The sequence below is a fragment of the Scomber japonicus genome, chromosome 15 (genome assembly GCF_027409825.1).
Source record: "Scomber japonicus isolate fScoJap1 chromosome 15, fScoJap1.pri, whole genome shotgun sequence".
NCBI classification, from domain to species: domain Eukaryota; kingdom Metazoa; phylum Chordata; class Actinopteri; order Scombriformes; family Scombridae; genus Scomber; species Scomber japonicus.
Genome location: NC_070592.1, coordinates 11,311,707 through 11,455,885, shown reverse-complemented (window position 1 = coordinate 11,455,885; position 144,179 = coordinate 11,311,707). Strand labels below are relative to the sequence as shown.

At 39.3% G+C, this 144,179-nt stretch overlaps 3 protein-coding genes, 1 long non-coding RNA gene and 4 other non-coding genes across 9 annotated transcripts; 7 read left to right on the top strand and 1 right to left on the bottom strand.

The window, feature by feature from the left end:
• Positions 1–34,148: 34,148 nt before the first annotated feature.
• LOC128373776 (uncharacterized) lies at positions 34,149–38,555 on the top strand. 2 transcript variants are annotated; one of them, XR_008322957.1, is made up of 5 exons: positions 34,149–34,418; positions 35,420–35,514; positions 36,693–36,787; positions 37,445–37,539; positions 38,105–38,555. It is a non-coding gene; the product is annotated as an uncharacterized LOC128373776 (long non-coding RNA). The 2 variants fall into 2 exon arrangements; XR_008322958.1 differs by lacking the exons at positions 37,445–37,539; positions 38,105–38,555 and adding an exon at positions 37,611–37,762 and having other exon boundaries at positions 36,693–36,925.
• LOC128374783 (small nucleolar RNA SNORA9) lies at positions 34,570–34,701 on the top strand. The gene has a single exon (XR_008323039.1). It is a non-coding gene; the product is annotated as a small nucleolar RNA SNORA9 (small nucleolar RNA).
• Positions 35,773–35,905, top strand: LOC128374781 (small nucleolar RNA SNORA9). Its single transcript, XR_008323037.1, has one exon. It is a non-coding gene; the product is annotated as a small nucleolar RNA SNORA9 (small nucleolar RNA).
• Positions 37,060–37,192, top strand: LOC128374780 (small nucleolar RNA SNORA9). The gene has a single exon (XR_008323036.1). It is a non-coding gene; the product is annotated as a small nucleolar RNA SNORA9 (small nucleolar RNA).
• Positions 37,799–37,931, top strand: LOC128374784 (small nucleolar RNA SNORA9). Its single transcript, XR_008323040.1, has one exon. It is a non-coding gene; the product is annotated as a small nucleolar RNA SNORA9 (small nucleolar RNA).
• A 1,315-nt stretch (positions 38,556–39,870) lies between the features above and the next one.
• si:dkey-154b15.1 (RNA-binding protein 43) lies at positions 39,871–43,884 on the top strand. Its single transcript, XM_053334067.1, has 3 exons — positions 39,871–40,054; positions 42,424–42,515; positions 42,644–43,884. Exons 1-3 carry the CDS (start codon positions 39,871–39,873, stop codon positions 43,865–43,867), a joined length of 1,500 nt encoding a protein of 499 aa, XP_053190042.1. The 3' UTR covers positions 43,868–43,884.
• Positions 43,885–49,350: 5,466 nt separating this feature from the next.
• On the top strand, positions 49,351–100,473 carry myo1g (myosin IG). Its single transcript, XM_053333938.1, has 22 exons — positions 49,351–49,537; positions 51,959–52,167; positions 54,564–54,657; positions 54,882–55,047; positions 56,623–56,676; positions 56,856–56,951; positions 57,085–57,201; positions 57,403–57,609; positions 57,821–57,966; positions 58,076–58,190; positions 58,955–59,125; positions 60,139–60,209; positions 63,983–64,057; positions 64,244–64,376; positions 66,888–67,054; positions 68,460–68,667; positions 69,293–69,516; positions 70,420–70,564; positions 74,056–74,160; positions 74,951–75,064; positions 80,803–80,960; positions 99,688–100,473. Exons 1-22 carry the CDS (start codon positions 49,443–49,445, stop codon positions 99,848–99,850), a joined length of 3,033 nt encoding a protein of 1,010 aa, XP_053189913.1. The 5' UTR covers positions 49,351–49,442; the 3' UTR covers positions 99,851–100,473.
• A 15,123-nt stretch (positions 100,474–115,596) lies between these two features.
• si:dkeyp-92c9.2 (uncharacterized protein LOC571482 homolog) lies at positions 115,597–116,589 on the bottom strand. Its single transcript, XM_053334554.1, has one exon. It carries the CDS (start codon positions 116,587–116,589, stop codon positions 115,597–115,599), a length of 993 nt encoding a protein of 330 aa, XP_053190529.1.
• Positions 116,590–144,179: the final 27,590 nt, after the last annotated feature.

The window sequence follows — 144,179 nt, the reverse complement described above, 5'->3', positions numbered from 1 at the left end:
GAAAAAGTAATTAAACGATTAAAAAAGTTTAAAATAGTTGCTGATTAATCTTCTGCTCAATTGATCCATTAATTGAAGGAATTGAAATAATCTAAGAAGGAATTTATATTTCTGTGTGAGCTATAATTTGCTGATTTACTAGAGCAGAAGAGGCTTAAAATGAGAATAAGAAGGGCAACGTTATTTGTAACTCATACTTCCAGATTTATATGACCAAAGTGGTTTTTAAAGTGATCATCATCAGAAAATTCATGTTAGCTGCTTTTAATTTCTCCACAAACCTGTGTGAGAATGTAAGTTGAGGTTTAGGTTTAATAAGGTTTTTTACAAACTCATCACCCGTGGTAAATAGGTGGTTTGAAGCTCATGTGTTATGACTGCTCCTCTCTCTCTCGCTCTCTCTCTCTCTCTCTCTCTCTCTCTCTCTCTCTCTCTCTCTCTCTCTCTCTCTCTCTCTCTCTCTCTCTCTCTCTCTCTCTCTCTCTCTCTCTCTCTCTCTCTGGTCTAGTGGAGGACGTTATTATGTAATATTCAGAGAGGAGAGGTTCCAAAGAAAGAACCCAGCGGGGGAGATGGGCTCTGACCTACAGGTGCAGCCGCTGTGGGAGGACAGCCTGTTTATGGCTGCGTGACCCTTCATATGTTCTAAACATTGTGTCCCAAACTCACATTTAATGTATAAAGTTCACGCAGAAACGAGCAGAGAAAACAGGGATTAGCTCAGAGAGAACTCAGTTGTGTTTGGGCAGATTTTAGCTGGATGGTATCTCTCTGACAGAGCTAAGAAGTGTAAAGGCTGTTTCTTAAGTTGTTTATGGATATATTTGGTTGGGGATAATTTTAGTTACCCTCAACATATTTATCTAGTTCCCATATTTCAGTTTTTCCCAGCGTTTTTAGCTTGTGACTTCTTAAAATGCAACGACTTGTGACTCATCATCATATGTTAAAGCATCAGTGTGGACAGTTGTGAGCAGTTGTGAGTCATTTGTGTTCTTGTGTTGTTTCATTTAAGGGATTTTTACACGGCCTGATGATGTGAAAGCATTCAGTATTTCACAATAAATAAGCAAAACTTGAGAAAAGTAACATAAGTTTGTCTTATAGAAAAATGTTTGATGGTTTTCTTAAATCTTTGATCATCTTTTAGCCTTTGAGAGGTCCTGACCCCACACAGCTCAAAGGCTCAGTGGTATGAACAAAAGTGTGTATTAGTGAGTATTTTACATTTTTACACATTAGCTTAACCCTCCTGTTGTCCTCAAGTCAAGGAAGGAAAGGAGGGAGGGAGAAAAGAAGGAAGGGAGGAAGAAGGAAGGAAAGGAAGGAGGAAGGAAGGAAGGGAGGAAGAAGGAAGGAAAGGAGGGAGGGAGAAGGAAGGAAGGGAGGAAGAAGGGAGGGAGGGAGGGAGGAAGGAAGAAGGAAGGAAAGGAGGGAGAAGGAAGGAAAGGAGGGAGGGAGAAAGGAAAAGAGGAAGGAAGGAAAGAAGGGAGGGTGGAGGCAAGAAAGAGGAAAGGAAGGAAAGAAGGAAGGAAGGAAGGAAGGAAAGAAGGAAAGAAGGAGCAGTCAAAACCGACTGGTCAATTTGACCTGGGAGGACCATACAAAGGTTAAAAAGAATAGTAGTTGTATTAAAAATATTACTCTTCTCATTTGAAGGATTTGTTCAGATGTCACTTCAACAGTTCATGTTAGCAAAGAAACTGATAACATTATCTCATATACACCACTTTTTAATGAAGTATTGACTGAATGAAGAAAGTAGTTTGTTTTTACCTACAGTTGTTTGCTCTCATTGTTTGAAGAGGAGTCTGTCTGCACTGATGTGACCACAGCAAGAAAACACACAGCAGCAAAACTCATACATTTGTTCACTTTGAAATGTTTTCAGTCCATCACTAAAGCCTACTCAAGCTATTTAGCTCATGAGAGGAAAGGTTTGACATAGTGTACTGCGAGATAAGCGTGTTTCTTTTCATACTGAAACTTAGATAAGAAGACTGATAACGCTTTCATGTTTGTACAGTACATCTTGTTTCACTGTGAGTTTCTCCGAGAAGTTACAAAATCCCGGAAAAAACACAATTTCACATTTTTAAAAACAATGAGATAAATGTGATAATTAATGAGCTTAGGAAGTCCTGGTATTCAGAGTTTGTTACCTTTTAAACCTGCTGTGTGTCTTAATGCTAAAATGAACTAATTGACTGCTGGCTGGAGTCATGCCGGTTTTATCAGTCAAACTCAACCAACAACAACAAATTACTTCTTTATACCTTTATACAGCTCCTAAATAGTTTTACCTTTTTAAAATAATGAATAACTGAAGCTCCAATTTGCTCTGCCTGGTTAACTGCCCTCTGATAAAAGCTGTGACGGCTGCATGAACTGATCAAAGATTTGAGAGCACTTGACATTTTAAAAGGCTTACATAAAGAAGTGCATTGTTTGCTTATGAAAGGACGTTCAAGAGCAAAAACAATAAAAAAAAATCTGGGTGTGTGAAGTAGTCTCTTTCATCATGTTTTTTAAATTGCATACTAGCGAAATAGGGCCTGTGTCATTTTAATGGAAGACGGTGAATGAGAACTAGCGTAGTGTGACAACAATCCCTTGAGGTAGGCCAGCTCTTTCATTATTCATGAGGGGAAAACTACTCAGTGGTGTGGATCTGAAACTGACTGTATCAGTGTCTCTGACCTATCCTTTGTAAACACAAACACTCTCTCAGTTTGTCTTCTGAGCACACGTGAAACCACACAGTCGGTCTCATGTGGGGCTACAAAGAAAGCATGTGCGATCACATTACTACTGATGAGACGGAGGAGTTGTACATTCTTGCTGCTGAAACAATGTACGAGGTTGTAGAATTGGCCTTTTGTTTGCCGTTTACCATCATTTAAATCCCATGACTGGATGTCCAGGGGCCTGCAAGGGGCCTGAGTGCAGAAGCTCTCATTGACCCTCTCAGTACTGGTCTGGTGTATCTGATACCTTCTTCTCGACTTCAGCAGGGTGAAAAGGCCATTATCCGGGTGTTGGGGATTCTCAATGATTCTCCTAGCCTTAAATAAACCACTGTCAGCAGGTCCTGTTCAGTGCTGTTTCTGCACCAGACCATGATGTTCTGGTGCTCTCAGTGGTGTAAGAGTAAAACTTCCTCAGTATTTGGGGAGCTATATCAGGAATTTCCTCAAGCATTTGCCCTGCCTTTACTCCCCACTGAGTCAGTATGAAGCATCCAGGTCAGGCCCTCAGTGATGTGGACACTGATGTAGTTAAAGTGGTCCACCCTCTTCTTCTTCGAGGACCTGTTGATATTAAGAGGGGCGTATTTCCTTCTGTTTCTTCACAAAGCTCACTGTCAGCTCCCTAGTCTCGAGATTGTTATCCTGACACCAGCAGGTCAGGTCTTCTAATTCCTTCAGGAAGGATTATTGTTATCTGGGATCAAGCCCACCACAGCTGTGCCGTCAGGTATAGTGGGCTGAAAGGGACCACACAGTCACGTGTATCTACAAGGGGCTCAAAACGCAGCCCTGGGATGCTCCGGTGTTAATAATGAAGAGGGTAGAAGAGGTGTGTCTGTCTTCCCTCACCATCTGGGGTCTGCCCATCACAAAGTCAATGATCCACATGCACAGTGAGGTGTTTAATCCCAGGTCCTTGAGCTTTGTGACAAGTCTGGAGGGAATTATGACACTGAACTGTAGTCAATGAACAGTCATCTCACAGAGCAGCTTTTCTTGTTGAGGTGAGATAAGGTGGTGTGGTGTGGAGGATGCGTGCTTTGGTGTCTTTCGTTGACGGGACGGTAGGCAAATGTAGTGGGTACAGTGTGCTGGGTAGATAGGCGCTTTGTTCTTAGATGGTTTGAAAAGACTATCACAGCTTTAACAAAATGCTCAGTGACCAAAGAGAAAACTTTCAGCTTATCAAGGAATGTTCAGGGTGTTACGTGCATTCATGGTCTTTCAGGGAAATGAATTCAAGAGAAATCAGAGGTGATGCAAGCGTTAAAATAGCCAGCAGCTGGAGCTGCTAGATGTAGTATCAACAAACAAACCATTGTGAATCATCCGTGGTATGCAAAACAGCTTCCAGGTAAATAGAGCATGACTCAGTCTGGACTCTCAGCAGGAGGAACATGTGCACAATTATGGACTCATTTCAGGAGAATATAGACATTAAAAACCTACAGCCTACTAAGGTTCAGACTCTGGTTGAGCAGGGGAGTAAGACACTGACCCCTAATCAGTCCCAGCGGTTAGACCAGTACCTTGTGTGGTAGCTGGCTGCCGTCAGTGTGTCTGTATGTGGGTGAATGAGAGGTAAATTGTAAAGCCATTTAGATAAAGGCGCCATATAAATGCAGTTTAGTCTAGTATCTCAAACACTACTTTCAGTTTGTCTCACAGCCAGGAGAAGCATAAAAAGCATACATACCTGAACATAAGACACATAAATCATAATAAAATACATAAAACATAAAATCTACATAACGTACAGTAAAAATGTCAGCATTACAAAACTTGTCTGAATTTGATGTCACAAATCAAGCTAGTTTTTACATGTTTTAAACTCAGATTTAAGGTGAGCACGGAGAAACTTTCCTCATTCAACAAATTCATTTGAAAACAGCCTTCAAGTGTCAAACGCTGCACCTATATCGTTACTGGCAGTGACGCACTAATATGTAAATGGAATAATAACCAGAAAAACAAATTATTACATGGAAGGGGACTTTGCACTTAAATAAGGATAAGTAAATATTCACATTCCTTCATTGAGTCACCAAGACTAAACAAATTCATACTTTTCATGAGACATTGCTGGTCTAGTGTGTTTTGGTGTTATACAAATATCAAAATGTGCTATTTGTGCTGCTAGTGTGCCAGTACAGAACGTATTAAGAGGAACAGGTATCTTCCAGATGTCACAAATTTATATTAAATACAGTTTCTTCCTCAATGCCATTATGTAATTCATTTTTTCAACCTTTATAGATTTGGGTTAACATCCATTAAGTGGCCACAGACTCAGTTTTTAGCACTAACAATGCTTGAGCTATGCTTGTTTCAAATAAAAACTACCCCACTAAGCTCTGCACAGTTAATTGGTATTAGTATATTGGCTGATATCCTGAATTGACTTGTATCAGTGCTTCCCTAAAACAAAATTTCACTATAACTCTTATACCAAAATACGGACACATCATGTTAGTTTTAAACTCAAACATTTTTAGCGTGGGGTGACGCTTACAGCAGAGCAGTAGACAGTCAGTAACACCATCATATACAAACACTGTTACCATGTAGGTAGGTCATGTTGTTTCACCTGTGCACCTGCAGTTTGGACACAGGTGGTTTCAGCTCTTTTGTTGCTCTGTTAGTTGTCTCGTGTTCCTTTGAAAACCTGCAAAGCAAAGTGTTGACAGTCAGGCCTCTTTTGTAGCAGACAAAGGCTGCTGATTAGCATTGAACCCAGTTTGACCCACTTTTGTAGCAGAGATTTAAGTTGCTTCAGATTTTAAATCCTCTTACATAAAAGTATTCACATCTCATATTTAACTTTTAACCTTTAATGTTCAGGAACTAAAATAATTTGCGGTGAGCAGGTTCACAGTTAAACTTAAACTACTCTTGAGGAACATGAAGCTGCTGTGTTGTAAATATAGCATCTTTGACCATGAAGATGTAAGAGTGACATAACCATAAAAGTAGATTTTATGAGCAGAAAACTAAACTAAAAGATAAAGACACTGCTGTTTGTCTCAAGTTCACATATTATGAGTCACAGATTTTCCTCTTCTCATCATCAGTCATATTCTTAATCTTCATGTGATCCCATCAAACTGATACCAAAAGAAGTCATGTCATCATTATAAGTCATTTGAGATGCTAAAATTTCCCTCGCACATATGAATGAGCACTTTAAATACATGAGTACTGAATGACATGTCTCCAACCACTAGACCAGTGGTAGCCAAATAGCGTCCCCTGAGTTAAATCTGGCCCTCCAACAAAAGTATTTGACCCCCCGATGACAGCTGAAGTTTTCGCTCTTATAGCTTACATCACATCTTTTACATGACTCTTCATTAATCTGTATTAGATAACAATGTGAACACAAGGCTCATGTAAATCCAGATTTATTTATTTATTAATTTACAGGATGCATAACACAATTCTGGTAGATTTAACCTTACGAAAGCCGGAGAAGCGAAACAAACAACGATAACAAATACAGACAGGCTTATATATTTTATAGGAGGTATCTGAGTAGAATACAATACATTATAAAAGATAATATTTTAAACTATGGAGGTGTGTCTGTACTGATAAAAGGAGAAAGAAGACAATTTAAAAACAAAATCTCTCCACTAAAGGAAGGACTTTCTGTATGTATGTCCTTTAAATATCTCAAGAACTGTTCAACCAATCCACTCCACATTTAGAGGGTCCATGGCTCAGGACCCCAGGGAGTGCAGTGTCCAATTTGGTGCAATTTGGACATCTGATATGTTTAATATTAATAAACTTTGCATGCACCAGCAATCAGTGAGATGCTCCACTCTGTCCAGGGTGTAAACTCTGCCAAATGACTCCTGTATTTCAGGCAGAGAGAGATGAAACAGGACACAAGTCAGAGAAAAGTGCTCTGAAGAGAGAAAAGTAGACAGCAAAAACAGATGTTAATCAAGGATGGACTCTCTGACCCCCTGTGTAGACGTTAGCAGCACCTTTAGCAGATCAGGTACATGGTTGAGCATAGGACACCCAGCGCTCAGAGGCATTTATTTAGTTTCTTGTTTGGTTGCTTGTTATTTAATTGATTGGTTTGAACCTGATGTCTGACCTGCACTTGGCCATGCTGTGAGAGTGACAGTATACTGTCAATGTCCTTTTGTCTGACCTCACTCTTGGCCTTGCCAGTGCCAGAGTTGTGCAACCAAAGGGGGGCTCTCTGCCAGCAGGTCTGAATCAGCCAGCTGTGGTAGATATGTGACCCAGAGATATGTAAACTGGAGATCATTAATGCTGTAATATGGAGCAGGTTTCCAAAAAACAGCTGTGGGAAGTGAGAAGTGGCATGGACGAGATCTGTGAGATCTGTGTTAGTACTATTTCCTTTCTCCTTTCTCATAATGTCTTTGAGATATTTTTCCAGGCTGCATCTTAATGAATAACTTGTTTTGTTGCTGCGTGTACTATTAACTTGTTAATAATCTGAGTCGGACACAAGAATCCGCTGTCTCAGTGGAAGAAATGATGCTGCTGCTGAGCTCAGTAAAGTTTCTGCTACAGTAATGTTAACACCTTACACAACCCAGTTAATGTATTTAAAAAAAACTACCATATGTGCAAAAACCCAGCTTTTTAATGCTGAGTCTATGGACAGCTGGATGTTGTGAAAGAGGAGTGTCACTGAATTATGTAAAAGTGTAATTTAACCACTAACTTTATTCTAAGAAAGAAGGAATAATAAAAGAAGAACTGGAGACAAAATAATGCTGATATATAACAAGTGGTTATATGACCAATATTATGTTAATTTTCCTCCACTGTCTTCTATTGAAGTCACTCTTCATCTACCAAAGACCACTGACGTCATTCGGCTTGATTGCCAGTCTTTCTCTTACATAAACCACAAGGCCAGCGCACAGAAACACAAATCCTTGTGAACGATGAAAGCTCTTTAGCTGCACGGCTGCCTGAGCACTTGACCTCAGATGCTGCCGTCATATTTCCCGAGGAGCTGCAGTCAATGAATGCAGTGGCTTTTACATCTACATAACCTCCAGTGATTTTCTTTTCTTTATGTCTCTGTGATGTTCTTCGTATTTTCTTTCTTTGCATTCTTTTCGGACTGCATGCAAAAGGGAGGATCAGGCCGCGGGTGATCAGATGAAGTGGTTGCATAAGAGGCGAGCTTTTTTGTCAACCAAACTGGTGCTGGTCTGTATCTGGGTTAATGCTGCGGCAGCTTGACTGAAGGAACAGTGCAAAGTCATACAGCTGATATGAAAAGAGGAGACGTTCTTTCACTGCACGCATCCTTGACGTGACCCCGGAAGCATCCTTTTTATTATTTCCCTCAATATTTTTAGCAAATTAGATTTTTTTAATGACTGCTGGCAAATCATTCAGAATAATTTACACTGTGAGCTCTCCAAAATCCCCCAAAACCTTTATGTTTATTCATTTAACATTCAGGTGTAAATTTAAATGCCCATCTTAATTCCGTTAAGGCTCATTCTGAATAGTTTTAAATTGACACTGAATAGCACCACTAACTATTATTAGCAGCGGCATGCAGAGTGTATAAACTCTTTTATTTTCGGTTTATTAAATAACTGTCATCATACCGCAGGAGATTTGTGCTTAACGTCCGCAGTGTCTTTAACTTTGCTTAATTTATGCACGACTTGCACAGCTTTTGTTCCTTCATTAATTATTTAAATCCTTAACAAGGCACAACAATATAAGGATAATTGGCTGCCTGTGCTTTTCTAAATACTAGAAAACAGTAAAATCATAATATGTCCTGAACTCCATTCAAGATCTTCTGATTTTATACTTCATGGGCAGTTTTTTCTGACACTTTATAGACCAAATAATTGATCAAGTACTCCAAAAATAATCTTAATATGAATATGATGAAGCCATAAACAAATAGTTTTATTATCATATTATTTTAAGCTAAACATGCATCATCTTACCAAACAGTTTGATAATACTTATGGTGTTCATGAAGGTCAGCTGGGCAAGACTTCCTGCTGCCCTTCTAATTGTACATTAGCTCAAAGCACTGGTGTGGGCTGATGCACATATTGACAGCATATAATTGGCCCACTGTGAGACTGGAGGAGAAGGCACAGTGGGTTTAATCCTCTGTGTGATGTGAAGGGCAAACATAAAATAGAGGAACGAGGTAATTGCGGAAACAGCATCAGAATAAAGTGAGAAGACAAGTATAAAAAGAGCGATCTTTTTATGTGGCATGTTGTCAAAAGTGTAAAAAATGTGATTAATAAAAATCCTGGTCTCAGTCATCTCCCCACATCACTCTTCTCTCCTTAATCCCACAGAGTCTCATGCTGGATTTTGAGAGTTTTCTTTTTCATTTGCTGAACCAATTTTTTTTTTACAGAAGTCATGTAATACCAGATGGAAAATGAACATAAAAAAAGAAATGATCAATCTCAATTTAAACCTATCAATTCTGATTTTATATAAGTACTGCTTTTTTCCCTGTATTATTTGAAAGAGATAATACACCAGATACACTGTACACTGATTTACAATGCATGCATTACAAAGTGTTCTCACAGGATGTTCCACGTCAGATTGGTTGCAGAGAGTTAAGAAGGCATTTTTATTATTCATGTAGATTTTTATTATTCATGGCCATTATCTAAAACTGTACATGTTTATTTTATAATCCGTAATCTCTGTATCCTTTTTCATCCTGATGGGAACAGTGTTTATTTGAAAGTTATACAGTTGTTATACAACCTAACTTCATCGACCTAACTAAAAAGGACAGTAGTATGGGGACTTCTTTTCAGTATTACAAATTGAACTTCAGTAGTTAACTTGTAGTACAGTTACTTCCCAGTGATGCCTCACTACTTCTGTCTTATGTGCAGTTTGATGAAGTGTTGATATAATAATTTATTGTAAAGTGTTAAGTATTTTTCAAGTAATAATACCTGTATGATATGATTGATGTGTAGTAGTGTTGAGCAGTAGCGCTCCATAGATTGTATTGAGCTCGTTGAAGCCGCCTCCTTCCATCTGTTTCCTAGGAAAAGTGGTAAATCCCTCTCATAAGACATGATGGGATTACTGGTGCTGAGGGACAGTGGTGTGGTATGGAAGGCAAAATCTAAATAACCCTCTAAGTGGTGACAAACTGTGGCATGCTAACTTTATTATACCGAGTATTTGTTGTAAGTTAATATGAACTGCAGCCTTTGATGTTTTCTGCTGAAATGAAACTCGAATCAGATGGAGTTCATTCCCTGATTTAATCCAGTTTCAAAGCTAAAACTGCAAAAACCACAAGCAGTAAAGTGCATTTCTGATGGTGAGCCGATGGGTCCGGCTGCTTGTGGGAGGTGTCAGCCGTGCTCGTCAGCCTCGGTCTAGCTGTACTCTGAGAGGTGAAAGATGTGATTTCCCTGTTGGTGACTAGTGTGACATGAAAGCAGAACTGAGACATACATGACAAGTCAGAGTCTGATTTAGATATTCTCCATTATGCAATAAAGTGGAAGGAGATAAACTCAACTAAAATGACTTTACTTACTTTTAACTTGCCTGAAATCTTAATGACAGAGATTCATTCCCGTCGAGCAATGAAGCTGTGTGCAGTCGCTCATAAAGAGTATTGAAACTTTTACTGTTTCACGACCACAGTATATATTTAATTAGATATCTTAACCTCAAAACACTAAACTTAATTCATGGCAACCTCTGTTACCATGGTAATAAACTAGAAAACAAGATTGTCCACCTACCGCTGACTAAATTGGCTTATATCAAATAATATTAGGACATATTTCTTTGTCTTTTTGCCTTCTAGTCTTCTGTATTAGAGAGGTAATATTGCTGAATTAAGGTGATTTTTTTTGTTAAAACACGCTGATGGAAAAAGACAACTGCAAACTCAGCTTTTGAAGACTCTCACAGGTCAGACAATAGGGATAGCACCAAGCCTTGAGACTTTAGCCGCAAACATATCCCAATGTTGTCAGCCAACCTTGTTTCCCAGAAATTATGTTTAAATACGACTAAATTGCAACAGCAAAAAGGGTTTATCACAAACGTACTGCTGGCTTAATTGCCTTTTTGGTAAAGATAATGAGAAAATCTTAATAAATGGTTTTTGCAAGGTGCAAAAATGTTAATAGGGAATTTAGGAGTGAAATGTTCAGAGACAACATTTTTATCCACCAGAATATCTGATCTCTCAGTACGATATCAGAAAGATGGTCATGTGTTTTTATACAGACAAGGTCTACAATGACATGTTTGTTGTGTCAGCAGCATTACTGTATTACTGTAACTAGTGTGAGTCACTGATCACTGTCTGATCTCATTGCAGCTTAGCGTGTGACTTCATTTACATGTAGTTAGAGTATATTAGGTTGGAACTGAACTCTTTTTTTCAGATTGAGAGAGCCATATACAATAAAATGTTTATTTAGAGAGCAAAATGCTTAATTCTGCAGAATGACAATGCACAGAGGCAGAGAGGGAGAGAAAAAGAGAGAGAGATAACCACTTTAGCTTTTTTTTAATTGCTTCTCTGTCACAGTATTTTAGTCGGCAGTGTCATGTTGTGACCTAAATACGAGGTGGGGGGGCTCAATTGGAGCCAGGCGGGGCAGGTGTGCAGGAGGTAAAACTTAGACTCAGTTGCGGAGGGCTTAATCTGATGGAGGATTAAGAATTTAAGGTGTTATGAAAGAGGGAACATCATCCTAAGGCAACTGCAGCTATGCCGCTCTGTGTCAGATACCATCTCATGTCCCCGTTACACAACCTCCGAACCAATCCAACCTCAGCGAGCAGCCTGCCCTGTCTGACTTTGTTAAGCTGCATTGTGGGTTTGGATCGTCTTTGCCATATGTCACAGAAATATGGAGAAAAAGATGGAAATTTTCTTGCCTCACAAAGATAAGTTGCTGCAAGAATGTATTCATGTATATTCTGTAGTCTTTGTAGCCCATATCCAAAATGGCACCAGTTTGTTTTATAACTCCTGATTTTGCTCGGTGCCATGCTCCACTGTGTGCCGTTTTGTGTGCCCATCTGCTGCCAAGATGACACACTCCAGATGCAGACACACACAGGGACCACGTGTTGTAGAAATACTTGATTAAATCTTTGCCAATTTGGGTTTAATTTGTCCTAAATGAACGCTGGAGAGGAACTGCTTGGTATCTCACCCCCGTCTCTTCTGCCGCTCATGTTCCTTGTTCCTGCTTATGTAACAGCAGCAGCAGAGTAATTGAATCATCAGTGTCCTGTATGATATTGTGGGACAAATGCTCTGACATGCTCTCCATCAATAAATATCCTCTAAGTGTTCGGTCTTCTTTCTCTAACCATTGTCACTTATTGATGTACAACTGCTTATTCTGCTTGTGGCGCTTGAACAAATGGCACCTCCGCCAACAATTGGTTTATAATATGTGGGGAAGTGTTAGCAGTAAGTCATAGATATGTTATTCCCTTACAAGGTCACAGACAGATGTGAATTCAAAGGCTGGGACTCTGTGCTGGTTAAAGCTTGAAAATAGTTAAACAAAGAAGTTGAAGCAGTGTAAATGAAGACGTTTCTCCTCTTGTTGCTGCTGCAGATGCAGGTTCGAAAAAACGGTTAAAAGGCACTGCATTAAAAGTCAAGATATATTTCTTATCTCAACATTTTGTTAATAGATGCTCTTGATACTAATTTAATTCTGAGTGAAGTTTACTGTTTAAAATATACTGTTGAATTTACAGTTAGTCATGTTTTTATGTCCATCTGAAATTATATTGGCTTTTTTTGTGCTACATCAGCATATCTGTATATCTGTTCACCTTTGGGAAGAAATCTGACACCAAAAGGGAGAAATGTATATTTTAAATTCTTTGATTTCATGATTGCACCTTCTAGTTTAATATTAGTTCAATTACTGCTCTACTATATATGCTTAGATAGCTGGAGTCCTTATTTTGATACAGCAAATCAGATCTTGAATAAAGCGACTTGTTCTATTATAGGCAGAGGAGGTGGTCGCACTGAGCCTGACTGCATCCTGCTACACAACACAAGAGTCACAGACAGAACAACAACCAACATTAGCTTTGCTGCTAAAGTCTCCTTCTTATCTACCGTACAATCATGAACACACGTCTGGTCCTGTGCCTAAACTTGTTGAACAAGCAACTAAACAAACATTCATCAGGGAAAAGTGCACAGCTAACCTTGATTAGAAGGTGGGATAGCTAAAGGTCAACTCCAGCACATTAAACAGCATGTAAATATACATTTTAACTGTCACTTCGGACCCATTAGACACTAATTTGGTCATTGATCTTCAAAATCTCTGTTAAGGATACACCGTCTGTCCATGTCTTGTAGCTTCAGCTGTTTATTTACTTTGTCTCTGTTCTGTATGGTGTGACACTGTTAACTTGCTAGATAATGTCAATCAAACACATATTTGACCACAGAGAGATGATTAAATGTAATTTCAGTTGGACTTTAAGTTGCTCAGTATCATCACAGTATCATCGAAATTGACTGTTGCTATGCTATGTGCTATGTGCTATGTGTCGATGTTAAGATCTAATATCAGACAATATATTAACTTTGTTAAACTCTTAAATATCTGTTTCAGTATCAGCTTCAAAAATCCATTATTATTTAGGGTATACTTGGCAGGAAATTTTATCTGAATTTTATCCTCTAAAAAGGCTCAGAACAAATGAATTAATATTGAAAATTAGTTTTAGGCTAGAGTTTAAGGGCTAAAAAAAGACAAAAATCAAAAGTTTATGATGTTTGTGCAGCACTTAAAGCATTTACTGCGACATCATCACAATACAATATACTATTACATAACAGTATTGCACACATCCCGTAACATTGCACACAACACATCACGGGACTTTGAAGTGAACATAACCAGACGTACTAGATTGACCCTTAGGTGAAATATTTCCAGCAGATCGTCACAAGATTTACTTACAAGGTCAAAGATGAAGTTGAAGGAAAATGACAACAGCTTGCTGTGAAGCCCAGAGGTTGAGGGGTTAATCACAGCTATCCTGGAAACTGCATTACACAACTGCTTCACATTTGTCCTTCACTCTTTGTTAAACATTTTCAGAGGGCACTTGGTCCTATCAGTCTATAGGAAAGATACAGATTTCTTATTATTGATCATTTGGACACCTTACTGTGTCTCCCAATAAATATTCTCTCTCTATCTCAGAGGAATGTCATTGTTTTTATGACGAGAAAATGCTTTTGCAACTCCCTCTGTTTCCCCCAAAGCGTAGGGATTCCTCAGATAAGGCGGTTATTCTTCTGAACAATGCCAAGTTTGTCCAGGCATCTTTTGGGCCCCACGCTGTTTGTTTGGCCACTGAAGGAGGAATTTTCCACTCTGTGCCTTCCCTGGAGAGAACAGCTTTCTTTTTGTCTTGTTTTATAGACACAGGTGGAAGTGGGTCACCGCAGTGCGTGTGACAGTGATGTTATCGAGAAAATATTGATTCATGTGTGTCAGAATGTTATTAGCACTTATTGTGTTTGTTTCCTCATATAGTGCATGACTGCAGAATCGCTGCAGTGAGTGCAAGTGGCTTTATTTAGGCCAAGATGGTGCACCGATTTAACTATGTGCATCTCATTTGTGTCACTGCCTCCCGGTTCTGACACACAAAAAAAAAGGTTTTGCATAAACATGAGGACAATGCTGCTGTCAGAGTCCCCAAAGCAAAGTTTTTTTTCTCTGACGTCAAAATATGTCGATACCAGGCAAGGGATTTAAAATAAGTCATGCTTAATTTAACTGTGCATTCTTCCGCCCTCTCTTTTACAGTGATCATGGCCTTTCAATGACATTTAAAAATAGCTCTGTGTCACCGGTTTGACGCAACAGGCAACAACCAAGTTGATCATCTGCTTCACTCCAGCTGGCTTTGATGCTGCTGTGCAGACAAAGCGAAGCATGTGGGAGAAAGTAACAGGTGTTTTTGTTCACTTCTGAAAGACATCTCCACGCTTTATGCATAAATTAAAAATAACTGCATAGATAACACTATCCGTACAGTTTTTAAACCGTTACTGTTTTTTGTTTTTTTGTGGTAGCTGTTTTATAAGTGAAACTAAAGCACCCCAGAATCACACCACAGGCCTAATCCTCTTTAAAACGTATGTGTGGCCAATCTAAGTTTATCTGCAGGCCTGACCTGAGCTGAATGAATGACTCGAAGTTAATCTTTCTCCAGTTGGAACACGACACTCGTTGGCAGTTCTTGCATGAACGGCGACAATAGTAGCAATATCTAATATCGTTTTGGCAGACATGTAGGACAAAGTGTTCGTACAGGACTAGAACATGTTGACCTGGTGATGGCACCTCCGTCTAGTGTCTCAGGAGACTGTCCAGACACTCTAAGAATATCACTTAAGAATAATATAAAAATCCACTCTAGCAGTAAAAAAAAAAATTCTTAGCTTGATGTGAAGTTGAAGACATTTATCACATAACTTGCGTCTACTTCCAAAGAGTAAGGGTAACTTTTAAAAGCAGCTCTCCCAAGTGATCACATGATTGATTACATGAATAGTAACAGCCAATCAGAGAGTAGCATTTACTCTACTACACCTACCCCATTGTTCAATAATTTAAAACAAATCCTTATAATTTACTTATACAGTATATTACAGTGAAAAAACATACTAGTATCTAATTTTTATTCTTAAACAACGTCACTTAATTTGTATGAAATCATTAATATTACCAGTATTGGCTAAAAGCTGAAATTATAGGAAATTGGCTGAAATGGAAACTTAATGAAAACCAAACTGGAGCAGAGAGGAAGTTCTGCTGCTGATAGATGATGTTTACTAGAGATATAAAGATAATTTAGTGCAGACAATAAAACATCCACAGATTGCAAATAAAATTAAAGCCAGTTTTATTCTTGCTGTAACCTCCTGTCAAATGTCCAAATGCAAACCTTATTCTAAATTATACTTAAGCTAATGTGCCTACATCATGATCAATTATGATGCAGCCATCTAGGATCTACTCTCAACTAGCTCTCTTAAATTTAAAAGTAACTTGTTAGGTAATTAGACAAATATGTTTTAAGTACTTTAGTTTGCAAATAAAAGTGAAGTGACTATTACTTTTGTCTTTCACTTAAGTCCAAAATCTCACATTTACCACCTTGATAAATATGCGCCATGAGCTAATATGATTTATTAAAATCAGACTGCACGGAGACTTGACCTCCAGACTCGGCTGGTCTGTGACATTGATACACTTTTCAAAGTGAGCAGATGAACATGAACTCCTTCCTGTCTTCCTTCCTTTCTTTCCCACCTCTCTGACCCTGATAATAGCAGCACGCCTAATACAACCAGGGAAGGAAGCGGAGATGCGAGTGGCTTCTTCTTGTGCTTCCACAGACAGCAGCTGGTTCATTGAACCACATCAGAGATCAAAGGATGCAGCGCCGGCCTCTGCTTTCACTGCCTGATGCTGCACAGCCTTTGAAGTCTGCTGTGTGCATGCTCACTTTGGGATAAAAGAACATCTTGCATCTTTCTAGGTACTAGGAAAATCTCTTCCTGCAAACTGATGCCTCAGATCCACTTGATTTGACTGCTAGGACATCACCGCTCCAGGTTCTGGCACCGGCGTGACACAGCAGGACGGAGCATGATAGAGTTTGTTGATGGAAAATTTCATCCAAGGAGACTCCAGCTCAACTTTTACAAGCAACAAGTGACCCGGCTCTGTGGACCATGTGAAATGCCACCATCTAAGCAGTGACCCATGGGTGCAGACTGAACCTCAAAGTGTAAACGTATTAAATTATAGCTGAGTGTGTGAGTGCACGTGAAAAGCATACAGGGACAAAGTGTCTGGTACAATCAGAGCTGATTGACATCTGCTCTACATCTTGCAGTCATTAATATCTAAGCCTGAGGTAGAGTGTCTGGTTACAGACAACTGAAACACACAGAGTAATACAGATGTTAATTACTGTTACTAACTGTCAGATAAAACATGCATGTCCCAGACTTTCTCCAGTCACACATATATGTTCCAGTTAAAGGGGAACTCACATCCAAATTTTACACATCCTAATCTTTTTACAGGTTTTAAGGAGATTTTGTGCAGATCCCAAAACGATTTATACTTAACTTGTTTCTACATATACAGTAGCACTAATCAGAAGATCAGTCATTGGATTGCTGGCTCCTCCAGTCATCATGTTGATGTGAGATACTTAACCCCAAATTGCTCCCAATGGCTGTGCCAACATTGTATGAATATGTGTGTGTGTGTGTGTATGTGTGTGTGTGTGTGTGTGTGTGTGTGTGAGTGTGAGTGTGAGTGTGAGTGAGAATGTTAGCTTCCCCTTGATGAGCAGGTTGATGAATGTGACATGTAGTGTAAAGCACTTTGAGTGGTTGGAAGACTAGAAAAACGCTATATATATATATAATTTATATAATATATATATAATTTATTTATATATATAATTTATTTATTTTTTACTTGAGTCAGCTGACTCTCTTATCAGGTCATGTGCTTGGCTAGAAATTTAGGCAATGGAAAGTTGGAAAGCATCAAAGCAGCAGAGAGTACTGATCGAGACCACCTCGACTCTAGTGCCTGGTTTGAGTTTCAACCAACAAAATCAGAGACATCAGGACATTTACAGCTGTTTTTATTTGTTTTATTTTTTATTTTAACTCAAACCATGATCTTTCGCTAACCTTAACCAAGTGGTTTTTGTGCCTAACCCTAACCAGACCTTAACCACAGTGTTGTCATGTCGTGAAGCATCATTACTCAACTGATATTGGCCCAACATTGAAACGTAGATAGTCAACATTGTCACACGTTTTGCAGAAACGTACAATGCCAACGTTTTGTTTTGACACGTTGAGTCTAAAACACGAGTGAGTGATCACTGAGCTCCTTGTGCCTCAACCAGACCCTTCAACAGTGAGATCATGAGAACAGTGGGCCGCTGAGCTGAATCATGGGAACCAGAGAATGAGTGATCACTGGTGCGGACTGCAGACATGAGCCGACTCCTTACGTTACAGAATCATATGACAGAGGCCGAGACACAGGAGAGGTATGCATTTTCATGACCTGCCAGCATTGCAAACCTCTCTCTCCCACATTATCCCCCCCCCTTCTCTTTCTGTATATATTTACACACTTCTCCTGCTGCATTCCTGTATGGAGCCACATGAGTGGAATTAGGCTAATATCCGATGAGTATTATATAACACTACATGCATTTTGCAGGCGCCCTGCCCGTAACCTTTAAGTGCTTTATTTACTTAATGCTGACCCATGAGACCACCAAGATGACGCAAATAAGCGCCGTTTAACAAGCAGAGAATTGGTTTTCTTCAGCGAGAGATGTTGGGCAAGAAAATGAACTTTTTTTTATTACTTGATGTTATTTCATCAGTTGACCTTTGGCTACGGGGAGCCACGGTGATCAGCCAGTCTCACGACCTGCGTTCATGCCTCTGTACTGCTGAGGAGAGCCTGACCTTTGACCTTTGAGAGCAGACAAGCAGACTGTAACATCACATTATCTTATTTATTTATTTGTGTAGCGCTTATCATAGACATTAGTCACAAATTGCTTTACAAGGCATAAAAGAACGAAATAGATGAAGTGAACACCCAAGACACATGATTAAGAAATGCACTAAAACAAAACTAACACACTAAAACATGTAATACACAATGTAAAAACATAAAAACCAGTTCATACTGGTTACACAAACGCCGGTCTGAACAGGTGTGTCTTTAGCTGCTTTTTTTTAAGAATCCACAGAATCAGCAACCTGTGAAGGTGTGAGCAGAGCACTACATAGTTTCGCTTCTATGACCTCAAAACCTTGATCATCATAGGTTTTAAGACGGGTGTGTGTTACAGACAGCAAGTTAAGCATATTTGACCTAAGACGAGCTGATGAGTTTAGTAAATCATCTACTTGTGCAGAAGCCTGACAGGACAGTCCTCTGTGAGAATGAGGCGTTTAAACTGGATCCTTTATGCAGCCAGGAGCCAGTGAAGAGATTTAAGTATACAACAGCCATTAAACATATGCTTGTTGCTATATACATTTAATATATGGTTAAGTAAGAATTTTAAATTCTATATCAAATAGGTGAAAACAAACACAAGTTTCAGTTTCAAACATGGAATCTGTTACATATTAATTTCATCTGTTAAAATGATGGTTTCTGTCACTCAGCTGTAAATGTTGATATTTGTACATTTGTTCATCTTTCCTTTTTTGATTTGTTAAGCGCTTTTAGCTGCATTTTGTGCACCAGACTTGCGGTATAAATATTTTTTTATGCCTCAAAATCATTGAATTTGGTCATTTGCATATGATCATATATTCAGTGTTTCCCAATAAATTGGATCCTTGTCTGGGTGAAAAGAAAAAAAACATCTGAAACTCAATTAAGATCATCACAGGAAACTAAACTCGCCATATAAACATTGAAATTAATGATATTTATTAGGGATTGTCACTTTGTGATGCAGCAAATGACAAATAAATATAATAATTTAAAAGGTTAAATAAAAATGACAAATAAATGTCACTGTAAATTTTCTAGGCTGTGTTTATGTAGCTTTGGCACAGGAGTAAAAATCCAACATATCTGAGGTAAGTGACAGTGAGTGGACAATATTCTACTTCTCTCTCAACAGCAAGGAGTGAGTGTTGGAGTGGGTTGGATTATACATCTTCTGAGTGCGTAATTGGGATTAGCTGAGCCCTCCATGCACTGTGAGCAATAATCTGGAGACAAAACCTTCATTCAGGGGAAAAAAGGGAAAAAAAAACCCTGCAATCTCCTCGACCATGAAGCATGAAGCTTAGATAGCAAATGTAGTGTGGATACATGAAGGGGTGGGGGGGTTGGTAGGAATAGTGCACAAAGGGATTTAACAGGCGGCTCTCGCACTTAATCTGACTTCATGAATGAACGAGATGATGAATGGATGAAGAGGAGGATAGACAGGCGGCAACAGGAGGGTTTACTCTCAGGTCATGTGGGTGTGTGTTTCATTGAAGCATCCAATATTCCTGACAGGTACAGGAAAAGGGAAAAGGGTTTATTAGGTTAGCAACTTCTACTGCACACTTTGACTGACAGGACCCATTATTCAGTGAACTAAGATGCATCAAATCGTCAGAAGAAGCCAAAGAAAACTACTGTCTATTATGAGAATAGCCTCCAGAAATGTGGTGAAGGCAAAGCAAATGTATTTCTGCAGCACATTTCATACACGAGATGGCTTCAAAGTGAATGTATTTATGCAACCGCTTTCATACACGAGCAGCCTCAAAGTGCTTTACAGAATTCCAGAAAATGCATTAAAAAGAGAAAGTTGGTATTAGACGTTTAAAAAGAGAGAAATAAAACTTTAGAGAAATCAAAAACTTGAAAAAACGGATACATTTTGGAGGGGTGTAAGCACAAAGCGGATGATAACTGGGTTGAAATGAGTTAAATATCTGCCTCGTGCGAGAAAAAACAGGAAATATGTTTTACACCATGACGATATTATGTTGAGATTAGTGGAGAAGAGACTGAAGATGTTTAGTTTCAGATTGGTTATCATTTCATGCTTTTAGTGGAGAGAGTGCTGAACTGACTGAAAATAGATGGAGAATGGCAGAATTTGGAAAGATAAGTGTTTTAAAAGAAGAGTGAAGGAGGTCGTCAATGTCAAAGTGGAAAAGCATCATTACTAACACCCATTCACACTTGGACTCATGGGACTCTTAACGATGAGGACTAATGAATTACATGTGACTTCAATAACTCCACAGGGTTGACTCACCAACAGTCATCCAGCTGTTGTTAACTTGAGTGTGACCTTCAGACACGTGAGGATGACATACAGTAAAAGTCCCCAAATGGACTTGTTGCAGTTTTTTCTCTCTTTTTTTTTTGCATAACTATCTTTATTTGTTATCATGCTCTCCATCATAGAGTTTTTTTTACTAACCAAGATAAACAATACAGTAATACCCTGATATGCAGGATACATATCCAAGGATAATGTTGCAATTTCATGGTCAGTACCTTAAACCCTAATCAGACCACCAGGGTGACATTATAGTCCTATTAAACTTTTATCTAAGGAGACACATCATGCTTTTTGTGACTTTCTGTTATTTTTATACTGTTATGATGTCAAATGAGTTAAACATGGTTTCAAAATTTTAGGTGAACAAATGTAAAAATGCTCCCTGCAAGTCAAAAGTTGTTGCAAAGTTACCTCTACACTTCCTACTAGGGAGGACATCATAGTGACAGGTACAGTAATGCTTAAAAAACCCATACTCACTTAACCCTTACATGCTATTCCTATTCTGATTCATAATTAGTCTCTACACTAATTCACATTAATACATTCCTCATCAGTCATTAAATATATATTAGATTAATCCATACTGAAGCTGTCAGGGGGGGGGAAATATTAAAAAATGTGTATCAGTTGCACAAAATTTCAAAAAATTATGCATTTTATTTCTTTTTTGTATACTGTGAGTCACATTAGGAAAAGTACAGCTAAAAGAAATGTTCAATATTCATCAATCTGTTTTACAGCTTAAAGTCTGTTTATTAAATTCAGCATCTGTGTTGTTGTTGATTTGTGGAGTCTTTCCCCGCTGAACTAAACTGCATTGACATTTTTCATTTTCATCCAGAGAGACATCACATATTGGAAAATAATACTTTCAGGCCTTTGAGGTGCAGCTTTATCTTTATTAAGTGCAGCATCAGCAATAAAACCATCTGGTTTCATCTACAGATGATCTCAGTGTCTAATAATAGTTATGAAGCAGTGTGCAGGGCTTATGCATTACTTATTTCTTCTTTTTTTTAACAAAGACTCAGCAATATTCTCTCTCTCTCTCTCTCTCTCTCTCTCTCTCTCTCTCTCTCTCTCTCTCTCTCTCTCTCTCTCTCTCTCTCTCTCTCTCTCTCTCTCTCTCACTCACACACACACACACACACACACACACACACACACACACACACACACACACACACACACACTTCTGTTTTCTCAATTTTGAGTCCAATCAGTTTCAATCTCTCCCAAAATGCTGTTTTTTGGTTGTTTTCTGCTTGTCACCACATCTCAGCAACAGCTGGGGGAGCAGAGTCACAAACAAGCTAAAATCAGGGGGAGAAAAAAAAGAGCCAGACACACCAAACTTTAAGAGATTAAAGCAGTGATTTGTACTAACTGTACCCAGGGAAAGGATGGCCTGTACTGGGCAGAATTTTAAGCCGATCTCTATGCAGTACAAAAAAGCTTAATGCAGTAAACAGTGAAGAGATACTCTGAATGTAGGTTAGTTTGGCTGTTAATGTGGGACTGTTATAGGTGGAGATGATACTTCAGGGCCTGTGTGTGTTTTTAACAATGGGCGACGGTCCCTTGAGTATTTTTATGTCACAAGTTTCCTTGAGGGACATCAAAAGTGAGCCAAGCAGTTCCCAGCAGCACGGTTGGTGATTTAGACTTCGCCTCCTGCAGATATGCTTTTTCCTTGGCTCTGACTCAAGTGTGTCTGGCTAATTATAGCAGCCCGCCACCCAGGATCACTTCAGACATCTGGTGTTATGTGCATTTGTTACTCGTCCGCTGCTGTACGGACGGGCTCCTGCTGAACAAAGTTCACTAAGAGACACCACCTTGTTTTTGTTATTTATTCTGAGCTCTCCACTGTTTTCTGCTCGTAACATGACTGAAGGTCACGCAGCTCGATCTCGATCCATCGCTGTCAAATGAGGAAGCTTAGATCTTCAAGTTGTCGAAAATATTTTGGGAGAACAGCTGTGTTTTTCTTAGTTGATCAGTTGGCACAAAATTCATCAACAACATCTTTATAACTGATTATTTGTCATTTATCACTCCTAATATTTGATAGTTCCAGCAACTCAGATGAGAGGATTTTGCTGATTTCACGATTTTTATTGGGAATTTAATATCTTTGTATTTTCAACAATTAAACATTGTCTTATAGGTGACATTATGATGGGAGCTTTATTTCCCTTCTTGATCAATATATTGATTTCTTTTTTAATTAATCTATTCTTTAATCTATAAAATGTCAGAAAACACTGAGGGATGCCCATCACTATTTCTTGTTATATCTGACCAGCATGAGTAGCAAAGTTATATACAGATACATTCATGATGATATAAAATAGCAAAAATGCAAAATGTCTGCTTGTCCCAGCTTCTAAAATGTGAACCTTTACTGCTTTGTAGTGTTTTATGTCATTGTATATCTAATATTGCAATTATATACTGTATTTTGGGTAAAACTTGGAAATAGCAGCTGTCATTCTTCAATATTTTCTAACATTTTACATATTAAACAATGGGTTAATAGAAAAACAGAATATTCAAGAATGAATATAATCATTACTTTCGGTGTAGTTTGTAAAGGTAGAAATTGGTATAAAGTGAGAAAACTAGGTCATAAAACTTTGCAAACCTACTCTCAGCATTTGCAGCACTTAGCTGATGTTTATGGATAATCTGGAGCAAATTAAAATGAGTCAGCAGAATAAGCTTGAATTTCCAGATCAAAAGCAGCAGGTCAGTGTTTGGTCAGAGCCTTCAGGGACAAAGACAAAAAAGAGTAGATAAACAAAAGCTCCAGTCCAGAAGATGAAAAAAAAAAGCTGACATAATTACTGACAGCAGCAGAACTTTGTTTCCACCGTCCAAATGAACCTCGGCTGTGGACAGGAGGAGGAGGAGGAGGAAGAGGAGGAGGAGGACACTGTTCAGTTCAGACTAGCAAACGATCCAGTGGGATTTGGGCTACAGATAATGGACTTAAAGGCAGATCCCTGCAGCATCGCCCCTTTTTTCTCAATGAGCGCTCTAATCACTGAGCCCGCTGATGTGGAAAGTAGCCAGAGGATCACACTTTCTGATTATGCTGGACTGTGATGGTTGCATTGATCGACCGCAGTCAGCTGAATAGCCTGTTGTGGAAAATTCCAACTGGGTTGACCCGGGTTCACGTCATTAGAACCACTTAAAATGTGTATCAAATTAACCTTATGACTGTTTTCCACATATAAATGAGAAAATGCAATGTTCTCAATCAGTGCTCCATCAGATTTGATCATATTATATCATAATTAAAACATTTCATAATTGTAAAATATTTTAAGCATGACTAAAATCATCATCAGTGGTTTGTTTCCTATGTTGGTGATTGAAGCGACGTGTTTTAAATTGATTAAAGCGTGTGTTTGTTGTGGGTTGTTGTTGATTTTGTTTTTGGGTGTTGAGCTGCACATGAGCAACAGCATCAGTAGAAGGGGAGGCGACATGTTTCCATGGTTACAAGCTGTTCACCTGGCTTTTTGGTCTTATAGTACTTTTGCCCTTTGGTTAGAAGTGAAGGATAACCTGCATTTCAGTTCGTGTTTGACAGACACGGAAGAGTAGAGGCCAACTCTCTGTCAGTTATCATTCATCAGTTAGTTGAAGCTTCACAATTACACTGTTAATAACTACAGAGTAACAAGACTAACATTAACATTCTGATTTATGTTATTATATGACACTAACCATGGCATGACAAGCATAGTAAAAAGAGGTTGCATAATTAGTTTTTACTTATCTTCATAGAAACACAATGAATGCTTCAGGAAGTCTTCTGGACTGAACTTTAGAGCCAGAAAATAAGGGACCGCATTCATTACGCTTCCTAGTACAAAGTGTTGCTCCGAGCAATGAAAGTCTTAGAAATGTCTTTTTATAATGTTATGTTAGTATAATTTTCCTCTTACAGTTAAGCCTAGATCCTGGAAAAGTTATTTGCAGAGCATCTTAGCCCTTAAGGTGAAAAAGAGGACTTTTAAGAAGTTTAAGAGTTTCTTAAGCAGGAGGAGAAAATGATGGAAAAACAAAAAAGAAATATGAGAGGTAATATTCTCCAAACGCTGAAAGACTGTAAGTTAATGAAATGCCACAGATTAGATAGTACAGGGATAATGTTTGTGGTCGATACACTCACATCTCCCACCCAGCCCTTTAACGCTATAATACCTGAGCCATGTTCTGCCTGTTAATATCAGATAGAGTAAGTACAAAGTGATCAGCATGGTAAATAAATGTAAGCAAATACATATTACCATTATTATCAGCATGTGAATAGGCTGCTGCACAATTTGGCCTGTGTTTCATCACCTTTTAAAAGGATGAGTTATACTTAGTAACGGGGTCAAACACACCTCCTCACTAAGGTAAAATTTTCCTTGCTCAGAGTTGCTATGAATATTTTCCTAAATCACACCTAGGCTAGAAATGTGTAGGCCAAGTTAGAAGGTCTCTGAGAGTATGTGTGTGAATAAGGTCACAGGACTCCGGGCAAAATGGACTTATTGTAATGATCTGGAACAACGATGGAAATGAGTCTGTGATTGCTCTCTTCCTGACAAACTCTGTTATATTATATTGTTATAATGTGGGTCATAAACCAAATTGCATTTAGAAACCAAAACATCCTGCAGGATTTCAGCACAAGGACAACAGATGCAAAAAGAGCAGCTTAAAGTAGGACTCATGCACTGCATCGAATCCTTTGAATCTAGATATTAGAGAGATAGAGTCCAAAAATGTGGAACTATCATATTAGTACAACCAAAAGTAACTTCAGGACTCATGTACAGTAAGAACATTATAAACAGGGCACTGAACTGTCCTTAAAGTACTCTGACATTGCTTTGTGCAGAGAGGAGTAAACAAAGTATGATAATCTGATAAAAGTCAATGGTGCATTCAGACATGGGAAGAGTTGGTGAAAACATCCACTCGCCCGCCCCACAACTGTCCCTAAAAGTTGTGTAAAAGGATTAAATCCATGAGAGGAAAAAACATCTCTGTTGCCATTAGTCACTATTAATTGATTTTCTCGCTGGAGCCCTTGTGTAGATCAAAAAATGTTCCTGCACAGGCACCATTAAACGCCGGATAGATTGACTCCTGGCAGGAGATGAAGTGTCACTGTGGCCTCGGTTTGAACAACACCCACAGGTAGGACGAGAAACAGACAACCAATTATGAGCCGCAGCAGGACCTCCTCCCTCTAACCTGGCCTGTTGTCAAGCTGCTCGTGCTCAGCCCCCTGCCTCTGTCTGCCTCCTCACATCTACTTCATAATTACTGCCTGTCTGATGGGGTGATAATCACTGCAGCAATCAAATCAGGCTTCAGATCCGCTCCTGTGTTTCTGCTGCTGCTCCATCGCTCTTGTTTCTTGTAGCTGGCCCTCTGATGAGGGGTATGAGAGCAAAATAGGAAGAGATTCAAGCGTAGATCCTGGCCAGCACAAGGGCCTGAGGTATCACCAGTGGTCTCCTCCGAGGAGATTTAGAAAAAAATGGATGTAACACCCAATATGTCTGTGATAATGCAGATTAAATTAACTTTTCTTGTGTTAAATCTGGAACAAAACAGTAAATGTTAACAACCAATAGAGAACCCTCCAGGTACTTTTCCAGAGGGAAGGAAACCTAATTTAAACTCCTGCTGACATTTATAATAAAGCACAAATAACTAAAGTCCAGCCATGGAAGTCTTTTACTCCATTATTTTAGATAAGGATGGTAATTTAGTTTTAAAGACAATCTCATATTATTGTTTGTCCAAGATTTCTGCTTTTAGCTTTCTTTAAAGTCCTCCTCCACCAAAAAAATGTGTTTTTCTTCTTCAGTTGTATATTTGCATTTAGTTTTTTTTGTGCTCATCACTACTATTTTGTTCATCAATGTTGGCCCAGTGTGTAACTCACACAAACTTAAAGCCTGCAGTGCACAAACAATGAGAATGGACTTCCCAGTGTAATTGGAGACAACTTGTGTCCAGCGTTATCTAATGAATACATAGTGTTTTAATCTTTACATGACCATCTCTGTAAATGATAAATGGACTTGGCATTTATATAGTGCCTTTATAGTCTTCAGACCACTCACTGCATTTTTACACTACAAGCCACATTTACCCATTCACTCATTCACTCATCCATTCATACACCTTCAGGAGTAATTTGGAGCTCTGTGTCTTTGCCAAGTAGACTGGAGGAGCCGGGGACCGAATTGCCAATCTTCTGATTAGTGGACGACCTGTTTTACCTCCTGAGCCACAGCTGTAATCATACAATGGTTTTCTTGATGACAAAACCGCTGGCAAGTCATTAACATGGAAATATTTCCCATCTCCACTGTTCATACCATACAGCTTAACATCCATGTGGCATAATCTTAGTATAGAAACTGTGTAAATCCTGGAAATAACTCACACACACACACAAGCTACAGTTCTTATATAAGCAATATGCAAAATCTCACAGTGAAGTCTCCATCGGGTAGATTTGTATGTGTTTACACTGTGGTTAATTGTGTCATTTCCGCAGTTTGTGAAATTGTGCCTGAGGTATCATAGGTATTAACATTTTAGCTTTTACTGCCCAATCAGCATAATTCATTCAAGGATTACTGAATATGTGAACCAACGGAAGAATTAGGTTTGATGCAGCCTTCTCTCATCACCACTATGATTATAATCAGCAGCATTCAAAAGCAATATTCTTCCTGCGTAATTATGTCTAAATCCCAGAATTAAGTTAAATGTCAGAGGAGAAAGAGCTTTTTTTCCCCCCCTCACGCTTGTATCCGAGTGTTTTTCCATCAGCTGAGCCTGTGTGTGAGAGCACAAGATGGATCAGATTAAGTGTGTCAACTGCATGTGGATAAAAGCCCTGCTGTGACCTCAGGATATTTCCACATGCTCAGACGTATCAGTCACTGTTCTGTCAGCATCGCTCCTTGTTCCTCTTGCATGTGACACAAACAAAACTCCTGAATCCTATTCCGTCCCAAAGACTGAGTTTAGCTGGCAAAGTGGAAAAAAACTATGACAAACACTTCATTCCTCCTTGTAAATACTTGATGTGTGTCTGGTATTTTTATGGCCTGGATTTCACAAAGCAAACCAGAAGTGCAATAAAATGTGAGAACAAAACAATCATCACCTCTCGTTAAGGGTAAGAAATCTGTTTAACCATTGCGAAAGATGTTTGAGTAGGCTACAATAAAACTGCTGTTGCTGATTATAAAAAAAAAAAAAAAACTCTTATCACTAATGCTTTTACTTTACATTGTGAAATACTAACATGTTCTTGCTTTGTTCACTCAGGAACAAAACATGTCGATCCGCTTGTACTGCAAACAATAATGAGTAACTGTACTGTATGTTATGAAATCCAAACACAGCATGCAGATGCCAAAGTGAGGCGTCCCGCTGAGTAATGCTGCTGAGGACACAGAGACTCGCATGTGCAGAACACGTTACTCCAAGATAAGAGTTACCTAAGCATCATGACTCCTCCAAAAGAACACTGACTGCGTGTTATTCGGTCATGATGTAGATTTCCCAGAGGGAATGAACACATATGACGCCACGAAGAGAGCCTATAGGTGAGAGTAACTGCAGAGTCATGAAGCTAGTACACTGTGTCGTTAGTAAGGCTATTAGAAAGGGATCTGCCCTCTTTAAATAACCTGGATTTAATCCCTCCTTGGTGCCATTGAGAGAAAAAGACATAGCTACAGCAGGCAAGGTATAGTAGAAGGGGACATGGATGGGTGGAGATGTAATGACACACAGGAGGAGCAGGAGGAGGAGGGGCGGGAGACTGAGAAGCTGACTCAGAGTTGCAGGGAGAGAACATCCTGCATCGGGTGCTGGACGTACAGCACTAAGAGGCTGACTCACAATGCACTGTGGGAAAATCATGTTCTGGAAAACTTCTTAGTGTATGATCCATCTCCTAAATTACAACTGCATACGCAAATGCACCGAATGAACCCTGCTCATATGTCCACACGTGTTTTGTTTGTAAATGCGCTAATAGAAACGTGAAAAGACCCCTTAAACTCTGTCGGACCCTCATATTTGTATAAAATTTATGTTGCAGCCACTAATTGTTTGAATGCACCAAAGTTCAGTTTCACCAAAGCTTATTTGTTAAGTGTGTTCTTAAGTGTTCCACAGATGGATCTAATTAAACAGGTTGTTTTGTATTACTCAACAAGAACAGTCTAAAGCCATGGTAACAGCCCTCTGAGACTTTACTGTGCTCTGAGCTAAATGCTAATGTCAGCATTCAAACATTGACAATGCTCTGGTGGTGGAAAGTAACTTTTTACTTTCACTGAATATTACTTAATAGAAATGTTGAAGTACTTGTGCAATATTTAAATATAAGCTACTTCCACTGCAGTACATTTTAGAGGGAAAGGCACACACTACATTTAGACAAGTTTAGTTACTTGATGTAGATTTGACACAATGAATAATTTGATGTCTTACAAAAAGTAGTGTGTAGTCAGGGTCACATTTAAGATGTCTATGAGTTGTTAACAGCTCCACCAAATAGTGATTTTCCCTCTAAACTTCTTGTATGGTTTAATTTCAATAAATGTTCAAATGCTCCAGTATTTCAGCAAAAATCAAAGAGAGAAAAAGTCCAAAAACTAAAAACAGATTTGTGTATCAGAACCTACTTTTTTTTCTCTTTCCTCTCCCATTAATCATCTCACCACCCCTCACATTTATCTGCTGACCCTTTGGAGGGGCCCCACCCCTAGGTTGGGAACCACGGGACTATACTAGCTAACTGTATAAAGTAGTGTAAACTAGCTCCACCTCCAGCAGCTACAACAGTAACATGCTGCTCTAACACTGATGCTTCACTATTAATAATCTAATGATGTCATGTATAATAATACATCAGTCAGAGGGACCAAACCACTACTTTTACTGTAATATTTTAAGTACATTTTGATGCTAAAATGTTGCACTTTTACATAAGCATGGCTTTAACTTGTCATGGAGTATTAATGCATTGCTGCAGTGGTGCTTTTAACTGAAAACACTAACTGCACCAGAGAATCGTGACTTTGAGGCCCATGACCACGAGGAATGAAGAATTTCACCTCATTCTGGCAGGCAGGGATCAGGTGAAAAGGATTATGTGCTCATTAAACCCAAAGTCTGAATCAAACCTCAATTATCCTCAAACGGCAACATACAAAGCCCCTTAAATCATTGCGTGTTTCATAAGAGTTGCTCGCAGCTACTGTAAACCAGCTGGAGCCTCAGCTGCACCTCGCTTCTCCTAGTGCCTCTGTCACCAATGCAGCATCCAGATCAAACTGAACTTTGGGTGCATGTGGAAGTGCCCCAACACACAGTTTAAACAGAAGGGGCCCTGCCAGTTAAAATTAAATTCAGTAGAGTAGAATGGAAACAGATCTCGCAGATTATTAGATTAGTGGCCATCATGGTATCCATTTATTGTTACTGTTTAAGAAAGCAGCCCAACTGCTCATATTATATTTTTCAACTCATGAATTAAAGAAAAATCAAACAAGAAAACGATTATGGCATTTATTGAGCAAATATACCAACATTTGCATATTCTAGCCTCTCAAATGTGATGATTTCTTACTTTTTTCTGCTTTATATCACTGTCATTTAAAAAGGACCACTTATTGAACAAAACAAGCAATTTCAAGATGTCTCTTTGGGGTCTGAGAACTTGTGATTGGCATTTTTCAGCATTTTCTTACATTTAATTGACCCTAACCCTAACCTGGAGTATTTGAAACAGAAGACAGCTTATTCAAGAATCAAATAATTGCAACCCTATTTACTATTAACCACCACTCTCTCTTTAGTCAGACTGGGGGGCGTCTCCTGCAGCTCTGTGATAGAAATCAGCTGACAGGAGGATACAACACACTTACACATGCTCACAGTCATACAAAGGCAGTATTCACATGCCGACCCAGTATGGTCTAATACCAGTTACATAACTCTCACTTAAGTCTGAAGTTTTAAACAAACCTTTCCACCTGCTTGTTATATATACTGCATGTATATATTGTGAAGCGGCCAAACTAAACGGGGAATTTAAACACACTCAACAGCTGCAATGAAAGTCATTATGTGACCTCAAAGTGATTCTGGGACACGTCTCTAATTGAGGAATTGTTACGTGTGCTTCTCTGCCTGAGGTGATCCTCAGAGCGTCATCTTTAAACAAATCAGAGGGCGATGACGACATTTGGAGCAGTGTTAATGTACTGTCTTCTGGCCCAGAGGCCTTTAGGTAGATTACAACTCTTGTTCTGTCGTTGAGTGGTTTCTAAGATCAGGTTAATCCTCTGGTATCTGCCTCATTCATTCTTACGTCTTTGGCAATTCATCTTCATTCACAATGGCTCTGTTTCAGCTTTAGTTGTTACGGGCAAGGAGTCAAGACTTAAACACATACCTTCATAGCACATATACAGACTCTTTGTCTCCAATTGGACAATGTTTTACCCAGTATGAAAGTAGTCATTGTAATTGTTTTCTTATTAAAGAACAGGGTCACAATTTTTCAAGTCTGTCAGGTCCTGCTCACTGTAATCACGCCTGCTGTTCATATAGAAGATCAATTCATGCTGGACTTGCAATGTGAGTGATGGGGGACAAAATCCAGAGTGCTCCCTCTGTGTAAAAATGTACTTAAAAGATTATTTGAAGCTAATAAGAAGCTTCAGTCCTCCATATGAGTCAAATCAAGTAGATATATTTCACCATTACAGATATGATTTAATCCACTGCAGTGTACAAGAAACAAAGATGTACTTTGACATTAAAAAGACTATAACTGTGGAAGATATGCACTTTATTTGACTGACTGAGACATCGCAAACATCATATTAACCTTTAAATACATTTTTGCCCAACCCTGTATGAACAGGAGGAATGATTACAGTGAGAAAATATCTTTCAGCGTGCTCATTGGAGCACCTGATTGACATTTTCTGGTGACTGAACCACATCTCAAGGTCTTCATAAGTGGATGAGTTTGTTGAAATGCCACCTGCTGACAAAGACCATGAAATGAAGTTAAAAGCTTTTTTTGTCAAATGACATTTAATAAGTCAAGAATAAACCCTGCTGCTCAACTAACTTTTCAATTTGTATTTAAAGCAGTAATAATCAATAATAATCGGTGTATTTGGCAATTAACATACTATTACCTCATAAAGTCTTACAGTATGATGAACATTGTTTCTTTGCCTATTTACACGTCCACCAGTCACAGAGAAAAATTAGCGTTCATTTAGAGTCGTGTTTTTGGTCATCTGACGAATGCAACTCCAATATTCAATTTCCTTCATCTCTGGTTTAGTATCCACAACTCCTGAGGGAGATATCTGGCTCTTTAACAACTATGTGCTTCATCATGTCTATTAGCTTGTCACTGACTTTCTGTTTGGTGCTGGGTAGGTAGCTCACAGTGTGTTTATTGGAGCTTTCTTGCTGAAAACAGTGAGGCTGAACCAAAACAGTAAAGTTGAGGATCATAAAACCAAAACAAAGAGTTGAAAGATGCTAAAACAACGTCATAGAGCTCAGGAGAACTGCAGATTGAACCTATTGACCCCATACTCATTTAATCCACTGTATACAAATATATATTGATCAATTCAGCTTTGATGAATTATTGTAGGATGTGACCGCCCAACCATTGATCATGATCTGTTAAACCTCCGACACTCCCTCTGCAGACATGATCACAGTGGCGGCAGTGGTGCCTACTGTCCCGTCTTATTGAGATATCTTATCTAATTATGAAAGCAAAACAAATTTTTGGAAAAGCATTTTGGTCACTGAGCTATTTTAAGATCTCTGCCCAGAAGCTGGAACGTGATTATCTGATTGTTCAAGTCTGGTAAATCATTTCGAGCGTCGCCTGGTTGGACTGTTTATGCTGTTGTTGGTACTGTACAGACATGTTCATGCAGCAAAACAGACTGTCAGATGTAATCCAGCAGCGTGGTAGAAATAGGATTATTCAAACAGATCAAATTATGATCAATCTGGAGAATATTGTTTGGAGGAGACTTCTGAGATAGCGGGTAAAAGATAAAATGGCTTTGTCTCATTTATATCTACAGCATAGCAGTGATGCTGAAACCACTTCCTGGATCCAATTTTGTTTGTCCAAAATATACAAATTTTCTTCAGGCATTCAGATAAGAGTAGAGCAGCCTGTGTTTTAGTCTAAACACAGACTAAGATTGTCAGTTTTGGGCCTTCATCTGCATGCTAATCATGTCAGCTGGGCAAGTGGTCAGCATCACTGCAGGAAAACAAAGCTGAAATTCATCCTGGACGTCTGCTGGTGGTGCAGGCTACGACAGACGGCCAAGGAGAAGTCTGCTCCTCTATGGCCTGTATTGTTGTACGGCAATGCAGTCTGAGTCATCAACCACGAGAACAGTGAGGAGGACGCTCAACACCCACCACCAACGGCTGTCTACTGGGTTATAAAAGCCCTCCTACATAGAAAGTGTCAGTCATAGCCAAAAAAAGCACTTTTCAATATGAAAAAGGTCATTTTGATAAAAGATTGATGATTGTAAAAAATTCACTTTGTGCTAATAAAATTATAAGTAAATGCCTCATGAATTGCCACTTTAGGACTGAAACTTTCAAGCCAACACTTTCCAGAATCAGGAAGTGAAGCTGGTTGTTTTTGAATGATTTCCTTCCTACTTTTGAATTACTATCACATAAGCCTATTTAAGAACTGTATTACATTATGCTGTACCACTACTGCAAAATGTTGCCAATCTCCATAACTCTCTCACTTCCCCAACCATCACCACTAATGGGCTAAAATAATATTAATAATACAAAATTGAAAAATGTACTCTATGTAACCTATTGCCAGTCACAATGTGGACACACCTAGGCCTACTTCTTCACTTCACTGAGAAAGTGTGTCCAAACTTTTGACAGCTATGTATAAAGTAGACCTACCTGTCAGATTAATATATGACATGTATGTAGGGGGCTGTTTTTAATCATCTCCCAGCCCTTTTTGAATACTATTTGTAATTCTGCTCATCTCATGTTTATTCATATTAAACAGTAACCTGCTTTGTCTCTTTTCTACTCTCTGTAGGCTACTGAACAGCAACTTAAAATGCTATAAGTTACCTTTTTTGCTACTGTAGTCATTTGACTTGCTTTAAACATTTTTCTAAATCGTAGTTATATTTTTTAACATTGTGTCCATGCCATTGCTTATTCAGGTTTAGCAGGACTTCCATCCAAACCTCTGCCAGTAGCGGTGCGTCACTGCCCCCTGCTGGGCGACCCCGTAGATACAGTTAATATACGTCACATCCGGTGGTTAAACTGAGTAGACGACGGTTGGGCGAGGAGGTAGGAGCATCAAATCTGTTTCCATCTATATAAAAATATTAATTTTAGGACTTTTTAAACTTCATCAAATGTTTTATAAGTTACACATTGTGGTAAAATGGCGATTATTTCCGAGAAATGTGGTTTTAAATGATAGAAATAAGAAAAATGTGGGCGCTGGTAGCTGGATCTAAAACATGGTTGCTAAGTTTTCTAATAATCGTTAACTATTGTTTTCTGTCATTTACAGACTGAAGTATTAATGTCTCCAACACCCAAGAACAACATGGAAAGGTGAGTGTCCACATGTTTTTCCTTCTTTTGTGACAATGATCTCTTAGCTCATGTAAACTTACTGGTTGCAAAAAAGTGCATGTTAAGCATGTTAAACTTCCTTTTTATAAACTCTAAAGTGTCCTGTTAAATTAAGTTATTATAATGCTGTGTGCAGACTTCCAGCGAGGCTCAGCCTGTGGTGGCTCTGTCCTTTCCTGTAAAGTCTGCTAGAGAATGTGAGGCTGTTTGAGGCCCTGCTGTGGCTCTTCATGGCAGGGTTATAGGTAAACCTCAGACAGACTGTCTTCAACTATCTAAATGTGTTTCAAGACCAATATTAGTGTGTGCTGTTTCATAATCTCTAAAAATGAACTGGGTTTTTTTTTTAACCAATAAGCTACCTCATGAACAGCAGACCATGTGCCATTAAGAGATGAGTCTCTTAATTTAAACAGCTGATTTGACTACTTATGTTTAGTTTCAACTGGGTCTGCAAGTAATTATCGCTTAATCTGCAAATTATTTCCTTCATTTGATAATTTATCTATAGAATATAAGAAAATAGAGAAAATGCATGTTGTAATTTCCTTAAACTCACGGTGACATCTTCCAATCTGATCAACAGTCTTAATTAATAGTTTACTGTCATGTAAGACAAACACAGATGATTTGTTAAATCATCAAAATTGCTGATGTTTCTATTGATCTATTAAGTGAATTGGTCCAGCTCTGATTGAGCTAGGGCTGAGCAATGTGGGGAAAATTGAAGTCACACTGAATGGTAAAGTTATCATGACTACCTTTTAATTTAATCGGTTGAACTCATTGACATCTTTTTCTGCAAGAGACCCGAGTACAACAGAGTAAAAGAGTATCTGCTTCAAACTATTAATGTAGACTACAAAGCTGCATATCATGTTTTAATACAAGTCTTCAAACTCTCATCCCTTGATGGCTCATCATGTTTGAGGTGAATTTAGTAAAAATCACATGATGTTTAACAAAATATCATTTTACAGGACTGAAGAGATGAAGTCAAAGCCTGCTGTGCTCGGACCACCTGACTGACATCTGCCGGTCATGTTGGAGTTTGACACAATGCTGTAAAATCCAGGTGTGTATTTGTAAAGACTGAATAACATATTACTGTGTTAGCCTGAAAAATGCTGAATGTTTATTAAAAATTCCTCATCATTGACTTGGACCTCGTTTTAGTAGTTTTACATTGAATTATGTTTTAGTTAAGATTGAGTCAAATTGCAATCCCAAAATAGTAATAATAAATGAAATCCTACGTAGTTTCAGCTTCATTGTGATGATAGATAAATAATCTCTGTATAGATCTATCTTGTTGATCAGTAAACTGTTAGTTATGCAGACTTCCAGCGAGGCTCAGCCTGTGGTGGCTCTGTCCTTTCCTGTAAAGTCTGCTAGAGAGATATGAGGCTGTTTGAGGCCCTGCTGTGGCTCTTCATGGCAGGGTTATAGGTAAACCTCAGACAGACTGTCTTCAACTATCTAAATGTGTTTTGAGACTAATTTTAGTGTGTGCTGTTTCATAATCTCTAAAAATGAAGTGGATTTTTTTTTTTTTTTTTTGAACCAAGAAGCTACCACATGACCATGTGCCATTAAGAGATGAGTCTTTTCATTTAAAAAACAAAGGATAAAAACAGCTGATTTCACTACTTATGTGTTCAGCTTCAACTAGGTATGCAAGTAATGATCACTTAATCTGCAAATGATTTCCTTGATTTGATCATTTATCTGTAAGATATAAGAAAATAGAGACAATGCATGTTGTAATTTTGTAAAACTCAAACTGTCTGATCAACAATAGTTTACTGTCATGTAAGACAAACACAAATGATTTGTTAGATTATAAAAATTGCTGATGTTTCTATTGATTAAGTGAATTTGGTCCAGCTCTGAGCTTGGGCTGGGCAGTGTGGGGCAAATTGAATGTTAGAATATTCAGATCATTGTCATTTGCATGGAAATAATCCATGTGAAGAGGTCTACTTGATGTAATTTAGTGGGAGTCACACTGAATGGTAAAGTTATCATGACTACCTTTTAATTTAATCAGTTGAACTCATTGACATCTTTTTCTGCAAGAGACCCGAGTACAACAGAGTAAAAGAGTATCTGCTTCAAACTATTAATGTAGACTACAAAGCTGCATATCATGTTTTAATGCAAGTCTTCAAACTCTCATCCCTTGATGGCTCATCATGTTTGAGGTGAACTTAGTAAAAATCACATGATGTTTAACAAAATATCATTTTACAGGACTGAAGAGATGAAGTCAAAGCCTGCCCTGCTCGGACCACCTGACTGACATCTGCCGGTCATGTTGGAGTTTGACACAATGCTGTAAAATCCAGGTGTGTATTTATAAAGACTGAATAACATATTACTGTGTTAGCATGAAAAATGCTGAATGTTTATTAAAAATTCCTCATCATTGACTTGGACCTCGTTTTAGTAGTTTTACATTGAATTATGTTTTAGTTAAGATTGAGGTTTTTTTGGCTGCTCTCAGACTTAGAAACTAGTTGAAACTGAAAATGAAATCCTATGTAGTTTCAGCTTCATTTTGATGATAGATAAATAATCTCTGTATAGATCTATCTTGTTGATCAGTAAACTGTTAGTCATGCAGACTTCCAGCGAGGCTCAGCCTGTGGTGGCTCTGTCCTTTCCTGTAAAGTCTGCTAGAGAGATATGAGGCTGTTTGAGGCCCTGCTGTGGCTCTTCATGGCAGGGTTATAGGTAAACCTCAGACAGACTGTCTTCAACTATCTAAATGTGTTTTGAGACTAATTTTAGTGTGTGCTGTTTCATACTCTCTAAAAATGAAGTGGATTTTTTTTTTTTTTTTTTTGAACCAAGAAGCTACCACATGACCATGTGCCATTAAGAGATGAGTCTCTTCATTTAAAAAAAGGATTAAAACAGCTGATTTGACTACTTATGTTTAGTTTCAACTAGGTCTGTAAGTAATTATCGCTTAATCTGCAAATGATTTCCTTGATTTACAGGACTGAAGAGATGAAGTCAAACCCTGCTGTGCTCAGACCACCTGACTGACATCTGCCGGTCATGTTGGAGTTTGACACAATGCTGTAAAATCCAGGTTTGTATTTGTAAAGACTGAATAACATATTACTGTGTTAGCATGAAAATTATGTTTTAGTTAAGATTGAGTCAAATTGCAATCCCAATTAATAATAAATCATTTTAATATCAGACTTTGAATATTAGATGAAAATCCTTAAATTCCTTGACTTATTACCTGACACCTAAAACACAATAGATGTTTACAGTTCTCTGCTGCTGTGCTTAAAGTATGAATGTAACTCAGGTTTTGCTCTATAAGTATCTAGTTGTTAGTTATGCAGACTTCCAGCGAGGCTCAGCCTGTGGTGGCTCTGTCCTTTCCTGTAAAGTCTGCTAGAGAGATGTGAGGCTGTTTGAGGCCCTGCTGTGGCTCTTCATGGCAGGGTTATAGGTAAACCTCCAACATTGTCTTCTTAGAACTTAAACCAGACCTGATGGCTCTTGAACTGACCCATAATTCATGGGTTTGCTGCAGTTTTAACAGCAGAGCACAAATGATCAAACATTAATCAATATATATAAAGAGCTGATATGTCAATTAAACGTCATTTATTTAATTATTTGTGTGTTAATCCTTCCAGCTGGTCCTGATGAAAGGAGTCCTCCAGTAACTCTGTGGGTCAACGTTTGATGAAGATGAAGATACTTCTCCACGGCTGTCTGATGGTGCTTCAGACTTTTCAATCGGACACTACTTGAAGTTTCTCCTTTTTTCTTCATTGTCTTTGTTCTCCGCAGAGTTAATCTGAAAGTGGGGAAAAAAGCTTAATTTAAATATCTGTATTTAACCCTGCAGATGAGTTTTGACATGTTTGTACCACTGTGTGTAAAAGTTTAAAAGGAAGAGTAAACATAGATATTTCATTTGATATAACAATGTTAACTGTCACAAAAAGTGTCTTCTGTAATCGTAAAGATGCAACAGTATTTGTGTCTGGGTTTTTGTGATCACAATAACATTTCTGTTACTGGTGAAAATATTTTGTAACATTTGAGGAAAGTGATGTGAAAAAACATGAAATAAACTTAATCCTAAACAAACAGGCTGTGGTTGTAACTTGATTGGCTGCTTTTCAGGGGTTAAAACTTTAAATATATACTGATGTTGTCATTGGATTGTCAGAACTACTACAACATGTTTGCTTGGAGGTATCTGAAGTTTATCCTCAGGAAAACTGTTTTCAAAGTGAGCAAATGTCCCACTTTGTCCTTTTTTTTTTTAAATTTTTATTCAGTATCAAAGATGTAATACTGCTGAAGATCCTTATGAGGGAGATGTTGCTCCACATTTTTCTGAGTACTTTGAAGAAACAAATCTCCACCTTTTTGTACATTGACATACAGATACTGCCAGTGAATATTTAAATGTGTATTCATAGTTTGTTTTTTATGCCATTTAGATTTAGTTAATTACCAGTCTTTAACAGTCAACAATCTTCAGATTATATGCAACTGCACTGATATATCTGGATTAAAAGGAAATGACACAAAACAAAAATCAAGGGATCAATCTGAAATGTTTAAGTCAGATCATCAACTTCCTTATTGCAAGACTCCAAGAGTTCTTCAACCAGCTGCAAACAGTCTGATTGTTTTGTTAAATTGAATGCACTGACTCTTTAATGATATTGACCCATGTGCTAAATACAACTCCTACACACCTTGATATAAATAGAGAATACATTTTTTAAAACACATTCTCATTGAAAATAACTAATCAATGTGAAATGTAGCTTTACATTTACTTTCATGTATTAATGTGTGAATGATCTGTGTATACCTGTAGCGGACATGACGTACTTACTCCCGGTTTCCTCGCGCATCATTGTACCGTGACAGTCCAAGACGTGAAGTTGAGCAGAAGTCAGCTGTCAAGTATGTAAACAACATTACTGACGTTATATATAATGTAGATTCAATAGCTTCAGTCTGTATTTGTTGTAATATAGGTATGTATGTGCGTTTGTAATGGAAATAAGTTAACTCGGTTGTGTTTAGTGAAGTGTTTTTAGGATATGTTTCATCAGTGTTTGTCTTAATTAGCCTACCAACCAATTCGGCTGCTACTTAATAACGTAAAGTGTCCTGTTTGGTCGTTAAATTCGCGGGTCTAATGTGTGATAATTAGAAACGGTGCATTTTATTACGAGCCACAACTTACCTGAAACTAGATTACTTTCACTTTCGATTAAACCATTGCAGTTTCTATAAGTTTCGTGTTGCTCAACATTTGAACGATGTTATAATACTGTTACTTGTCTTCAAAAATATGGATGACAAAAATAATAAAACGTGGGTATTTTTCTTTCTCTTTGCTAACTCTAGTGTTTGCAGCATTGACGCACAGATGGAGAGCAGAAGGAACATGGTGGAGGTTTTGGGGGTGCCAGAGGTTTTACCAGCTGAGAGGACAGTCGAAAAACTGGAGGCTTATTTCCTCTCAAGCAGGAATGGAGGAGGAGAGGTGCTGAAGGTGTTGTACCCCTGTTACCAGGCGGGACAGGCCTTCATCATATTTGAGAGGCAGGACGGTGAGTCAATATGAAGAGCCACAACATCTTTATAAAACGTAACGTGTTAGTTTGTGGTGAAATCAGTAAAAGTGTGTTAGCACTAGCAGCAGACGTCAGAGTAAAGAAAATTTAACTCGGGAGGTTTTTAGGAAAGTTTTAATCACTTTTCTCATTAAAGTGTGTTTACTGATTTGTGAGGTTTGGCGCCTTCTACTGGCGATTATGAGGAAGTGCAACAACAAAATTAATTATTAAAAAGTGCCTTATGAGTGGTTATTGATTGCAGCGCTTACAGTAAAAGAGAATGAAAAACACACACCCAAGATTTTTGTAAGGTACTGCTACTAATGACAGAATTCAGACAGGATAAATAAGAAGAAATATAAAGTGTATTAAGCTCCATTTTTAGTTTTTTCATTCAAAAGGTGTGGCTCTTCAGGTCAAGAGTTCAGGTAGGTGCAACAGATGTAAATCATTCCCAAAAAAGATAATTACCACAAGTACTGAGGGCAGAACATGTGACCATATAGCACCACACTAACCAAATAAAATAAAGACATTATCATAGAGACAAAAGAAAAACATCCTAGCAATTATTATTCATGATTATATACATGATGCCTGATCTGATAGACAATGCTGTAATACATCAATCTTGTGGACAGAAATATAGAATAAATACAGAAGATAGTCAGTCAAAAAAGTAAGACCATAAAAAAGAAAATCCTGATACTTCAGAGGAAACAAAAAAATAAATGGGCTACTATTTTGATAATTGAATAATAGTTTAAAGCAGCTATAATAGATATTTTAAATAATGACAATGTATAATGTTGATTTTAGTGACGAACCTAAAGACAATTATCAGTGACTCTGCAGCGCCCCTCGTCTTTTTTAGTGAGTTTAAGTTAATTTTTAACTGTCAGGCTAAAACTTTACTGTTCTCATAGTATAGTGTAGTTTTTGGACACCGTAGGCAGCTGTTTCCTGAGAAAAAGCTCTACCTGTATATTACTAGCTTAGCACCAAACAGCAAACAGACACAGTTGGTGAGGAGCTGGTGAACATAGTGGAGCATTTAGCAGCTAAAGAGCCAGATATTTCCCCCAGGAGCTGGAAGAGAGAAAAAACAGATCTAAAAGTGAGTGAATATTGGAAAGAAATACGACTCCAAGTGACTGATAATTTTGTTTTGTAACTTTTTGCTAACAGGTTCAACACATGTAGTTCAAAGGTGATATGTCAGTGTTGTCTCCTAACTGTGTTCCTGCTGCCTTCAAGTGGCATACATCAGTAAATGCAAGTTTAAGTACATTTTCCAGCAACATTTGCTGGTTCAAAGCTCTCCAGTGTGAGAATACATTACTGTATATTAAATATTTTGGGGCCTGGGACTGTTGATTGGACAAAATAAGGATTCAAAGTTGTTCTTGTGGACTTTTTTTGTATTAACCATTTTGTGTTAGTAGTTGCAGCCCTATTTTTGACCACTGTTTATTTACACCAAGCATTTTTTCATGACAGTCAAGCTTATCTGTAATAAATGAAGCATGCAGGGTAACTCAGGATGTCAACTCAAATCTACTGATATTCTCACGTGGCACATTCATGTCACTAAAACATGCACCCATTTAATCATGGCAGTGTAATTAAGCTGTTAATTAATTAAGTGCTCTGTTCATTCTTTTTCTGCCCTGCCTGCTTCTGTTAATGTAGCATTTCATAAGCAATAATACAGTATATTCCCCTTCTGGTCTGAGGTGCCTGTAGGGGATTTTACACTTAACCCACAAACAGAATGTGCTCAATGGATAATACAGTACATCCCATTGTGGTGCTTATTGGGGGAGTAAAGGCTTCCTCATAATGTTGTCTGTATCTAATGTGGTTATTGGTAGTTTGTTATTGCTGTCACTCCCTACTCCTTGCTGTGCTGAACTTCCTTGTAGGGAGTGAGGACATTGCCAAACATTAACGCTGCACATATTTCATATCCGTATATTAATTTTTATCATGTGAGCTGGGTGACTGAAATCAAATGTTTGCTGTACTCACTTTGACAAAACCACATCCTCCTTTTATTGATGAGAAGTGGAAAATACCCAAATGTTTATTTGTATGTGTGTGACGAAGGGGTGTTGTCCAGATCAAATCATATGTTAGCTCTTGTGAAATTAGTTTAGAAAGTCAGAAATCACCTGGCAGACCTGTTGTATTATGAGAAAATACTGCTGCTGATTTTTGATGTCAAACTATGTCAATTTGATTTTACTGTTCTTTTACTGTACTGTTAAACTCACTAGGTGGGTTTGTCCTGAATGACATCTCTGGTTGAAATCAATCAATCATTTAACCAATCAGTCAAATTTTGTATCTTCTTTCCACAGTTGCTGCTAATGTCTTGAGAAAGAGCCGTCACATGTTGGAGGTGAATCATCAACAGTATCGTTTAACAGTGAAAGCAGCGGACAGTCCTAAGGTAACCAAACATTAAAAACATCTTATTACTTTTACAGTATTTTGTGAGGTCAGATTTACCAATTATTTGCTCAGAATTGCTCGTTTTGTGTCATTCTGATGATGTTTTTACCCTCTTTCTTCTCATAGATGAATCTCCCAGTGGAGGCAATGATACATTTGAAAAATTTCCCAGATAAGAAAATGGTGCTGGAAATCCTCAAGTCACACGGCTTCACGTTGATGGACATGAACAGTGATCAGGTGCGTGTCAAAGGTTCATTTTCGAAGCTCAGAGATGTTAAGGCCCAATTGGAGCAGCTTCAAAACCAGACGAGGATACCACTGTCCTCTTCACCTGTCCAGAGCACTTCCTCTGGAGCAATATCCAAATACTACACCAAGCACAGCTCATATGTGTCAGATGGTAAAGGAAACCACTTAAAATACAGAGACAAGCCTTCGCCTACTTCGCCTGCTTCACCATCTTCACCCGACACCTCCTTATCTTGGAGGTCAGGCTCTTTTCACAACCGACCCACCTCTGCAGAGTCCAGAGCTGCTTTTTCTCAGAGACCAGATCATAGTATGTCATTCAGGCGAGGGACAGAGTCCTTTGTCGTGGATGCAGATGTGTTAAAGTACGCTCGCCGGTTGAGAAAAAAAGATATTGAAGGCATACTGGCCAGCCATGATGTTAGACTAGAAGAGGTTCAAGTTGGCAATAACATGAATATCACTTTACAAGGGAAGAGTGCAAAGATGGCTGCTGGAAAACTACAGAGCCTTTTGAATGATCTCAGCAAGTCTCTGCGCACTCAGGAAGTTCTTCTGAAGGACATGGATCGTGACAGCCAGGCTCTTCTGGAGAAAATTCAGAAGGACAAAAACATTTATAAGTCAGTACTCGTCTGTGTGATGAGTGACAGACTTCACCTCATAGGACCGTCTGGCGAGAGCTATGAGTTGAAGCAGAGGCTGTCAGGAAGGCCAGTTGACCACTCAGGGCGTACAGGGAGAACATTTGACAGAGACTCCAGGAAGAGGAGCCACTCACTGCCCCCACTCACTGGAAAGACCGCAGGAAGAGAAAGGGATGCCAATGCTAATCCATCTCCTGTCGGTGCCCGAGGTTATTCTCCGTCAAAGTACCAGGATGTTGGAGAGGACGATGATGAGCCGGAGCGGGTATCTACCGGTTGTTTTGGTAAACCTACTTTAAGAAGAAGCCAGTCAATGTCCCGTATGAAAAACTGTCCAGAAAAGTCTAATGGTCACATGCAAGACAAAAAAACTGAAAGGACACCTCGTAGTTTTTTCAGAACCCCTTTGTTGAAATTATCTGGAAAGCAATCATTTCGTCCGAAAAAATAAGCAGCCAATCTATGTTAATTAAGGTGGACAACACTGAAACGTTCTTGTTCTGTCTCAATTTACATTTGTGACATTATTTTTTTAAACCATATTATGTATATACATATTTATTTGAGGCTCCTGTCAGCAGCCAGTTAGCATAGCTTAGCATAAAGACTGAAAATGGCAAGAAACTCTGTCTGTAGCTTATTGATTAACATGCGATGTAATGCTTGTTTAATCTGAAGTGTTAAAATGCTGTTTCCATCTTTGTGCTAGGCTAAGCTAACTGTACTAACGTGAGTGGTATCGATCTCTCAAGAAGAAACGCCGTATATTGCAAATACTGTGCAATTAGTTCCCAAAATATTGTACTATTCCTTTAAAAAGTTAAGATGACAGTGTATTGGCTGACATTTTTGGGAAGTATTCCTTAAATATGGTTTCTAAATGACATTTTTTCCATTTCTGTTATGCAATTTCATGTTCCTTATCAGTAAATTGAAACACTGATACAGACACACTATCTTATATACACTAAAATTACTGGATAATATTGTGAAGTGTCCACAGGTTTGCTGTTTTAATCAGCACTTTTAAATGATTATTGTAAGTATAAAATTTAAATTAATTCAGATTGATGTGTGATTTTTGTTGTGTGTTAATCTACCATCCCAATTATTTATTATACTTGAACAATTATAACTTGTATATTTTGAAACGAAGGGCTATTATTATACCATTAATGTTACAGATTACACTAACCTTCTTCTGTCCTGAGTTAGTTTTTTTTTTAACCACCTTTGACTGACATCGCTCACATATTTGTTGTTTCATTATTACCAACTAACTGCATGTGTGTTGGTCATCTGGGGATTATTTCACATCTATAGTGATATAAACAATAAACTGCCATCTGTGATTTGAAGAGGATCTGTGGGTGTTAATTAAACGTGACAATGACGTGTGGGCCTATTTAATCTCCAGTTTGTGCAGTATGATCATTACACTGTTCACCCGGGGTTGATGTCACTGTGGGTTTCCGTTAATAGTGTTCCTGTTACACCTGAATGCAACAGCAAGGTGGAGACAGAAACCGATGACAGGAAGTGTGAGCAGGAAGTGAAACAGCCGCTTACAGTGGACTAAAATCATGCTTAGAGAGGAAGTACTGGTGCCTGATACGGATCTCTTTGACTGGATACTGTCGCTATTATACAATATTAAAACATTAAGAAAAGAACAGGTGGTCAGGGAAGAAGCAAACACTCTTAGATAGGTGTTGTGTATATCTCACATAAATGTTTCAGTATGCTGGTAAAGTCCCTTTACTCATTTAGTTCCCAATTAATGCTTGTATCCAGTGTAAATTAAAGAGAGAGCACTCCAACATGGCTGCACTATGATTATGACTCAGAAGCCTTTTTATCAACAGTAATTACTAAAACACATCAGTATGATGAGAAACCGAGGTTGTCCTCCACCACAGAGGTTTTTGTTCTGGTTTTCCCCTTTTCATGTTTGTTTTTGCCTGTTACCATGGTAATTCAACTTTACACAAATCTGATTGGAGCAAGAACTTGTCAGGCAGTCAAATAATAAATGTTCAACGATGTTCATTTTAACTGCAGTTTTTTAGTTAAACTAACAAACCATCAAGCAACAAAGTTAATTCTTGAACTTAGATATAGCAAAACAATCCCAACTCAAGGTCCCCTTTCTGGAGCTTTCATCAGTATTGCGCAGTCTTCATCAGTGAATTGAGCTTGCTCAGTTGTCATGGAGACTAATCTGTTGACATGCACGCTTGGTAGCTATTATGATTTCAACCTTACCTTCAACTTACCTCAACCAACCCTTTGTTTGCTCTTGGATCAATGTTCTATTGTATCTACACTGAATTAAAGCTTCAGGAAAAGCTAGTAAGTTGGTCTTGAGTTGTCCTACTACTGACCAAAACCAAAAACATGACTTTCTTCCCTACCTCCAATAGTACCTAGATTAATTTAGATTTTCTTACCCATTATATATTATTATTAGTAGTATAGTTTGAGACATTCAGCAAGATATCTGCTGCCATCCCAACATAGAAATTTAGTTTTATAAGGAAAAGAAGGTGTCATGTACACTTTGCATCATGCATAAAGCTCTCACCCAGGAAAAAGGCACCAGTCAGAGGATGCCAGCAACACTTCCCTGTATGCATATGAGTTAAGTTCAATGAATATTCCATTGTGTACATATTGTGAAGGGTGTTCATTGTGACTATTTCTTCAGCAGAGAGTAGTTCCAATGAAAACAGCTCACAGTGAGGTCTACCAGAGAAAAAGGTATTGCAGTAATTTTCCCAAACGTCATTTACCACTAATAAAATCTCATATTAGAGGTGGCAATCTCAGACATATTTCAAAATATCTACTTTAATAAATTCCACTAAAGGCAAGTGAAACACATTTGATGAACCAGCATTTTAAATCCTAAGTGAAAGGGATGACACAAGCCAGTAGGAGTATCATCCAGTATTAGTCAGGGATAAAAGGCCCATCTTGTCCCCATTTGCCCGGGACTTAAACCTCTTTTAAGGTTTTCACACTGCTCATACTTATCACAGACTCTATTTATGAAACAGACAAACCAGGCGTGGATTTTGCTCGTCATGGAAAAACCCATCTGAGTCATGAACTGAGCTGTGTCAGTCTGCCTGTGCCTGGAAAGATAAGAGAACAATGCTGAAACATGCTGGATGGCATTCAGCTGCTGAAGATGAGGAACTGAGGGTCAAAAGCTGATTATTTTTGGTGCATGTTGCCCTTTTTATTCAATGCTGAGAGGCATAGAGAGAGTAGAGCGAGAGAGAGAGAGAGAGAGAGAGAGAGAGAGTGCATCTGGAGCTGAAACTAACCACGTGTTTATATGTGGGGTTGAATTAGAGGGATAGTTATGGGAAGAAGAAGGCTTTTAGCATGTTTGTGTTTATTCATCTCAACAACTGTGAAACATCAGGCAGACTTTACTCAAATTAAGAGTAAAGGTGACACAACATGTGACGTCAGGTGTGTTTCTGTCAGTGAACTCGGGCTAGATGGATCTTGCCTGAATTTCAGACTTGGAATGTGGACTTGAATGACCGTTCCAATGCACTTTTCAATGTTTGAGGTTTTTTTTCCCGATTTCTGAGTACAATGGATTGCAGCCAACAAAAGTAATGGAGAATGTTGTCTTAGCAATACATTAGCATTGGACTGCTGTAGCCTGTAATGTCTAGCTTGGTTAGCAGTAAACTGATCATAGGACAACCAAACAAATAATGAAACTCCTATAATGAAACAGTACCAACAGACAAGTGCTTTTGGTGATTACATAAAAGTTTCTTGTTGCTTTTTCACTTGACCACATATTTAACATAAGCCTGCATTTAACACTGTCAGTCAAACTCTGAGCTATAGCAGAGAACTTGTGCACTGGTGTTTGCTAATCTTTTTTTTGCTTGTGTGACCCCTTCATAAGAAACAATGTCTACTTGTGTCAGATAGAATTTTTTTAAAACTATGACACTAAATTGTGGAATTTTCTACCGAGACGTATCAGAGAGGCCAAGGCTGGATTCGTACCCCTAGGTACACTCATGGACCCCCCACACCATCTCGCCACACTAATCACATCTACCCAATGTTACCCACCCTGGCCATTAAAATCCACCTTCATTATTTTGAGCTTCGAGTCAAGTTGGCACGTCAAATCACACACCTGTTGGTCGAAAGCTGAATAACTAGTTGAGTTGAGCTGGGAGCAGGTCTGACTGTACACTTCACACTTCAGGAGTTATTACTGATACATGTGACTGAGTATACAACAATGCCATCCTGAAACATACACAGCACAGCTGAATAGTGAGTCACTAATTGAGCAAAGCAACTTCACACACTGCAAAATCCAACATATAATGCACATACGACTTTTTTCACAGGACTTTTTTTTTTTTGCTTCTTTCTCTTCCTTTTTTCTTCCTTTTGGCTTCCCCACTGGGCTTTTTGTTACAGCCGGCGTTGTCCATTTACCGCAAAGTGATCATTTTTCCACTTGCCCAAATTGCCCTTATGGTAGATCTTGGCCAGAAAGCGCCAACTCAGTTGTTAGTTTTGGGAAAAAAACCCTAGCTAAATAAAGCTAATATTTGTACAACCTGGCATCTTGTTTTACCTACATATCCTGGTTTTGTGGACCTTTTGTGGTGTTTTGACATTTTATTTGACTTCGTTTCTGTGTTCTGACTTTGTCATTTACATTAAAGCACTTTGAGCTTCAGATGAAATAAGAGATATGCTTCCTTAAAAAGTTCAGAATATGGTGCCGACTCTCAGATAAAGGTCAAGTGTTGTGGAAGGTGATTTTGAAATCAACTGTCTCTGCCTTAGTCATCATTCCCGTACACTGTTTGTGCTTAATTACACATGCTTACCCACGTCAATGTTTTTTAACATAACAGCACTGTGAAAAAGTTTTAGGCTTTAAAGTAGCAGCAGTTCTCCTCAGTACACCTGCACAACTTTTCACGGTACTCAGCAGGTCGGTTGCTCCTGCATCTTGGAGAAGTTGTCACAGTTCTTATGTGGATTTCAGCGTCTCAGCTGCTTCTGTCTCTTCATGTGATCCCAGACGGACTCCATGATGTTGAGATCAGGACGCTGTAAGGGCTGAACCATCTGCTGCAGGACTCCTTGTTCTTCTTGTTGCTGAAAGTCCTTAATGACTCTGGCTATATATTTGGGTTTGTTGTCATGCTACGGAAAGCATCAGATGCCTCCTAGATGGTATTATGTGATGAATAAGAATCTACATCTAAAGCATCTAAAACTTTTGCACAGTATTGTGTGTTTGTCTTACATACCAAACTAACTAAACTGCCAGAGTCTCTATCTCAAACTAAAAACTAAATTTCCCAAGTTCCAGCCTGACTCTTATGTTGGGAGTTGGGAAACTCTGGTTTAGAGAAAACCCTGAGGGACATGTTGTAATGCCAGTGCCAAGTTAAGAAAGGAAATGCCACGATCCTTCCCAGGAGATAAAGGACATTTTCTACCCCCAAATTTCTGAGGTTAACTGCTCTTGTCTGGCAGTATGTCACATATAAATTCCTTTTGCTGGGAGGAAATGATACAAAATAAATAAAATACTACAGCTGGAAAGGCAAGCCTGAAAGCAAGAGAGTAAAACCTTGAAGTTTAAGTCACGCTGTGTTCAGTGACTGTTTAGAAACTGGGAGGCCTTTTGGCAGGAAGAGAGAGACAGAGGAGGATGCAGAAGTGGTATGAGCTTTTAAAGATAGCCTCCCGGTACTTTATAGATCTGCATAAGGGTATGGGCTGACTGACAGGATGACGTGCTGTAGCATGCAGCCACAGCTCGAGCTTGACTAAGCACACCCTAGAATCCACCAAAAAAAGAGCACACCACGCCCACAACGCAACACACTCTGTCTACACTACCGGGCCACAGAAGTCGACCATACTTCTCTTTCTTCTTCCTTGAGCTGCTTTCTGTTCCTCTGTGTATCGTCTGTCTTCTATTTTGGTGTGTTTGGTGAATAGAGGCAGGGATGGCGGAGCTCGAGGGCCTGGAGTTTGGGAAGTCAGACTTTGTACTGCTGGATGAGGTGACGATGGAGCAGTTTATGGAGAATCTGAAGCTGAGGTAAGGCACTGTTAGATACTGTTAGAGAGGAGGAAGGGAGGGGAGGAAGGTGGAAGCAGCTGGGTGTCAGAGATGTAACGTTTCATACAAGCCTAATGTATGAACAATGTTATATTTCTTCTAATTTTTGTTTAGTTGGCTGTAAGATCATTTATAATTAGTATAAAATAAGTAAATTCGGGCACACTTAACTGTTTCTGACACGCATAAACATATAAAACTGAATTCATGGCAACATTACTGAATTACATCATAGACATTACCTTGAGTAGTCCCCCTCAGGAAAGTGGTTAAGAAAGAACAAAAAGATGAATCAAGAGGGGAAAACAAAAGAGGCAAGTATGACTCAAGTCTACATTGATTTTCCCGCTCTACCTCCTCGGGGTTAAACTTGTGGTTGACTGGACCATCACGACTCAACACGCCGGCTGTCATGTGAAGCAAATGTGAAAGTATCGCACAATACCAACAGTATGGCTCGTCTCACTAAATTTTGAATGGAAATACTGCTTTTTTTTGGTTTTTGTCTTGTAAGCTTTCTGCTCTTTTGCACCCAAGCACTCTGGGATAGTACACCTCTCTTGATTCTGAGCCCAGATGTAGTTTTGTCTTGACCGTTCTCACTTCCTTGGCGTCCTTCAGAGGCAGAAGCAGACAAACGCTAATATGACAATTTTTTTTTAGAAAAGTCGCTGATTTGTTTTTCTATTTGAAATGTGAAACTTTCTCAGCTGAAATGTGGCTCTTAAATTAGCACTTTTTATATAGTTGCCTTGGCTTGGTGTATGTCTGTCATCATTGGTTTTTTATGCACATAGAGTTTCATCACACAGCTTGATCAGACTTGCCTAGTAAAAAGCAAAGCAAGTAGGTGCTAAAACATAAAATTTGTGTTGTTATCTGCCCCACTCACCACCTATGAGTTCAGAGTGTTTACATTAAAAAAAAAGAGTTTTCATTATATTTTCCCTCATGTGCTCGTATTAGGCATGTAATCATCACTACTACTATGTCCAAACTTATGAACAGATTCCCACAACATTTGGTGATTAGATAGAACTTAACAGCAGAAAGGAACATCATATTTGATATTGGTGATCATGCTTTTCTTGGAAGACAGGAAGGAAGCTGAAGTGACTTCTTTATTTTTTGGCACAAAAAACAACTATTACTCAGAGGAAACCCCATATGTGTTATGCCAGTGCTTGAAAAAAAAGCCCTGCCTGTAGGGGTGATTTAAACTATTTGAAAAACATCCTTCTTAATGACTCAGATTGAGCCACAATCATGTATCACTGACTGGATCCTCCTAAACACTGCCTACATTAGTCTATAAATGACGGAGGTGCCTTTTTCTGTGTAAACATGATATGCTAAGAGGGGACTGGAGGGCCCAAAGAAAGGTCCTGCACTAAGATTTCAACAGCAGATATGTGATATAAGTAAAAGGATTCATTATGGTGTTATAGTGTTATGATGTGATGTAAACAGTATTTTAATAGCGTGACAAAGTTGTGCCAAGTCTATTGTTTAGTTTAAACAACAGCAATACATCACATTTCACAATCTTATCATGCTGGTTTGTTAAATCAACAGTGTGACTTTCACTCATTTAAAGTAAATATCATTTGTCATTTGCCTTCTGGACACATTTAATTTGCTTCAAGATATGATGAAGAAGAGATTTGTTAATAACATATCCAGGCTGCTAAAATGGAGTTAGGGGCCTGGTTTCCATTATTTACATCTTGCAGTGGCTTTATCATTAATGTATAGTTAATCCAGTGAATACAGTGTGGTCTTGAGTCTCACTACTAACAGCATACTGGCTGGGGATAAGAACACCACATTTGTAGGAAGCTTTGAAATCAGACAGCCTTGTTGCTACCTTGTCCCATTATGATTTATTAGTGCTATAAATGCTGATGTTGGAAGACCCAGCCCCTGAGTCTCTAATTATTAAGCTGTACACGCAACAGAAACTGATGTGTTATTTAGGTGCTCAATTAACCACTGTTACACTTTCCGGCTTAAGTTACCCACACGTAGGTTACCCAAGCCTGTGTGACGCCCATTGAACCACAAGTCTCATTTCCTGCTTTCAGTGTTCACACACACTTGTGTCACTTCCTGTCAGCTATATATGACATAAAGGTGCACGTTGAGATCTGTCATGAAACTTCGAGGTGGGGTTTTTTTTTTAGAGGTGGTGTGACAAAGTAATGGGAAATGTGGTTAAACTGCTTTTTGCCCCCTTAAATGAATTAATAAATAAAAGAAACAGTCAGATGCATACAAGTGTGTCCGCAGTAAATTGATTTAGACTATAAAAAGGTTACAGTATACCTCCTGCACATGTATACTATAATATAATTTACAGCAGTGATGAGTCATCAGTATCATTGTCTTTTATGTTACCAGGTTTGAGAAGGGCCGTATCTACACCTTTATTGGAGAAGTGGTTGTCTCCGTCAACCCATACAGACAGATGGACATTTACGGCAAAGAAACCATTGATGCATATCGGGGACGGGAGCTGTATGAAAACCCTCCTCACCTGTACGCAGTGTCTGATGCCGCCTATAAGGCCATGAAGAGACGGGCCAAAGACACCTGCATTGTGATATCAGGTCTGTCTCTTTCACACTCTTAAATGTTGTAACCCACAGTCCTGCTAAGTGTGCGAAGTGTGTGCGGTGAGAATCACCTGATGCTTATTCAAGTGTGAAGTTCAAACCTGGTTGCAAACAAGCTCTCAGTTCCCTTCTTAAGGGAATAAATGGCCATTGTACTATGTTGGCTTTGATAAAAATCAAACCAAGAGACTAAATGTGTTTATACATGTTGCCAGATAAAACAAAATAGTTGGATGGATGATTTTTCCTTTCTAGAGACCATTTTGCCAATGGGGCTGAAAATATTAGGTGTGGTCTGTGCACCATGCATTACTTTTGGCATCAAATACAACAGGTTACATAAATCAAAAGGATTGTTCTCTGTACAGGATGTTTTAAAACACCTCAGTCTCGACATGGCTCTACATTGTCAGACTTATCAGCTCAATGATCATCAATCTTTAGGTTGAAACTATCAATTGTTCTCATGATCAATTCATCCAGCAACTATTTGCTTGATTAGTCGATTCATTGTTTGGTCTAAAATATCAGAAAGTACGGAAAAAATACCTGGACTCTTTTTCCACAGCTCTAGATGACATTTTTAAATGCATTAAACTTATATAAAACTGTCAGTTTCCCATCACAGAAGACACAATTGTTGCAGATTATTTTTCTGTAAATTGACTAAATGATCAGCAGTAAGTTGTAAAGAGTCTCTCTTTCGGGCTTTCAAGTTATAGCTACTATGCTCATGAAAATAGTCTATTGAAAGACGTTCATAACCTTGAGGAGGTAAATTGACAGAAGTCAGTGCCCCTAAAGAACTTACCACATCCTTTTCTAAAACTAGACCAGATCAATTATTCTGTGAGGTCATTCTGTAAGTAGCAATCTTTTTCAGCTCAATCTGCGTGCTCTGATTGACGCCTTCCTTTTTTTGTTAGTGTTAATTAATTAATTAATTCACGTATTTATTTTCTTTTTCTCCTTTTCTCTTCCACATAAAACTTATCTTGCTTTCTGGATCAGTTTCTTTTAAAGTCTGTGTAAAGTAAGAATACATATGTGTTCTGAGTTTGACATACCACAGAAAAGTGTGTTGTTAACCACCCTGCCAAATTTGAATGATTAAAAAAAATCGCCAAATATATGAAATTAGGCTTCAAAGTTGTGTAGAACAGCCTTTTCCTCTGCTACCAAACGCTGTGGGAGTGCCCGCCGAGTCCGCGCTGAAACCCCGCCCCCTAGCATGTGTCACCTGTCAATCAAAGTCATCACCTCTACCAGAAACATGGACGTCTGAGAGCTTCCTGCTGCTAACTCAGCTCCTAGCTCGGCGGCTAACTCGGAGGTAGTAGTGTGTGCTGAATGTATTTATATCTCTACAGCAGCAGGGGCGGGTTTATGCTAACACTGCGGTGACTTTCAGTGGTATTATTATTATCTTTCTATGTTTAATTGTGAGTCTCATTGTTAAGCTGACATTGTCTTTTTCTTTTTATGCACCATATTTCCAAATAAAAAGTAGTAAGTTAAAATGCAAAACAACTTTTACTAACAACTCAATTAGCCTCACAGCCTTAACAGTTGGTCTCCTAACAACACTATCATCAGGACTGATCAGCTTCAGGTGTCTCAGATACATTTAACATGAAAACTTTTGGCATCGTAACAGCTGGACAGTTTAAGTTGACAAACATCATACAATCTGTAGCAGGCTTTCGTGTAGCGCTAGGTTACTGAAGAAGTGGACAAGTTAATAAAAAAGTGGACAATTAGAGTTTATTTTGACCTGTTGGTGACGTTAGAGAAAAGCTCATTTGACAGTGTTAATTTAGGTTTGGGCTCAGATTATTATTATTACCAGAGCAGGTTTTATTTAGCAGAATATAGTCATTCTGTTTTAATTGTCTGGATATTTGATGTGTTCATATAGTTGTTGTGTAGTATCTAATTGTTAGGCTGTGTTTTTTTTGTCTGTCAATCATTTTTAAAGTCACATCTTTTTGTTTAATTTTATGGTCTAAATTTCATTTTACCCTGCCAAGAATAAATCTCATGGACATACACTAAATACTTTTATGTGATAATGAATTAGACAGGGAAAAGATGACCTGCTTTTGTCAATTAAAATCATTTTCTTCTTGGTTAAAGGCACTGATGATGTCTGTGGGGATGTGTGCTCATTCTATGATTATACAGTACAATATGCATGTTTGCATTTATTATGCATTGTCATTAAAAACCTTCGAAATCAGCAATATGTTGATTGGGTCCAGAGGCTCAGATGCCAGCTCCACTTTTCTCTATACAAGACATGAAAAGTGACATAGCAGAAATATTTTTGATATGCAGATGTAACAGTCTGTTTATTGGTGTTGTGAAATCTTTTTTTTTTTGTGTTTCAGGTGAAAGTGGGGCAGGAAAAACAGAAGCCAGTAAATACATCATGCAGTATATTGCAGCCATCACAAACCCGAGCCAGAGGGCGGAGGTCGAGAGGTGAGTGGTTATAATACAGTAACTTAATCAATGATGATTGGATTCATTAAAGCAGTACTGCAAACTGAAATGTAGATCTCATTCAAATCAATAATTGGATCATGAGAATTTGACGTCACCATAAATCATCTCACTTTCTTCTTCTCCTCTAACTCCATTTCCACCTCCCTCATGGCTGCTTTTCACATGTTTCCATCAACGGTCGCCACCGTGCAATAAATCAGCGTGAAGAATGTGCTACTCAAGTCCAACTGTGTGCTGGAGGCCTTTGGGAACGCCAAGACAAATCGCAATGACAACTCCAGCCGCTTCGGCAAATACATGGACATCAACTTCAACTTCAATGGCGATCCCACAGGGGGGCACATCAACAACTACCTGCTGGAGAAGGTAAGAGGAGGTGGCTGGGATGATAGAGGTGCTCAGACTGCAGACAGGAGTCTTTCAAAGGTCCAAATGACAAAGAAACAAAAGAGTCTCATGTCCTTTTAGGACTTAGTGACCCTCCGACTCAACAGAAAAGTGCTGCCAAAGTTCTGCTCATTTATACTCTTTAATTACATCTTCTCTTCTGAGCATGAATGTTTCATGAGGTGATGAAGAAGAGGTGCGAGGGAACATCCATGAATAGATGTGACTGTGAAGCCGGTGTGCGGCGTGTTAATGAATGGCTCACCTGGGGCTACTTGATGCTGCTGTATTTATCCGCTCTGTTAAAGAACCGTCTGGCACTCAGAGTCGGTGTGAATAATGACACCATGATTCAGTCTCAGAGGGCAGAGCTCTTGTTTCTCTGTCGGCAGTCACAGTCGTGCTACTGGAGTCACACCATCAGTTTGTTTTAAGTGTTGGCCTTAAAGAAGAAAACACTGGTGGTGATTTTGTTGCTTTCTGGTGGATTTTTCTTATTCCTACAGTAAACTACTGTAAGTGGTCCACCTTCGACTGCATGATGCTATTGTAGGTGGTTTGAGTGCAGCTACAGTTGTCTAAAACACCAACACTAAATGTCAAGGTTTTGGTGTTGATGCCTCTAAATCACAGAGCAAAGACCCTATTTTTAGACAAAACATTTGTCACCAACGTTCAGCAACCAACAAGGGAAAACAATCTGTCATTGACGCATGAAAGTGACAGTTGACTCAGTAATGGCCACACATGTCATGTTACACTTTGAGTTCACAGTGTCCCTTCTTTCTTTTTCGACCTCTTTGCAACTCTTACTTGTCATTATGTTGTCTGTTGTCTGTCTTTTAGCATTTTCACACCTATAGTTCATTTGCTTGGGTCTGAATCAGTGGATGAGTTGCTACTGTGTTGCATTTTGCCTCTGGGCCAGTTTGGTTTCACACCATCATAGGCGAAACTTCAAGTAAACCAAAATATATAAATAAAAGTCACGTAGGAGTTGTCACTCCATTTATTGGTCAGAGGCCTGGTGGAAAAAGAAAGTACTTTGTGTTTCTTCCAGGATAACTTTCCAAAATGTGCAATGTTTCCCGGTGAGGTCAGATCACATTCATACCACAAATTAACCATACCGAGACCCCTTCTTCAACAAGGTCTTGGTCCGGTTCTTTTGGTTCACATCCATGTTCGATTGCTGCTTTAACACCTGCCCAAACAATACCCACCAAAGGGGGGAAAAACACCAGAGTTTGAGTGTGAGGCGGGTGTGAAAACGCCCTCAGACATCTGACTGCTGAGAAATGCTCCTCACTGGTGTTATTTAACATTTACATTACTGATTATGCCTGTGTGTATGCAACATAGAAGCTTGGTAGAAACAATGCTTAATCTCTTTGGGTTGTCCAAAGCAAATTTAAAAAAAAGTCAATTCAGATGAGGCAGGTTGATGGATGCTACTACAAAAACCACTAAAATTTACTGACACCTAACATTGTAAGAAGAGCATCTGATGGGGAATGTTTGGTTTTACTACCATTATCTATTTTCCCTTTCAAGTCCAGAGTGGTCCAGCAGCAAGGAGGGGAGAGGAACTTTCATTCATTTTACCAGGTGAAGTCTGATCTGCACTGCTGCTGCAAAACACACACTGACTGCATTCATGGCTCATTGAACTCTGAAATTAAATTAATTACCATCTATCAAAACTGAGAATCACATCAAATATATTATTTACTGCTCAGTAACTCCTACACAATGATATAATTCTAAATGTTATGTCGTTTTTACAGTTATTGCGTGGAGGCTCAGATGAAACGCTGGCATCATTTCACCTGCAGAATGATCCAGCTGTTTATACCTTCACCAAAGAGGGAGCTGCAACAACTGTGAGTATGCCACCTTCATTATTTTTGTTTCAAAGTTAGTCAAAGAAAAATAATCAAACCAAAAAAAATGACTTTTTAAATATTTCTCTGTCGATAAAGTCTTATCTCTTCTATATAATTGATCTTTCTTTAGACCTCCAACAATGATCGCAGCAGCCACAAAGCAGTAATGAGTGCTCTGGAAGTGATCGGCTTCTCGAAAGAAGAGATTAAATCAATTTATCAGATTCTGGCCTCCATTCTGCTGCTGGTAAGTTATGGCTGTGTTTGTTAATATTTCTATAGGATTAATACTTATGCTCTACGATCAAAATGCGATCAAAAAAGTTTAAGGTTTCTTTTACATTTATGCTTGCAAATGTAGATGTATGAGTTGATTATTAAGATAAGTACAGTAACACTTACATCAGAGATCTTGGTTGTATAATAAAATGTAATGATACTTTTTCAGGGTAATGTACAGTTTGAGAGTGAGGGTGAAGTCGTCCAGATCCAGAGCATCGAAGCTGTGAACCACATTGCTGAGCTAACAGCCACAGACCCAGACAATGTCAGTAAGAGCCTGCTTTACCGCACTGTGGCCACTGGGGGAGGTGAGGTCATCGAAAAGGGTCACACAGAGCAAGACGCCTGCTTTGGACGGGATGCTTTCTGCAAGGTGCTAAATATTTACTGAAGTTTAAAAATCATACAGTCCTAATGTATTCACTGTGAGTTTTACAGTTCTTACAGATTAACAGTTTTACAGTTTAACTAGAATGAGGAAATGAAGTTCACATAATCACTGTATCGGGCTTTTTTATATTAGATTTTCACAGTAGTCACATTATTTTAATCTGCAGCTCTGTTAAATTTTTTCCTCTTTTCAGGCTCTCTATGAGAGACTTTTCGGATGGATTGTATCCCGCATCAACAGCGTCATTGAAGTCAAAGACTACAACCCAGTGCTTCATGGGAAAAACACAGTCATTGGTGTGCTGGATATCTACGGCTTTGAGATCTTTGACAACAACAGGTCGGTATTTTTGTGTTGTTAAGTCTACTGTGTTTGTGTATTTAAATGGAAGGAAGTTAGCCGTCGGTGATGCTGTTGCTTAAGTGTTTGTTCCTCTGTTGTCGGACAGTTTTGAACAGTTCTGCATCAACTACTGCAACGAGAAGCTGCAGCAGCTTTTCATTGAGCTGATCCTCCGGCAGGAACAAGGCGAATATCAGAGAGAGGGCATCACCTGGCAACATGTGAGAAACACACAGAAACAGTAACACACATACACAAATACACTGATGTACAAAATCAACCAACACAAAGTTATGTATTTGCAGTTGACTTTCAGTGGCAGCATTCAATGCAAGTGAGGGTGTGTTCACACACTGTAGTCAATATAGTGTGTGGAGGTTAGGATTATGGCTATTTGTACCATTGTATTGTAACATGATCACAAGTTTACCAATGTCTCTGTAGATAAAACATATGTGCAAGTCTGATGCTTGAAGGAAAGCGGAATCCCATCCACATTTTCCCCTTACCAAAAAGTAAACTGCTGGTGTTGAGTAAAAAAATATATGCAAATTTGATGCATATGTGACAGAGCAAGTTTGTAAGTGACAAAGTGACACACTGTGACTGCACAAACATGCACTAAGCCACGTGCATACAGTACAAGCAATCACACACCAAAAAGATACATAAACACACACACTGGTTCCACTCATTCTCAACCACTACAATCCTCAAATCTCAAAGTCTTTTATCGTTTCTCTGCACTGTCCACAAAATAAAAACTATTAGATCTGCTGAAACTTTGGACTATTTTAAACTGAAAACAGTCTAAAAACTCCTTTATATTGACAAGCCTTCCTCTTGACCTCCCTCATGTGACTTCATGTGTTGTTTCATTTCAGTTTCCTCTTTTTCTCTGCTCTATAAATATAAATAATATGTAAAAATAAATATAACCCAAATTGATGACTTATAACTTACATTTTCTTCTGTTTATACACAGATCGACTACTTCAACAATCAGATAATCGTTGACCTCGTGGAGCAGCCACACAAAGGAATCATCTCCATTTTAGACGAAGCTTGCCTCACTGTCGGTAACGTCACCGACACCGTCTGCCTGGAGAGTATGGACACCAAACTAGCCCAGCATCCCCACTACACCTCCCGCAAGGTGAGAGAGAGATGGAGCTTTTTCTTTTTTTGTTGTTCCAAAATTTCAAGCTATTTCTGTAAATGATGTCAGTGGCACATTTAGCAGCTGTCAAAGAGGATTTTAGAAAAAAAAATCCTTACCACTGCAAAAGACTCCGTGATCACATTATCAGGCTGTGGCTCATCACGAAACTGTGAAAAAATGGTGTTAAAGTGTAAAAAAGGGAAATGTGGCTCTAACTTAATTGAGTTAGTAGGAAGTGATTTGACATCTTCCTCTGAGTTTACTGAGAAAAACAAAAATGAAGAAATCATATGTTTTTTGTTGCTGTTGCTAATCTTTTGTCTTAAGGACATTCTGTTTTACAGTTGTGATAGTTACGTCAGGTTAAATCAAGAAACATACAAACAAGTCCATTTTATTCATTGTGAACAGTAGCTGGTGTATCAATCTACTGTAAAATCCTTAGTGCATGATTTTCAATGATCTGTCACAAATGTAGTCACGTTGTAATGAATATATAAATCCCAATCTGCTGGGACTCAGAAACAGTTTAAGCAAAGGCAGTTTTCAGAGGGGAATGACTAAAAATGTACCAGTATGTTGTTGTCTGAAGGCTAGTTTAAAAGGATATTACTTGTTTTCATTACCAACCAGAAATACAATGTAAATGCACAAGTATATAATCAAAAAACAATACATTTTCTCCCCAGAAATGTGTGTGTTGTGGTTTGATTTAGACTTAAAACTGATAAACACTAGAATAAAAAGGTCACTCTTTACTCTAGTGTGACTTTAAAACAAACCTGCAGTTCTGATTTTCTGCCAGTAGAGGGCAGAGTTTATCTTATGTTTTAGCTTCAGTGTGTCATGTACCATTAAGATGATTTTCAAACAGCAAAGTCTCCAAAAATGCAGCCATCATTCCCTTCTTCTAAAGCTGGCCTCTGGTAATTCAAACTCAATAAGGAAATTGCTTTTCATGACTGTCGGCTCTGAACTCACACTGTCGTCTCCCCCCAATTTTCTAGCTCACTCCCACTGACAAAACCATGGACTTCCAGAAAAACTTTCGTATTCGCCACTATGCTGGAGATGTCACGTGAGTTGTTCACACATTCATATACTTTGAGATTTGCTTTGGTACGAGCCAGTCAGTGCCAGAAAAAAGTGACAGGATGCTGTGCAGAGTTGAGGAGTGTAAGCCTTATAATCCTATTAAAGGAGGTCAGTTTATGACTCTGGCAGCAGCGGGTGTATTCATAGAGACATTCCTGCTGCATTATTAGTGTTTGAGCTCAAAGTGACAACTGTGCTGACCAGGTAATGTTTTAAGTTCCCATATAAACGATTATCTGTAATGCCCTGAAAGGATTTTGGTTAATATTCACCACATCCTAAATTGTGTATAATATATGACAGCGTCTTAGCTTATTTTTGTCTGGATTTATGGCCATAAATATGAATCTACATGTGTTTTGCATTTGGAAATACAATCCCACAGACTACAGGAAGCTCAGACAGCTCATGGTTTAAGGATACAATTACAGGGAAAATTCCCTCCCTTGATTTCTACTGAGATGTAAATGTGAGTTTAAATTAAAGATGAGTCATTTATCTTTCCAAAAATAGCGAGAATGTTTTTGTCACTAAATAAGGCTGTATTATAGCGTTTAAAATCATCCTTTCACTTTAGCAAGAGAAGCAATGCATGATAATAAGAGAGAGGATACAGTCTTAATCCTCTGTCCAAGTGATTAGGCTAATGTGAAATTTGATTTTTGGGGTATTTTCTTTGTCTAATCTTTGTCTAGTCATAAATAAAGATCTGGCAATGTCAAAAAGGTGCTGGATCAGATTCAAACAGAAGGTGTTTTGAGCCATCATAAATCACATGAAGTGCTAGAAAACTGATCTACTGTGAGCATTATGGGGCTTGTTGGTTTTATCCTCAAGTGAAAGCACTGTTCACATCCTGTTAATGTCAGTGGTTGTTTGGTTTAAGATCATCACAGACTAGAGATGAATCATTTTGTTCAATTCTCCCTCTCCATCACTGCTCCACTTCCTTAATGTGCTCACTGGATTTAAACGTCACGGTGGCCACATGAGGCCCCTGGCCAGCAGTCACCCGTCATGGCTTTGGTTTCAGAAGAATCCCTCCGCTCACGTGTACTGCCCTCAATCTAGAGAGGGGAAGGACATTAATATGTCAAGGGAACACGAAAGGAGGAGGAGGAGGAGGAGGACGATGGAGCCAGCTGATGAGACAATTTTGGCTCTCAGATGAAGCAGCAGCAGCAGTAATCAGGAGGAAGTGGAGTAGGCTTTATTGAGGTTTTTTGACTCGGGGAAATCCAGGCTAACACGATGTTAAACACACATCGAAACACAGAGCAATTTCATCCATTTTTTGAAGCTCAAGACAGCTCTCACAGACAATTACTGCACTGTGTTTTTTCCTCCGCCCCCACCCCTCCACCCCCCCCCCCCCCCCCCCCCTGTGAGCCTTGCTTCATGGCAGCGGTCAGCTGTGAAGGAAGTATTCAGATCCTTTATTCATGTGCTAATAAGACATTGGTAAAACACTCCATAACAAGTAAAATTCTGCATTGGAAATATTATTTAGGTGTTAACAGGAAAATGCACTTAAAGTAAAGCTGAAAAATTGCCTCTGTTAGCATTCATTAGATTATTTTTAATACTGATGCATTACTGTTTTACTGTTGTAGTTGGTTGAGTTGGCGCTAATTTAATTACTTAATTGTAATAAATAATTTGTATTATTTTCTCAAGCAAAACATTCACTGTTTTGGTGAGAGAAACATCAGAAAATACTGATACTCATCGAAGTTGGAGCCCAACATTATTCAGTTTAATGTATTTTAAGGCAAAGAAAAGCAGCACATCTTAATGTTTTAAAGGCTGAACCAATGAATTATTTGTCATTTTTGCATGAAAAATGACCATCAGGGTTGCAGATTAATTTTCTGATGATCAACTAATCATTTCACCTCTAATTGAATAAACTCCTCATATGTTTTGTCAGTACAATCTTAATCTGTGAAGTAACTATAGATGTAATGGTGTTAAAAGTACAGTAATTCAATTCAGTACAATAATAATGTAGTGCAGTAGAAGTTTTAAGCAGCACTAATTCTTTACTTAAATGCAGTGTACTTGAGTAAATGTACTTCAATACCTTTGACCACTGCTTGTGTTATTGACGGGCTGTATAAGAGCGCGTGTGACAGACCTGCAGTGGTAATGACAGATGGCTGTCCCTGTCACTGCACGTCCCCGTCAGCCAGCCTCGACTCGTCTCAGGGCCGCGTCGGGGTCGCTCCAGCTGAGCTGTCACCCCTCGTCTACACTCCCCGGTGGCACTGCTATCCCCCCCTCCATCATCTCTTGTCCCATCCCATCCCATCTGAGTCTATCCTTACTCTGGCTAAATATACCCTCATCCTCGCCACCCGCCACCCCTCCCCATGCCTCCACTCTCACCAAACCACCACTGTCAAAAGCTTTGACCTACTTCGCTTTCTCCTTCTCCTTCCTCATCCTGTTTCTTCTTTTTCTCCTCCTCCTGTACTGCAACCATCACCTGGCTTTTTCTTTACCATCCATACATGAATTCCCTGCAGTAATTCAGGCTGCACATGCAGCACTTTGAGCGGCTATGAGATCCATCAAATTCCCTCACTGCACAACTTTATACACTGCAAGAAATCTTACATCTTTGTTGCTTGGCTCTCTCTGATGTGTGCTGCCCTTCACCTTGTTTACCAGCCCTCTCCTTGCACCAGCTTTGACCTTCATGCTTAAATATACTTTCCTCTAAATCATCATCCCGTCTCAGGGGGAGCCACCGCCTTTATCTTTGTGTGTCCTCTCCCATTTGTCCTGTCCTGTCCTTGTAAATGAACGTTGTGCCTTGTTATTGTGTTGTTCTGACTGCTCTGTCTCTCTTTTCCTTTCACACTCTCTCCCTCTCCCCGGCGAGCTTCCTGGAATCTGGTCAGGTGATTTTCGGCTCTCGTGAGCCAAGGGTACACATCTGTCATAGCCAGCCTCCGCTTCTTTGCCTCCAGATGTGACAGCCGAGGACACACTCACAGGGCTGTGCAGACCACATGTGACACTCTGTGTGTGTCTGTTTGTTTTTTTCCCTTTGTGTGTGGGTGTGTGTGTGTCTGTTAGAGAGGAAGGCATGGAGTGATATCATGTAGATGCATTTTAAAATGTAATGTGTGGAAGAGAGTAGGAGCTGCTGCTTATGTATGCACAATTTTTTCTGCCTTCTCAAAAAAAAGGAGGATGCATTTTTAAATTGCAGAGCATCCTCACTTTGCATATTATCATTGCTTTGTGAATGAGCAAAGAGAGAGGTGACGGTTTATTTGAGGCAGAGCTTACACTACAGCAGGCTCTTGCCCTGCGGCTGGTCGGCTTATGTAACTGTGCCTTACAGTGCGCCCGTGACCTCCCACTGATGCTGCACCAAAACCAACTGAGCAGTTTGAAGTGAGGCAGACAGATTAGTTTGTAGACAGTTCCATTTTTTTTTTCCCCAAACGTGAGCCGAGGGGGGAATTTGACCATGTTCCTAATTTGTAAATCGTCTAAGCGGCGTGACTCTTGTTCTAATCCTCTAGCCTGAGGATTGTGAATCATTCGGGGCAGAGTGGAGTCCGTTAACTGGTAGTAATAGTGACCCTTAGTTTACAGACAATTGCTGTATAAACTGTGTCATGCTTTCTGTTTGTGATTTTTTTCCTCTCTTTTCCTGACACAACACTTTAGTCAAAGTGCTCTTCAGTGAGTTCAGTTTTTTAGCCAATAACACTCAATTACTGTCACTTTCTTCTACAGATATTCCGTCGAGGGCTTTTTGGACAAAAACAAGGACATGCTTTTTCAAGATTTCAAGCGTCTCATGTACAACAGGTGCCAAATAGTCTTCACTGACACTTTTTCCCAACACCATCATACTCTTGACAGTTCAGCAACTGGGTTAAATATATAAATGAGTTTCTTTTTCACCCTGTTTGCACATGGCTCCTATGCTAGCCTAGTTAATCATGTCCTTTCCTCACTTTTACCCCCTATTCCTCTCTCCACCTCTCTTTTTAGTGCCAACCAAGTCCTGAAGGAGATGTGGCCAGATGGTCAGCTGGGCATCACTGAGGTCACTAAGCGACCTCTGACCGCAGCCACCCTCTTCAAGAACTCCATCATAGCCTTGGTGGATAAACTGGGCTGCAAGGTCAGTAGTTTCTGTGCGTGACTGACTTTCTGTTCCCTTCCCTTTAACCCTCAGAGGGAGCTGTGGGCGTATGACTGATTAAAGCTTATTATTACCCAATTCTGACAAGTATAAAGTATAACGAGGCAATGCTGCCCTATAAAGGCAGAGAGCAGTAACCACAGATGCAGTGAAGATGAGAAGAAAAGGGTTTCAAATGTTCAAGCTGGTCAGAAAACTGCACAAGAGTTAGAAAGGTTGTATTTTAGACTGATTATTTTACAAAAAAATGATGTGGTTATAGAACCAACATTATATCATAAATGCACATACAGCACCTTTTTATTCTCATAGCTGAAAACACAGCATCTCCCATCAAAATGTGTTCTTTTAGCCAGCTTGTCCCTTTGATTTTTTTTACTGTCTATAGCTCATAGGGATTCCTTGTATCTCTGCCTTGTTGTTTTGTCTATCATTAATATTTATAAAACAATATAATACATGGTCAATCTAATACATCCAAGTATGTGACTTAAAGGTAGCTTAACTTGACTAAATTGCATGAATTGCAGTCACATCTGAGAGCTGTCCATTATTTTTCTATTTCTCATTTAGTTATGGGAAATAATAGGATTACCAAGATGTTGTTCCATCAAAATGCATATAAATTTTGGAAAATCACAAAGTAAATTTGGGTTTAAGGCTAGCCGAGGCTAGGTCACTAGCTAGTTTTTCACTTCTTGCTTCACTCGTCTAGTTTCCTGTTTCTCTGTCGCAGGGCGGCAAATGCAACAGTATTATTTGAGAGTCAGAGGATGCAGTTATTGAAATGTGTCTTCGATTTTAGCTCTGATTTGATATAGTGCAAATTTTGCATACTGTTTCCACAAATCACAAATGGCTTACATAATGTTTGTGTATATGATAAATTCAGAGTTGACCAAATATGTTGTTTCTGCATTCTGGCTTTGTGGGGAAGAATGGGTGTCAAACCAAAGTCATTACAGTTTGTGTTACTTATGTTTTTAGCATGTAGATCGTCTCTCCAGTTTACTCTGCTGTTACCATACAGCCGGTGCCTGTAATATTTGTATGAGTCAAAAGTTTTTCTGAGGCTGTCAGTGAGTCTGCAACGCCTCTTTTGGGAAGGAGTCACCATGCGTGACAAACGGTGGAGGGAGAGGAAGTGCAGCAATATGTATGCAGAGCTGTATACTCTTGTGGGTGTCAGACAGTAACAATTTTTGTGGGTTGCTTGTCCTCATCTTGTCTGACTACGTGGAGTTGGGAGGGTGCACCGGGGGTGGGGAAGGTGGGGGTGGTAGACTACCTCTCCTGGCCTCATCTCACTGACTGAAGTCTGACATTTTCTGCTGTTATTTTGGGATGGCCTGCTGTTGGGCTGTTGTAGCATTTCATCTCAGTGTGGCTGAGGTAAAATGAACGGAAAGTCTCCTGGCAACTGTTTTTACACCTGTTTTCCCTTCAGGTCACATTAAAAGAGCAAATGCTTTCTTCATCAGCTGTACAGGAGCACCTGTGCCCAGTCTGCCCCCCCTATTTTCCTCCCATGCCACATTAACTGTCTCTTTTTAGTGAAATCTCTGCTGAACTGAGATGAAACTGGGGGCGTACATGCACATGCATCATTGATATTAAGGACTGTGATGCCAGCGAGCACTCAAGTGCTCACTTTGTTCTGCCTTGTTCATCTTTCATGGACAGAGAGCGAGAAACTAGAAAAAAAACCCAGCAGTCTATGTTCTTTGACTGGACATCGTGTCCCTCAGAGATCCTTGTCAAGGTGCAGGCATCCTGCCATAACCTCACTCCGGGCTTTGTTGTCTTCAAAGTTCTAATGTGCAGTTAAATGTGCTGTTAATAAATAGATGTGTTATGAGGCTGATCTGCTCACTGTAGCATCTGCTGAAATATTCTGTAAGTCTGATTAAGGTCACTGAACTCGGTTTGCCAGTTTTGCAGCTCGGCTGCGGCTCAGTGACACTTTACAGACTGAGTTTAGTTTATTTACGTGCACAGTGATGAACACAGCAGTGGTGAAAACAATTATAAAAACACAAAATAATGAAAGACAAATACACATTTGTGCATGTGATAAAACAAGAGTGTTATAAAGAATATTTCCTTAGTCATACAAACACTGAATCATCCCAAGTGTTGCAAGTAATACAGCATCAGTATCAGTATTCAACTGTATTGGAAATGTGTAATTGCAGCCTTACTTTAATTTTCTTTAGTTAAGTCTTTACTGCAAGTTAAAGTGCAGTATTATTGTTATACTTTCTATAAATTGATGCACAAGTAGGTTACAGTGGTATGATGATACGATACTTCATTGATCCCTGCTGGGAAGTCCAGTAAAATATTTCACAGTAGATAAAAACAGTCATGTGAGAAGGTGACAGAGATTCGTCGGCCTCTGGTTGAAACATGATCTGCCTGCCACTGATTCCTGCAGCCCAACACTGGGATAAAATCAGCTGAGAGAGCAACCTCTGTCTTGTCTTCCAGGAGCCGTACTACGTGCGATGCATTAAGCCCAATGAGATGAAGTCCTCGGTGTTGTTTGACGAAGCTCGCTGCCAGCATCAGGTGGCCTACCTTGGCCTGCTGGAGAATGTCATGGTGCGAAGGGCGGGCTTTGCCTACAGACAGCTCTACGCTCGCTTCCTGCAGCGGTAAGATGTTCAACCTATGAAGCAAGACTTCTTCAGTGTTTAAACTCTTCCTTTGGTAAACTTCTCTGTGAGGAAGTTAACTTAAGAAGTTATTTCTGTTTTTACTACATCAGCAGCTCAGTGTAACACCAGGGGTGTAAAATGTACCACAGCTTTTTTTCCCAGCAGAGCTATTGCTACTCTGATCAAATTTGACTTTGAATTATTACTACAGTGCTACATGTGCTACATGTGCTATCCACAGTACACAGACAGAGATATGAGCTTAGCTTTGGCTTGTAGCAGAAGCAGACAACGATGAGGCCAGAAAAGTCGCAGGTAGCTTGTTCATTTCCCAGCAAACACTGCTAAAAATGAAGAGTCTATAAACCTGCTGCCACCAGTGTAATGCTGGTCACTCTTAGTTTTTAGTTTGGGTAAAGTAAAAGCACAAGAAACTACTTTATTTCAATGGCAGGATAAGATCACTGTCTTGACAGCTGATGATGCCACCAATCTTAACAGTTACTACAAGCAAGGTGTACAGTGTTATAATAGCTCCCATCTAAAACAAGGAATAAAACATGGAGTACCGGTGTATATATAATGAATAATAATTAATAAACATTCATAAAATAAGGTGATAATCAAGCTAACTCTTTAAAAAATGTCATCTTCCATTAGACTTTAAACAGACAGAACAGACAGACAGAAACAACAAACTTTATCGACAAATGAAGAAAATTCTTTACTTTAGTTCTTCAGCGATTTAGACAGTCGACAAATTTGACAGCTTTGAAGGACAAAATCGATGCAGGAAGCTGAGATATGGATGTGTCATGAGCTGGATATCGCGCCACTGCTCAGCATTGCAGCCAGGTTTTGACTGGTCACTTGTGGCATTGCAGCAAAAAATACCCAGAAGCTAGAAACTTTTTTTGGATATTTGCACCAGGCGAGCAATTCTTACTGAACTGATAATGCAACATTTTCAGTCCGTTATCTAGCTCTTATAATACATCCATATCCCTAATAAGGGTCAAGATCCCAAAACACGAGATCCTTCACTTTCCATAATGCAACACAATAGCCTCTTTTGTTCTACCCCTCTTTGCCTGTTAAATGCCAAAATAACCTCCATGCGCCAGTTTGTAACAAAAGCTTTAAGTCAAAAATGTGCTCCCTACAAGCTCAAGCCAAGCTACCTCTGATATCACTTGAGTAATTATAGTTAATCATAGGATGAGTGGTTCCTCCTGACAAGTAAATTGACTTTGACATGTAAAATGAGTCTACTACTCCTGACAAAAAAAAACCCAAACCCAACACTGAATAAAAATGTTTTACAATTAACAAAAAGGATTAAAATATATTATTCACCTCAACCAAGCTCTAATTCATCACAATCCTCCTGAATGTTCTGCAGGTATAAAATGACCTGTGAGTACACCTGGCCGAACCACCTGATGGCCTCGGACAGGGAGGCTGTGGAGGCCATTGTCACCCAGCACGGTTTCCAGGACGACGTGGCGTACGGTCAAACCAAGCTGTTTGTGCGAACGCCACGGTCTCTCTTCTCTCTGGAGCAGGAGAGAGCCGCCCTCATCCCCATCCTGGTGCTCTTCCTGCAGAAGGTTAGCCACATTAGCATCGGCATCACTGTGTTAATTCGCCATCAATGTCATCATCATAATCGCTCTTAGTATTCATCTGCAGCCTCAGCGTGAGCTCTACGGCTGTTTTTGAAGCCATGCGTGTATTTTAATGAGGATGTATTGATCTGACAGTCTGATTAATCGACACAAGGACCTAATTTAATGTCACAGGCAGCTCAGATCAGGTGATTACAGTTAATCACCCATAAAGTTCTCTTTGCCAGTCTCAAGCGTTGGCTTCTGGGTTTCAAAGCAGAGATTGCAGTTTTCCTCAGCCTCATGAATATGTGGCTCCTGGTTATGTTTGACTGAAATTCATCTGCCAGCTTGAATCCTAATTTCCTGTAACAATAATTGGGATAATTAATGAGATCCAGAGCACAGTTACATTAAAGTCAATTACTTCACTTGCTCAATGAAATACCCTTCTCCTTCCTTTCTCTCCTGACCTACTTTGATGACTCTGCAGAGAAGTCTGGCTCTTTAACTGGAGCACAAGTTTGTTTTCAGCTCAGCGGGGCTTTCACTTCATCATGTCTGCAGCGACACCTTTCTCCTCTCGTTATCTGTCTTTAATGTGCCTCTCTTTTTCGAAAACAAACAGGTATGGCGTGGGGCTTTAGCTCGTATGAGGTGCCAGCGGATGAGAGCCATCTACGCCATAATGGGCTGCTATAAGCGCTACAAGGTCAAGGCTCACTTCTGGGAGGTGGAGCGGAGGTTTGCTAATGTGCGAACTATGGCCGACTACGGAAAGACCGTGGAGTGGCCGACCCCACCTGCTGCTCTGTCCCAGTTTCACAAAAATACAGTCATGCTGCATCGCAAGTGAGATCCCATCAAATGAAAAATAACCTTTTCAAACTATTTAGAGATATTTTCAGTTTTTATATACTCTTTCAGCAAAGTGAGATAAATTCACATGAGTAGAAAAGAAGATTTGGATAAATCAGGGTAAAATAAAGAAGATCCAGATCCACTCCAGGTGTGTACAGTTAAGATGGCAGCAAAAATAACGAAAACAGGGATTAATTCATCTCGTATTGTGATTAACTTTAGCAGGTCATAGCATATCAGGTGTGGAAATAATCAGCAGATGCTCCGTTTTAAGATGACTATCTATAGGTGTCAATTTTTGAGCCACAACAAAGGCCAAAATGTGACCTGCAGCAGACTTGTTTTCAGTCTAGCTGACTGCCAAAAATGTCTTTTGTTATGTTGTATCCGATATCGTAAAAAAATGAAAGTGTCATACTGATCCTTATAAATGTTTATTTGAACTCACAACACAACTCACTCTGAAAGTACCAAAGTGGTCTAACATAGCAATCAACGCAGGCCTGATTGGTTAACCTTAGCGGAAACAAGATTAGCTGCAGACAGAAACACAAATGGACACAAACACACACACACACACACACACACACAACCAAACACATGATCCCCCCCGGGTTTACGCCTACACTAAAATGCATTAAGTTGCATTAAAAACAAATTAAATCTTTATATTGCTCTGGCAGGTTTTCACAGTTTAATAAACTCAAAAAGTCTTTGGGTGATGTTTTTGTGTGTGAGAATGAGTTTCGGATTAACATTAATATGTTATGACACTGCAGATAAAGTCTATTTGTATGCCTCACAGGCTTCCTCCTGCTGTATTTGTCTGTGGTACCTTTGATCTATCACTCCGCCCACATGACACACTGTCTTGTTCTCATCCCTTGTTGTCAGGTGGTGGGCGCGGCAGCTCATAAAGAACATCCCTCCATCTGACATGCTGGAGGTTCGGGCCAAGGTGGCGGCTCTAACTGCACTGAACGGAGAGAGGAAAGACTGGGGCATTAAGAGAGCCTGGGAGAGGGACTACCTGGCTAATGTAAGCAAGACACATGAACACAATGCAAACAAAGTGGAGCCAACAACACGTATCTATCTGTATGTTAATCTCAGGTGTAAAAAACTCTTTAAAGATTCTAGTAAAGCATGGGGATTGATTCTCTGGGGTAATATACTCAAAACTCAAGGTTCACTTCCTTTTAAGTTTATTTCTTAGTTTATTTAACTGATACAATTACACATAATGTTAATATGAGAGATTTTTGTATACAGGGCATTTAGTGGAAGTCAACTTGGAGCTCATGTACTCCATCTGTAGACTTTTAAAACCAGATGAAACAGCATTTCGAGAGTACCTAATTCGGTATCGTGACAGGTTTCCTAGTGAAACAGGACAGAGAGGTGGGATTTAATGTTGGGAGGATGAGGAGGAATGAATCTCAGGTCTGTGCTGCTAAAAGTTGAAGATTGATTGATGGGTGGATGTCTTGATATTACCGGTTGAAACTGGTTGGTTCAAACCTACGTAACGTACATGTTTTATAGGAAGAGAACATGATTGGATTTTGTTTTTTTTCTTGGCATATATTGTTAAAGTCCCCGTGAATTGACCTGATATGACTTCTACTTTCTGCAAAACACAATATCTCAAATGGTGACATTATCCTGCACTATTGGGCGTACATTAAAATTTCAACCAATAAAACCCTTCATAAATCTTTGAACACCCTCTCTTGTCCCCTTAAAATAAAACTGTGTTACTCTACCAAACTGATATCTTTTTGGTTTTCATCAATGATGCAACAGAAATATCCTGTTTTTAACTTGGGTCGGGTTCCCTAAACACCAAACATCAGAACACACTAAACTGATATCTTATTGGTTTACACTTTCATACACTATGTCCTACCCCAACATCCTATTTCAAGAAGACATACATAAAATCAAGGAAGTAAAAGTGTTATTTCATGGAGTGTTTAAAGTATGACAGAGGGTGTAATCTGAAAGGGTTAAAACGGCCATTTTCATCTCATTTTGACTTTAAAACAACAATTAAAAAAAGTAAAAAATACCCCCAAATCTGGGACTTTGACTGGTATCACGTGATCGTATCGTATCATCACGTGACTTAAGATGGACGACAAGGTTTATGATGTCACCACTTGTTATCACGTGACCCAAATTTTGTACCCGGATCATGTGATGACACTTGAGCTCTTGAGCAAGTTCCATTTGCTGAAGTAGGTCATGAGATATGGTCAAAAGCTGAGATAGTGTGTGCACATGACATACTGTATTTTTAGATCAGGTGCAGGACAATAAATGAAAAGTCAAAAGCTCCAGTAAAAACATTATTAAGTGTAAATTTCATCTTATCATCTTGTGACACTCTTAGACATCAGTTTATGTTTTTTGCAATAACTATTTCTTTAAAGGGGGTGTCAGCTTTTTAATTTGCCTTCTTTTTAAGTTAAAATACCAAATTAATCCACAATTAGTTACTTTTTAATGAAGATATTACTCAAATTTAATGTGGTAAAGCAGCTTTTAACATTTTAAAGGACATTCAAAGCTAGAGGTATGTTTTTTTGTTAAAGAAATAAAAGTACAAAAAGTGACCCAATATACTCCTCAAAAACTGATGAAAAGCTGATATACTAGAATATACAATAACATAAATCCCCTGTACAGCACAAATTGTTTGCAGTTTAACCTTTTGAACCTTTTAATTTCAATGATGTTTTACTTTAATGGGCTTTAATGGTGCAAAATCAACAGAAGTTTAGTTTTTTCTTTCTTTCACTGGAAGCAGTTTCAGAGCTGCCCTCGCCACAAGAGGACCTCATTTACTGTAAACTGGTCAGTGCAACGCTCCACACAACAGGATGCTTATTCCTTTTATGAAACTAACTGAAAAAATCCATTGAATTATTCCCCCCCTAAAGGCAGAATGTGGTTCTGCTTGAGCTCAGCATGCAAAACGAGACCTGAATGGTTGGCAGTGTATAGAATCACAGAAATCGTCTGTTGTTGTGAATGTATAGGGTGCATGTGACGAGCCTCACGGTAAACAGCATGACTAAAGGAGGATGATGCCTCTGAACGCAGCCCTTCTCTAATGAATCCCACACTCGGCTCATTTACCAACTAATCTGAGGTTGTTTGGTGGCCCGGAGGCTTGAAAGACTCCTTCAGGGAGTGTGAGCATGACTGCCTCAGAGTCCTGAGTCACCCCCCCCCCCCCCACCCCCGTTAGTGTGTCAGACGGCCCGTGAGTTGCTGGCCTCTTTCAGGGCAACCACTTCACGTGATTGGTGTTAATTCCACAAAGACCTATAGATAAGTGTGCATAATGCGGCATGCCTGACTTGTAAGTTGTGTGGCTGACGTTGTTTTCCCATCACGCCTCCGAGTACAGAAAAAAACGAGAGAAAGAGGGACAGTTAACTTCGTTATTTTGGCATCAAGCTGATCTTCATCTATGTACAAATCAGTCCCTCTCTGGATAGTTGGATAGAATCAACAAAATGTTTAATTTATTGAAACAACTGTATCTCCTATTAATTACCATCACATGCAGCTTCATCTCCAGCTGTTTACATCCACTGGCAACACTTAACTCCTAAATACTGTGAGCTTCTACTACAGGAAGGTTGCAGGTAGAATAGTGAGATGGATGGATGGATGGATGGATGGATGGACAAAGTGCTGAGACTTGAGGGATTCATGCCTTTAACTCAACGTTGACTCTTTCAAGACTAAACCAAGACTATGATTAATTTCTTAAAAAAAGGGCTTTTAATTGCCTAATCTTAGCATCCTGCATCTGCAATGACCACATTTTTTTCCTAAGCTTAATCAAACACCTTAAGTTGCCGAAACATAACCACAAAATCCATTAATCATGCTGTAGTTGTTATAGGAGCAGATATTGTAGCAAACACTAGTCAAAAATGTTGACAGTGAATGTTTTGCAGATATCAATATATGAAAGTATGTAGACATCAGACCATCTTGTACTCATGGATGCAGAAAGTCTAATTTCATCTTTAGAAGCAGCACCTCATCAAAATGCACAAACTGAGGTACGGGGCTGCCTGCATACTTTTGGCCTCATACTTGATATTCAGTAGAAACATTTAATGCAAAAATATTTGTAGATGAATATAATTCTTAAGAGTAACAGACACATGCAAGTTGAGATGGTGGCAGCTCCTCTCTATAGGAGGGAGACGATAACACGGTTTTAGATTTCCTTCTTAGCTGCATTTCTCATCAGGGGGGTTTAGCTTTAGTATCAGCCTCTCTGCTCCCTCTTTAACATCACGTCAAATGCTGTGTCTGGTAACAGCAGCCCGAGGCCTCAAGCTTTGATCTGCTGCATATGGAACTAAAGTAACAAAAAGGCTTGAAAGAGGCTGAAGAGGTCACAGAGAGTTTGTGACTAACGACCAGATATACTACGTTCACGTTGTGGCTGGTAGCATTAGCCAACTTCTGGTAAATAATACAGGCCTTTGATTTCCGCAGGTGCGAGACAGCCCTCAGACCAGCTCCAGCTTCACCCGCATTTCCAAGGAGCTGAGAAACAAAGACGAGTACAGTCAGGTCCTCTTCTCCGGCTTCTGCAGGAAGGTACAGTACGTGGGAAGAGAACACAGTGAAATGGAAATGTCTGTTTTGTAGCCACAAGGAGTTTCTTTCTTTTGTTGCTTCCTTTTTAGCTTTGGGATATTTTTCTTAGTTGCTCTCCTTTTCCCGCCCCGTTCCACCCCCTCGTCCTTTTCTCCCACAGCTTTTATATCAGCTCGTCTTGTACCATGTTCTGACAGTGACTGCAACCCTCTTAAGAAATGAATATGAAGAAAGGCGATAAGAATTAATCAGAGGATTAATCATGAAAGCAACTGAAATATAATATTAATTCTCCAGTTTCTTAACCTTAAAGATTTCCCTTTTTTTTAAATAAAAGTCTGTTTTAAGTCAACTGAGTGGAGTCAGCTGAGGCTACTATTTTACCTCGTGCTGAACCTTTTCTCATAAACTCCCTATGAATGAATATGACCATATTTCTCTTATCAGGGATTGGGGATTCCGGGTACAGCTTTAGCTTTAATATATACATTTATATATATATATATATATATATATATATATATTTGAAGATATGAGGGCTTTGATGTTGTGAATTAAAACAACCTCCAACACTGACAGACCCACCAGAGTGTTTGTTTTGCTTTGCTTTTGTTCAATTTTGTGTGTGTGTTTCTTCATAAAGAAAGCCTGTTTTTGAAGCTCGAGTTGGTGACAACCCAGAAGATCCTGCGAGCGGCAACAGAGACACTGAACAGAAAAAAAAGAGACCGAACAAACTGAACAAATGTGGAGCCTTATCCTTTTTTCTCTCTCTCTGTGTCTCTCTCAGGTGAATAGATTCAACAAAAGCACAGACCGCGGCTTGCTCGTCACAGACAAGTACGTCTACAAATTAGAGCCAAAGAAGCAGTACAAGGTTTTGAAGAAGGTTTCCTTAGACACTGTAAGTACCCACATGGGAGAGCACAGTGTGAATGCACACTCACACGCACATGACGACACATAGACACACTAATCTTAGTCTTGCTGTGCTTGCAGGGATTCTCCAGTGAACACAATCATTCTCTTACCTTAACCATCAGAGCTGCATGCGCTCATCTGAGAGGATAAAGCTGTTGTTTTTTATTATCTTAAATCTTTCATTATTATAAACAAATATCATAAAAAGACCAAAACCAAGAATGAATTTATCTGACTAACAAGTTCTGTCAGTGTGGCCAGAAGCTGATAAACATTACGCTTCGGTGCAATAGAGCTTCATTGTCATCCCACGCTACATCCACACCAATACTTTTTCCTTTTAAAAAGCATAACGTTTGCTAAAAAGACCCGGAGGCATTTGAAAACGCTGCTGACACCGACATTGTGTTTTAGCGTGAACGGGCAGAAACAAAGACTTTTGATAATGATGACACATTAATCCACATTCACTACTTGATTGGGTTTTATCAGTTCTTTCACTTTTCGCCTTTGCTATCTTCCTCTTTAGTATTTTCTGCATCGAAGGGTTACAACTACAGACTGCAAACAATCTACTTCCTGTTTACTTTGTATGTGAATGATCATGTGACATGCCTTGTCAGGTGTGTTAATATGGACGGAGAATATTTCTGAAATTTTTTGTTTTTTATACACTTCTTCAAAATGAAACCTGGTGTGGACATACTCTTATAAAGTTTGAGTGACATCTTTGCTGTTAGCTCTTCTAATTTCAGGTTGTTAGGCGATATCGTCCTGCAGTTTCTCATCAATCAAACATTAAAAGTGTACTCGAGAAATGTTGTTTTGCAGCTTCTGTAAATTGGAGACACTGGTACAAAGGAATCGTTAAAGTTGATGCAGCAGAGTCTGAGATTTCCTGACTTTTTGTTCCTAATGTGGGTCAAGCCCCAAAAATACTTTATCATTGTTATCACTACCCATAATGCAATCAATCAATCTTTTCATTAGAGCCTCCCTGCATAGTACAGTAAATAGTACTTCTTTCAAACTCAGTGCCCTCAGTTTGTAAACTTGGTGGAGTTCCCCTTTAACCAAAACCGTATCGTAGCCTTAACCCGAGAACAAGTCTAAATCCCTAAATCTGTAAGATAACAAACCTATAACTAGAAAATAAAGAAGGGCACTGACACCTACTGCACAGCATCAAGTAGCAGCTCCACTTCCTAAAAGCCACCAGGAATGTAGGTCAGACCACTCGTGCTTTACTTTATCCTGGCTGTCCTTTATATGTTACTCTGTCCTCTCAATTGTACCTGTCCAGTCCTCCTTCCACAAACACACACACACAGACACATCTTCTATCATTTTGACCTGGGTCACTGCCATTAATCAGTAAGTGAGGGAAGTACAGGAGAAATAAGAGGACTCAGGGTGTGATAACACTGTGTATCCTTTTGACCAAAAGAGCTTATGACCTCTATATGTGAGTCGAGAGGGTCGGGTCAGTGTGTGTGTGTGTTTGATCGTGTCTCTGTGTTAGGTGTTGAGTTAGGTACGTGAGAACTTGGTTGTGCGACGACAGCGATGGCCTGGCTTTACTTTAAGTGCTCTGCCGTCTGGGGCGAACCTGGCTCATTTCATGGCCTGATCTGGGAAATTGGATCAGTGATCTCACAGGGCTGTCGGCTCTGAAGGACAAGAGCCCAAAAGGGAAGAGAAAAGAGGGAGAGAGAGAGAGAGAGTAGATGATGGCTTTATTTAATCTGATGTTTCAAGGTCCCCTCAAATAGCTTTTGGCCATGAATTTCTTCCATGGTTTGATGTGTTTCTGAATTTAACAGTGTTAGAGATGGACCTATAGAGAGCAGGGACTTGATTTTGGAGTTTAATCATCACACAAAGAGTTGGGGGAATATAATTATAATCATTGTTGACCCTTTGTGAAGTAATGCCCCATTAGTAACCTTTCCAGTCACAGAAGTGCAGTTTACAATGATAACAGCACTCGCAATGATAATCTTCGGTCAGTCTTTAAACATCAGGATTCACACAGAAGTACACAGCTCCTTATTTCTACTTATTTTGTTGGATTAAATGAGCTAATTACCATTAGATAATTACCTCACACCCCTGACAACTATTTATTGTTTCTAGCTGATTTGCTTCAAAAGGACAGTGTAAACACTGTTAAATTATGCACGATAGCTACATACTGTAGATGATATTATGCGCAAAGGCTATTTATAGTATATCACATCTGTATATTAGTGCAATTGTATTTCTGTCTTATTTCTTACCCTTTAAAAAAATACTTTGTCCTTCACTGTGAAGTTTGATCTTAGGCGTAAAAAAGAAAAGTCAAGATGGAGTCAGAGTCTAAGGAAAGCTATAGATGAACAGAGTTTGACCATCACTTTTAAAAGAAACAGTAATCAGATGTTGCAGTACAACTGTGCAATATGACTAAATATACTATTTTACTAATATATTGGCTTTTTACTAGCAGAGCTTTCATTGTACTTATAGTAACGTAACGAGTGTAGACCAGACCAGAAACTATTTATTAATTGAATTTACAGAAAATCTGTTATATTGTGATAGGTATCGTTATCGGGATATAAAATTACCTATAGTGGGGTATGAGATTTTGGTACAGTGTAATTTCACTGAAGATCTACGTAACGACCAACAACACCTACATTGTTCATAATGAGTCAGCACAGCTGGAAGTCGACCAGTGGTTTTAGAAAGCAAGACAAAGAAAATGAGAGAGAGAGCTAGAAAAAGCTCAAAAAATGCCAGAGGGTTAAAAACCATCATTATGCAGCAGCGGAGCGGCTAAAGATAGCTGATGCCATTAAGCTCTGCTGCTCAGACTGAAGGGTATGAGTCATTCAGGTCAGAAACAACAGAGCAAAAGAGGTACTGCAGCGCTGTCCACACGTTGTAACACCAGACTCTTTAAAAAGGAGTTGTCAAGTGTGACCAACCAGCACAGAAATCACACAGGTCACAGGACGAAGACACAAACTGATGAACAATGCAACGAAAACAGCGTAGTGAACAATCATGATGCTTTTTTACAGTTTTCCTTAATTGATTAGAGTTGTTTGTGTTAACTGAGACTCATGTTTAACACGAGCTTCAATTGAACTCTGTGACTCAACAAAGTCCTTTTTACATCTTAAAAAATAACCAAATACACAACATCTAATATTGCTCAAACATTGTTTTCCAATATGTGCTTATGGGTGTTTTTTATTTGATCCTTTTTCTTAATTCAAGCTTAATATAGTCGTGCATATGTTTTTTATTTATAGTTATTTATACATATTCAATTCCCAGTGAAGACCCAGTGCACTGATTAATTTTATACAATAGTTTATAGTTAAACTGTAAAATATGATGCCTCCATTACATAGCTTAAGTATTTGATAGCCACATTTGAGGGATCATTAGAAAAAAATGTTTATGTATAAATTTGATATTATTGGTTGATTTATTGATATCAGTTTTTTTTATCCCCTCTACTGTCCTTATTGGCATCGGCCCCATAAATCCATGGGTCAGGCTGTGGTAGTAAATGTCCTATAAACTACACACCATGTATTTATATGGTTTTACACACAGCAAATATGCTAAAAACTCTCTCTCTCTTTACCATAAAGTTATTTTATGGGATATATATATTGATCCAGATATACGTCTGTTCCACATATTGCTCGGTTAATAAATTAAACCACTGAACACAGCTGAATAAACTCTGCAGCGTTCACTCCACTGAAGGGACAGGTTGTACCAGGATGTGGCCTTGACGATGCCGGGACATCCCACACTCTGCTGGATTAACCTGTGTGCCGGGGGCTGTAAGAGGCTTAGTCCACTCTGTCTCCCATTCCCTTTCTAAAAATCTGTGACACACCTCACTTTCACTGACTCTGTTTGTTTGTTTATCCGTCTGTTTCTCTTTGTTGCGTGCCTTCACACACACACACGTGTTTGCAGTCACCCTTTGCTTGCTCTCGTTCCTTCAGTTGTAATAAATCTGTACTTTACTCCAACTGGGTCACAGCTCATGACTCCCCTTCATTGCACCTCCACACGTGCACCGCGGGCAGTGTTTCTCTCACCCTACATACTCTGAGCTGAAATAATCCGCTGACTTCATTCACTGCATGATTTTTTGATCCAGGATATACTGTGCTATACTGTATTAAATTCACAGGTATTATACATTGACGTGATAATCCTCCGCATTTTTATTCTAATGAATTGCCCGTTTTCTAATCTGTGTCACCGTACGACAGAAGTCAGTCAGCCTACAGTCACGGAGGAGGTAATGATGTTTTATGTTATTGTAATCACAAGAAAAAAAAAGAAAACGCATGAGAACTGATAGTGGTCATTTCTAAATAGAAAAGGAAATAAACTAAAGCTTAAGAGTCAAAAAGTGTCTTAAATATTTTCACCTTTAGTGCAGAATTAACACCAAAATGGTTAAAATCTGAAGAGTTAATTTATAATATGTTGTGAACAAATGTGTCTTTCTTCTTTCATTGACAAATCTAAATTAAGGCAATTTTTTCTCAATATATGAGTGTAAGGAGGTGGAGAGAGTCTGTAAGCAAAACTGTACAAAAGCGTACAAAAAGAACAATTATTACACATAATGGATGGTGAAAAGGCAAACAGATGAACTGATAAACAAAACATCCGCAAGCTGTGTGTGTGTGTGTGTGTGTGTGTGTGTGTGTGTGTGTGTGTGTGTGCGTGTGCATGTTGGGAGAGTGAGATAAAGTGAGAACAGAAAAAACACAAATTATTTAAGAGGCTGGATTACACAATATTATTATTTAAGATATTAATATTTCATCTTTAATAAATCACTATCATTGCCAATACTGGTATATCGCTACACCCTGACCATAAATGAATGAAAGTGGTAGATATATAGAGAAAGAAGCCACAATCTTCTCACACCTCCCTTAAAGGATCAGGCTGGCAATTTTCTATATTTTACTTAATGTCAACAAAGTCTCAAAACCAAAAATGCTCTCTGATGGCCAGCAGGGGGCGACTCTACTGGTTCCAAAAATAAGTCCCATTGTTTGGAAATCTATGAGAAAAATGACCCTTCTTCTCACTTGATTTATTACCTCAGTAAACAGTTCCCAAATGAGCTTATGGTCTCAATCTGTAGTATCAAGTCTTATACAATACATCATGATGCTCATTTATTAAATTATAGTCCTGTTTAGAGTAAAATAGACGATAGAGCAGATTAAGCTTTAGGGCATGGCTATGTTGTGATTGATAAGTAACTACAATGGTGGTGTGTGAGGTGCAGTAGTTGGACACTGGGGATCTCCGCTCCAGCAACCAAATACTGTATGGCCACTTCTGTTTACTTCTGGCTCCAAAAAAATCAAAATGGCAATGGTCAAAATGCCATAATTGAGCCTTCAAAAGCTGGAGTCCACAAACCAATGGGTGACGTCATGGTGGCTACATCCATTGTTGTTATACAGTCTATAGTGTGTCTCCAAAGCCTCATGTATCTTATTCCTCCATGCTGTAGCATCAATAGGATCAGTTTATTGTTTATTTCTTTCTGCACAAGATTGATTAATAATAAGAAAAATATAGAAAATCAGAATTACCTGCATGAATACTTTCTACACTCTCCTGAATACTGAATTACATAATGAATAATATTAACAAGAACGTTCATCTTCACAGCTTACAGGACTAAGCTTGACCAGTGGAGTCGACCAGATGTTGGCGCTGCACACGACGGCCCAGGATGACATCCTGCTGTGCCTGCAGCGAGGGGAGCTGAGTCCCAACCAGGACCGAGTCGGCGAGTTGGTGGGATCGCTTGTCGACTACTTCACACGGTCAGTGAGCTGCAGCTACACAACCAAACACTTGTTTTACTCACCAGGCTAACATGAAACGATCAGCCTGAAATGCGTAAAAGAAATATTCAATCATCTCAGAGACATTTTTAATCAGCATGTCTGAGCAGAATTCTCCTCTTTTAAACATTTCACATACAAAACGCAGTTGCTACTTACCATCAGTGATGATGTGGCTTGAAGATGCCACCAAGGCTTGATACTAACAAGCATTTCTCCAATTGTTTCTTTTACCTTCCCAGGGACTGTAGATTTTTTTTAGATTAATGTAATTTGTACATGGTCCCTGATATAAATACATTTTAATGAAAAGAAAGAAGCTTTACCTGCATCAACAATTTTTCTCAACCTCTTGACAAGAAAAAATGGATTTTTATCCATTTTTCAGTTAAGCTCAATCACTAATGCACCCTAATTAATAAATGTCTTCATACTCGAACGTGAAATTCCGACTCCAATAAAAGACCAGTGTGTAAAATTTAGGGTCATCTAGTGAAACGGATTGGGCAGTAGTGGAATATGATATTAATTTAAGTGTGTTTTAATTAGTGTATAATCACCTGAAAATAAGAATAAATGTGTTTTCATTACTTTTATACCGTCATATTGCACCGCCATGTTTCTACAGAAGCCCAGAACGGACAAACCAAACACTGGCTCTAGAGAGGGTCTTAGCCGCTGTAGGTTCTCTAACACATTTGCTAGTAGGGGGTGGAGGGGTATTCACCTTACTGCAAGATGCCACTAAATCCTACAGACTGGTCCTTTAGATAAAAATCCAGTGGTAGTAATTTAATTGTCATAAATCTATATAAAAATGGACTAAAAAATAAAATAACTAATACATTGTAGTAGTTATAGAGACACATTACAGTTATGTTTATATTATAACGCCAAGTGGTATTTTTATCAGACGTTACGTAATGAGTGAAAAAGTGTCGTTTATGGAACATGTGGGTGTTTTGGAGGAATGATGTGCTTTTGAGACATGTTTGCTGTGTTTTGATATATTTGGGGCGTGAAATGAGCTGTTTTGTTTGATCACAGTTGTACAAACAATTTTCAAGATGACAGCTCGGTACAGAGAAATGTTGGTGAGGTTTAAGGCCAATATTAAATTAATTCCCTCTGGAATTTTATTAGTGCTTCTACTTCCACAGTACAACTGCAAAAAAATACATGTTGTACATCTACTTCTACAAGAAGTACTACTACATTTAAAGACTCGGTGGGTCCAAACCAGGGAGTCGGGGTCCACACACATTTCCTTACACTTTCCTGTAACCTTTGTTTTAATCTTGGAAATTCAAGATTTAGATAACAATATCATTCTTTGGTCACAGCTGATAGACCTATGCAGCAGGGTGGAAGGACATTATAATAGATATTGTTTTATCTTAATAACAAGACCAAAATGTTGGAAGCAGCAGTCTTAGAGAGCAAGATCTGGATCTCTCAAAGTGAGATTTGTCTGTTCAGTCCATCTGATTCTATCTTTGTCGTTCTTCAAAGAATATATATTCACATTTTTTCATATCTGTCTTAAAACAATAGTTACATGCATATGTGTCTATTTAAACTGTTTTGGTTTTGGTCCATGAAAGGATCCTGTTCATCTGAAGATTATTTGTATTTAATATGAGGCTTCAGCAGTCTGAGTTAAACAAATCAAATGGATATCTATCAAATTTACAGTGTCCTTTGTAGAAAATTGCCTATTTTGTATCAGTGTTTCCATGCTGAGCTGTGGTGGAGAGATGAAAAGACAAAGGGGAAATTTCATACAAAACAATACTTTGATCCTCACTGGATTTTCCCCCAATAACTTATACTGGGAACACGTGGACCAGTGTGCACATGTGCATCTGGGTACTTTGTTGTTGTTTTAAACAGATTTGAAAAAGTGTGGACGTGCCCTTTAAGTTCAAGCTACAGTAACAACATTCAGAAGCATCACTGAAACAGAGAGATAAAAGATAGATTTGTTTGAAATGTTTTGCTTGTCCTGATGATTTATTTGTTTATTATAAGAGGAGGAAGATTTTCACTCAATAGAAAACTTTCAACAGAGAAGAAAAATTAATCACTGAGATCAAGTGATTGTTTAAAATGAAAAAATGAAGCCATTCAGGTCTCGGTGTTACATGAATAAACAGCACAGAATTAGACTCATTGTCACCGGTCAAAGACCCCGGCTAAAACCAAGTCTATTAATGCAGCATAACAATTACGCAAATCATATACGCAACATTTATCACTGTCGTAGTTGTCAGTGTTTGCACTCTGCTCTGAACAACTGCTGTGAAATGAATCAGTCACGCTGACATTTATCACATTCATCACTCGGACCTCGATTTGTCAATGCCTTTTATAGATCTCATTCACATCCACCTACATTCATCTCTGCCAGATTGAGATTGAATGGCACAACCCGCAAGTTTTCACACAGAGCAGACTGTTTTGGTTGTGGTGAGTGTGTGTGAGTGTGTGTGAGTGTGGGCGTGTTGTCGTAAGTGCTGCCCGCTGAATGAGACAGTGCCCGGTCTGCAGTGATTGGTTTACTTAAAGTACTAATCCTCCAAATGAAGTGACACAACGGACCGTAGCGCTGTGCCCAACACAAATTTCCTTGTGGAGACAATAAAGTTTACTGTGGTCTACTCTTAATCCTGCCAGGACTACACTGTGTAATAATAAATAAATAAACACACGCTGGAGCTCGTCCCTGGTGGGAATGTATTGTACTTGTGCCAAAACACAACAAAGACTCTGGCTTCTTCCTAATTAGGATTCTTTATTTTTTGTTTTTAGTGTCAGGTAATAATTAATCAGTGAGCTTAAAGGTGAAGATAAGCTTCACTTATTTTCTGAAGCTTTGAACCACTAAACATAATACAAAACAATATCCTTAATCCACATTAAAAGTACAGTAAAAATGCATGTTCATGGCAGCATATACACATGATTACCTGCACACACATAATATTACATAATCATACATGGTTACATAAAGAGCATATGCACATACACGCTTCATATCCACAAATATACACCTACACCTGCACACATAATGATGACAGTGTTACATGACAGCTGAGTGATTTCACCTGAAACACCAAGTAGGTTTACCTTGTTGGCAAGCTGAGGTCATCAGTGTTTATTTAAATTATTTCATATCCAATAACAATAAATAATATAAAAGTTCTTGTGAGAATTGGATTGTGTTTTGTTAAACACTCATTTGTTCTTTTTCTCCTCGTTTTATCATCACTTTTTATTTCTGGAGGTATTTTATGAACTTTGATGGTCAGCTTCTTGTTGTAGCAGGAAACACAACTGTTGGGGGTATACACACCATTCTCAGTTTCCACTTCCACTAGTGATGCTTAGATACAACTACTGCAGTCTAATGCATCACTCCTGCAATAAATCCTGCCTTCATGGAGGTTTTTGTGGAAAACTGTTTTATTGAGGTGCTTTGACACAACATTAATGTCATTTTAGAGGCTGCTGTTCAATTGTAATTATGTAATAAAAAGGCTATTTCTACTATTTTGTTGATTATATCAGGGTAGACTAAATAAAATTTGGTTTAAACTTATTAAATCTTTGTTTATTTCAGTGAAAATCTGCAAAAACAAAAAAGGTCTTGTTCATAGTGAACAGCCAGTTTTATGTGTTTATGTGACTTCTGCTATCACAGAGAGATAAAACATCAAATCATCTCACTCGTATCAGTGTTGTGTTACTGCTCGTGTTCAGTTGTTTATTTTCCTTGGCCCTCCTGATGGGCAGCTCAGAGGCCGGGCAGACGGCAGCCGCAGCAGGGTGTGTGTTCCCATTTTTATGAGCCCCTGTGTGTGTGTATGTTCAGTTAGCTGATCCCAGATTCCCGGTGAGGCTTTTGTGGGTTTTACGAGTCTTAGACTTTTGGGTGGGTGAGGGGGGTATCTTCTGTCACCGGGGTCTCTGCAGCAGCTGCCTGGCTCTGAGAGGGGTGCGGCGGGCGCCGCAAAGGAAAGGCGGCCATCGGGGAGTCAGTTTCAGCTCGCCGCCTGTCTTTGTGCCACCATCTGGGGGTGAATGGAGGGGGTCGTGACCTCTACTAGGAGACTCACCAAAAGGAGACTTATGAGACAAAGTCAGGGGTGAGCTGTGTAAGTGTGTGAACATGTGAGACGAGGGGGGTTGAAGAGGGGAGGATGACAACACACAAACATACTCCTCTTCTCTTGTGTTTCCTTCTGTCAGGAAATGAGATGCCAGACGATGAGAGTCACGCGCACGTCATTTTAGTTTGCGAGGTTTTGGAGAATGGTCAGGGGAGGAATCAGTCAATGGAGTGATTGTGACTCCTGCTGTGTGTGTTTTTTTCTTCTTTCTTTCTCATCTCTCCAAGTTAAACATGAGAGAGAGGATCTGGGAGTGTTTACAGTGGAGAGAGTGTGTGGTGGCAGAGGTGCCGACACAGAGTTGTACAAAACTGGGTCAGCGAAGGCAGCGTTAGCAGCACGAGGTAAAAATCTGACTTCAAAGCCGCTCTGTGTTGTCGGTGAGGACGGCAAAGACAAGCTGTCTGATTTGCTGTCATGTCACATCCGTCTCTTGTTCCCTCGGTGGAGCACATTCCTCCGCTCTCTCCCCTTCATCCGTCGCTCTTTCCTGTACGACCCCCCCCCCCCCCTCCCCACACACACACACACACCATCCCCTCCATCCTCTCATCCCTGTCTCTCTCCTACTTTCTCTTCCTGTCACCTGGGTCCTAGCTGTCAGCATGAATGAGGCGTGTGTGTGTTTGTCGGTATGTGAGTGTTTACTGAGAGAGAAGTTGTGTGTGTGTGTGTGTGTGTGTATCTGTGTGTGTGTGTGTGTTGGGGGGGGGGGTTGGACTCGTGGACCATCTGCTGGGACAGCTGGGGGAGTATGAGTGAGCTAAAGGCAGGATTTAGGATATGATCTTCCCGGGCCTTAAAAGATTGAGCAGGATTCTTTACTTAAAAGGCAATTTGGGGATTTTATCATCTTATTGATCACTGTTAAAGACTCTTTACTTGATAGAGTCGTCATTTCTATGTTATACCAAATTAGCAGCAATTTTAAAGACATTTACAATATAAATAGTATGTACAATTCTTATCCTGTCTCTTGATCTACAAATATAGTCAGAGTGGCATTTTTGAATGTTTATTTTGAGTCAGGACTGTCATTGCTTGAATATAACCCATGTAGACTAGTGAGTGTGAGTTAGCTACAGTTTTACACAGTCAGCACTCAAGTCAAGTTAATTTTAATTTATAAAACCTGATATCACAAATCACAGCTTTACAATCTGTCCTCTGATCCAAAGAAGGAAGGAAACGAGGATGAATACAGGTATAGGAGCTCAGTCTATTACTGTAAACTCCTTGGATGTCTAACCCAGGAGTGATCTGGTTGACACGCTCAGCTTATTTCTATCCTTACCGTACGCTACCATTTCCTGTGTGTTGCATTCAGCACAGAATCTGTTCAGTTGCAAAGTAACGATCCATATATTGTCTCCGTTGTGCGTAACAGTCCATTTTTCAGTTTCCAAACACTTCCAAACAGACTTTTAGCACGACAGCGGTGAACAACAAACACCTGACAACAACAGTGACTCTCCTGCCCACCTACATACCTGAGCCTGAGCACAGTAAATTACAAACACATTCTGGTTATTACAACAACATATTTGGCTCCTACAACAGACACAGATTTCTATCTGTATATTCAGGGTTTTTCCCATCTATGGTGCGAATTCAGATTATTTTGGTGATTATCGGTTCACCACAACTTACTGATTTTCACCACTTTTGTGAGAGAGAAAAACAAGAATATCAGAGTTTACTGAGAGGGTAACCGAGCTGAAGTACAAGTGATCAAACAAAGGTCTTCATTGTCAGTAGTGGTAAGAGAGAAATGTGAATTTACACAGATCATTACAGGGGTGGGGTTTATCATTTTCTCCCATATTCACACACTTGTTAAAACTTAAAATAGAAAGGCACCGTCCTTTTACATAATGCATTCAAATATTTTGAGGCTATATACATACTTTTGTCTAATATGATGGGATATGTATGTATCACCTGATACAAAACTTAACCTTGTTTTGTGGATCAGCTGCTGTAGTGAGCTGAAGGTGTGAATCTGAATATTAGTTATCATGACCTTATAGTGTGAATGATATCAGATCTTAAAATTAAACCCCAGCCACATTTGTCCTTTCACTCAAATATGTCACATTATAGAAGCTATAGATGCTTTAAAGTAGAAACAACATGTATAAAAGTTCAAACAATTGCCTGATTGCATATTTTATAGATTTATAGACAACACAACATTAATTGAGAATGAAAATAATTGTTAGCTGTTGTGCTACAAAACAACCAGCTTATTAACTGAGTAGTCAATCAACAGGAAATTAATCAGCAACAATTATAATATTTGATTAAATGATATTTGACTGTGACTATTTTAAGACAAATCCCTTTGTGTTATTTATTTACTTATTTTTACAATTTTGGGAAACCGAGGGCTTGAGGAAACTCAGCTCAGTACTCGTTATTTTTTGACACTTTCAAGACTAAACTGTTCACTTAATCACAAAAACAGATCAATTAATTAATAGTAAAGCCAACCATTTGTAGCAGTCCCACTTCCTATTGCTTTTACAACAGTTTATCAGGTGTATGACAACTTAGATTAACACCATCTGAGATTTTTGTGTATCCTGAAGAGAGCTGTGATCAATACAATCCAGTTCTTATAGTCTAGATCAGGGAGGTCCGCCCTAACCCTTCAACAACCCTTCAACAACCCTTCAACAACCCTAACCCTTCAAACTATTTCAGAGGAGGCTCAGTGAATGAAAGGGAAAAAATATTACATTAGTTTTTCACATAAGTTGTGAAAAAGAGATCACACAGAACAACCCAAATGTGTGTGATTTGGTTAAAGAGATAGTTCAGAGTCAATTTGGGGAATTTGACTCTTTTATCCACTTTCTCATAAACGCCTTCAGACAGACTTTTTTATGTGGTTGGTCTAGTCTGAAATGTGTCAATCAGCAATATTAGGCCATCTTGGGTCAATAGTTGAATGTCTATGGAAGCCCCCAGTCTCAGACTTTGAAACCCCTCCTCGCTTTTAATATAAGAAGTCTCACTTTCTCTGTTGTACTCCCCTCCTCCTTTTTTTTATTTGTTTCCATTAGTCTCTTTCCTTCTCCCACGTTTTTTCCTCCAATCTTCTATATCAGCATTTTCGTTTATGAATATGGAAAAAACCTGGGACGGTGTTGCATTAATAGCAATCATCTGGGTCACCCCTCCCTTTCTTGAGATGCATGAGGAAGAAGAAGAAGAAGGAGAAAAAAAAACACGATTTCATTAACCTCATAGCATATGTAAGTGGTCTTGTGATGTGGCTTTAATGACCAAAGAGAAACACCCGTACACTGACCTGTTACTGTTGGCGGAGGACTTGTTGACTTTCTAGTTTGACCTCGTTTGGACGTCAACAGTCCATGTGCAGTCAGTTAGCGCAGGCACGGGGCAAAATCCTCCCTCTCTATTCTAAATTCACTTTTTAGGTCGTGAAAGGCGTCATCCTACTCCTGAAATAGCCTCCTCTGTTTCTCTGCCACCTCGCCTTTTTTTTTTTTTTCTCCCTCAGTGGCTGTCCTCAATGTGCTCGTCTCTCGGTCGGTCCTGGCCCTCGTCCGCTGGAGCAACAGGAGAGGCAGCTTGTGTTCTGCACTCTCGTCGGTCAGCTCGACACCCCCCCCACCCCCACACTCCCTCTGCTGACTTTGCCATTTTTATGTTTTTTCCACCCTGCAACTTCTTCTCCAAATCTAGTTTTGGTTTGAAACATGGCACGGCATTGGTGGCGCTGCAGCTTTGATCATATGGGGTGTAACTAGGGCAACAGCATTTAAACCCAGGTGGATGTAAATAGTGTATATTAACACTGACCTATTTCCCTGTCAGTTCCCAGAGAGCTGGCAGGTCATGTGGTTCAATGATTTTCTCCATTTAGCCACAAAGTCCATCTTGAATCTTGCTGTTGATTACAGTCAGTCTGCATCAAACTGGCTTCTTATCATCGACAGCGTGTGACTGACTGCCATCAATGTTGTGTGTGAATAATTCAACCTCTATGCAAAGAACGTTTTATCTCAAGACCAGTTTTCATGGTCTATAGGCATGAGCATGTAATAATCAAATATCAGGACTTTTCTGTCTTTCTTTCAAATCAAGATCAAGATATCATCGCTCACAGTTTTCATGTCTAAATGAATAAGTAGTGAGATGTCACACACTTCAGAACTTATATATAACATATATTTTGTAATTATAGAAATTGCTGACTGAAAGACTCATAGTTATCCTGCGTGTTATACCATCATGGTGTGTATCGTATCTTTTTCTGCATGAAAACCTGAATGAAGTGTAGCAAAAGTGCAATACAAATCAATTTTTAGTCTCTCTATCATAGAAACCTCTCAGGTCAAAACTTTCAGAGTCGATCTTGACTAAATTAATTCAGGGCTGCACTTTGTAGACACGCCCCTCCTACGCCATGTGGACCCTTAGATGAAGCAGAGGAAGTATATTGGTCCTAATTTCACTGCTCCTGTGGGAACCGCAAGCTCTTTCTGTAAAAGTTCAGTGAGCACACTCAAGGCTTTTACATTTATTACAGCAATAATAAGCACTTAGTTTGGCAGTGTGGGTGTACTCATGTGATGCTCTTGAACAAATTGACACAGAGTTTCTTTGAGTTAACAAAACTTCACCAGGACCCGAGATACACAACATGTGAGGAACATGAACGCATATTTAAAGAAACACAACCTCCACTTAGATGATGATACATGAAGAGGCTGGAGAGGTGGAGGGAGTTACATTATTGAGAGCAGGCAGCAGTATACTGTAGCATATATACTGTATATAAGGTATGATAAAACAAGCAGCAAACATTGAGTTAGAGATGCATGTATTCAATATAAGTGGATGATATATTAAACATGTATCTATAAAATGCTTTCCTGAGCTAGTGCAGGACTCCTTTGGCTATTTACACTCACATTTAGTTGCAATCATGAAATCATTTGAAATTCTCTCAGTAGATCACCAAAGGGAATATATTTTTAAATACAGTAATATATATATATATATATATATATATATATATATATATATATATATATATATATATATATATATATATGTGTGTATATATATATATAGATGTTGTGTCTTCAATTAGCAGAAGCCAAATGTATTTTTTTTTTTAAAGTTAAACAGTAATATTTAAGCCAAATTCAGCTGAACATGCGGCTTTTTTGGAAGAATACAACAACTTAAAGTACTAAATTGACATTTCAAGCTGACACTTTACCTAATTCTATACATTAAATATTATTAAAAGCAGTTGGATGATGTTTTTCAGTCTTAAAAAACATGCAAAAAGACACACACAATCTTACAAGACCCTTCTCCTGTTACCCAAGTGAATTTCTGACTCTGTCTGTGTAATATTTGTTTGTACAGACTCTGTGTGCCTTTTATTTATTTATTAGATTATTGCCCTCAAACTGGAAAGCATTTCTCTTGGTGGAAAAAAAGTCACAAAAAGTTCTGAGAGGCATGAATGGTGCAAGATATGTGATGAGATGTAGAATTTTACAGGATGATGAGATGGGTGGGAAATATCCAGTTCACAGACAGCGAAGGCTTCATCATATTTTCACGATGAGCTCATTGCCACTCGTTTACATCAAAGACCTGAGCTGTGGAGGAGCAGGTCTGATAAAGACATCCCGACTGTGCCTCCCGCATGGTCGTTAAGTCTCGGGGACTTTCTGTTCGAGCGTCTCAAACCCTTCTGGGCGCACTCTCAGAGCCGACTGACCTCAAAAGTGCATCAGCATCAAAAGGCCTCTTTGTGGATTCAATCGGCGACACGTGCTGCAACAAATGGATTCCTCAGCAGCATCCTCACAATTGTCTCACTGTATTTTAGACTACTACACACCAGATTCATCAGTTCAAATAAACAAACAAACAGACAAAAAACAGAACATTTTCTCCACAATGTACGCATTTAGTTGTTTTTTCTTGTTGTCAGCTGAAGATGTTTGGATCAGCTCAATAACAGACATCACTAACAGCTCGCCCCGGGGTGGAACAAATAATCCTGCTGCATAAAACCCCCTGATAGCGTTCGACTGACTTTCCTATTGATAATCGATTTGATGAGACGCTCTGCTCTTCCTATGCATGCTCCACTATTAAAAACTGATTTGCTTTTATCTCATAAAAACATGTTGGTGGTCTAGAGAATTAATTGGCGCCAAGGAAATGATGGAAGTCAGAGCTATTCTAGTACATCACACTTGATGATACACGTTTGTGATTCAAGCCATGTGCGTGTACAACACAGCAGCGCGTTGGTTGGTTTTGCATCTTAAATAATATTCCTGCTGTTTATAGACATCCACATTCACTCTGCATGTGTTCGTGCTGCTGTCGTTGGAGTATGACTCATTTTTTTCCCCAGAATGCCCCCTGAGGGGATTCAAGACGCAGGGTGCAGCTGGTTGCAATAGGCCCACTGTTTCTGATGACGGTGATGGTAATTATAATAGATGAGATCTGTGATGATCAGCGAGATGAAGCCAACATGAACCCTGCGGGATGGACGGTCTGCCCCCTCCCCAGCCCGGCTTCACCCCCGAGGGCTCAAGTGGTTTCGGCCCATGTTTCCCCTGCTGTCGGGGCCACAGATGCTGCTGTTGCCCCAGCAATGGTTGCCTGGCAGCTGAGACAGTGTTAATTAAGATTGCAAGGGGAAATTGCAGGCTTGTGTTGATGAGAGGTGTCAAGTTGGGTGGAGAGAGGTGGCTGGGATGCAAGAAAAGGGAGACTATGGGAAGGAAGGGAGGGGCTCCATCAGTTAAAAAGCTACAGGTGAGACGAAGACTTCTTGTAATTATTTTCTGATCTAGCTAATAATCATTAGACCATCAGCTGTTGACCAAAAACTCTTCAACCACAGAGTAAATTTTTTCAATGAAAACTAAGACGATTGATATTTGTTAATGAGCTTTTTTATGATGAAAACGAGACAAAAAATAAATAAAAAGGTATTCTTGTTAAATGAGTATCACGAGGAAACATTACATTTCAGTCAACCCTTTTATATCACATCCCTGGTCATATTAAATTTGACAATATATGCCAAAAATACAATTGAAAAATATCAGTTTCTCTGTATTCTTGAACCAAAATCCATGTAAAACAAAATATGATGTGCACATATGTTGGCTTGAACCAACCAATTTCAACCCATAAGATCATGACATCCACCCATCAGTCAGTCTTTAACTTTTAGCGGCACAGAGCAAAGATTCATTATGACACATTCAACATTCAACATTCAAATCAACTTCCCAGTGTTACATCCCACCTGTCTCTCCTGTGTTACATCATGATATGGACATTAGAAAACTCATCTGGACTTAAATTATTTACTTTTAATACAAAGTCTTATTCAATGACCTACATCCATCACACATTTTATCCTCTGCTCTTCTAAAACATCTCTTCTTCAAAAGTTTATTTTGCTGCTTGACCTTTTGCACTAATAAGCAGCATATTGCATTTAATAATGTTATGTCCCTCATAGTAGATTTGTCTTATCGTACCCAGTTCTTGGAAGGAAAAAAACACAGATTAAAATCTGTTACTATGAAACAGATTTATGGACTATATTTATCTACAGCCCCACTGAGAATTAGACAAAACAGCTGGAACAAACTATGAAAACATGCACGCTGACATTTATAAAAGAGTAACTGTGACGTGATCAGGAGCTGTGGATGTAACCTAAACTCACAGTTGGTTGGCGTGAGTGCAAGGTTAACACTGGTGGTCAATCATCTGTATATTTATCTACATGTTTGCTGAAGGAAAATCACTTTGTTAATGTAATCTGACATCGCAGCTGCTCTACTGAGGCTAAAACTAGACAGTCAACAATATTTTACTGAACAGGTGAGTGACTCCAGCTTCTGAATGATCAGCTGCTCTGTAATGGAGAGCACAAATAGCTTTAGTAGGCTAATGCTGGAACAGTAGCAGGAACAACAGACAGTGAGAGAGAGAGAGAGTTAGATAGATAGAGAGAGATGGAGAGAGAGAGATGGAGAGAGAGAGACAGAGAGAGAGAGAGAGAGAGATCCAGTATTTTTGGAGTGAAAACTGAAATGTTCAATTGTTGTATAGACCAAAAGATTAAAAGATAAAAATTTCACTAACAAAAACTAGTTGTTGCACATTTTCTAAAACAAAATTATTAACATGTGCTCGACCACTCCTTCATTTCATCTCTTGTCTGTCACTCCTGCCTCATGTCTGACCTGCCTCAGATTTCGCTATGCCCAGTCAGTCTTTCGACAACTTTTGCCATTTTATCGCCTCCTGGGACCCAATTATACCTGGACCTGGTGACACTGACGAGTGAAAGAGAGAGTGAAAGAATGGAGAGAAAGGAGGCATGAGTAAGATTGAAGTAGGAGGTGCCAAAGAATCACAGAGAATAAGAAAAGATCTGCCTGACCTTTTGCGTAGTGCTTTTAGCTCTCATTAACAGCGTGATTGAAGGTGCTGTTGCGTGACTTTAAAGCTGTTGTTTCCTTCCTCTCTGTTCCTTCAGAGACTCAGAGTATTATCTGAATTGTGTGTGTGTGTGTGTGTGTGTGTTTGTGTGTCAGAAACAGAAAGTGAGATTTGTCTGTGTGTTTTGATGGTCTGATCCTGTCAGTCTTGAGTCTGTGGGGTCTCATTAGGAGCAGACTTCATCGCGTCTTTGCTTGTTAACTAATCTGACAGCGCTCTGATAGTCAGCGTTCACATCTGAGAGTTAATAGCTACCCACAGTCACTCACGGTTCTCCTTCATGCCAACCTAATACTGAAAAAACCTCGCAGGGCCACGTTTGATGTTGCAACACACGCCTTTATGATTTGAGAAGATTCTTCTGACTTCTCGAGTTAATAAAACCAGTTCAAAGATTTTTGGATGAACTCAAAACTGCACGATTGTGATGGTGAAAATCATCCAGAAGATTAAAGCTTTTTGCTCAACCTCTGTTATAATAACAAAAGGTGAACTGGGAAGTGTTGCTTTGTTTAAACAGCATAAAAATCATGTAAATGTGGAGACAAGTTTATCATTTATATATGTGCAGGTAGCCTTTATAACCTGCAGACTCCTCTTTTTTGGCATTTGATTTGACTGGATCATATGAGGGTTAAAGGGGGTGTCATACCAAAAATGTTTGAGTTAGCAACCCTGAAAAATGGCAACTTTGGGGTAGAGAGAGACAGAGAGAGAGAGAGAGAGAGAGAGAGAGAGAGAGAGAGATGTGGGTATATATTATGGGTAAGCTGTGCCTATGATATGGTTAAGCTTGTCTTTCTTTACTATACAAGTCTCTTACAGTGTTTGTGGAAAGTTCCAGCATGAAGTTGTATCTAATGAACTGTCTCTGCAAATTTACAATCAGAACTTCAAACTTTCACCTTAAACTTCAGAACTAAATAAGACCTGATTCTTCACTTTTAACTTAAAATATAGGATGAAGAGAAAACACTTTCACAGCTGAAGTCTACATGACTTCAGTTGTTTTTCATGTGAGGAAATAATTATTACTGTAAATAATTTTGTCAGGTCAATAAAAATACCAGAGATTAAATTAAAAAGCCATCCTAGAGTTATTAAAAAAATGTTGTGTAAGATTTTTGGTAGTTCTTAAAACTTAGATGTTAAATTTAAGATGCAATTTTCTCTGCTGCAGTGCAGGGTGATAAATGAAGCTCAGCAGCTTTCATTTTTATTCCCCTCCACAACATTTTAATTTGCGCCCCTGAATAGTAACACAGTAAAATGTATATTGCAATAAGACAAACACTGCATTTCTCTGTCTGTTTCTCTGCACAAAACATTGATGAAACTCTATAATAAATGTAATTTCACTGTCAAACATTAAAAAACAACCACAAATCCAAGTTGGCTTTCAGTTATATTTGAATATGAGTCATAATGAGTTGCTTTATAAATAAGGATGCACTTGCTCATTGTGTCACAACTTTGCACACAGGCATCTTTTTTGGTTTGTTAATGCTAACAGAAACCTGGCGTTGTTTCAGTTGATAATGTCCTGCAGTAGTCAGAGGAATATGTGGCCATTTTCTGTTTTATCGCAGGAAAACTAAGAGCAAAGTCCCCCAGGAGGAACAATGAAGAAAATATGAAAAAATATGCGAAAAAGCTGTTGTCATTTGGAACATCTTTAATCTGTGATGGCACATTATTCCCTTGGAGCGACTCTGCACATGTCTGGTGTTGATCTGATTTCCCCACAATGAGACTAACAGCATCAGTAACACGGTGCAGCATCAGTCTCACCGGCTACGCCTCACTACACATGCAGCTCAGCTGCAAATAAAATGGCCCGTCATTTTCGATAATGGAGACACCAGAGGCATGCGCTCACATCGGATTAGCGGCTTCCAGCATCATAGAGGGGGTGACAAGGAGGAAGACGGAGGAGGACTGTTTGGAGGGTGAAGAGGGAAGATGAGATGAAGAGGGGAGCACTGGTGGAGGGAAGGAAGCAGGGGGTCCAAGGGCTCCTTCAGGTGGTGCTGCTGCGCCCCAGTTCTGTCTGCAGCGCCGTCTCCACGGCGATAAATTATTTGACTGCAGCATCAGGACTGGTTGGCAGACAGCAGACTGTGAGCCATGTTTGTATACTGAATCCCGCTACGCTCTCAGAAACATACAGACACACAGACGCCACACTCAGAGGAGAAAACAGGAGGTCAGAAACAAGCAGGTTGTGTGAAGCAGGGTTTACGTGGAGACCATTTCGAACTTAGACCTGAGAAGAGAACTTTAAATGTGCAATACGAAACTATGAAACAAACTGTTAAATGAAAAACGTCAGTGACAGTTTGAGCTTTGCAGGGAAGTTTTTTTTATAATTGCTAGTTAGTGAAATAAGTGAATCATAATGCAAAACAGTGCGGCAGAGTTTGAAATGGTAATAAGATTTATTGAGACTCATTGGTTATGATTAAGAGGTGCCCTGATGTTACACGCTACCACAGAATGAAGTCAGCTCATCTAGTGAGTGCTGAGAGCAACATCTGTAACCGTGTGGATAGCAAAGGTGACTGGTTTAGTCTGATAAAATGATTTTTCACTGTTTAACCTAATGTGTAAATGTAGAGTCAATGTCAGACTGATTTACCAAAAACTAAAAAGTCTGTCAGTGTCAAGACCTAGATTTTTTATTCGTCAACATCTCTTTTTTTAAAAGCGAAAACTTTTTACAAGGGTCACCGACAGACATCTGATAATGAAGATTTAAAATTTCCAAAATAAAAGTATCAAGATCCAGTGCTCATTACAGTTTGACCCAAGCAAGTTGTACTAAACCTTAAAAGTGGTGGAAGCACCTGTGAAGGAGAGCAGGTCAAGTAACACATTCCTCCTGCTTCCTTCTTCATAGTTAATTATCTCCTAAATGGAAAAACCAACAAGTTCTCAAACCCAATAAACTCTTAATTTACAAAACAGGATTCACACGAGTCACCTCTAACGTGAGAGTGGGGTTAAGTTTAGGCAACTATAACTACTTGTTTAAGTTTAGGAACACATATTGAGGTTTAACATATGATTAATATTGTTAGTTGTTGATGGGGTGCAAACCTCAGTGTTTGGTGTCAAAGTCAGACAATCCACCTCAACTTCCTCCCTAACAGGTTTCGTAGTGCTACAACAATTTCAGGTCGCTTCCAGCTTGCAGGCCTTCAGAGCCTCCACAGTCCACTATCCACTGTCCTCGGGCAGAGCCAGAGGCTTTTCTCACCGCGCTGTGCTAGCATCACACACAATTCAAACCTCTCTGGAGGTCAGTGGGTTTCTGTGTCGGGTTGGTCGCTGCCCCCGCAGGGCAGGACAGCTGGTTTTGGGGGTTCCAGAAGACAGGGTTTGATTTTGATGAGGGGCCAAGTGGGACTTTGGAAAATAGAGAGCAAGGCTGCACCTGTTGGAATAATTTATGATGAGCGGCAACAAAGCTTTGGAAACATGCAGTCACAGAGTTCAGTTTTTTAGCACTTAGAGAGTGTGACAGTGTGACATCATGATCTGTTTTGAATTTTAAGTGTGAAATGCCTCGACTTCCTGCACAAACTAGTCTCAGATTTACATATCATTTCACAAGAAAATCAACTTGAGCCTCATCTTGGATTTTGCAAACCTCCTAAATCCACCAGCAGTTCTTGCATCCAGTGTGGAGCTCTGTTACCTGACTGCTGGCAAAGTTCTGGTTCAGGCAGTTTTGGTGTGTATGCTCTTTGGTTTGGGTTTGTTTTAGGATTCAATAAATAACGTTCAATGAGAAGATGTCAGTTTAGTCTCTGGTCATTCACCCAACTGTTTTGTGTGTGTTTAACGAGCTGCTCGATAGCACAGCACTGCTTGTTAAACATGTTACAGTGCAGTAAATACATAAATCCAGTAAAATCTGGAAATAAAACTATTATGAGGGAGAGTTATAGGCTCCATTTCCCTCCTCCCTCCTGTCTTATAACTGGTTGTGATGAAAACTTCAAAACCAGGTAAATGGATTGTCAGATTTAGGGGAAATTCATCTATTTTTGTTTTAAGTTATATAATACAACTTTTATAAAATTGAATCTGTCTCTGTTATGATTTAAAGAGAGCTTAGTGACCTATTTGGCCCACTTTTACAGAAAGACTGGAAGCAGAGGGAAAATATTATCTTACCTGGGTCAAAAGTGACTTTTTAAAAAACTATTTAAATAACTCAAAATACAAACACAAAACCAATTCAATGAAATGTCTCAGCAGTGCAATGAATCTCTTTAACAGGTTACAGCACACACATGACCTGCACTACTAATATCATGTTCATTGATGGGTAGTATCATTGTACTCTGTATATTTAATCCTATAGAGATATTATGGATTATGGATTATGGTTTCAGTTTTTAGTTTGGTCAGTATTTATCAGATTTTAGTTTTGTCTGCTCAGATTTTAGTTGGTCCAGTGCATTCACCTGGGGGTCTGTATCTACTGTTGTAAAGTAGATTGCCAACATTATTTCATAATAGGTAAAAAATTATGTAATCATTCTTTTTTTTTTTAAAGTCTGCCTTTCGTCTGCCATGTTTGTGCGGAGGACAGTCAGTCTCCAGAGAACTGGAGATGAACAGTTTGAAGCCGAAGTATTTTAAACATTTGCCAAGTTGGCCTATATGCATGAGCCAGCCCTCTTTTTCAGTCGAATTATCAACATTCAAAGGCATCCTCAAATATCTGTTTGGCAAATATTGTTCTGCGTCTGCTTTTTAGAGCATCCACCTTGAGTTCATATAGAGTGCGTCCACAGACAGAAAAACAACAAGCTAATTTGAATACATACATGAGAGAAATATCCTCACAAGCAAGAAAATCACCCGTGCACTCAGAGTCCCCCAGGGCCTCAGAGGATGACGTCAGTGGATGCGGTATAAGGCTCTTTGTAAGGACGACTGCAGACGCTGAGCCATGTGCCGGGTCTGCTTGTGTTTGGTGGAGCTGTGGGGTCACTGCGGCCGGGCTGAGGCTGCAGGATCCCCTGCGGCCTCTGAGGGACCGAGAGGAAGCAGCGACTTCACAGTGGATCATCTTCAGCTGACTGTGCAGCAAAGCAAGCACACTTCCTCATCCCAGCTGTCAGCAGGGGGATTGGGTGTGTGACACGGCCATTACTCGAAATCATCAGATGGCGGTGTGAAGTGTTGGGGGATCAATAACAAACTCATCCTTGTGCTCTGTGTTTTTCTTACAACCTGGTCTGGAAATGCTTGCGAGGAACAAATATCTTCACGAGGAACGAGACAAATTTTCTTTACTATGAGGACAGGACTGTAGCGATGCTGCTTGTAGCCACTGCACCCAGCGAGTACTGCTCATTAAAAGAGAACTGCTCTGTCTCCATTTATACATATTAAATACATACATGGTACAACATGGAAATAAAAGGGCTTGTCCATGTAGATGTTAAATGTTGCATGTGTTTGCCTCATCAGTCCATTGGTTTTATGTGCCATGAAAATGTGACCGGCTTGTATTTTTAATCTTTTGTTTATTTTCTTTGTTTTTGACATGAAATTGTAAAATCTGAATGTGAATCTTTAATCAATCATCTCCGGCTCATGGCTCTGTTTCAGTGTGGCCAATGTGAAACTGTGTAACAGTCTGTAACACTGGTGACTGGCAGCTTTCTGGAAGATTTTACTAGATCTCTAAATATACTTCACACACTAATTAAGTGTGTTAGAGAGCAAAAATACTGTTTCATTTAATCAAAAAGTCAAGCAGGACAGTGTTTTTTGTGTTGTCCTCCATCAAATAATGTCCATGTGTTAGTGTCATCGACATACATTGGATAAATTCTCATGAGAATGGGGCTGTAGTGTTGGTTTATGATTGGGTGAAGTGAGTATTTAGCAGTAATATTTAAGAGATGTGGGACTGAAAGATGTATAGTCATATAAAAATGTGTGTGTGTGTTTGTCTGTTTGTCCTGCAGGATAAGAAAAGTCCAGTTTCCAGTGAAGGTTTGCCGTTCAAGCATGGAGGTACACATGAGGGGAAAATCCAAGAGCGTCACCGTGGAAACCAAACCCGGCCAGATCAACGCAGATTTCAAGAAGAGCAAAGATGGGTTCGTCCTGCTGGTCCCTGCTAACTAAGAGAGTCCATCCATCAAAACCTATTTGAGGTATTGACCTGACCTCAGGACCGGTGCAGTTCTATGTCCAGTGAACAGGAACTTTATTTATACAACAATGTGTCGAGACAACAGACAGGGCTTTGCCCTGAAAGACAAGTTTAGTTGCAGGCAATTCTTAATTGTTTTTCACAAATTAAAGCTTTAAAGTATTAACCTGCTTTATTAATCCAGAGCCTCGGGGATACAAGGTTCACCGGACAATGAAGAGTTTCTGGAGGTGAATTTTGGGAAATGAGGAGGCTGTTATGTATTTTTGCTTTTACTTTTACATTATGCTGTTACATGAGGTGTTAGAAGATATTTTTTAAGACAGGATGGAACAAAAATATGAATGAATGCACTTTTTAAAATGACAAATTGTACATCACAATGAATACCAGTCATTCCAGATATATTTTTGTACCTTTAGTAAAATGATGTTATGTAATTTGATCTATTGTTATGCATTGCTCTTGAACTGTTGCCAAACTACTATGAAACGCAGAGAATGGAATTATTTTATGGCAGAAATGATAAAAAAGGTGGAAAAAAACAAAACAGTGGAACATAATAAATTATTCAAGACTTAAACAAACTGTGTGTGTGTGTTAATTTCTCCCTAATGCTTTGCCACATGAATAGACAGCACGCTTCACGTGGCTGTAGACTCCAATAAAGTCTACATTATGCAGTGATTAAAACATTATTCTCCAATGTGTTTTGTGATTTTTAAAGAAGACAGAAGATGTTAAAATATGACAGCTCACACACAGCTCATGTATGCATAAACCCATACAGTGAAAATCTACATGATGTTAACTGATAGTTCTCCTCTACAAATACACATAATTTATGATAGTAGTTTATATTTATACAGGAAGTGACTCACTTAAAGATGCTCAAACCAAACTGTGTAGCCGAAGAGCCGTAATCAAGCTCCCTGTCTATAGAAGACTGGACTCAGTGACGCAGGGGCCATTTCCTGTCTTGTCCCTTTGGTGTCCTCTGGATCAGATCAGCTGGTTTGATAAACATGATGTTTCAGGATTTCTGAGAAAGTACTTCAAAACCTTTTAATGTCATTCAAGGCAGATCATGTGCAAAGATGTTCAGTGCAGTTTCAGTTTAACTAAATGTCAAAAACTAGGATTCATCTCTCTGTCAGATTTCTACCTCCAACACAATAAAATGCATGTGAATAATATTTTGGTTGTGGTGCACTTTCTCACAACTTTGAGAAATGATTTACAACATTTTTCAGTAACAATGTCCCCATTACTTAAAATAATCCATAGACTTCAAATAAGCAGTTGTCATCTGGACTGTTTCTCTGGTAAAAACGTGTTGAAGCTCTGCCACACCAGCATTTACAATGTTAAAATCTCATGGTGAAGTTGATTAATTTCAATCATTGCAACAAACATTCACTCACAGAAGTATCATCACAAAAAGATAAAGCAGAGAATACAGCTAAAAAGTTGAAAAAATGTCTTTAGAAGAAGAGCTGGTGCAGATTTTGGACACAGTATGTATGAACATTGCACTGCAATGCTGATAAATTCTCATGGGAGATACATGTGTTTGTATGTTAATGAGTAAATCCCAGGTTAACGCTGATTAATTAGCTGTCACAAAAGTTTCTAGTAGTGCCTGCTGCAATAAATGATCTATATGGAAAGTAAAACTCGGGAACATAAAAAGATATCCATTTATTGTGTGGTGTTTTTGCCTCTATGCGTGTTTGACTTGCACTGGACTCTGTAGACACGATGCTTTGTTCAACTATATGTGTGAATTTGTGGCAGAGCGACAAATAAACTAGAACTGAAGGAACCCGCTTCATTGTTTCAGAAAGACTAGAAGAAGGAAAAAATACATTTTCAGAGATTTCAGAAGCCTGTAGCACAGAAGCCAGAGTTGCCATTGCCACAAATTCTCCCTTAATACCCAAATTAAGTGTTTCAGTGCAAAAGTTCAGTGTTAAATATGGTTAGGGTTAGGCTTATACTTACCTTAACTAAGGATGATAAATATTATTTCATTATTTTAATTGGTGAAGCTTTAAATAAATTAAACTGCTGATTACCAGTTCAGCTTTAAGTTTATCAGTTTGAAGGAAACTCTTCATATCTCTGTTAACAGTTTAGTGTGAGAGCTTAAATCTGCCAGTTTTCAGCCCATCTCTCCTCACACTGACCTGATAGAGTGATTTAATGACAGCCTGCCCTCATTATGGCTTTCACTGCTCTCTGATGTACTTCCTGCTGTGATTCCCCCCCCCCAGCCCCCCTCTCGCCACCCCCACCTCCCCAATCTCACAGTCATCCAGCTCCATTATAATCTGTGAGAGTGTTTGTAGATGTTTGTGTATTTGTGTGTGATAACTGGTAGTTTGCACACTGTGGAATGTACTGTATTAGATCTCTATGATTTACACTGTACTCTGCAAAATCTGTGTTAGTTTAACTCAGAGACTGTGAAAATCTAAAATATGCTGTGTTTATGTACAGTACATTCACACCTGTAAGAGTCAATTTTACACTTCAGATGAGTCTTGCACCTCCTCAATCAACACTCTTCCACCTAAAATAACTGTGCAAAAACAACATGTGCACTTTTGGTATAATAGTACACTCTGTAAATATGCATCTGTGAAAACCTGGATATATGTACCCATTATGTGTTCATGCTGCTCTTACTTGGATTTTTATGTTTTCAGCATGGCCACAGAAGATACTTACTTGTGATTCATTAATGTATTCTAAATATGGACTTGAGGCAAAAATGTATGAGTTACAATTACAAGTTTGGATAAAAGTGTCTGCAAAATGAATATAATGTTACTTTGAGCTGTAGCTACCATAGCTCCAATTCATCCTTCATAGTTATGGTTAATTATTGCAACTGACTTAAAAATAGTTTTAAACAAGCTAAAACCAAAGTTTACATGAATGAACAGAGCTTCTCATTTCTCCTTTGAAGTAGCCATGGTACAGTATGAGCACATGCACTCGTAGTGTCGTTTGCGTCATCCAGATTGAAGCCTGAGACACGACTTATCATCCTCCTGCGATGCCATGCTGACATCCCTTCCCAGGCACTTTGACACCAATTCACACATTGATTGTTGCGGCTCTAACAACTCTCACATGATTGCGATGTAACCTATCGACTCACATGTGACCTTAACGACCTCCCAGGTGGCATCAATGTGTGAACAACCCTGGTTAGGTTAAAAAGCCTCGGACTCTCTGCCTGTCAGGACAGCACTTCTTGTATTAAACATGAAATGTCTTTAAGAATAAAACATCAAAACCACTTGCCTTTGATCTGGAGTGTGGTCAATGCTGAGCTGGCTAAATTTAAAATAGCATCGCAACGGTGGGTGTGTGTATACAGCTTTTTCACAATTAGCTATTTTTGTGTGTATGCACTTTGAGATACTCTGTGGTGTCCCAAAAAATAAATGAATGTGCTCAGTGGAAAATAACCCAGCAGTGCCCACCTACTTGTTTTCTTCTGCTGGAACACTGTGTTGTGATTTACTCCTTGGATATCTCTTTATACGTTGTTTCTCTAATTACATCTAGCAGAAGGGGCATTGGTGTACATAGCTGGTGATGCTTTTTGCTATGAACATTATTCCTTGCAATGACCAACGCATGTAATAGTAATTCACAATAGCATAGAAAATAAAGTAGTATTTGCATTACCTTTAATGTTATTCTTTAGTATTTTCTCACATACAGTGAAACAGAGCCCGTGCATCTAGTTTTAATGTAAAGGGGAACAGATCATGCTTTTTGTGAGTAATGTTATATTGTCAGGTGTCAAAGGTACAAACATTGAGGTAAACATACATAAAATGCCTCCTGAAAATTAAAAGCCAGGTTTTAAGGCTGCTCTGGAAACTCAGTTTGCAAAGTATCATCCACTTCAGATTGTTTGCAGATGCCCATAAACATCCGTCCGCTCTCTAGCCTTTGTTGTTTGCATTGCCTGCTGGCATATTTCAGATTGGATTTGACCTCAAACATGTACAGATGTGTTTTAAAAGTTTCTATTTTGGAAAAAAAACGCAAAATTTAAAAAAAGAAGTGAAATCTTACAACTTATGTTTAGTCCTCTGGAACTGAAGGAACCAATCAGAGCAGAGTGGGTTCATCTAGAGTGGGGTCCTTAAAGAGACAGGAGCTTAACAGCGTGTTTAAGACAGAGGCTGAACTGAGGAGATGCATTAGGAGTCAGTATAAGAAAAATACAGAGTTTTCTGAACTGTGAACCATGCAAAGGTATTCCAGTAGAGCCACAGAAGAGATATGATATATAATCTATATAGATATCATATAGATATGTCTCCTTTAAGTTTTAACATGCTACACCTCACGTTCTTCTGTATGTTGCTATATTAGTCAAAACTAATATAAGCACTATTACTAATCATATCAGCAGAGACAAGTCTCAACAGTGTCAACAATGTGTATATTATTACATTTTCGGGTGTGCAAGGTGATTGTGTGACTTTGTGTGTGTGTTTTTTTTTTAAATCTTTCTGAACAGTGTCCAGTCTTACCCACAATGCTCTTTGCCTCCAAGTCCTACAAACTACGTGACCTAAGTCAGCAGAAACACATTCATTTTCCAGCACTTTTGGTGTGCTTAGTTATTTTGAGATCTCATTAGTCAGAGTAGGGAGCAAGTAAACAAACAGCAGAAATAACTGTCCTCTACACATTTCATTCCTTTGCTCTAGTGCCCTAATTTGACACTCAATTCAGTTTAGTGGCAAAACAAAGTTAATTGTGAATCTAATTTAAAATCTGACGCAGTGAGATAGCTCACATCTTTCTTGAGCCAGCTTCTCAGAAATAAAAATTGAGTGCTCACTACAGCTCGTACTGACCTTGTGGTCAAGCAAATGAACAAGATTTGTTTATTGACACAAACGTCTCATCCTTGGCCTTGGACTGATATCTGTGGCTGTGAATGCTCTGGGTTTCTGGCCAAATGAAGTCCTCCAGATTCAGTGAGTTAATCTGTTGTCATTCCTCTGCAGAGACCATCAGCTGCTGGATGATAAAATGGACACCACAGCTCTTCTCCCAGTTACAGCTCGACCAATCAGATGAATCATTCCCTCACCCTGAGTGTTAATGCGTTATATTCAATAAGAAACAGATTGTTGTAGATTTGCTGAACAGTTTTTTTTGGTGTGTGTAATCCTTTAATCATTGATGTAAAAGCCATGATTTATAAATTAAGTGTGAAAGCCTTTGAAAATGCAAATTCAAGCGTATCTTCTCCATCACTGATTATTATGAGCATTTGGTGTGTGTGTGTGCATTTTATATACATACACACATTTCCTAAACAGATGAACACTTAATCATCTGATCAAACGAGGACATTTGGATTCACTAAACCAGGATTTTTTTCACAAACACAGATGCTTTATCTATCATGTTTTGTCAAACTGTGATAAGTTTAGTTTGATGGCAGCTTTTCAATCCGCACAAGTGCAACAATTATTTCTCCAATTGTTTCCTCATCACATTCTCAGCCACTGCTGCCAAGATTTTCTTCCACATAATTTTTCCAATCATTTTTTCCTGACAGCTCCAGTCACATCCTTCCTCACCCTCTGAATAAAAAGAGGACTTGTAGGACTTCGCAGAGTGACTGGCCAGGCACAACCATAACATTTCCATCAGTCACAGAGTCAGAATGTGGATGTAAATGGACGTGGTTATAAATCAAGTCTAACAGGTTTTCATCCAATGTTTATTTTGGATTATGATGAAGTTTCTTGGTTCCTTCCTGTCGTGCTGGACAAATAGGATTCTTCTAGTTCTAATCTAATTTATCAGGACTGGCAATTGTTGATGCAATCACTTAAAGCGGCGTGCAATTCCATTACAGAAAGACTGGCACCTGGTCCGTCTCTTTTTTAGAGATTAGCAGCCCAGCAGCGAGGATTTGGTAATGAGTTGGAGAGGATTTACCAGTGGGAATATAATATGTGTCCCAGAGCTGCTGTGTTTTTCTCTCCAAATCCTCTCAGGGCAGACCGGCCACTGGTTTGGTGAGCTCTGCAGGTTTTCCAGCATCTCTCCGTCATCAGCCCAGGGGGAGGTCACATGCTGGAGATTACAGTAACATGAGGGGGGAGATTGGTTTTTGCTTGGCTCGCTCTAAATCAACAGGCCATCAGCCTGAATGCTAACTAATCAGGAAATATTTGAGGAACTAGACTAACTCAGATTTTAATTTTTCATACTAAACCGCAGTAGGTAAAACCACTTTACAGCATGGAAGTAAAATGATGTTTAGGCTATTCTGTTTTAGTTAGCCACGATGAACAAAGTATTCTGTTTATTTACACGAGTAGCAGTAGCATACTATGCTAAAGAAAATACTTTTACATTTAAATCCTACAGTGAAAATGTTGCATAAAGGAATAGTTCGGCATTTTGGGAAATTTGTGCTTTTGAGAATCAGTATGTTTAACTATGAGGCTACAGCAAGCAACTAGTTAGCTTAGCTTAGCATTACGACTGGAAACAGAGAAACAGCATGACTCAAGTTTTGCAGCGAACTTCTCTAACACACTTGTAAGGGGAGGGGTTTTCAGTTGTTTGCAAGCTGCAACTGCACTGCTAAGTCCTGTAACACTGGTCCTTCAAAATAGTTTTTTTTATCCAGTACTAACACCACTGAGGTTTTGTGGGTGTGCATACAAATACTTTATTTTCAGTAAAGTGCACCTCAGAATACAGAACTTATGTAAATGAATATAATTACTTCCACCACTAGTTGGATATACTATGAGAGTTCAGTTTAAGCACTTAGGATCTTCTTCAGTCCCCTCCGATGGTGTCCTTCACCCATGACTTAGGGGTGCATGGCTAAGTGAACCATCTGTTCACTTAGCCAGGATGTGCCAGCAAGCTACTGCTCTCCAAGGTCCTAAAACTGTACCACGATCTGTAAAGAATCTCCCAGTGGAGACTGACCCCGATATCAAATTATATTATTCCCTTTAAAGCTCTGCTGCAGTGCAGGCACTTTTTTTCTCCTCCCATTACGCTTTAGTGAAATCCTTTATACCCAACTTTGATGGTTGGAGCTGTGCCTGACTCACAGATTAAGTAATTAAATTTACATTTCAAATATGCATTTATAGATCACAGTGCATCTAGGGTAGTGACTGTAATTTGAGAAGTGACTGCTCATGAAGCCCCACTCCCCTTCCTGTTGTTCCTGTCAAGCCTTCATACGCAGTTTATAATGATAACATGGCAGATTTACGGCTCAAAATTCATAGTCATTTTTGAAATGATGTGTCACTGATTTCACACAGAGGTCGTCAAAAGCAGGCTTCTAATTTATAGCAGAGATTCAAAGTTTCCAGCATTCTTTAAACCACATGAAGAACCACAAAAGTGTCTTCGTGCCATCGGTGTGTGAATGAGTATTAGATTAGATGCTGATGAGCAGGTTGGCACCTTGCATGGCAGTGTGAGCCATCAACATATGGATGTGTATGTGAATGGGTGAGTGTGGCTTGTAATGAAAAGGTGCTATATAAATGGAGCTAATTTTATCATACTGATTTGTTCAACTGTTTTTTTTGTTTTATGGTTTTCCTGTGCTCGTGTATTATTTGTATGTGTTGTGTATTTCAATATTTGGGCAATAAAGTTGGGGAAAACATTAAGCTGGTCAGCTGGACATGATGAGCTCAGCTCACATTAGAGCAGAAAACAAACTTTTTAAATTGTTCCTTCCATATTTGCTTTTGTATTTTTGGTGATGATAACACAAATCCAAATTGTCAAATTATTTTTCTTTCAAAGTAAAATATTGCTTTTTATACAGCTACATGCACATTCCCATAATGCTTACTGTTCTTAGTTACACTAAATCAAATCCTCCTTGGGAGCTCATTAAAGCCCATTATTGTGCCTGCTTGTGCCATAAAATATTTTGTCGCAAATTATTGAATGAGATTTATTTGAAAGAATATATGCACTCACAGAGCACTTTAGGGAACACCTGTGGAATTTAATGCAATCCAATACATATACTGCCATAAATCTGACTTTTACAAAACTTATACATTTTTTCTTTTTGTTGACATTGTCAGAAAGGTGATAATTCTACTTTTTTGTATTATTGAAGTCATAGTGAGTGGTGATGGTGCAATGGAATGCATTATATTTAAGTGTTCCTAATATTTTGCCCCCCTCATACAAAATATTAGGAAAGCTGTGTATTGGATTGATGATGAATATCCATATATTCATATACAGTGGCTGACATATACAAGTTGAACTAGAATAGTGTTACTACTTTCACAACACGCCTGAATACATAATGTCTCTGGATACCATCTATAGGAAGCATTGACAGGGGGTGTTGGAGCACGTTCGATCCCAGAGGGCTGATAAAAGCCAGCGAGCAGCAGCCGAGGCTTTCAGAAAGCCGCTGGGAACAAACACACAAACTATAAAAGTGTGACACTGGGAGGCAGAGCGCTGGGTGATTTGTGTCCTCAGAGGACATGAGAAAGCTGGAAAGGATTCATTCAGGCTGTGGCAGCCATCTGCAGCGACTTCACCTCATCTCATCTGTCCTTATTTTTATTTTTCATCTAAAGCATCCTGGCTTCACCTCCCTCACCAATCTGCCCTCTGAGGTGTCCCCAGCCTCGGCCACTGACCCCATCTCTGACCAGCGCCATATGGTTTTCCCCCACTGCCCTCTCACTCAGGCATTGTGAACAGATTACAAATGGCATTTAAATAATCATTTTCCAATACCATCAGACAGGGGGACCAGACAGAAGCATCACGCCTCGCTAAGTAAGCTGCTTTGACTGAAAAGTCATTTTTGAGTCTTAGTTTTATGGCAGACATCTGGTATGTTGTGAAAGCTAAATGTATTTTCTAAAAATGAAAAACCATTTCTATCCTAGGTTTTTTTTTGTGATGGGTTTTATACCTTTAAAGCTTACAAATGAAACTAAATAACAAAATATATTGTTAAGTAGTGAGCAATAGAGGTGCTGGTAGGCAGAATCTGTTACTTTTGAACCAAGTCAGGCTAGCTGTTTCCAGTCTTACAGTAATGCTAAGTAAGCTAATGGGGTGCTAGCTCAAGCGTCACTACGTTAAAGTAGTTTGTATCATTTGGCCTATAATGTCAGAAACAGTGAAAATTGTCCATCACAACATTCTGGAGTCAAAGGTGATGTTATCAAATGTCTTAGAAAGTCCAGAAAACCAAAGTTGTACATTTACAATCATGAACAAATGACCTTCTATAAGGTTTCAGTGACTGTTTTATGATGTCTATCTAAGATAAGTATTCACTGTCACTGAAGCACTTTATTATTACAGGTCGACCTACTGTTTTTTATCTCATGAATTTAAACCTATGCAATGCAAATTGTTGCAGTTCTTACCTTAATGCATCACTAAATCATTTGAAGATATATGTATTGTTGCGCTTGAAATGCATAAAGTGAAAATGTCACAGTGTTGTGAGGATTTTACCAAAGCAAGTAAGAAGAATTGTAAGGTTGCAGGTGCACAGTTGTCATACCAGCTGTGTTTATCTGTATACATGTGAACAGTGCAGATCAGTGATAACACACAGTGACACAGGAAGGTTGCCTGAGGCAGACGCTCTGTTGACCACTGCTACTAAATTTGCACTGAAAACCTGCTTCACTCTCTTTGCTTCTCATGTTAAACCCTCACAGAACAAAGCGCTCTGAACTCTGTGGCAACGCCTTCGTTCCTTCATGTTTCTGGGCTGCACGATTTTTCAGATCATAGCGGGAGGAGGCTGTTGCTGTGAGCTTGCAGAGGCGGCATCACAGTATTTCCACCTGTGGTTGGAGCAGAGGGTGGTGAATGACTGCGGAGACAAGCTCAGATGGAGCGCAGCCCCCCCCCCTGACAGGAAGCCAAAAGGCCATCTGCACTGCCAAGCTATTGTGTGGCGGTGCATTAAGCTATTTTATGTCCCACATGAATTTACTACCAGCTTTAAGTTATCTGGATTGCAGACGGAGAGTATATCATGTGTACTGTGTAGAGAACAAAGGCAGTTTTAGTATGTGTTAAGGGTGTGTGCTTCACAGATGCAAAAGTGTGAAAAGCTGCCCGGGGGTTTAATCAACACCATAAACACCAGTGTTGTATTTCAGCTCAAATACTTTATTAAATAATCAACATAGTAAACATCGTCATCATCATGAAAAAAGGAAAACAACAACAACATTGACAAAAAAAATGAAACCGTCACATTTGTTTTTCTTCAAGTTTTGCCCTTCAACAGTATTTGACTTTCAGAGCTACACACACTTGTACTGGCTTTACAAAAGTCATCCAAAGTGATGTGCTGCTTCGTTTTGGTGTGACAGTTACAATGATGGCTGAGGAAGGTAACCATGGAAACTCAGGGGAACCTGGGCGGAGGAGGAGGACACTAGACAGTTATATATTTATCTCTGTATTAACATCCATCCAGCATTGACACAACACAGGTGAGGCGTTGATGAATGCGAAAATTTAGAAAGCTTTCTGAGAAAAGCCTTTTAGCTTTTGAATCAAAGCCACAATCACTGAGGAAGCAGGCCGAGCTGGAGCTGCCTGAGACAAACAAACGCCACATGTACAATGGCCGCCTTTGTGTCACTATCTGGTGCATTGATGAGAAAAGCTATTGATAACTTGATAATTTTATATCGGGCCAGTGAGAATTAAAAGGCTTCTTGTTGCTGCAAATAACACTTTAGCTATAAAACAGCTCAGGATATAAAAACTGACCTCATCTAACTTAGCAAAGTGACTGAAGTCATGTGTGAGATGGTGGTAAGACAGCTGAGTCTATAAAAAATTATGTTAATTTATAATTCTGCCGTATCGATTCACGCTTCATGCTTTGCTATTTTAGGACAGAGGGTGAGAAAATGAGTGTTGACCATTTTTTGTCTCTAATTTCTAAACATGAACCATAATGATATTTAGACCTGCAATCATGAGAGACTTTAATACTGTTGACATCATGTTTCCTATAAAGGAACAGTCCAATAAAATCCAGTTTTAAGTTACCAAAGAAATAATATTTCATTTAAACCATCACATATAAAAAGCAAATCAAACAAAAGCAGAGGTAAAAAAAAAAAAGAAAAAGAAGAAGAAACATTTCTAAACTACCCGGCTCGCATGCATGCTACTACACAGCAAGACAATTTCTTTTTGTTCATTTTTTTTTCGTTCTTGACAGCTCCTTTTGTAACACACCAGCATATTTACATCAAATTCACCAGTCTACGGTGTGCCTTTGAAATTTCACACCAACCTACAGCAGCAGCAGCAGCAGCAGCAGCACACTGAAATAACTTAACACAACTCACAGAGCTGTGGTGACTTAAAGGATAAATGTGGCGATATTATATATTTTTCTCATTGTCAACGAATCCCATGAAAAGATTAAAACTTTAATTAATTAATATAAACACATTACTGAGCCAACCTGTTGTACTGGGTAACAAGTCCCTTCATTATGGTGAACATGGGCCCGGTACATACACCGTCTTGCTGCCAGAAATACTCACTAGAGCACCAAATGTGTATTCATCCGCAGCTGAAAGTAGTTCCCAATAACATTTCCTAATGTTTGAAAAATCTACAGTGTCCAGCTGGAAATCACTGAGCCTTTTTTGAAAATGAAACTTTACATTTATGACCAGTTTTTACAGAGTTACGTCTTCACTAGGAACTGGCAGCAGTATTTAGAGGCAAACTAACACACTAATGGTTTTGGTCTTTTCATGGGATTTAACAACAGTAAGAAAAACATCAAATAATACCAAATTTATTCTTAAAATCTTGTATCACATTGTTCACACAAACAAAAGTGTCCAAAACAGAGCCAGTCAAAGGCCCTTCTGAAATATTCTGTCAAGCAGAGTTGCCAAAGTCCCACATAAAGTCCCATCCACAGAAAAAGGTCCACTTTCACTAAATGTGACGTTTAATCTTGTTTAAATATCTCAACCCAATTAACTTATCCACAGAGATGTCACAGCCATCATGTGTCTGTTTGAGCCGTGCTCGGGCTTCATGCCGAGGGGTTCGATTGGTTGAGGAGAATTAGAGCTCCACTTGAGATGTGAGTTAATTGACTTTGAAGCCGCTCTGCTCTGTGAAACGATTGGAGGAGCAGTTGTGTGATCCAGCTCGGCGACTGATTGGACAGAGGTACTGAAAGAGGGGACAGTTGCCTTTTTGATCAGGACCAAATTGCGTCATATTTGACAAATTGCATAATACTCAATTAGACTTAAATGAACTTGGTTCCTCTGCGTCTGAGCCATTGATGAGCATGAAGAATGAGCCAAATGTTAGCAAGAGTTGTTTTTCTCAACGTGCTTCTAGAGAAAACAGGCCACATCAGGCCACACGTAAATATCAGCATCATCACTTGAATATACTGTACTGTATCTGCTGATTTAATTAACATCCAGGTCTACAGGAGATGAGTGGTGGAAGCAGATGTTGGCCTTAACTTTGACCCACATTCACTCCAAGATACACACACACACACACACACACACACACACACACACACACACACACACACGAACACAACGAACCCGATGCCAACAAACAGTCCCATTCTGCCCTTCCTCGTCCTGACAATGGCTGGCGGGTGTGGGGTGTCAAATCTAATGAAACAGGCAGGGAACAACAGCTGAGTGTTTGTGGAAATGGGGTTGGAGGGGGAAGAAGGAGGGGTCAAGTCAAGACACAAGTGTCCTTGTCAAAGCCGAGGCCAAACCAGAAAGAGAGGAGCAGTGTCCGCAACAACGAGCACCAAAATGGCTGCCAGTTAAAGCTCCAGAAAAAGAGACAGCGGTGCCTCAGCTCTTTACTCTCTGAGCGTGAATCACTGCTGCCGCTCCTCTCTGGTTGACTGGTGTGAGCTCATGCGAGATCCCTTAGGCGGGCAGGATGGCAGGCTTGACTCCAATAAGCCTGGGTGAGCTGGAATAGGCAGCAGAGCTGAGCTGTGGGTCTCTGAGGCCTCCAGTTTGTTAGAGCAGGATTTTTGAAGGCTGAGCCGAGGGCCAAAACTGTAAGGGAAGTGTGACACCAAATCTCATCGGATTCTGAACCGTTTACTTATTTCCCCATGTTTTCATCCCTCGCTCCCTCTCTCTATTTGATTGGGTGGGAGGATTAGGACTGGATTACCCACGGAGAGTATGTGCACCAGAATGTGTGTTTGTTTTCTATGTGTATGCACATGTGTGTAAAGGTCAGGATGTTTATCATATGACTTTGTGGGTGAGTATATAGTGCTGCAGCAAAGTGTGCAAGAGCACATGGAGGAGGGAGGTGGCACACAGAAACCTCACAGAAACCTCCAGATGCCAGACCACAATAAGATTAAGGATTTGCCACATGCTGTTGTGGGTACTGCATCATGGTGGAATGTCTTTAAGTCTGAAGCAGCTTCCTGAACCAACAGCATGCTATACCAGTCTCTCCCAACCTAACACAAGAGGTTACAAGATATATTTGATATGACTAGCAGAGGGGGAAAGCAGAAAAAACTTATTTCTGCTATGCAAAATGATGCCTATTTGTTCATATTTGTCTTGTAAATGACTGTATAATTTTACTAAATTCAGATACAACAAGGAAGCAACCACTCTTTGGTGAAACTGGTCTCAACTAGTAGACATATGAAACCAAAAGTGAGGTGTTGCAGGTACAAGTTTCATTTTAAAGGGAGAAAACGTTGGAAACCACCATGTCATGTAGGACTCATTTTTGTCATAAAAAAACTTAATCAGTTTTGATTCAAAACAGAAAAATACTCCAATACAAAAACATATAAATATATAATTGCAGTATAGCCTTTGTAGTTTAACTAGTGCCTGTTTACATACTGAAAGCCACTCTTATACATAAACAGCAGCTAATTTGTGCTTTCCCTCAATGTTACAAAATTACCCACTTCTCTGTAAACTGCTGTGATCCGTGACCTCTTAAAGCAGGAAGCTAAAAAAAACTTTTGGATGTCTGGGGACAAAAAAATCCTGCTAGAAATATGTTCAAGCTGATCCGCTTTAAAAAAAATCCATATATTTTGCAGTGAAAATCTGTAACCCACCTCTGACATGCATGATGAACACACATGGGGATATACAGATTAAAGCCACTGAAGCACAAATGCCGAGGTTCGTTCAAGGGAATAATTTAACAGGAGACAGGAGAACTCCCCTGTCCCTGGTCCGTCTCCATGGCAGATGAGGACGCGCAGGTGACTTATGAGAAAGTGGGACAAATTCAAAGGCAACGACAACAGACATTCTTGCCTGGATATCTTTTAGAGAGCTCATTGCTTCTATGTTGAACCCTGAGCTCCACACGTGTCCACACAGTGGTTTTATTCATGCACGAGGAGAATAAAGCACACACGACAGGGAATTTAAATGTGTGTGTGGATGCATATGTGTGTGTGTGTTTACAGTCCAGCCTGGTCCAGCCTGGTCTGGATTAGCCGCCGATCTCTGCAGGGTTGCAGAGTGGACAAGAAGGGGCAGAGGTTGGGAAAAGGGGTGGGGCTGCAGTAATCTGCTAATCTCATTAATACCAAGGCTGCGGGTGCCCTGTCAACAAGACGTAAGGAACAAAGGACGGGGTAAACAGCTGATGACCCTGACTGCTGTCCACAGCACAATGCGCACACACACACACACACACACATGGCCATACATATACTACACATTCACATGCACTCACAATAAATCAGGGTGTGTTCAGCTTCCACCAGAAAACTCTCCTTAGATGAGATGAGATAAAAACACAGAGGAGTCGAGGCAGGTTTGAGTGAGTAATGATAAAAACCGGCAACTGTCCCCTCAGGCCAGATGACCCTCAGAAGGCTCCACGAAACACTGCTTGTTCGTTTTGCTTTACTGATTACACAGCGCACAGCAGGACCAGCAGGACCTGACATGGACTTCTCAGCTGCTCCCATCAGTCTGAGTCACTTTTCACTGCTGGAACTTGAGGCTTAGCCAGCTGATGGATGTCTCCTTATGTTGCCCAGGAAAATATAATTTAGGTGGATTATATGTTTGTGCCACATTTTCCTCTTCAGTCATAAAATGTCATTTCAATCCACTCAGATGTTTAGAACGTTACCAGTGAAATATCCTACATGGTGCTTTGTGAGTGCTGATGGCATCTTCCGTAACCCGTGCACACTGATTGATCACATTCAGATAAGTGAGTGAGGATGCTGGGATGCCCGGCTGTGCAAATCCAGAGGGGCAGCTGGGACGACTGGGACACATGGGGTGAGAGGTCAGATGGGACAGGTGGAACAAATGGTTTCTCAATTCAAGTAAACTCAGGCAGATATTTCAAGAAAAAACAAAAACAAATGTACCTCTCTTAGCCAATTAGCAGACAACCTTTTGGGGTTTTAATTCCTGCTATCTATGGATGGAGGGGACAATGGCAACAAACACAGATGGAATGATTAAATAACTCAAAATAGGCCGCCATTGCCTCTGCAGGGAAGCAGAAGCAGACAAGGTGGAGGGGAATCAGTATGAGACAAAATGTGTGTGTCTGTGTGCATGAGCATACAAAAAGGCATGCGGTCAGCAAGAAGCTGGGTTCAAACCTCCTCTCACCGATCCAGCACTCGACTATAGTCCTGAGGACCACAGCCACCTTCGCTCTTGAGTTCAGCAAATACTTGTGTGAAAAAGTGCGGGTCTGCGTTGATACGCAGCATCTTAGCGCTGGTGGCATCGATGATGGCGAGGCAGCGGTCCCAGAAGGCCTCTTTACCCGCCTCAACCAGGAAGGGTTTGAGTGGGTAGGAGATCTCGTTGCCCATGTATGAGTAGGACAAGTAGAGACAGGTGAGCAGGATGGCCTGTAGCTCGTGCTCCGATGCCACCAGGTCGCCGTCAACAACGTCTCGGCACAGCATGTAGACAAAGACCACATTGGCCGGTGTAACAAAGGCCTGATCCTGCCAGCCCTGAAGCAGCAGCGAGCGGTCCACAGCTCGCAGCCAGAGCACCGGATCAGCCGGAGACAGATGCTTCAGGCGGTAGCAGCGACAACACAGGAACTCCCCCAAGCAGCGGAGGAGCTCGCTGGTGGAGGCCTGGACAATGACACGCTTGGGGGACGAGGTCACCGTCCCCTGGGGAACCTTTTTCACAGAGGAAAGCTGCTGGGATTTGCTGTAGCTGAATCCGTGCCCCTGACCCATCCCAAGGCCATAGCCGAGCCCCAGACCCAGTCCTGCTGGGCCCTCATAGCTGGACAAGTTGGCACACGACAGGGACTTCTTCACATTCTCGCGGTTGAGGTGCAGCACGGGGTCCTTTTGGTAGATGTTGATGTTGTTGTTGTTGTTGAGTGGGTCATTTAGGGCTGCCAGACCACCAGAGCCTTTCTTTGAGTTGCCCTTCTTCTTGGTGGAGGCCACGAGTCGCTTCCATGTGAGTGCTGGGAGGAAGATGGACTGGCCCCTCTTCAGCCCGCGGTCTTTCTGGCTGTTGAGAGAGCGGCTGCTGAGGCTCGGGTAGTGGCTGAGCGAACCCGGCCGGTTGTCATAGTAGCTTGATTTGCGAGAGCTGGGTGACAGTGATAGTACAGTGCCCATCGTGAGTCAGTGCTCCAGAGATTATAAAGCCTTAGTGGTGTTGTAGTGAGTGGAGGTGTTTGAGGCTGAGCTCCCTTTGCTCTTTTACTTCTTAATATCCAAAAGGATGTGATCTCTCAGCAGGGAAACGGCATGAAGAGATGAGCAGTGCAGACATGTCAAGGTGAGCTGGACACAATTTAAATGTCTGTGGCAGCAGAGACATTACCTGCAACATTAGAGCACAAACGAAGACAGAAGTGAAACTAATGGACAGTAAAAATGAATAAATGCCTAATTGCACATAACCACATTCCACTTCAAATCAGTCCAGATCATAAACTGTTAAATGCACCTTGTAGTTCACATTAACCTCTTCAACCGTACTGCCTCAACAGTCATTAGAAACTATATGGACACACATTGTTCAAATCCACAGACATGTATCTTTAAGTGTAGAGAAGATCTCAACTTATCCAAAGATACAAAATATGCTACACCAAATGTTGTAGAAACGTGTATTAAATGACACACAAGACTGTAATATTTGATGTCAATCAGCAGGAGCAATGCAGCCTAAAAACATTAAGGTCTTGGGTTTGAATATTTCACTCATTGGAAACATGATGTAGCTTAATTGGATAGATGGAGCAAACTGATACAATATATAAACTTTACTGTCAGACACTGTGGAGCAAGATCATTTTTACAGACTTAAATGAGAAATATGAGGAGAAAATTGATATCAATGAATGTTCAAATTCTGTACACCTTGTTAAGATTCCTGCATTTTAAACTATTAAAAGGACTTCCTTCTATCTCCTACTTAATGAACACATGCATGAGACAAGATGGTGAATATATTGAACACTGTGCTCAGAATATAGGCTACTTTATGGTGTTTACATGTAAGATTCTCTTTGTTAAAAATTAAAATAGTTTAAAATGCTTACAGAAGTGGTATCACTAAAATATTAACATTTAATCTGCTTCACTGTCCTCCTTACAGCTGCTCTGACGCTCACCTGTGTGTATGAGGTCTCAGGACAGGAGATGATTATTGTTTTTGTCGCAGTCCGCGATGGTGCGAAGAAGCGCAATAAATTATGCACTGTTTATGCAGGAGATAAGAGGCGATGACAGCGAGCAGGATGCAGAATTAGAGGCAGAAAGTCACTCTTGCAGAAGCTTTGACCTACTCTTCAGAGATGCCAAGTCTGGAACAACGCGTCGGTCCTCGCCAGGAAGGGGTGCAGGTGTCATCCTCCGCTGCACCTTAAAGCCAGGCGAGACTGATGTTTGACATTAGTGTGATTAATTGTCTTTTCATTTGTTTCTCCATGTTTTGAAGACGAAATGCAAACTTTCACAGTGTCTGAGTCCTTTCAATGCACTCCATTTCTTCACAGACACACATCCGTGCGTAAAAGTGTCCTTTGACTTCGCTTCCAGGGTCCTGCCAGGTTCTCTGGTGCAGCTGAGAGTCTGCACACTGAGCTTCAGTTTCTACTGACCGTTCATCGGTCCCGACAGTCGGACCTCTGAACGAGCTTCCAAACATGAGGCTGAGCAGCCAGTGAGAGCACAGAGCGGCTCATTGCACCGCCTCCCACCGACACAGACTCCTCCTAACGGGGCTCAGCTGCTGGTAAAGCGCGCGCACACGCACACGCATACACACACACACACACACACACACACACACACACACACACACACACAATTTAAGTAAAGTGCAACCAACTGATCACACATAAACTACATTCATCATCATTCTCTTCAAACATATTTTACCATTATTTTACATCATTAGCATACAGTAGCAGCAGTAAGTACAGCTATTAATACTGATCTACTGATAAAACTATCAATAGTAATAATGGTAATTATAGATCAGTGCCAAAAGTAAGATTAATTTATAATAATATTAAACAATTAATACAGCAGATCAGGTAAGTAGCAGTAAAACAGTATAGCATTACTATTTTTAAAAGCATAGTAGTAGAAACAGTAGTAGTAGTATAGTCGTACGTAGTAGTGGTGGTAGTAGTAGTGCAGTGGCAGTAGTAATACCTGTTTAACTGAAGTTGCCCTTTTTCTAGTTTACGTACAATTTACACATATCTGTTTTTCAGCTCTGCACAAAGCAGCATTTCACTTTCTAAACAGGGAGGCTGTCTAATAAATGCCCTCTGCTACATAAAATGCAAATGGTGCAAAATACATGCAGGCCAATAAAGACGTAGTGAGCCTGCAAATATAAGTGTCAAATACAGGGAGGTAAAATTATAGCTGCATATTGATTTATAGAGACATTACCTTACAGATGTTACATTAAATAATCTCCTTCCATTAAATAAGGCTTGTCTTGGCCCAGCCCCTAGTTATGCTGCTATAGGCTAAGACTGCCAGGGGACTTCCCATGATGCACTTTTTTCTCCTCCCCTCTTCTTCATTTGTATGCATTTATGCACCACTGTTGCATGTTACTAACTTGGCATCTTCCCCAGAGTTTTGTGCTTTTTCGTCTCACACGCAACCTTCGACTGCAGACAGATGGATGTCCAAGTGTGACGTCCACCTCTGCTGCTATTAAAATTAGCCAAAAAATTACTAAAATAAAATTACTTCTATTATAATAATTCATTATTATTGTTGTTACTGTTATTATTGTTGTTTCTGTGCATCTCTGTGTCTTTCTCCCCAACTTGTTCTTTCTCTCTCAATCCAACCAATCTAGGCAGATGGTTGCCAGTTCTGCTCGAGGTTTCTTCCTGTCAAAGGCGAGTGTTTCCTTGCTGCTGTTGCCAAGTGCTACTCACGGGGGAATGTTGGGTCTCTGTAAATAAAAGAGTACAGTCTAGACTAAAAATGCCCTGAGATAACTTCTGTTTTGATTTGGTGCTGCATAAATAAAATCGACCTGACTAGACTTGAGTTGAATTGACTTCTCCTTGGCTCTATGAAACGCTAAACTGCAACAACAGCTCCAACTCTGCTTAAAATATTGTATTTATTATTGTTTGTGCTGTCACTGTGCTACTGTTTACTCATTTATATTTAATTTGATTTAATAGGAAGCTAACACCATCTTTGCTGCTGCTGTAACCCTTCTGTGTCAGTCCTCGTTGTTGTGTTAGTCCTCATATGTCTTCTCTTCCCTGTCCACATGGCGACAGATTATTTTCCCCCTCAGGGCCAAATAAACCTTGTTTAATTGAACGTGAAATATCAACTCTCAATGAGATGACAGAAAGTAGTTATGACACACACCTGAGTGGGTTTACTGTCGGTTAGAGTGAATAAGCCTCTCTCACATGGTCAGGTCTTATTATGCAACTGTCTTCATGAGTCCATCCTGTATTGTGGGTCATGGAGCTGTCTGAGCTCACGAGTATAAGAGGATCAGATACATCGTGTGGAAGAAGGGACAATAAAATATCAATGAAATAATCACTGCTTCCGCTACAGCGTCTGTTCATAGTATGTCTTCTGAAAGGGATGAATGAAGTGAACTGATATATGTTGTGAAACCAAAGCAATCATTATTTTCCTTGATAATTGAAAAAAAAAAATAAAAAAAAAAATAAATTGATACGTATTGTCTTAAAAAGTTCATTCTTGAGCTTAGAAACAGCAGTTTACGAAACCATCTGAAGAAGAAGAAGATTGTGTGATATGTGGTATGATGAGAGTGTTTTGTCATCTGCTGTCTCGAGGGTCAACAATTTAAATGTTTTAGTAATTTCTGAACTCCTCATGGCAAAGGCTTAATAGCTCGCCTCTGCACTTTGACATCAATGGACGGCTGAAGACTGTATGGGAAATGAGGAGGAAATGTAAGCTTGACTCCCTCGAGGTGAAAGAAGAATTGAAGGAAGCTCAAGAGAAAAAGAAAAGATTAAACAAATGATAATGGACAGATGAGATAAGAAGGGTAGTAGCAAAAAAAACAGACATAAACAGAATTCATAGGAAGAGATGAAAAGACAAGAGACAGATTCTTTTGAATTTTAAGTAGTCACCCCCTTTTTTGTGAGTACTGTAGCTACTCAACCATAATCAACTCAGACACCAAAAAGTGAATCTAACATGAAACACACTGTCTTGTACTAGTGTGTGAAAGTATCCAAAGTGTTTAAAAAAATAATTCCACTCTAATCTGGACCACAAGCAGATAAACCAACATTGACTCTGGGTCAATTGACTCTTGACTGTTGATCTGTTGGAGCGAGTTAATCAGCACACAGTGAAGCCTTTTCTTCGTGCTGTGCTTAGTTCCAGAAATAAACAACTCCAGTATATATAGCCTTAGACCATGGTATCATCCCTCTAAAAGCAGAAACAGACCCCCTTAGCATGTAACACTGCAAAGACGAGGAAATCTGTCTGTGTCTGTATGTAAAGGTCAGTGTGCTACTATAGATACTCTTGGGATAGCACTATCCTCGGTTTGTAATCAGCCTTTCTGAGAAGACACTGGGTATAAACCTCTTTCCTCCAAAACAACTAAACTATAAAAGACTACATGTGAATCTTTATCTTTATCTCTGATACAACACAGTCACAGTGTATAAGAAAAGATTTTCTATGTATTTTTCTTATTGTCAACAAATCTCAATGTTCAGAACTAACAAACCAACAATGAATACATCTACTCACAAGTATTGTGTTTACCCAAAGTCTCATTTATCTTATTTCTCTGTGCCGTAGACTTCCGTTGTTGTCCAAAAATGATTAAAACACATCAATGAGGCAAACGATTGCACTGGTAGATCCTCTTTTCCCTGTGGACAGATGTTACTGTAGTTTGTTTAGAGATGTCTCCAAAGAGGAATAACAGCAATCATGTTTACTGTCTCTGGAGAGTAGTTCTGTGTAATGCTAGCTTGTTGTGCTACATATCACAACCATTTTATACTGAAGTTATTTACAATGTACAATGTAGTAAATACATAGCACAACAAGCTATTGAAACTGTAAACAGACCCACATTCTTGCACATGCTCAGTCGTGCCTGCTCTAGACATAACCACTCTCTGGAGACTGAAAATATGACCACTGTTATCAGTCTTTGGGGCCATTTCTAAACAAACTAACGTGGCCATAATCTTCATAATGAAGGAACATGTCACCCAGTGCTGTGCAGTGTGTCTCATTGATGTTCTTTTTAATAGTCTTTGGACAATAACAGAGGTCTATGCCACAGAGGAATAAGATATATCAGACTTTGTTGTTTTGGCTCTGTCCATTTTGTTGACAATAGGAAAAATATAGGAAAATCGCCAGCCATATCCTTAAAAACCACTCATGTGATTGGTCATAAATCAGTTCATAACCTTGCAAGATGTGTCTAAAAGCTTGTTTGGCAGCGTTTCAAAAAAAGCTGTCAAACTCACAGCTGCTCACTGTATTTATCACTGAGTCATCCTCCAGATAAGTGAAACCTTAATCATCATCTCACACAAAGACAAGATCCCCTACTGTCAACATCTCTCTTTAAGAGATGTGAAATCACACGTAGAAACCCAAATAAAAGACAGAATGACTCGTTTTAGCCTGAGATGCAGACAAAACAAGCAGGAGCAGTCCTCTGCTGGCATAAACCTATCTTTGTTTTCTTCTCCTTTGGTTTATGTCACTGTAAGCTGGCTGCTTGTCGAGCTGTATAGGGGAGATCTCCTCGTTCAACACACACCACCATTACACTACACTCTTTTCTTTTTCTATCCTCATTTTCTCTGCTGTTCTTTCCCTCCTGCTCCCTCCAACAGCTGCAGGACTCTCAGCATCTCCTGCACAGCTGACCCGGATACACTGACAGCTATGAAAAGAGCCGTTGTTGTCCACTGATGAAGAACACACACATGCACACACACACACATTTTGCCACTTTACAGCACTAACAGACACAAGCACCGACTTGCGATGGTAGTTGCTGGTGTCAGAGTTCCCAACCTAATCCCCATTTTGACATTTTATGTTTCAAATCCTGAGATTAAATGTGGATGAATGGCACAAAACTATTTCTAACCATTTGTTACTATGAGGAAACTGATATTAAGGCTTTTCAAAAATGTAAGCTATAAAAACGTTGCCCTAGATATTCTTAAATTGTGGTTTTCCCATGAAGCTTCATTGGTTTGTACTTCTTTTACAATCCTAATTTTTGATTCAGAAATCTTTTTTGATATCATTTGCTGTTGTTTGACCTAGTTAGATTATGTAATTCCGTAATTGATTAGTACTGTCATGTCCCACATTTTGCAGTAAGAGAAAAAAGACTGGTGCAGTGGATAAAACAAAGTGTTTCCTGCTTTGTTTTTTTTTCTGTTTTTTGCACCCGGGCTTCTGTTACAAATGAGGCCCAGCAGCTGTATTTTCCTCGTCTCATCTCAGTCACTTTCATCCAGATCCAAACACACAGTAGATCCGTCTCGCCTTTCTTTCACACACCCACTGATTTTATTTTGTTTAACGCACCAGCATGAATTCACTGAAATAAAACAGAAATTACTCTTTTTTGCACCAGCAGGGTGTACTGTTACCTCTGCTATCTTATTTCATGTTTTTGGTGTAATTATGGCTTGCTGGCTTTACTTATACAGAGGCGGGGTACAGATTAAATTGTATTCATCCATCCTATTGCCCCATAAATAGAATACTCTGTCAATTTATAGCTTGTCTGAGTGCTGTCATCTCTTTTTATTTTCACTTTCAGGCAATTTGAGTTCAGTCAATTTATGTGCAGCAACAGGAAAATGATCCCATTCACAGATCTTAGAAGGATGGAAACAAGGGAAGCCACATCAAAACAAAATGATGGACAGCATTTTAAAAAAAAGAAAATCATCAAAATGAGACCAAGAGAAAAAAAAACAGAAGTGATGGAGACATCAGACATGAAATAAAACCAGGGCAGTGACTTCACAGAAAGGAGTGGGTGAAGAGGCGTAAAAAGAGGACACAGACAGAAGGGAATAGAGCGAGACGCAGGGAGGAGAGAAACGGAGAGGAAAAGGAGAACAAAAGGGGGAAGAGAGAATAATGGGTGCTGCAGAACGAGGGCACAGACGGGCAGAGAGGGACAATAAGCTCGGCTGTGGTGGCTGCTGGAGTCAGACAGGTTCACCTGATGACACATCTGTCCGTCTGACTCACCAGTCTCTCTAATCTCCCTCTTAAAGACCCGCACAGAGCAGCAGACAACACAGATACAAAATACATGACATTATTAAACATCAAATCATGTCCTGAGATCTTTTTGTTGTTATTTCTCAGCACTCACATACTTTGAAATTGAATTTATCTTCTGCATTTGAGTCATCATATAGGAGCGGTGGGCAGCTGTGGCTCAGCAACCGGGGACCAGCTCCAGTTCTTGTTGCCAGTGCAGGTGGTCCATCGGGGCACTGACAGGAGTATTAACCCTAACATACATGTCTTTAATGGTCGGAGGAAACCAGAGCACCTACCAGACACCCACAGGGAGAACATAAAAACTCCACTCAAAGGGGAACTGAGATGGCCAGGGTTCTTGCTATGAGGCAACAGTGCTGCCCTGTTATTGTTAACTTTTGACTTGATGGAAGTCACAACCTGTGTTTTTGTGTTTTATGTGTATGAAAGTATCTCCTGCAAACATAGCATCCTACTGTGAGAGCTAAAGAATTTCACTTTTATAGGACTACATGGTGGTTGGATGAAACAGACATTTTCAGCTGCAATTTCTGCAGCATGGAAACTATAAAATCTAAATTACACGTATAAAAAAGACACAGGCATTTCTGTCTGATCACCATTTTGTTTGGAAGTTAAAATGCTGAAAATGTGTTGTTGTGTGCTCAGACATCACAATTAATGGAATATGAATATTCGTTTCCAAGTAGGCTACAAGCTTAACTGTACATGTTTATAAACCTGAGATTATAGTTTGAATCAAGCACACATTCATGAATGATATAATATTGTATTCATGACTGGCTGAATGAATTAAAGGGTTTGCTGAAAGTGGTCCAGTGCTCTGCATATATGTAGTTATACTGCTCTCTAGTGGACAAAATCAGTCAGTTTCAAAAATATATTGACTGATTCAGATCCAGAGTTTGGGATGAAGAAGTTAGTTATTCAGCAATTAAAAGTCCAAAGTACAAACTAATGTGTTATTCTTAACCTCTGATGAAGCTGTATTAACTAACAGGTATAGTGCCTGATTCTACTGTGGTGTTCATTGTTAGAAACTAATTTATGATTTTGTACAGTCATGAGCAAACATCCAATGCATGTTACTAATGTTTCATGTTGTTAAATATTGATTTTCTACCACCTTGTCTATTTTGATGCATCACCTTTGGAACAAGTTATCACCAATTTAAGTGATCATGATGCTGTGAAGCCACCTGTTGGCCAAAAGCCTTTTAATTTTACAGGACATGTGTTTTTTTCCTTTAAAACTTTATTGAGAGCATGAGTGATGTAATCACAACCAGATATAATGTCATTGCTATATGTAGCCAATACATGAGAAGGTACACTGGTAAAGTAAAGAATCTTAAACTTAGAGTGGTTAAATGATCCTACACATTGAGATATAAATTAAAAAATTAACTGTCAATAAAGAAAATTAAGTTAAAAGTATTTTAAAAGACTGACAAATCACAGCAGCAGATGCATAACATAAATATGAAAAACAAGCAGCTACAAATTAGATTTTTTAATAAAGTATTAGTTAGTAGTTAGTTTGTTGCAGTCTGATTGGCGAAAAGCGTTTAACTGTTTAAATGAACAAATTAATATGGGCGTGGCCTATGACGTATTATTAGGGTAACGTTTGGTGTTAAAGGTAGAATATGTAGAATGAGCAGAACAACGCCATCTAATGTCTCGAGATCGTAGTCGCAACAACCAAAAAGTAATTCCAGCAGTCGGGTTGCCAGGTCCGGTGTCGGATTTTATTTTAGCTCTAACTCTGTAAATATACCACTTTATCCACATGTCTAACCTTTTTAGGCGAGAAAGTAGCCCTTTAGATCAACAATGTGACGCTATAATTTGTCCAAATAACATTAAAGTTTTAAAGTTTTGTTCCTGCGAATTCGGAGCCACTCAAGTTAGCCGTGGCGAGTAACGCACTTCCGGTCATTTTCACAAAATAAAACACCCGTTGCCTTTTATTATTAAGAAAACCATAACGATAGAGTTGGTGCTTTTATTTTGAAAACAGGAAGCGAACATACCCTCGCTGTAACTGACTTGAAACAATAATGTCTCTGCTTGAAACCACCGAGGTACATTACATTGTAACACGCCAGTGGGAGTAGCAGCAATGTCTCTGCATGTACTGCCTAATCCTAAACACCGATTGGCTTGTGTGTGGTGTCGTCAAAAGCAGAAGAGGCTCACGGTCGTAAACATCTAGTCACGTGTACTCTGAGATGGACGCGCAGGTCAAGAAATGACGTAAACGGACCGTATATGGTTTGTTATTTGTGTTATTACATTACGTGTTGGACTAAATACATGGACATATTGAGGAAAATATTCCGGTTTTATGGAAACGGATTTCATATTTCACAAGAATGGATACTTGGCGAGCTGTACAGAAAGTCCTGTGTCATAAGATGATCGTTGTGGATAAAGGGAAGACTTTGAAGGTATGTAGGCATTATAGCTTTTCTCACTTAGCTGAGTGGCTAGCCAAGCTAATCGCTAATACTATTACGGCTGTGAGCAACCATATAAGTCGTGAGTGGTCTTGAATGAATCAGAACAATCTAAGCTTTCGAACAATGTACGGCATGAGTATATATGTTTAAGGGTTGGTGTTTAAAACATTCAGAAGAAAGTGTGGCTACCTCCTAACATCCGTCCCGTCCCGTGAACGGAACAGCGTGCGTTAAGAGGTTAATGATCAAATATCAAAATCCGAATAGCGTCAGAAAGTCAACCCACTCTCCACATTTCCATTGCTACCGTTTTGATACTTCATGGTACACAAGCAAATAGCATCTCATATGAAAGCTAAGACCTTGGCGAGTTCAACAGTACCACTATTATTGCGCTAAAAACTCAGTGAACCAGCAGCATACAAAGGTAAACAACCACTTATTTACAGTGACTAACAGATATTCTGTCTTACCTTCGAAGTTTTGTGATGAAAAGTTGTACTTGAGAGCAAAAAACGCTGGTTTTAGTAAGTCCAACACGGCCGTGTTTGTTTACAACTCCATTTCACCCAGTGCCAGCCTACAGTAGCTGCACCGGAACAACAGACAACCCTGGCAACCCGCAATTCCGGCCGCTAACTGGCTGGTACAATGTACACAGAACGTGTCAGAACGTCATTGTCGAACCCGTCAAAAATTTTAAAAAAATATTAATTCAGACTAAATATTTTTTTTTATGGAAAAGCAATACTTTCATTCTGTACCCCTCAAAACGCCCCGTGGCTGTATTATTTTAAAAAAAATATAGCTTTTTTATAAATATTCTACATATTCAACCTTTAATGACAACAAACAAAGCAAGAGTGACAATAATGACTTATTATTCAAAATAAACCCAATTTAAAACAACGGAAGAGTTTGAAAATGCAACCTTTATGAGATTTCACTCTTTCAGTCAGTATCCGGCAGAGTAAGCGTCAACAGGTGAGACAACCTTGTTTGCTAGCATCATTAACTCTCGTTTAACGTATTTTTGGTGCTAATACCTCCAATTAACGTAGTTTATTTTGCACTTTATACCAGTTATAACAACTAAAAAGCTTTTTGAAAAGTGCCACAAAGTGCAGAGATAGCAAGTGTGTTTTCATTTGTACTTTTTTACCTCTCTAATGTGCTTCTTGTATCATTCAATTATTTAATTCGTTGCATTGTGATACTGTTACAGTTAGCATGCTGGGGATGTTAATATTGCACTGCACAACCCTTTGAACCTCTACTGCACCTCTGCACTGCAGGTATGTTGGTAACTTACCTGTACTATCACTGTACACAAGTTCATGTCAGAGTAATGTTCACCTATACAACCAAAACTGCACCTATGTGTTGATATCTTTAAAATATTAACATTAATATTCAGTTTTGATGTTACAATACAATGTTTCAGACAGGGCTGTAGGTATAATTTAGGAAACTGAAGTCATGTCCTCCTACTTGACTGATTTTAATAAACACTTGGTGGATATTTTCTAGATGGATTCCAGTAATTTCAAAGACTCAAAAAATGTAATTCTTTACTACTTTCAGGCTAATAAATCAATAAAGGTTCTACTTTCTAGGGCTTCAACTACCAGTTATATTCATTGTCAATCTGCCATTATTTTCTCGATTAATCGATTAGTTGTTTCCCAAAATCTAACATGCAGCACCAGCCTGTGTTGTATTGTCCTGACCAACCTCAGACAAGACTTAATACTTAAGATACAGTATAAATTTATTATCAAATAGGATTAAAGAAACAAACAAGTATTCAGATTTGAGAAGCTGGAATCAGAGAATTTTGACTTTTTTTTCTTAAAAAATCATTCAAAAGGATTCAATTATTATCAAAATAGCTGTTGATTAATTTAATGTAATAGTTGGCAGCTAATAGACTCATCATTGCAGCTCAAGTATTTTTCCCAGCTTACTTGTATTTCTGTGGGGAGAGCTTTGGACATCCATGTTTGTATATGGATTAACAGCTAACAGTTAAATTAAGAGCTAACTGAATAAAACACTGTGAGATGGGTTTCATACTAGGTAGCAGCTTAGATTTATAAAGGCTTTACAAAGCTGAAAGATTGTAAACACTGCTGGGTTTTTCCCTCTATGCTCACTTTGTATCTGAAGTGACAGCGTTTCCCAGTAGAGGGCATTAGATACATGTAGTCATTTTGTATCACATTGGCTGCTTGCCTTTGCTGCTCTTTACATTGATTGATGTTAAAGGACAGCTTCACAATTTCCGTATTAAAGTCTGTCATAAATCAACAATCAGGTGCTCAAATGAACACTGCAACATGTTTTTCTTGCTGTTATCATTCCTCCTGTTCATACTGACCATTATAAGATTTAAAATGTACCTACAATGTAAGTGATAGAGGACATCTTTCAGTGTTACAGTCTTTTTTTCTTGCCAAAGTCCCTCTTTTTGTTACTGCTCTTCCACTGCAGCTCAACAGGGAAACACAAAGAGGTAATTTGATGCATAAAAGACTGTAAATGTGGCAGATATCCACTTGATATGACTAACTCATATAAGCTTCACATCAACTTTTAAATGATTTTTTGTGCAAAATAACTGTGTGGAAACAATGTGGATTTCAGCCCCCATCATTTACATTGAAAGCAGATTTCAAGAGGATCTTTTAATTGCCAGTATGAACAGGAGGGAGGATTACAGCTAAGAAAACCTATTTCACTCTTCATTTGAGTAATCAACTGTTGTTTGAACATATCCTTTAAATCCTCTGGAGCCAGATGAATCTGGAACTAACCTAACCTGTACTGGCAAACATGCTGAAAGCTTTTTATAGAAGCACTGGGTTTGGCAGCAGTAGTAACGATGAGTAATTAACTCTCCCAAAATTACTGCTGATATCAATACGGCATATTACTGCGAAGTCCACATGCAAATCCTGGCATATGATTGACTGGTGTGACTGGTATGTTAACGCAGTGAAACTAAACTAGGGTCCAGGAACCCTGAGGGCAGTGAACTCACCACCACACCCAACGCCAACAAGACAAATAGTCTATTTTTATTTATTTTTTATTAATATTCCTATTGGAAATTGAGTCACGTTTGGTTGATTTATTATCTTGTTGAGTGAACTGTTTTATAATTTCATTTTTTCGTTTTTTAATCAGACAGTAGTCCTTAATAATTGCGCCCACAGTTAACGGATTATGAGAAGGAGATGACAGAAAAACCACAATGCGACATTACACTTTGATATTTATATGAGTTAAAGACCTGAGATGTTAATTAGTGAACTAAAAGGTTTCGGTAGATGCACTTTTACCTTTGGAACAGAGCCAGGCTAGCTGTCTCCATTTGTTTGAAGTCTTTGTGCTAAGCTAAGCTAACCTGCTACTGGATTTAACTTGCTGTACAGACATGAAAGCGGTATAAATGTTATCATCAAAGTCTCAGCAAGAAGGCAAAATAGGCTGATTCCCCAAAATGTGAAACTACTCCTTTTAAGTAATTAATCAAGCATTAACATCAAACATCCAGTGGTTCAAGCGTCTCAGATGTGAGGATTGTCTGCTTTTCTAGACTTTCAGACACATAAAACAAGAAACATGAAGATGCTACATTGCGTTCTGTGAAACTGGGATGGACATTTTATTTGATTGACCAGTTTCTTTTTCTCTTTTTATTGATTGATTGTCAGACAGAAAAATCAATGACGGAAAAATCATTGTTTGTTGTTTTAAGGATGATGCGTGACTTGAAAAATACTGGAGCTGCAAAGATTAGTGGATTAATTGATTAGCTACATCATTTTTAGTCATGTTTTCTGCAATCTCTCAAATGAATATAATGTAGTACAAATACATTTATGGTTTCTTTAGTGAACTAAAGTGGACTGTTGGTCAGGACAAAAAAAAAAGACACCATCACATTAGGCTTTTTTCACCATTTTTTGACATCAAATGATTAATTGATGAATCAACAGATTAATTGATAATGAAAGTAATCGCTAGTTGCCAAAAAAAAATCAAATGGGGGTCCCTGGTCTAACATGCAGCTGAGGAGGTGCTCTGCTTTCATTGTAGCTAAAGTTTCTCAATTTTTTGTATCATGTCTTCCTGTATGTTTCTTAGTTTGTCGGCCAACCTGTCTGTCTTTGACCATCATGCCTGGAGGTGGGGGGGGGCGGGACTCGGGGTCAAACCTGTTAACCTCTCCACTGCAGAACACATCATCATTGGTTAGGAGGGGGGGTGATGTGTGGTTTGCTACACCTTTAGGCACACAAACAGACACCCTGATCCCACAGGCAGAACGTAGCTTTCAGCACCGAGCAAACATTTGATCCGGCAGGGGATCAGTGTGCTAACCCTCATCCCCCATCAGCTCGACGTGTTTCACTCCATTGATTGTTTTTTACCGTTTACAGATTGAATAGATGAGCTGACTGCAACACGGACGATGATGTATAAACAGCTACAACCCGTCACCGAGCAGCTTCATGGTGGTGACTTCACTGTAGAAAAAGAGTCTGACGTTAGTTGTTAATTTATGGGTGTGATGGGATTTATAGGACCAGAAAGTGAGTCCTTTCAGCCCCTGTTATGGGATTTGGGGACAACTTGTTTGTTGTTTTTAGCGCAGCCTCTGGTGTTAACCCATGACCCCTCTGCCCCTTGACCCTCAGGAGGACAGCTCCATCCACGCGTCAGGGAGAAGGGTTGTCTGTCACAGCGGAAACATCCAGCACACAGGCAGAGCTGCTGGGGGAGCGGGGAGGAGGGGGTACAATTAGAGCGGTGTGGCTAACTAAAGATCAAAAACGCAGCGCAAGCTAAGAATGTCAGGCTACCGGATACATAATCTGTCTGCAGGAAAAAGTGTGAATAGATGCCACAGGCGGGAGAGGAGAGTGCGGATTAAGAGCTCGGCTTCCTGGACTAACTGATGTGTGCAGTGAGCAACTTTAAATGACTCAGATTAAACCTGCAGTGTTATCAGTAGTGAAGATACTCAAACATCAAAAACCATAGCTTTCATGTTTACAACTGCAGAAAAGAAATCCATCTTTTACACACTAAAATCTTGACTTATAGATGAGAAACAACATAAGAGGCATCAGTGTTTTGCAGTTAGTCTGCAGTGATGTAGCAGAAAGACACATAAGCACAGTGATTGAGCTGTAAAATGTCAGAAATTGTGAAAAATAATAGTTCTCATAGTCAAAGGTAACATCTTAAAATTGCTCATTTTTTCTGACCTACAGCCTAACCCCTCCTCCCACCCTCCATCATATTCAATTTACAGCAATTTAAAACAGTAAATTCTCATGTTTGAGAAGCTGTAACTAACAATTGTTTGTCAGTTTTGATTGATAACTGACCTAAAAGATTAGCTAACTATTGTTTCCCTAGTTCAGTTGAATTTGTTAGGACAGGCATCCTGAGCTTTCTAATGTTAATGAATACACAAAACTTGCCCAATAAAAACATGCCCAAAATATAAAAAATGAAGTTATGATACAGCCATAGTTAAATCCTGGAACAAATTATTATTTTCATGACTTATGTCAGTTATTTTGGCAACTTCTTAATAATGTCAGTAAAAAACAGAGCCATGCTCATTACACTTTCCTAGAGCACAAAGTGATGCTTGTTATTCTAATTAGCAAATTTATTCCATTTACAGTGATACAAAACGTAGAAAGGCTGGAACCAACATATATTTGTCATTTTTGCTTGATACATTTATTTAAATGATCAATTGATAACTTAAATTCTCCCACTTATGCGTTCAGTTGGGTGTGTTGTTTCAGTTTAGTTAAAATCCAAATGATGGTTTATTGTTTGTTATTCTAAGGTCTCAGTTTGTCCAGACAGAATGTGCTTATTTTGCTTATTTATATCACCTGGAGAGCTGCCTCTTTTTCCTGAGTTTGTTTTCGAGCACATGCATATAGACTCCATACCGCTTCACTTCACTTTAATGTCAACGTGACCGGAGTTGGTTTATTTTCAGTACGGCATGAAAAAAATCCAGTCAGAACACGATGTCAGCAGCACCACATACTGTATACGAGACATTGTTTCACAGTTTGGAAAGAATGTTTGATCCAAGGCTCAACCTACATGAGGGGAATTTTAGGGGAACGTTGGGGGTTCGAGTGGTCAAGGTTCCTGCATCTGTTTACTTATCCGGAACTTATCATTGTTTTCACTGATAGCCACCTTCCACTGAGGTTATAAGGAACATATTTGTCATCCTTTTTTTTTTCCAGGTGACATGTTTGCCATCCACCTTGCTGATGTGACCAAAAAACATCTGCGTCCATCGGCTTGAGTTACTGCTGAGGGGAGTTTTTATTATATTCGTCTGTGCAACCTTCAGCCTGTCAGAGGAGAATGTAGAGGTGGGTGACCGCAAACATCCGTGTGCCAGTGCTGTGCCACACATGCATCAAATAGGGGTCACATTATCTTCAAAGCCTGTCGCCTCCAACATGTGATACGACTCAGACCTAAAAAAAAAAAGAAAAAAGAAGGCAGACATCTTGCATTCCTGAGCCCATTCCACAAAGTACAATAACTTCCTAGAATTCTTAGACCCTCGACGGCGGAGCCAGGGCACATCCTGTTGTCCTCGCAGCACTTCCTGCTCATGCGGCTCAATCAGTCTTCCTCGTTGCCATGGCCACTGGGAAACACTGTACTCATGCTTAATAGGCACGATAACAGGTAACGCTCGGATGATTGTACAGCAATGAGTGAGAAATTTTGGCAGGAGTGTCATGGTGAGATTGTGCCAGCATCTATTATCTGGATGTACAATTTCAAAACCTCCATCTACAGTATATGTAAGGTGCATACTTGCATGATAAGAGATCTTGGTAAATGTGAGTCAGAGCACTGGTTAGTTTTCAGCCTCTTGATATCCAGTTTTCTCCTGTTGTTTTCTTTAAGGCTGGAAAATCTTTGTATTCTACACTGTCTGAATATCACATATGATAATATCACATAGATATCCTGTATGTGATGGTCACACTGAGTCAAAGTTTTTCTAGCTGCATCAATCCTTAAATGTAATCATTCTGGATGTCATGTGCATCATTTTTTACACATTTCCCCAGAATTCATTCGGATATATTTTGTATTTTTGGGAACTTTCGGATCTCCAGTGGAATTGAAAATAAAGTATTACGGTCTGCACAGCGCGAGTTAGTAATGACTTCCCACCAGCAGGTAAACAGTGTTTAAGATGGTAAACTGTTATTTTCTGCTTATATTTCTCTTTAAACGTGAAATTCAGGCAGCAAAGTCACAGTGAGGTACGATAATGATAATGTGGCACTGGGATGCATCATTTCACACGTATTAACGGACACCTGTAGCACACATGGTCATGGTACAGGAGTCGGGATGTGGTGACTCAGGGAGCAAATGTCATAAAAAAATGCCTTTAGTGGCTCAGAGGCTGTTTACACTTGGTTTGAAAATGCGTTTTGGTAATCTGGGCACAAGTGGACAGTTGAGAACACATCGCTGTTCACACCTGCGTCTGTCATGCGTCTTCGCGGTGTCCGGCTGACCACTTGTTTTCACACACAGCTGATACATCACACAAGCGACACATTTGTTTCACACAGGTTAGCTGAGAAAACTAATGTACATATACTGTCTATTTCAACTGTTGAGGCAAGATTAGGCCTGGGCACACTGTCACCAAAATAGCGTTACTACGCGTTTACACTGCAAAAGATGAATATTTAAATATGCCCCAGAACACCTTGGTAAGTGGTTTGAGCAGTTGGAACACAATGCCTCTTGGTGGTCATTTAAACTAGGCTATAGGTATGCAACGTCACATATGAAACAGTGGGTGCAGATGGCTGGCTTCCCCCCTCTGCATAGTGTTTGGTTATTAAATGAACAGTGCAGGCTAGAGTGTGCATCAACTGTGAAAGTCCTTTTTTGCATGCTGAACTGGAAACAGTAAACTCAGGAGAGGAAAAATAAAACGCTATGGCTAACCTACATTCACTAAATCTTGTTTTTCGACCTTGCATACTTGTTTTTGGATGAGTGCTAAATTAAGTTTCAGTTCGTTTCATAACCACAAACTTGCTGCCAGCTCGGTGTTCATTTGTCAGCTTCCAGCACGGCGGTCTGGGCCAAATTTTTCGTACTGCTTTGTCAGAGAGAGAAAGACGGAAAGCAAGCGGGCTCTCTTGGGTATAGACTAACCCTGGAGAGATGCATTCAATTCTGCTTCCTGCACTGCTGCGTCTTTCCAAGAGTCCACAAACCAAAGGAAGTCAGACTGGCAACGGGCCCGTTTTTAAAGAGATGTTTAGCAGGTTTTTTCTTCTTTCTATTCAGAATAAGTATTTTTTAAAAGTCGAATTTAGATTATTTGGCTCATTTTTAACTGTCGCTCCAGGTGAGCCCCACCTGCAACCTACCTGTAACTCAACACCAGCTTTGTAAGCAGAGGAGTGATGTTACAAACCCTCATACCCTGATGGGATAAGGATGAGCGGCGTCTTGGAATGGACAGTGCTGGCAGACAGAGGTGGTAGTCCATGACATCATGCATCAGGAAGGTGATGCCGCCTCCTCTCTGTCAGGGGTCTGCATACCAAAACCTCCATCTGCTGCCGGTAAACATGGTGGCTGACACCGCCTCTCGTTGTGTTGGTGCAGGAATGTTCATAGGTTTGTTTTTATCATCCAGACAGCTGGGATTGGATCTGGTTGGAATTAGCCAAAACTTTCTCTTTCTTCCCCGATGTTTTTTCTAAATCATCCAGTTAATTGTTTGATTATGTGACAATGCTGTTGACAGTTAAATCAAAGAGATTTTGATATTCGGCAGCCAAAACTTTAATTTGAAGGTGATGCGGGTATTCGTGACTGTACACTTTTCCTCATGATTCATCCCGTATCTTGTCATGCTTAGGAGTTTTCACGCCTTTGGATTAGGCGTATCAGGTGGCATACCGGATGCATGCGTCTCGACTTGGGCGTAGTTACCTTGAGGATATTCTTGAAATCAAGTTGTTATCTGAAATACCCCTACACAACCAATCCCAAACATACACAAACAACATTTTAATGCTCCAACAGGAATGTATGGACACAATGGTTTTGCTCGATATGACACTTTTAGGGGATTGGGTATCAAAATACTTGAGTAAACTTTACCCGTTGTTTTCTCTTTACCTACGTCATCCTGATGTATCAGTATCAAATAAAGTTATGGAGGCAGACAATCGTTGGAGGTGATCTCTTATCTCAGATGGTGCTGAAATCTTTTATTGACTATGACTGTCTCTCAGACTGTGTCCAGGGCAGGTATTTATGAAGAAGTTCATCATTCTAAATATGATGATGTTTCGCTCATATCTTTTTAGAATGAAGAATAAAAGTCCAACCTTAAACATTTGTAGCTGTTAAAACAGGTCTGTCAAACCTTGGATTTATTTACTTGAGGCTGTAGTGAGAGTGATACTCAATATCTAAAAAATCTGGAGGGATGGTGGTGTCCTTTTTTTATAATTCAAAAAAAAAAAAGAGCAGAATTGAGAGTTTATCTGCCCTGACCGACCCTTATTTTAAACAGCGTGGAGCATTTAAAGGGGTCATAAAGTGAAAGTCTTTGTTGCTAAGGCTCCAATTGCACATTTTGAATCAGATTCAGGCTTGAACATGTAGTGAGAGAGTGATATTTTTAAAAATGTTTTGGGAATTTGAACCTTTATTCGAAAGTAGGACAGGAAACCGCAAGTGTGAGAGAGAGGGGAATTACAAGCAGCAAATGTCCCTTGCTGGTGTCAAACCAGCAACGTTGCACAACGTCGAACAATAACGTTTTTGGTTTGTTTTCTGCACTACAAATAGACCTTTTTAAACTTTTTTAACCTTCTCTGTCCAACTTGGAAGTAAGTGAACTTGTACCAGAAAGCCGCACTCTGCTCATCAGGAGTGGGGCTTTAAAGTGAGATGCCTAAAGAAGTTTCAGGAAGAGGCTGAGCTGAGGGGCTGCTTAAAGAACCAGTATAAGATAAATAAGGATTTTTTAATTTCTTCATGCAACGATATACCAGTGGAGCCCATTAATATGAATATAGATTTGGAGATGTGCATGATACATCCCCTTTTAGTAAAGTGTATAACTTTGTGGGGTTACAGGCTACATCGTCCTAGCCTGCTATTGGCTGATTAAGTGCTTAAGGGAGGGTATTTTGGGCAATTACAATTATTATTACAATTATTTTTAACACTTAGAAGTCACTGTAGCACTTAATGCAAAGATCCGACCATGAAAGTTCATCTTTACCTACAAGGTAGAAGTTTTATACATACCAGCCACAATGGAAAATATTTCTGGTATGTTACCATTGTAGTCACAAGTATTATTGCCTTTACATACCTTTAGCAATTAGATGTGAGCCAAACAGCTGTAAAATTAGATGGTATTAAGTCAGAAGTACACACAGATCTGAACATCAGGTTCCAGTCTGTCTTAACATTTGACATGTTGAAACACGTGAAAATGTATGAATGTTTTCAATTTTTAAAATGCGCTCCACTCTGAACTGAGCGACACTGTTTATTGGCTCTAACATGATCAGCGAAATCCTCTCTAAGCCTCATCCCCTCAGCTCTACACGCTCATCAAACTTCACTGAAATATGTTATGATCTTCTAACTGCTTTCCCCCAACAAGGCAGCATGTATGGAATGCTGCTTAATGTCAGCCGCTGTCAGTCCGACTTAACGCGAGCTGCTCTGTAACACTGCGAATATGTTAAACCCTGTGATGTCATGGCGTGAGAGTCGGTAAAGAGAAACTGCCGGCACGCGATGTTATTAATAGAGTGATGTGCTTGTGCGCGTGTTAAGTGTGTGTGTATGTGTGTGTCTGCAGGGAAAAACCTGAGGAACAGACATTGCGTGGGACACATTGGTCTAATCAGAACCCCCAAAGGTATTTTATCAGGAGTGCAGATGTGAAGATTACGACGCGCATTTAGGAACTCTTAATGAAATCTTCACTTGTTGTAGTCAATGTGCTGTAAGTGGACACTGGTTTCAAAATTTAACCAAATTTTAATACAAATCCTTGTATTGATTGTTTTTTTATGGTTTCATTACTTTTGATCAGTCGACCATTTCACCTATTTCATTCCCATTCATGAATAAATGGTCTATATCATATTGTACCAGATATATAAGGCTGACACATTGATTCACAGCCTAAAGCAATCAGATTAAACCAACTAATAAACAACAAGAACATTTTCAATCTGTAAAATTTGACCAAATTTAAACACCAGTATGGTTGATGATGGTACAACATCAGGTGAACATATCTAATAATGCTTCCTGTAAAACAAAAGACCAGGTCTAAGCCTGTCCTGAATGTTTTGTTTTGCATTTTTTGGACTTTCCCGGAGAGATGACATCATGTTAATCTTTTTTTTTTTCCTAACTGTAAATCATGCAGAAGTGTTCCAGTAGAGCCTCAGTATAAAAATAAGGTTAGTACTATTCAGATTATCTAAGGATCATGGGCGGACCTTCCCAGTTGTTATTGAGCCCTTATTTTTTTTACCAGGACATTACTGTAACCTCAGTGAAGCATTTAGCAGATTAAATTTTACAGACACTGAGCTTGAAATTACACTTGAATCTCAATCAGTAAACGCATGAGTACACAGATTATCAGATGGAAAGTTTGCGTGGTCACTTGGCCAACATCAAGCTTAAATGTTGATATAGAGTGGAGTGGATTAGATTGTCTCTGATATAAGCTGCTGGTCAGGTGATAACATTGATGAAGATGGCGCCGTCACTTACTTTGAGCTTTGTTGGAATGGATTTTATACTGTATGTGTAGATGTCCCAAAGGTCAAACATGCTGGAAAATATGGTCAAGGAGAACAAGGTTCAAAAGCTTTATCAGTTGGCAACAAGACAGTGAAGTCGTCACTGGGGACATGGTGGCATTTTGATTCAATTTCATATGTTTTTACATGACTTTTGTCTCTATTACATAGTATATAGTTAAATAGGGCTATAAAAAGTAAAGGTAATCTGCCCTCAGAAATGAACATTTTATTCTCTTTTTTTGAATAATAATAAAAAAGCTTTATTTAAACCATATTTTGGGTTTGAAGGCATTTTATCTCATTTATGGTTCTGTTAATGCTCAGTTTTTATTCATTTTTAAATAACCAAAGCAATAATATCAACACTCAGATATCTAAAGCATTACTTGTGGCAGACAGATATGAATTTCTGACATTTTTGTTATTCGTGTAAATGGCTACTTGCACGTTTAGTACATTGGTCTTTGCTATAATACAAAAGATAAGGAAGACAAATGAATGAGTGAGAGATATATTTCACTTAGAGCACTGACTTGAATGCAGCCGGCCATCAATCTCTGACTACCAGTACTAACTAGTGATTTGAAGGAGACTGCAATGTTATGAAAAGGCCTTTCTGCTTCTCATGTTACCTCATAACTTATTGGTCTTATTAGTCGTGGCTGCTTGTTTCTCCACTTGACAGAAACTTGCAAAAAAAGTATGTTAACAGTGTCTCACATGAGTTTCTAAAACCAGTTTTTACTTTCACAGAAGTCTTCGTGTTTACTGAAAAGCAAACTGACACACATAACGGTGCCTGCTGTGGCACGCAGTGAATAATAATAACGATGATGTAATAATGCAGCAAGTCAGTGCACCTTCAACCTGAACTCTACTGGAGGGGTTAATGGCATTGTTCCAATCATCATTATCCCTTAATTTGGTTTTGATGTGTTGTGATTATGTTTTGAAGGCAGCAACACACGGACTCTTCATACTTAAACCACTCAGTGAACGCTTGTGCTCCACTTAATCCTGGAAGAAACCGCTCCCATCAAAATAGTTTTGCACATCACTGCATAACACGACCACTGGATGCCCTTTCTGCAGTCATAAATTCAGGCATGCATGGAAGCACCTGCATTAGTTATGCTTCTCCTCTAGCCTTTCTACCCTGGCTGTGTTTGTTTTATGCACCATGAAGACTACATCATTACTTTGAGGTTTAACTTAACCAATTTATGTTTGAGCTAACTTTAAAGCTAACTGTTAAATCACATCCAAACTTGGGTACTGTGGACTCCAAGGTGTACTACTGATTTAGCAGCAGAACCACAGAAGATCATCTTTTTTATTCAATCCATTCTTCTTCCTTGACAAAACCTGCCGCCTACATTGCCCACAATGCATCTTGCCTACAAACCATTCAGTTGGAGATTCGGATATTCTAGTAGTGACTAAGAGGCAAAGATGAAGAGCAGGCTGCAGAGGTCTGGTAACCTATCGTCTTTTAAACTCCATACCAGCCATTTTCAGACTTGTAGTCATCATCCCCAATGGACGCTGATCCAAGACATCAATTGAGACAATTTATCAGACTTTGTGCAGCTCCCTCTGGACTCATGAAAGGCGAATACTTTTTTCACATATGTAGTAGTACTCCCCAACATCTGTAAACAGACTTTGATGTGTAAAATGACTTGACTTGGTGTCTTTGATTTGAACTTTAAAGGCTGAGCTTGCCCTGATGCTTCAGTGACTCAGCTACAACACTCAGAGGGAGTGTTTTGTTGTGGACGCTTTTTCGCCCGTAGCAAAATCTTTTAAGAAATACAGTACAGTAGCACTCAGATCAAAGTCAGTATAACTGGCAACCTTAAACATAACAGAACCTGTCTGCCTTTCATAACCTGGCGCACTTCCTTGTCCTCATTGCAGAGTCTGTGACGAGGAGGAACGTGTGTGAGTGTTCCAGTTTAACCTGAATAACAAGCAAACAGCAAACACCAGCAGAGCCAGAGAGGAAAGTACTCTAGGTGGTCATTGTTGTGTTTGAACTCTGAGTCACCGTGCTACTTTTTTTTTTTCTTTCTTCAAATCTTTTACCGAAATTCAGATTGTTCAGGAACTCCTCATGAGGAGTGGTGAGAATGTGGTTCTGACTCCTATGCCAAAGTCCACAAGGCAGCCATAGTTCAGAGAGATTGCTGTCACACTTTCTGGCTTTTATATCTCCATAGGTTTAGAATCTGGGACACAGTGAAAAAATGCATCTTTGGCATTTTTATGAACGTTTTATGTTAAAGGAATAATTTGATATTTTGGGAAATTTTGTTGTTGAGAGGTAGATTAGAAGATCAATACCACTTTATAGTAGGATGTGTAGCTAAAGGAAGGGGGCTATTAGCCTACATAATGTATAAACTTGTGTAAGGACTAAATGGCTAGCCTGATTCTCTCCTGATTTGAAGATCTATCAACACTTCTACAACTTTTTAAAATCTAGTCTGGCCGCAATTAATCAATTACTCAGTTGACTGAAACGTTATTGCCAAATATTTTGATACTTGAATAATCACTTTAGTCATTTTTTATATAAATATGACAAAATATTTGCAGCATTGAGCTTCTCAGATGTGATGATATAATTATTGTCTATGTCATACATGATAGAAAACTCAATATCTTTGAGTTTTGGACTGTTTCCATCTTTCACTCTGGTAAGTAATAATGGGCAATAATTAATCATATTATCGTTAATATGTATAAATTATTAGTTGCAGTACTATTTTATTGCACGGAAATCTAAAAATGAACAGTGGTGATTTTATAGGGAGTTAAATGTAACTATTGGTGAAAAACGGTCTGTTGCAAGTTAAGCAAGCTTCAAAGGTTCTTGAAGGTGGATTTTTTTTTGAGTCAGACTAACATTTTTTAGCTGCCTCCAGTCTTTATGTTAAGCTAACCATCCAGGATCTCACTGCATATAACTCACAAGTTGAAGATCGATCTTTTCTTCTAACTCGTCAAAGAAAGTGAATAAGTGTATTTCTAAAAATGTCAACCCTTTTCCGTTTAGCCAGCTCAAAGATGGGGAGAGATTTTCCACAGTTTTTTTGGGGCAGATTTTTTTTATGGGAGGATAGTGGACATAATGTTTTATTCAGGAAAAAATACAAATAGTTCTTCTTGCAGTGAACACTACAGGGATGAGGAGGTCCATTCCAATTTTAGCATTTGCCAGATAGACCTGCCGTATCCTCCTGCTGTATAAAGTGAGTGTTCATGTAGTTTACTAACTAAAAAAATGTTTTTGTAGCCAACATCTCACGGATTTGCAACCACTCCCCACCCCGACCACCTCCCTGTGACTTGTGTGTGGTAAATAAGCTTTCCTTCACTGGAAAACACCTTGCCAGTTCACATAATCCAGGGAGCAATTACATATCCTTCAAAATGTTTAGTAGCATATAAATGTAATTCCTAGGAGACAGGGTTTACCCCATATCTCCACAATTTTAAAACGTACGCCGTACATCACAAATTCAGCAGAAATTATGTTTTAATTTATGTTTACGGTCCAATTTTAGCATTTGCCAGATATACCTGCTGTATCCTCCTTTTCTGTGGTGTTATTTTTCTAAGCCTGCATCACTAGGAGGCTTTTATGCAAGAGCTGTTATCTGTATTTAAAATGATTAATCTAAGTTTGTAATGATTACAAGACCTTGAAATGCAAGTTGGTGCAAACCACAGGTTTGTTTATGACAAGTATATCCTTCGGAGGAGCACATTCATTTAGCTTCATGTAATCACAGTGCAGTATCTACATTCAGCACTGCAGTTTGTCAGCAGCAGCACGCATACAACATACCAACTTGTATAATATAGTGAACAACACATCAAACAAATCTGGCGCCTGACCTCGTTTTTTAACACAGAAAATGTCTCTATTAGAATTACATAACACCGTGGAAGGTCTTTTCCTCGGGCACCCTCTGCTCGCTGATGATAAAGGCTGATAAGCGTGTTTGTTTTTGAAATACAGGTTAGTATTTTCATAATATTTTCCCTCGGAGAGACCAACAGCCAAGACGTTTGACATTAATTGAAAGTCTCCTGGGAATGTAAAACAGCATACAAATACAGTCAATCGGCTACAGACATAGGAAATGGAAACTGGCGCAGCTCGCTGTTATTATTTCACCTTTACATTCACAGTGACTTCCTGCTGGTTTGTGAGGGCGTTGAGGCGTACACGTGAAAAGGGTTTAAAGCGAGCGGCATTCCAAAAGTTGTTGTCATATGTTTTTTCCATGACATCAGGGCTGGCTGAAGGGCATAAAGGGGAGAAAATCGTTGTCAATTAGTGAGACAAATACCTCTCATTAAACACATGTCATCAACAGCGCTGACGTTGAAGAAGTGATTCCATGACGACTCAGAAATGGTGTTAGAGGTTGCCGTTTTTGATGTGTGAAGTATTGAACATTTTTGCTTTGTCCTTTCAGATTCCAAGCAGTATTTTGTCTTGAATAGTTATATAGAGTATTACAGGCAGTATTCATTACTGGAACTTTTTATGAGGGAGCTTAAACAGCCTCAGGTCCTCATTCAGCCCGGCTCTTATCTGCAGCGCTGCAGGAGCCACTCTGTGGTTCCTGTTATTGCGATCCCGCGTTCTGCAGGCAGATACTTGCACCCACTTTGGCTACAGCCGAGCTCTCGCCTTTTCCATCGCCTGACAATTCAGATTGTGTAAACCTCGATGGCAGAAAATAAGGATTGTTTGTTATTACAATGCCAGTCCACAGTGGCTTGAGCGTGCGTTGTTTTGACTCTGAGAACAATCAACTGTTGCAATAAAAGAGTCTGCCTCCCTCCCTGCACAGCTCACCTCCTCCCCTCTAACCCCCTTCCCTTCCCTGTTTATTTACAGCAAGGATTCCTCTAAAAATGTCAGATCCTCATTCTTCACTTTTACTGGAACAACGGAAACACCTCCACCTTTACCATTTCATGAAATAAAACAAAGGAGGAATTTCCTCACTGTGTGACAGCTGTCAACGAGTAGGTCTGATTTGATTTGATAATCATAATGAAATTTTACACAAAGGCGAAATAAACCACAATATCAGTGTGCTGCATATGAATGTAAAATTAACATTGTGTAACTTTATTACATATGAATCATGCAGACTAGTGCATGCTATATATCCAATATAATTGTGGTTGATGCTGAGCCCACATTTAGTGCAGTGAAGTGCACTTTTAACCACCACAGGAAATCTTCCTTAATTGACTGTTTGCCAAGTCCTCCCAACTTTGCTGCTGTTCATTCACTTGTCAAATTAATATATGCAGTGTAAAATCATAATGGTATTTATAAATGATAATGATATTTATTATTGAAACAGCAGATCTTTGGTCAGAGGTAGACAACAGAAGACTTCTCAATTTTTCTTATTAATTTTTAAATGATGTAACACTCCCCATCCACCAATAAGATTAACTTAATTAATTCCCTATTTATGATATAGTGAACTTAATTTACTGTCGGACATTTGTTGTGTGTGTAAAATTTGCTTTAATCCCTGATTTATTGATTACTATAGATTTTTATTAAATAAGGAGTAGTGGAGTGAATGAAGGAGTGACTTTTGGACGCACCCGGAGAAGCAAATTCCTTTACTGTTGCTGTCAACCTGCAGGCCTGAATTAATGTCATAATGATTTAGAGATTAATTATAAAAGGTTGGAACATTGACTATAAAACAGTTACTTCAAACTTGGAGGGAAACCAAGTGCTTTGTAAAACAGCTAAATTTAGTGATTGAACTTTGATGGTATCGTGCATCATCGTCACTACATGAATCCACATGTTTTGGAGTTATTTGCGTCCCATTTCTGCACACTTGGACATTTTTAACACAGAAAGTGATTGATTGCAATCACATTAAATGCTTTTTATAAAGTAATTATTATCCCACACAATTATTACATTTGATCAAATAAAAATCTGTTCAATACATTCAATCTGTTTTCTAGTATCTAC

Excerpts from the sequence above, each read along its gene's own strand:
- si:dkey-154b15.1 (XM_053334067.1), top strand. The coding sequence starts at position 39,871 with ATGGAGAGCAGAAGGAACATGGTGGAGGTTTTGGGGGTGCCAGAGGTT. Across the intron at positions 40,055-42,423 it reads CATATTTGAGAGGCAGGACG|TTGCTGCTAATGTCTTGAGA; the intron begins GTGAGTCAATAT and ends TTCTTTCCACAG. Across the intron at positions 42,516-42,643 it reads AAGCAGCGGACAGTCCTAAG|ATGAATCTCCCAGTGGAGGC; the intron begins GTAACCAAACAT and ends TTCTTCTCATAG.
- myo1g (XM_053333938.1), top strand. The coding sequence starts at position 49,443 with ATGGCGGAGCTCGAGGGCCTGGAGTTTGGGAAGTCAGACTTTGTACTG. Across the intron at positions 57,202-57,402 it reads TGGCCTCCATTCTGCTGCTG|GGTAATGTACAGTTTGAGAG; the intron begins GTAAGTTATGGC and ends ATACTTTTTCAG. Across the intron at positions 57,610-57,820 it reads GACGGGATGCTTTCTGCAAG|GCTCTCTATGAGAGACTTTT; the intron begins GTGCTAAATATT and ends TCCTCTTTTCAG.
- si:dkeyp-92c9.2 (XM_053334554.1), bottom strand. The coding sequence starts at position 116,589 with ATGGGCACTGTACTATCACTGTCACCCAGCTCTCGCAAATCAAGCTAC.